Source organism: Nannobrachium achirus (assembly GCF_963921795.1).
Source record: "Nannobrachium achirus genome assembly, chromosome: 6".
Lineage (NCBI taxonomy): Eukaryota > Metazoa > Chordata > Actinopteri > Myctophiformes > Myctophidae > Nannobrachium > Nannobrachium achirus.
In genome coordinates this window covers 26,755,795-26,899,973 of record NC_137815.1, presented here as the reverse complement: position 1 = coordinate 26,899,973, position 144,179 = coordinate 26,755,795, and the positions used below count along the sequence as shown (strand labels likewise).

The window sequence follows — 144,179 nt, the reverse complement described above, 5'->3', positions numbered from 1 at the left end:
CCTGGCACGTGCACACATGAAAGGGGGCTTGAGCCCCTGCCCTTTTATCCATCTGTAAAAAAGTGCCCTCTCCAGACCACCAGTAAGACTCCCTAATCTGGAGATAAGCGACCGTTCCGTCGCATACACAAACTTTAGAAGGCAATGGTAGCCAATCAGGAGGGAGGGAATATGGGAAATGGGACAGTGATAGCATGACTTTAGAGATACCGTGTACCGCTTTGCGTGATTTTAGGGCAAAATCTGTAGGAGCCGTGTTCAAAAATGTGTTTTGCAAAAATCAGCCTGATGGTGACACTAGAAGAGTGGCATGTGAGAAATCAGGGGCGGAGGTTGTGATTTGCCATCCAATTTGCATGATTTTAGGCCAAAATGTGTAGGAGCAGTGTTTAAAAAAGTGTTTTGCAAAAATATGCCTGATGGTGGCGCTAAATGGGACAGATGCATGTTGATGACATGACTCTAGAGATACTGTGTACCGCTTTGCGTGATTTTAGGCCAAAATCTGTAGGAGCAGTGTCCAAAAATGTTTTTTTTTGCAAAAATCTGCCTGATGGTGGCGCTAGAGGAGGGCCATGTGAGAAATGAGGGGTGGAGGTTGTGGTTTGGCAGCCAAGGAGTATGTGTGCAAAGTTTGGCATGGATAGAGGCAACGGTGGAGGAGATACTGTATGAGTAGGGAAAAAGTGTGACGTGACGGACAGACTGACAGACTGACTGACTGACAGACTGACAGCCGGTGGAGGTTTTGATAGTAACTGTGACCTGACGGTCGCAATGAATGCCGTTTTTACTTTGGTGAAAGAAATGCAAATGCCCTCTTTCCATGCCATACCTCATCTTATCCTGTCCGTGTCTTGCCGACTCTGCTTGAAGGGCTCCCACACCAAGCGCTATAGCTTTAACTAGCTATACAATATATAGGAAGGCCCGCCCAGCTGCAATGCCAGAGCCACCTACCAGTAAGTCTCCCTAAATCAGGGGATAAGCTACCGTCAGGTTGCATAAACAAACACACACACACACACACACACACACACACACACACACACACACACACACCTGGGCAGTGGTGCAGTGCTGATTCAATGTTTGGGGGGTCGCGGACATCGCTCGACACCTATACAGGTCTATTGATGCAATAGGCTAGTTTCTTTGTTAAACAGTTGTCGAGGTGTGAACTTCGGGGGTTCGAGACCCCGGCTCAGAAAAGGTTTGGGTCGTCGGGGGCGAGCGACCCAAGACCACTGCAACACTGCCCCTGTGTGAGCAACACACACACACACACACACACACACACACACACACACACACACACACACACACACACCCTTTCACACACACACACACACACACACACACACACACACACACACACACACACACACACACACCCTCTCTCTCACACACACACACACACACACACACACACACACACACACACACACACACACACACACACACACACACACACACACACACACACAGTAGTGCTGTTGCGTAGCCTCCACGACCACCGCTCAGTTCACACGGGTGTGATTTTTTCCCTTTTTTTTTTACACAACACAATACATATAATCACACACATTCACACACATACTGTACATACACATACCACCTGCATATGCCCAACAAATGACATTGTTCACATCATCCTTCTCTTTTCTTTTCATTTTTCTTTTCCTTTCCTCCTCCCATTCTTCGCCCTGGCCTATACTTTATGATCCATTTTAAAAATAATGCCACCATAATTTACAAAAACGTCTGGTCAGATCTCCTTTGTAACTACAGGGAATTCAACATTGCCCTAAGCAACAATAGTGATTACCCTTCATGAAATGTTCCAAACATGAATCTGAGAAATGAGAAAACTAGTCATGGATGGATCCATAAATGATAATTTTCTGTTATGCAAAAGTGCAAGGCCTTCATGGTCGATTGCACTGTGTGTATGCATGCAGAGTTATGGAATGGCCAGTCTGAGTGTGCGTGTGTGTGCATGCGTGCGTACGTGCAGACATATTTCTGTGTGCTATTGTGCAGAAGAAAGAGAGACAGACTGTATCTACCGGTACGCTCCAGCATTCAGTCTAAGCGGAGGGCAAACCACAGCTAGAACAATGAGTGCAGTGAACAATATTGTTATAATAAACTTTATTTGTACAGCACTTTTTGAAATCTGCTATACATATTGCTTCACGTAGCTGGCCTCTTTGTAGGTAACATTGGTGGCAAAAGATCAAATTTTGCATTCAGTTTATAACAGGGTTCTTCAACAGGGGGTCCGGGGACACCTATAGGGAGTCCTCAGAGTTACCACAGGGGGGCCGCCAAATCTTTGTGTGACAGGAACATTTTATTGTATTTACATTAACCACTTGAAACCTATAGCATCCCTATTCTGGAGGGAACATTCACGAAACACAGCAGGTCATTTTCGGCTGAGAGTTTTGGTGCAGAGGTAAAAATACTATAGAGAACCGATACAGCGCCAAAAGTATTGAGGGTTTAAGTGGTTAAATGTCTGAATATTCAAGTTAGAGTTATGACTTTTTGTCAACTTGGCTAAAGAAGTGTCAAAAGCAACCTGCGGTTGTTTGTATTTTCCCCTAAGGATGAATAATAGGTGGCTCTGGCATTGCAGCAGGCCTTCTATATATTGTATAGTTAGTTAAAGCTATAGCGCTTGGTGTGGGCAGCCCTTCAAGCAGAGTCGGCAAGACACGGACAGGACACACGATAAAGGGAAATGATTACATACATCTGTTGAGCGTGTTGAGGGAGCGAGGGGGTTTCATCACCACCGACACGTCTGGTGCAATTTGTCTGAAATTGAGTTTCTGTTTGAGAGCAAAAATATATGGACCCAAGTTTCCACCATACAATCTGTATTGATTTTCTACAAGGGCACAGGGCCTGTAAAGCCTTCTAAAGCCTTCTACCCGCGTATCCCCCGCTGACGCTGAGTGAGTGCACAGCACATAGGTCACACACTTTTCTCTCATCTTTTTAGACAAATGCAGATCACGCCACTTTCAACCTGGTATCCTCGATTTTAGGCATTTCCTTGGCTTATGGACATTTCAAAGAATAAAAGATATCACACCCAAGTGAGCAGTGCCTTGGAGTATTTAATTTCATGAAGTTGTGCTCTATATTTTCCATTTGTTTTATATTGTGTATACAGTGTGTTGTAGGCTACTGCTGTATTTGGGACATCCTCAGAAACGAGATGCCGCATCTCAAGGATTTCAACACATGCAAATTATAATATATGCTTTATATAGCCTTTTAACAAGAGACCTTTGTTTTAATCAAAACGTACAACTTACCCAACCCAACAGCCAAAATAACTTAAAAAATCTATAAAAAGCAAACGTTGCTATAGAGCAGTGGTAGCCAGGCAAGCCAGCCCTGTACTGTGCAGTCATTCCTTCCCCACTGTGGGCAATTAAGGTAGCTCAAATAAGCATCCGCCATGACACTCTCGGTGGCAAAACTACCACCGGAAGTTCGGTGAATAACATTGGAGTCTATGAGCGCCGGCTGGGGCAGCTCATGGACAAAAAATAATTTGTGGCGGATAGGCGTGGACACCAACACGTCACTGGGTGACGTGGGTGACTTCTCCTCTTGCTCCTAGACTGTGCGAAGGAACAAGTGAGTGAAAAAAACATGAAATTAAACATTTGTTTTGTAAACACACATCTTTAATGTATCCAAAAGTGCACTTTAGCTGCAATTTCGGTAATGTTAATGAATGCAAAGTTCTTTCATACAATGTGCCATAATTATGACAGCATTTGCCCCCATCATCTCACATGATGGCTCTCTGCCAATGTGAGTCATTGCCCTCACCCTTCCTATTTGCTATTAAAATGGGATGTTTGCAAACCACAATAAAGCACATTGAATTGCCTTGTTGCTGAAATTGTGTTATGCATACACGTACCTTGCCTTGCCTTGTGTGTAACTTTCATGCAATACAGGTCCATTTGGTTCAATTTATACACTTTCAGTTACACACCCAAGGGGCCATTTGGAAGTTGGAACCCCACCCAAGGAACCATGAGGGTCCCTGAACCACACTTTGAAACCCACTGGTAGCAGAGTGTTTCTAGTGAGCCAACATGCACAATATCAGCACCCTGACTCTGTCTGACCAGAATGGAACAGAGCCTAGACTAGAAAAGTGCAATTCTGGGAAATTGCAAGTATGGTTGCACTAACGCGAATCACAAGGAACCTGCTGGGGGTGTACTGTACCTGATGAATTCCGTCTTACAATTAATGACATATCGTGATTGTGTTCATGGGTTTATACTAGAAGGTTCTGTTCTTGATGAATTCTGTCTTGTCATTTGTATTACATCCAGTGCCGAATGAATAATCCGCTGGCCCTGGCGCTTCTCCAAATCAAAGGGCCTCCCGGGCACGCGCATCGTGCGTGTGCATGCTTCGTGCATGTATACCGCGCACATCCGCGAAGGCTGCGCTCATCCTCCTCGGCGCAAAAGCGAAGAGTTCTCTTTTTTCCTGTTAAAAACGCCTCGATCTGCACGTCGGCAGTAGCAATAAACAATAAATAATAATAGGCCAATACTAGGCGGCACACAAGTTACATTATTAAGGAGGTTACATAATGGACAGTCGTGGGAGAGAGGGAGAGAGACAGAGTGTGTAGGCTATAGATAAAGAGAGCATCAACAAAGAGAGGGAGTGCTGTGTGCATATCTAACGCCCTCACTCACACACCATTAGATGTCTTCGATGTGTCTGTTATCGTGTATTATCCTTTGTCCTCCTGGTGTTTATATAGTAAAGGAAAGTTAGCCTCATGCTGGACTAATCTGGGAACTAAATAATTTCCAATATCTTTCTTCACAAATGTGTTCATAAAGGTGTCTACTATCACCTCTGAACTTTCTCAATCGCAACTCCCTCTGGAAACTTTGTGGGAGCCAATCAAAGTTGGGGGTATCCTGAGGGCCTGGGATTAAAGGGGGAAACATTAAAATATTGTCAATATGAGCGTATGAGGTGTGTAATTAGGGCATTGTGGGGCTGCTGAATCCATTCCAACCATTAGTTATCAGTAAAAATGACTCCTTGGCCATAAAATAGGCCACGCTTACTTTTGTATGTCCATGAGACATATAATATTTGCAATAAAAAAAGGTTGGAGTAGGGTTTGAATTCATGAAAACTATTCAAGATCAGCGGGTAAGCGCAATCTGACAAGGAACACTCAAACACAGGGTTTAAAACATAAAACACAGGTGAACTCGAATGACATGATTGGCTAAGCCTTAGCCAATTAGGCCTATTTAATGGCCAAGGAGTCATTTTAACTGAAAACGAATGGTTGGAATGGATTCAGCAGCCCAAAAATACCCTAATTACACATCTCATACGCTCATATTGTCATTTTTTTTATTATTTCCCCTTTAATCCCAGGCTCAGGGTATCCCGATACCCCCAACTTTGATTGGCTCCCACAACGTTTCCAGAGGGAGTTGCGATTGAGAAAGTTCAGAGGTGATAGTAGACACCTTTATGAACACATTTGTGAAGAAAGATATTGGAAATTATTTAGTTCCCAGATTGGTCCAGCATGAGGCTAACTTTCCCTTACTGATAGTCAAGAAAGAATGCCAGGTTACTGTTGCGGGATAAAAAGCTGGTATTCCCTACTGCCCAGTTAACGCGTGGGAGGTAGGAGAAACTTGCAAATTCGCAAGACACGGGAACTTCGGGAAGTGTCACTCTGCAATAATACCTATACATAGATGTATTCCAGAAACACACACGACTAGTTAGGTGAGCTGAACATGGTCATGTTTACTGTAGCAAAGGAGTGCGCCGGCAACGCACCTTACAAACCGGTAGCAGCAGTGAACACGAGCCAACAATAACAACAGACGTACTGACATACGGCAGCATTCATTTACATGCTTAATGTCGCAACTCCCAAGTGACGTAAAACCCCAGAGCCAACGGTGCACTCATACAAGATTTATTGTAGGTGACTGTTAAATAAAACAAATATGGATGAATAAATCCATAACCAAATCAGTGACAGTGACATAAAAGTTCTCAGACCTATAGAACAATATTGTGTTGCCTATAACAACCACACTAATTAGTACACTTGGATCTGTGAAGGAAGTAAGGAAGAGGCCCAATTTCTATCCAAAATGGCTGCTGTACATAGAGCCTATATAACACTTTATAGCAGTCTAGTTTCCCTATATGTTTTGTGCTCTCTTGAATATTTAGTGTTGTGAATGAGAACATTAGCCAGGGAACTGCAGCCTCAGAGGAGATGTGGAGATGAACTCTAGCAACTCTAGCAAGTATCCACGTTTTAAAGCACTACTTCTGTCCCCCTCAGGAATTGATGTTGAGACAAGTTGATATACAGTACTGTCGATTGTTGCCTCCAAAGTTCATATCAGATTTTCACCCTCAGATTTCATATCAGTTCATATCAGATTTGTTTGCCGTGTGTGTGTGTGTGTGTGTGTGTGTGTGTGTGTGTGTGTGTGTGTGTGTGTGTGTGTGTGTGTGTGTGTGTGTGTGTGTGTGTGTGTGTGTGTGTGTGTGTGTGTGTGTTTGTGTTTGTGTGCGCGCGCTTGCAGTGAGAGAGATACTAACTAAACCAACATTTCCGGTAATGTGCTTCTGGTGTAAATATATTGCAGTGATGGAAAGTACATTTACAAAAGCACATTTTTAGGTAGGCCTACTTTTATTCAACATTTTTCAATACTTCTATTCTCTGGGGTATACGCCAACTCCACTAGAATCTTTTGAAAACGTTAGTTACTTTGTTGCTTTGATTTAGATTTAGATTATTATTACAAAAGCCCTACTTTATGATTTGTCATTCGCGATGCGTTCTGTGCTTGTGTATCTTCTATTTAAAACAAGAAAAATAATTGTACTTTTACTCAAGTACATTTTTTAATACAGGCCTTTTACTTCTAACAGACTACCGTATTTCTACATAGTGGCCTTGCTACTTTTACTTGTGCAAAAAAGAAAAGAAAACGGTAGTATTTGTTCCAGCCCTGGTTATCAGTGGTGTTCCTTATCTGCATGTGGTCTATTCAATGTTCTTGAGAAAGAGAGGAGAGTTCATCTCCACATCTCCTCTGCACTGCTCCTGCTAATGTTCTCTTTCACAGGCACCAGGGACCAGGCGCACCGGCCGGCCCCGAGTACCCACCGTTAAGTTGAAGGGAAGGACTAAGCCGACTAATAGAGATGTGACGTTCACGAACGAATCGAGTCTTTTGAACGGCTCTTTGAAATGAACGATGGGATCCGGTTCGCAGTAGGGAGCCGTTCCTTTCTAAGGAACAGTGGTGGGAAAAGTACTCAGTTTCTTTACTTAAGTAAAAAATATCAATACTGCAATCATGTAGAAGTTTGGAATGTTAATGCACTTGAGTAAAAGTAAAAAAGTATTGGAGTCAAAATGTAGGCTACTTAAAGTACCAATATTAGAACGTAGGCTACTCATTATGCAGAATGTCCTGTTTCACAGGTTTTCCAATGAGTAAATTGTAGAAAAATCATTTGAAAATAGCAGATCTACAAGCTCACAATGCGTCGCGTTGCGATGCATTGTGAGCTTGTAGATCGGCTATTTTCAAATGGCAGGTTTGTACCTATATGTGTCCGAAATAAATGTATATAGGGTTGAAGTTATTATTATTATTTGTAATTATAATCAAAATCTACAAAGTAACTTGTAGAATGAGCCAGTCTTTTGAACGGCTCTTTGAAAGGAACGGATCCCAGAGATCCGGCTCACTTCAAAGAGCCATGCATAAATCCCATCTCTACTGACTAAGCTCTGCACATGTGACACGTAGACTAAACAGCAAGGTGCATCTGACTGCCGCCAAGCCGTTTACTGTATGTAAAGCTTATAGGCTTCATTGTACAACAGTGCCAAGCTCTAACTATCGTCACTGTCGGGCAGAAACCTTGTATCTCCAAGTTTTTTTTTTCTTCAAAATTAAAGTCCTACTTCATCATACAAAAGTGTTGCACAAAACAAGTGAAAATAGCAGATCTACAAGCACACAACCCAAAAAAAAAAGAAATAATAATAATAATGTTTTGGAAATAGGCCTACAAGGTTTCCACCCAACAACGACGATATGTTAAAAAAGAAGAGGAGATCCGAGCACTCAAAAGTATGGAGGAGAGGAGCTTGAGACAGTTTTTATAGGATAAACTTTGTTTTAAGAAGACCTGGTCCCTGAGCATGCAGCTCAGACAGTTCTAACCTTTTATTCAGGTGCCAGTATAGAAAAGTTTGACTAACGTTTCGATGCTAATGCATCATTCATTCTACTTTGGTGCTATACTTTGGTGCTACTTTGTCTTCCACCACTGCCACTGTCAATATGAGGCGCACTATCTGCTGTGTAAATCGACATTTTGACCTAAAGGGTGGCGAGCGAGTGAGTTGTAGGCTATTCTTTATTGATTATTGAGCGGACAACCCTGAACCACCTGGACCCCTTTAAGTCTGCACTCTGCCTGTGCTGTCACTGCTTTGACCTGATCCACCACTCAGCTTCACTCCTATAGGCTGAATAAACCCATTGAACTGCAACTCTATGCTGTATGTCTCCGTATTTGCACTGGGGTTCAAAGAAACATTATGACATCCTATAATAATGAATTAGTAGGCAGCCACTGAGCAGACCATGGTGTTCCGTAATCGTAATGGTCTGCTTATTTCAGCTGGGTCCAGTGGTGGAAAAAGTACTCACATATTATACTTAAGTAAAAGTATACTGCAATAAATAAATACTCTGTGATTTACTCAGTAAATAAGTCCAGAATTCAAAATCTACTTGAGTAAAATTATGACTACTTAAAGTACCAAAAGTAAAAGTACAAAATGTTTGAAAATAGCCGATCTATTGCAACGCGCTGTGAGCTTGTAGATCTGCTATTTTCAAATAGCCAAGCTATAAAATAGGGCTAAAGTGGATTATGTTTTATAATATTATCATTTATATATAAGTAACTAGTAACTAAAGTTTTCAAATAAATGTAGTGGAAAATAATTACGTAGGCCTACAATAGGATCTGAGATAGAAAGTAGAAATAAAAGTATTGGAAATTAGAAATACTCAAGTAAAGTAAAGTAAGTACAAATACCTCAAAATTGTACTTACAGTAAAGTTACACCATGTGGTTCTCAACCTTTTCAGTTTGCGACCCCCAAAATAATCATATTTGAACTGGGGACCCCCCCACCACCCTGACGAGCACTAACAGTTGAGGCATTACATTTTGTATGTTCTATGGGAGCATGTAGAATTGTAGATCATCTATTTTCACAATCTCTGCCTCTAATATTTGACAGTTTGGCCAAGGATTCATTTGTCATTTTAGATGTATTAAAAAAGTCAGTAAAATGTCACTGTAGAAATGTGCAGATACCCTCTATACACTTAAACTGTATGTTGGTTTGTTCACTATTTAGTGAGAAAACAATGTTACACATTAAGTTAATCATCCGGGGACCCCCCTAAATAATTTGGGGACCCCACTGGGTGTCCCGACCCACAGGTTGAGAACCACTGCTTTACACCACTGAGAAGCAGTGGGCCGCCACTGAGCAGACCAGTGTGTTCCATAACGGTCTGCTTATTTCAGCTGGGTACAGCCTAACCAGTGCAGCGTGTTTCAGCTGGGTCTAGGGTGCAGCGTGTTGACAGGCATTGCTCAGCGCTTGTTCAACATTCTGAGGGCGAATACAGTATCTGTTATATCTGCTGCTGTTTTTAGCTGCCTCATTCCATTGCTATGTTTGCCATGTGCCCGACGTAGCCTCTATATTTTATACTGCTCACATTGGCATATCAGACTATGAGTAATTGCGGTGCAGCCGATGATAGAGCAACAATTCGATGCCTCAAATTCTCCCACATTCGATGTGAACAAGTGGCCGCCTACACACATCATTGACACTTGTCAGGTGTATGTGCTGGACGAGCGTGTGTGTGAAATATATATATATATATATATATATATATACATACATACATACATACATACATACATACACACACACACACACACACACACACACACACACACACACACATATATATATATATATATATATATATATATATATATATATATATATATATATATATACACATATATATACATAGAGAGAGAGAGAGAGAGAGAGAGAGAGAGAGAGAGAGAGAGAGAGAGAGAGAGAGAGAGAGAGAGAGAGAGAGAGAGAGAGAGGTGTGTGTGAAGTATGTATGTGTGGGAGAAGGAACAAGGGAAACGGTCTAGGAATAAGAGATAGGTTTCAGTACCTGAATCTGTAGACTGCATTTATATTATAATGGACTCCATTGTCTGGAGGTTATTCATGAAGTATACATTTTAATCAGAAATTGAAAAAATTGAAGGGACCTCTCTTATCCATGGATAAAGGCCGGGTCATTCCCACCGGGCAAGATAAAGATTTCAATTTTCAATTGAAGTAGATGGAAGTGGATGGCGGCTTCGATGTCTTCAAATGAGAACAATATTTTGTATCAGCCAGGTGCTCCTTGTTTTAATTAAGTGGTTTATTGGCACACAGGGTTTAAAGGGGCTTTGTGTTTGTGTACCCCAGTAGGACAAGGGTACAATGGCACCGCGTTTGTGAAATGTATCTGCATAAGGCCGCTTAATGGTAACTGGGTATGTAGGGTGAAAGATGTATAATAGCTTGAGGAACAGAATATTACGTTGAAGTCAGTGGACACAGCCACCATGTTCAGTTCTGTTGCCCTATTGCTTTGAATAGTGTCCACGTTCTTGATTCTGTGCTGGCACGCTCTTATCCTCCTCTGTTATGTCATCCTAATGTGTGATATTGTACAGTGTGTGTTGTGTTTATGTGCTTGTTGGTTTTAGTGTCTGTTTGTTTTGTGCAAAGTCAATGTGCAAAAAGAAAAGAAAGAATTCATCCTATGCCTTATTTCCGTGCTCCTTCCATGATTAAGAGAACCTTTTAAAGACGTGGACCTTATTACCTCTACATAAAGGCATGCGTAGTCAAGACAGTTCTATTTAATATGACCCTGTTTTACCCTTCTAAAGTATCCCCCTGCTACTTTTGATGTGAATAGATCGTTTAAGCAGACTGTAATGACTCATTTTAAATTAACTAGTAAGACGCCTCAGGGCGACAAGCGACCTCACCCTAAAGGGTGAGGTCGCCCCACAGTGATGTGGACATCAGGGATTGTGGACATCAGGGATCTCCATATATGGGCATAAAAGCGATTTGTTCCCCTGGCATCACAGGGATCTCCATATCTCCATATATGGGCATGAAAGGGATTTGTTGCCCCTGGCATCACAGGGATCTCCCTAACAGGGCATCATTGATATTGATGACATCAGGGAACTCCATATATGGGCATAAAAGGGATTCTGTTAGTGTGACATCACAGTGAAGCCAGAGCGTGATGTCAGAGCGGCAAACCCATTCTGGTAGAGTGGTTCCCCTGACATCACAGTAACATCAGAGCATGATGACATCATGATGACACATTTTACGGTCTATGGGTTTGCCCATAGAAAAATGTGTATACGTCGTCTACACGTCTACGGACACGCTGTGACATTTCTCATGGTAAACTGCGACCTTCGGTCACAATTAAATGGTTGGTTCTGGACTCATTTTGTTTCAAGACTTTTTTCTTCTTCTTCTATATAATAATAATAATGTTAATAATAATAATGGTAAGAGCAACAACACTATCTGCATTTGAAAAACAACTTTTCCTGGAGCAGTGGGAACCTCGGCTTGTTATCCTTGGCATAATGTGGCCCTTGGGGAAAACTGTGGGGAGCCCTGCTGTGCACGGTATGCAGTACTGAGGTACTACAAAGTTGAACAGCACTTCATTACCCCAGTAATGAAGTGCTGTACAGACAGGTTGCAGACAGTTATGTACTTCTCATTCCATCACACATTCTTCCTTCTCACCTCTCCTCTTTAAAAGTGTCTCGCCGCCGTCGGGCGGAAACCCTTGCATGTCCAAAACCGTTGGTGTGTGACACTCGTGTTGTGAAGTAGGGCGTTAATTTATTAAAAAAACATACAAAGTCCAAATGTTAATTGATTGATTGATTACCAGTAAGACTCCCTAATCGGGAGATAAGCGACCGTCAGGTCGCAACGTGATTTTAGGGCAAAATGTGTAGGAGTAGTGTCCAAAAATGTGTTTGAAAAAATCTGGCTGACGGTGGCGCTATATGGGACAGATCCATGTTGATGAGATGAGTGTAGACATGCTGTGTACCGATTTGTGTGATTTTAGGGCAAAGTCTGTAGGAGCAGTGTCCAAAAATGTGTTTGAAAAAATCCGCCTGATGGTGGCGCTATATTGGACAGATCCCTGTTGATGACATGAGTGCAGACATACTGTGTAGCGATTTTCGTGATTTTAGGGCAAAATCTGTAGGAGCAGTGTCCAAAAATGTGTTTTAAAAAATCGGCCTGAAGCTGAAGGTGGCGCTAAATGGGCCAGATTGATTATTAGTCAAAACATTTAGGCTAAAAGGATATTGTGGTCCCATGGGTCATCAACAGAGAGTAGAATACCAGTAAGACGCGAGGTCGCGCCATCTGTCTTGGCCATATGGATTCTGTTGTCTGACATCTTACATATACAATCCCTTTTATGCCCATACATGGAGATCCCTGCTCTGAGTATCTGACATCACTGTGATGTCACCTGTGATGTCACAGTTATGTGTCAGCCTTTTATGCCCATATAATGGAGATCCCTGCTCTTAGTATCTGACATCACTGTGATGTCACCTCACCTGTGATGTCAGTGATGTGTGAGGGGAGCCACGGTGTCAGGCGTTACAGACAGACAGACAGAGATATGGTCAAGCTGTGACGGTTCACATATTAAAACTACGACCTATGGTCGTAATTAACACATTATTACATTTCATGTACAAAACAGCTGTATTTACAGAAGGGAAAAAAACGCCAGTGTATGATACCTGATTTCAATGGGAATGAATATGTATCCTCACTTTACAAGGTTTCTTCCCAACAGGAAAGATTTTTAGCCATGACCCAATTTGTTCTAGCTTCTATATCCATGGCAACTGACACAATTCTTAAAACCACAGCAACTGTGTTGCGAGGTTGAGAGGAGCCATGTGGTCAGAGGTGCTTGAGTCAAAGTATTAGGTGCTCAAAGTCAAACTCTCCTGGTCAAATATTACTCGACTACAAGTGAAATCTGCTCAGTCAAATGTACACTATGTATACTTGAGTCAAAGTACTGGAGCGTTTGCTTTTAAAAATACTTCAGTATTCAAAAGTAAGTTACAAAGTTCATTTTCTTTCTGATATCAAATCATTGCAACCTGCAGTACCGTATTAAAATGTGGTCATTTTTTAAAAAATATTTCAAGTATTTTCCAGAAATACAAAAAGCAAAACAAATCAATATTATAGGTCTACTCAAAATAGCAGATCTACAATCTGCATTTGAGTTCACAGATCTGTTATTTTCACAATATTTAGGGGCTTAAAACTGCTTTCCTGTTCTACCTCCTGTTCTGCCTGCTTGCTGAGGGGATGAAATTAATCTAAATCTAAAACTTAACAGTCAGTTTGGGTAACTCGGTGAGATTGGGGTAAGAGCACTCGTTTTGTTGTTCACCACACACCCCTTACACCACCTGGATCAATTCACCTTGATAGTCTCTTATCAGCGCACCTGTTTAATTCTGCGCATTCACCATGAGATGGCGACAACAGTCATTCACTTGTGTAGTCGCTGACGTCACTCGTTTGCGACACCTCTTTCGTTGTTTATCTACTAGCCCAGCTCAGCTGTGTTTAGCCATTAGCTTACTATGCCTAACTCTAACCCTAACCCTAACCTCTGTAAAACATGCCTAACCCTAACCCTAACCTTCGTGGGGTGAGGCGCTATCATTCCTGCCGACGCTACGTTGTCGTTATTGTTGTTGTGGATCAAAGCGACCGCTTGTTCTGCCGCGCACCGCACGACGAGCCCTCCTGTTCTCAATTTCACTGAAACTCAAAAAAACTGTGACATATATATTTATTCCCGAGTCCTTACTGTCCACAATGTGCCTTATCGTCTCTGGAGTGCTTTGAGCACCCTCTGCTGGACAAATGTGCAGAGAGCGTGACATACACAGTAGGCTACATACCAGTAGGTAGAGTAAGTGATTTCATTTAATTCAAATAAAAACAAAATGGGTCTATGTTCTGATAGTACTAGTTACTATAGAGTATTTGGTCCATATTTGGACTTCAGCCTTATCCCCTGTGAGGAGAAAAAAGTGTTAGATGACAGGTTTTCCTCCAATCAAGGCCCTGTCACCTATACAAGAAAACTGAAACTGAAACTTAAGTGAAATCACTTACCCTACCTTTAACTTAAAGAAGAGTTTCGGCCCAGAAGGCTTTCTTACCTTTAAAAGTACTTATTTGCTCCCCCTAATCATGATCCCGCTGTTATTCTTTTTCAAAGGATGCTTTATCTTCCATTTTGGCACTATCTGTACCCAACCAAGGCTTCAGACAGGAGCGTTTGGTAAAATTTTTAATCCCCTTAATTTTTCTCGCTCAATAGTAAAATTTTTCGCTACACGTATGCTGTAGATAATGCCTGTAGTCAGTAAACATTGTTTATTCCCACCCAGCGCTGCCATTATTGTCACAAAGCTGATGGAGAGATTTACACAGAAATAATAATGTTGACCCTGTGAATGTATGTACATGTAAAGAACTGTAATTAGGGATGGAAATCGGAATCGGCCAATATAAAAAATCGGCAGATATGATATCGACCCGGCCGAATCGGTGACCGGCAGGTCACTGAAATAATTACCGGTTTTATGCCGATTGTGTCTATGGCACTGCACAGCATGATGCTGGTCCTGTGACTAAAGTAAACATTAGCAAGTAGCAGCCAGTCTACTTAGTGGCAGCCTACAGAATACAGATGGTGCTGATTACCATTGCAATGTAAGGATATATTCCATAATCCTGTGTCAATGTCGTCTCCAAAAAGGGGAAAACAAAGCATGCGTCACCTGCTTTCCTCCTGCCTAGTCCAGACGGTCATATTAGACTGGATATTGTCTGTGATTTTGGATATTGTACTATTGTGATTGATTTGGCATTAGTGTTCTTCTAGCTTATTGGTACTCAAATTGAAGTATGTCTTGTAGGCCTACTTGGCCTGAGAAAAAAAAAAGTATTGGAGCAACCCTATTTTCTAGTTCTTAGCTAAAGAAATCGGTATCGGAAAAATCGGTTTTGGCAGGTCAGACCTTAATAAAACTGGTGGATCGGTATCAACCAATAAAAGCTAAATGTTTTGTTGTTCACGTTGTGAATTGAGGTTAGCTCCGGTCATGCACTCCTTCAAAGCCACGCTGTAAAAATTGCTGTCTGCAATTTATGTATTTTAACATTTCATCATCACTTCGATACTTAGTTTTGACAGTGTCATAAAGAGATCGGTGAAACCTTGAAGTGTGAGAGAGAGAGAGAGAGAGAGAGAGAGAGAGAGAGAGAGAGAGAGAGAGGGGCACACACACACACACACACACACACACACTCTTCTGGCTCGTTTCAAACAGTGTTGCATCCATGTTTCCAACATTCCCCACTCTATAATCCCATGATGTGTTCAAGTGACACTTTCCTTCTGGCATAGGCCTACTAATAAACCATATCTGACACACACCACATTTATAGTTGGGGGGGGGGGTACGAGCAGAGAGAGAGCAGAGAGAGCAGAGAGACAGAGAGATATTAATTAGGTAAATGCCTAAATGCCTAATTATTATGGGGGCATGCCTCCAAAATAATGGGTGCTCGACCGAGTGCACCATTCTCACCTTATCTTATAACAAGAGAACATTCTTATGTTCGCAGAGAATAGCAGATCTGCAAGTTTTAGGATTTAGAATATTTTTTTTAGGTATTTTTCTTAATGCGTTAAAGAGGTGGTGCCATAGTTTTGTACTTTTTCTGTTTTTCATGTGTCTAGGAGGTTGAAAGTACTTCATTAGACCCCCTGGTGTGGTTTTTATGAGCAATTATGTATTCTCTTGGTATTTGTTTGTTTTCTCTTGGAGGCTGCCACCTTGTGGTCAAAAGTGTCACAGATACAATTACATCACAGAATCAACTCCTCCCCTAATTACCATTCACCCAACACTGTGGGGTGTGGCTAACTTCAGCTGGGTCACCACCCACCATGACATCCATGCATACTTAACAAACTGGGGGTGTGGCCACATAAAAACCCAATTTTAACTCTTTCTGTATACTTTTTTGGAAAGAATCTTCCTCCTCGTATAATCATAATACCTGATAATCATGTTTTAGAGGGGGGGAAATCATGGCACCACCTCTTTAAAGTTAGAGTTCCAGACTAGAACTGGCCTGGCTCCTGCCCAGTCCACTCTCTGAGCGGACTGCTTGAGTCTGAAATCAGGCTAGACCAGAACAGCTTATGTTTGAAGGCCCTTGACCCTTGTAATCTTCCTTGGTAATACCTTGACCACATGAGTCCTATGGTGTACCCTCGACTGACACATCCCTGGGTAGATAACCAGGCCTGGCAGGCGGAGACCTTTTCTAATTATGTCCTCACTTTCATCTAACTGATTAAAGCTAACTGTGAGCGCCATGGTGGTCAGCCCAAGGGAGAAGGCGCAAGTCAATCAACAGCCAGCTGAGATCAGAGCATGGCAAATCCCATCCTCTTTATGGAAATGGGATGAAGGCGCATTTGTGGAAAAAGACTACTTTTTCAGCTACTTTTATCTCAGCTATGCCCAAAATGTGTTGGAAGAAGTAGTAAGTTTTGGCATCAAAATTACAATACCAAAGGTAAAAGTACTCATTGCAAACTGTTTTAAAAAATATATAGTATACTATATAACCCAACTTAGGATATTGAAAATAGTCGATCACACACCCGATGCCAGCTTGTAGATCGGTTATTTCCAAATAAGTAAGTAAGAGAGCAGGTCGGAGAGTATACTTTTTATTTTATTATAATAGTTTTCAAATAATTGTAGTACATGTACTTAGTTACCAGTGGTTTAAAGTAACTAAGTATATTTACTTAGGTACTGCACTTAAGTACAATTTTGAGGTATTTGTACTGTACTAGTATTTCTAATTTCCAAATATTGTACTTTTACTCCACTGCATTTATTTGAAAACTTTAGTTACTAGTTACTTTGCAGATGTAAATTATAATATTATTTAAAAAAAAGCACATAAAGCATGCACTAACCACTTTAGCCCTATTTTATACCTAGTCTATTTGTAAATAGCCGATCTACAATCTCACAATGTTTCGCAACGTGTTGTTGTGAGCTTATTATAGATCTGCTATTTTCAAACATTTTATACTATTACATTTGGTACTTTAAAGGAGCTATAGTCAACTTTTTCTTGAAAAACGGATGCTAAAATAAAAATAATGTTTCGAAAATATTTTATAAATAAATAAGCTTCATATATGTGTTTCTATTCAAAAATGACCACAAAAAGCGTAAAATAATGATAAAATAATCATTTTGGCCATTGTCAGACCGACACTTTGTTTACATTCTAGTCTATAGACTAGGATGTAAACAAAGTGTCGGCCCTACAATGAAAAAGTTGACTATAGCTCCTTTAAGTACATTTGGATGCCAACAAAATTCATACTTTTACTCAAGTACATTTTGAATTCCGGACTTTTACTTGTGACTGTATTTCTATATTGCAGTATTGATACTTTTACTTAAGTAAAAATGATTTACTTCCGCCACTGTTAGTTACATCTCAGTGTTAGTCTGGGTCAGGGTGAGTCATGCTTTGTTTATCCACCTAAACCTAATCTCTACTTTGAGTACCAGACAAAAACATGTCAGGAATGAGTCAGGATTGATTTAGATTTATATGAGGGATTAGCAAAACGGAGAATTTATGTTGATCATGAATAATATCGTTGTTGGGTGGAAACCTGTCCAAAAACATTTGTTTTGTAGGCCTATTTATAATTTTAAAAATGATTTAAACTAGTGAAAACAGCTGATCTACAAGCACACAACGCCTCGCACCGCGAGGCCTTGTGTGCTTGTAGATCGGCTGTTTTCACTACTTTTGGAGGGAGGGCCTTTGGACTTTAGTGCGACAGCCTATGATGAAGCAGGGCTTTGCTTTGCGAAATATTGTTGAAACTTGGAGATACGAGGTTTCTGCCTGACAGTGACGATATATAGGCTCATTCCGAAATGACTGGAAGTATAACACCTGTTCATAAAAATGAAGACATTTGAATGTTTTATCGTTTCAAATATATCCTCCTTTAAAAGTTAAACTTATGATGGAGGTCAATGGAAGATTTTGGCACCTAGAGACTCCATTCACACTTTTTATAATTCAGCTTATGTGGACACACATATGCCTGCACTTTTACTTTGAAAAATGCCTCTCTGTAGGACAGACAGTGTAGTTTGTGTCTGTGGGAGAGACATTTGCTTGTTTCCTATTAATTTGATTTAGGTCTGCTGTTTGTGCTTCCATATTATATTATATTATATTATATTATATTATATTATATTATATTATATTATATTGAGTAAGTACTAGCAATCTACATTATGGGGATATGGCTCCCCCTGCTGGGACAGCCTGGTTGTGACAGGGGTGGATATGAACTTAATATACAAGTGACCTCGCCCTAAAGGGTGAGGTCACGCCATGTCTTGGCCATCTGGCCAGTGATGTATAGGCCTATCAGACCAGTTACCCATATATGGAGACCCCTGGTATCCATATATGGAGATCCATGTACTGTATATGGCGATATGCTGTGAGAGCCCAAACATGCTTACCCAGTTATTTATGTGAAAGTCCTAGGATGTCTATAGCCATGTTTCCATGAACATATTCGAATTAGGGAAGCAAATGGTCAGAAATGCGTATTAAAGGTGATACACCATGCATTTAAAAAGTATTTATGTCATATTGTTTATGTCCCAAAACGTTTTTCAAAAGGTTTGAGGCTAAATTACCACTCCTGAATAGAGAGCCTCTCATTTTTGAATGGCTCTCAGAGCATTTTCAGCTGCAGTACCACATTTGGCCTGAACTGCGCCACCCCCCCAAAATCTTTTTGAAAAAAAAAAATGTTTTTGAAAAAAAAATTATCTTTTTGAAGAAGAAAAAAAAAAAAAAAAAAAAAAAAAAAATCCTTCCAAAACGGCCGTTTATGACGTCACAAACGGCAGCAAATCTGGACAGCCTGTTTTGAGAACCCGTGGGATGCTTTTCCAAACACCTTCCCAAAACCAGAGAAAGACACAACGGTCTGAAATGGGAATTCGTGAGGATAGAAGGTGCTAGCTAGTGGGACCCCAAAAAAAGGTGAATTTTCATGGTGTATCACCTTTAAGACAAAGCGAATTTAGCCCGTTTCCATTAGCGGGTGTCATTCGAATTAGCGACGGTCGCATGGGTTGATCGGGCTGATTTTTTCAGACCGAACCGAGATGTGAGCACTGCACGTCTGACTGCTGTGACTCGATCGCTGCACAGTGCACACTCATCCTGCATGTCCTCTGGAAGGTGACCGGTCTGCAAGCTCACAGCGCAGCACGGAGACGCGGATGCGAGCTGCTGTGAGCTTGTAGACTGGCCACTTTTGGCACGCAACACCGTGTGATGAGGAAGGGTTAGCCACGGATGGCTTGACTCCGGGAGGTGAAAACGGGAGGAATTTTACACACGGTCCGTGTCACTCCGTGTGTAACAAACAACCGGTTAGTTTTGTGGGCCATAAACGCACAATGGACGTTAAGCGGCAGAGGAAAGTGTTAAGTTGGAGGACGGTATGGAAATCCACCTCCTCCAAGCGGCGGATAATGAAAGTTTATTCGCATTTTGAAGTGTTTCCATAAAAAGATTTTGCGAATAAGCCGTAAATGCGCATTTAAGAGGCTTTATGGAAACGCCACTTATGACATCTGACATCATACCCTTTTATGCCCATACATGGAGATCCCTGTCTGTAGAACCAGCCACACAGATATGGGCTGTCTTGGCCATATAGGCCTATGGATTCTGTTAGTGTGGTATGTGGCCTCCATATATGGGCATTCCCATATGAATATCCTGGGTTCGATTCCCGCCGGGGGAAGCTGTGGGCGCTGGGGGCGTGTTCGTCCACCCGCGTCATCAGCACCCACACCCTAGGTGGGGTTGGCGATAGGGCCTTTCTGTGGTGAGTTTGCATGTTCTCCCCGTGTCTCCTTGGGCATAGGCCCTCACACAAAAACATGCAGTAGTCCTGGTTTCTATATTACCTCCCCCTAGCCAGCCGGGTGCTCCCCAATGTCCCCTGGCGCGGCAGGGGGAGAGCGGAAACCAGGACTACAGGTTAGGTAGTCACTGGGTGAGAAAAAAGGGTTACAAAAACCGTGGGATAAAAAACATTTAAGTAAAAAAAAAGCTTTTACGTTTCTGATAGTAAACTGCGACCTATGGTCACAACTAAATTGTCACACGCATACCCTCTATTGAGATGACAAGATTGATTAGACTTTCGCCATAGCCTATAAAGAAATGAATAAAGTGTGGTAATGAATTTTCTTAAAAGATAAGGTAGGCTGCTGTGAATATGTCTGTCTATCTTCGGTATCTAGTTTAATTTCATTTTATGTTTTCTTTTTTTCCCCTTCTTTTTCTATGTTGTAGCTGATGTGTGGAGATCATAGCTAGAACCCCCCCTTAAAATATCCTGTGAGGTCTCATTTTGGCCACTAGATGGTGTTACTAACCTGTCGTATAGCCTATAGCCCCTGTTAAGAGGATACATGTTGCTATATATTAGCTGCAGCCTGCAGTGTGTGAGTGTAGGGACACAGGCAGTAGGCCTAGAACAAACACACACACACACACACACACACACACGCGCGCGCGCACACGCGCACACACACACTCAAAAGTATTCTCATGTTGTGTCCATTTACCACCCATATGGCGCATAAGCATGCTCATAATAAAGATTGATCACTGACATCACAAGCAGTATTGCATTATCCATTTGTTCACAAGTTAATGTAGTCATGTATGTAATTTATATACAATGTTTGTGATTCTTATAGGCCTATAACCAGTGGTGTAGAACAGGGGTCTTCAACGTTTTCAAGCCAAGGAACCCTTAGTTGAGAGAGAGATGAAGCAGGGACCCCCACAACCTTTTCATAGATTCCATATAGTTTCATTGTTTGACAGCACGATCATCAGTGTATTTTGGATTCATGTCAATTGGTGTTTCCAGATATTTAACCACTTGAACTGTCAATACCTAATAAACTTGACCTCTCACTCTGTACTTAGTCTGCTCTTTTTCCCCTCTACACCAAAGCTCTTTGCCGAAAATAGCCTCGCACTTGTAGATCTGCTATTTTTGGCTAAAGTTCTCAGAATAAGGACACTAGGGTTCAAGTGCTTAATATAAAAAAGGAGGAAAACGTTTCTATGATTTGAAGGACCCCCTATAGTAACTTTGAGGACCCCCTAGGGGTCCCGGACCCCCTGTTGAAGACCCCTGGTGTAGAAAATTGGTTCAATAGGGTTCAGTAGGGTACTACTTCATTTCTACTTAAATACAGTAGCTACTCAAGTAAATGTACTTGGTTAGAAAACATTTTGACAGATGCAGAGCATGCTCCGTGACGTTTCAGAGATTTATTATTGTCTTGTTATTGTTTGTGCAAGGATAAAAGTTACAAAATCTACCCACTACTAGATGATAATAATATATCCTGTTTCCTATCATACATAGTCATTTATACAAGTCACCATTAGCAGTAAGCATATTTTCAGATCAGAACGTACCTATTCAACTTACATACAGTACAGTGTATATATATATATGTATTCATAATCCTCATTAAAGATAGGCCAGTGGTTCTCAACCTTTTCTTGATCAGGGCCCACTTAGAACATCTTGAAAGTATACATCTTTTTTTAGGTTTTAAAGAAAACATTCCGTGATATATTTCTTTGTATTAATGTTGATTTTGCCAGTTATTTGGGGACCCACTTGCAATATTCCCCTGGCCCACCAGTGGGCCCCGGCTCGCAAGGTTGAGAACCTCTTGAGATATAGGCAACGAACACCGTCAATAGTAAGCAATCCCATCTATGTATGTATGTATGTGTGTATGGTACACTTTCCCACAAAGGCTGTATACTGATTATGTGCGTTTGAATCATTATGTAAGCTTTCAGTGATATTCTCATACAGTCGCTATCTCGAAGAAACCTTGTACCTCCATATTTTGTCTTTTTATGTTTATTCATTTTTATTTTATTTTTTATTTATTTTTTTTTGGGGGGGGGGTAAATTAATTCCCTACTTGTCGTATAAGAGTGTCTTGTAAAAGTAGCGAAGCATGTAGATCCGCAATTTATTTTAACCTTTTTTTATGTCGAAAGTGAAAGGGGTTAAATGTAATAAATATTGAATCAATGAAAAGTATCAAGCATCTTGTGACTAAATAATAACTACAAGTTATTATTATTTTTTTCCTCTCTCCATCATTTCCCACAGCGGTTTTGGAACAAGGTTTCCACCCGAGAGCGACGATATCCTATGCCTCGATTCTAGCACGACTTGGTCAATAATATGCAAACACAGAATCTAACAAATGCAGGACAAGTCCCCATAGAGCTTATAAGTGCATTAGTTCTCTTTAATCCTAAGAGGAAACGTGTTTACATCCTTCTGGAGGTAACACGGCTAATATTTCTACACGGAGAGATGACTGGATTAAGTGTCTGACAGTCTCCCAGGGACCAGGCTAGAGCCAGAGCGATATATCGTTTGGTCGGTATTTCGGCCATTTGACTTTTTTGATGGACAATTACAGTACAGTATGTTGCTGACGGTCACAGAGCAAAGGACCAGGTCATCTCGGATATTCTTCTGTGGAGACTCCCCTGCTCATCAAGGGGAACTAGACCACTCACATTCCCAGATGTTTTAAGTAGGGACACAGGACTGACTGTGAATGAACTTGGTGCAGCAATGAGCAACAGAGACCAGTGGAAGCAGCTTGTGTGGCAGATCTCGAGGGCACTCGAATGATGATGATGATGTTGCTGAACCACTTTCAACCCGGCGTGCCTATATTGGGCATGCCATTATATAGTTTCAAAGACTGCTGATATACACGCTCACAACGCATCACAATGCAACGCATTGCAAGCTTATAGATCTGCTGCTTTTTTGCATAACGCTGTAAGTTAAATGCTCCCAAATAAAACATTTAACTTAGATTTAATAAATGTTAACTGGTAAATATTACAATTTTTGAGAATATAATATAGGTCAAAATATCGATAATCTAGGAGGTGGTCTAGGTCTAGGTGGTCTAGGACTCTTCGGACTCCAAAAACGTGGCATTGGTTCGGGCTCTCCGCCTGACAGTGTCTTTGTGTAAGATAATAACATTTCAATGAGATGTTGCAAGGGGGGATCTTGTAGGTTTTCAGTGCAGAGAAGTATTACTTTTTTTCCAGTGCGTCCCTTTGTCATCCAGCATCTCTAAAGCACTAACTACCAACAACACCTGTCATAGACAAGACAGGTGTTTATCTGAAATGATCTTTTAGACTAGATTAGAGTCCTCTCTCACTGTGACATTTCAACATGTGTCAGTCAGTATACCTAAGACTGAGAATACAAGATTAGTGGTACTTATTCTTAGGGTTCCATTTGCGTATTGGGGGTGGGGCAGGGGGATCCATGAATCTGCCTTTGATACCCACCTCTGGTCATTCATTGTTATGGGCGTTAGGGATTGTGTTTCGTCCCTGATACTGGACAGACTGAATTAGACACATGCACTTTGTTTTGGTCAATGTAGACTGTTATTTATGTTTGATAATATATATGATATTCTTTCTGAATTTCTCAATGTTTAATTTCATCCAAAAATAGCAAAAACAGGCGGTCTGAAAGTTAACGCGTCGCAGCTTGCAGATCGCCTAACTTCTCCATACGACGTACAAAGAAGTATAGGGCTTGAGTGGTTAAGAAAATGAAACCCCCCACCCCTCATTTTTTATTACCATATCGTCACTGTCGGGCAGAAACCTTGTATCTCCAAGTTTCAAATTTGTGTGTTTTTTCACCAAGCAAAGCCCTGCTTCATCATACAAGGCTGTTGCACCAAAGTAGTGAAAACAGCCGATCTACAAGCACACAGCGCCTCGCGGTGCGAGGCGTTGTGTGCTTGTAGATCTGCTGTTTTCACTAGTTTAGTTAATTTTTAAAATGATAAATACAAAACGAACGGTCTTGGACATACAAGGTTTCCACCCGACAACGACGATATTTTTTTTATTACAAAAGGAACCCTGCACATTCTCCTCACAGATAGTGTGTGTATTTTCATTATCGGGGGGATCAGATTACACCCTGTCGGGACCACAAACGGGCACTCCCTCACGCGTTACCCTGCTTGTCGGAGGAGGCGGAAGAAGCGGAGGGGGACGGAGACGGCGCCTTGGGGAACCCCCTCTCCGTCGGCGTGATCCCCGGGCTGCCCAGGCCGGAGGAGCTGGAGCTACTGGAGCGGTGCGTCCCCGTCGTCCCCCCCTGTCCCTGGTGTGTCCCCCCGAGTCCCAGCACGGGCGCGGGCCTCACGGGCCGGACGGGCGGCTGCCGCAGAGGCGCGCTGGGCCGCCGCGCGGCCACCGCCCCCGACAGCGCCGGCTTGAACGTGGACATGGTCTCCGAGGAGGAGCTGCTGCTGCTGCGCCGCAGGGCCGCATCCGGGTCCCGGATCACCATGGTGTGCAGCGGGCTCGCGGGGGGCTCCTGGTGCTGGTGGGACTGGGGCTGGGCCCCCGGGTGCTGCTGCTGCTGCTTGAGGGGCTCCAGCGTGTCCAGGACCACGTCGGGCGCGTGCTTGGCCACGTTCTGCCGCTCCAGCTCGCGCAGCTCGTGCAGCGCCGTGTTCATGGTCTTCTCGATGTCCTGGACCCCGACGTGGAGAGTACAGAACATTTGACGATTAGAATGGACCCATTTAGGCCTAGAATTATTTAATGCTTTAGCTATTGAAAAATAGCAGATATACAAGCTCACAGCGCGGCACTCACAGCGTGGCACCGAGTCTTTTTGGCAGTGCTGCTCATTCCGCGAATGCCCTATGCATGCCCCTAAGATGTACCTCACTGTAAAGGTGACTAATCAGTGATAGAAACACATCAACGCAAAAGTAACTAGTGACTTTTCAAATAATTGCAGTGGAGTAAAAGTACAATATTTGCCTCTGAGATGTAGTGGAGGTAAAAGTATTGGAAATTGGAAATACTCCAGTAAAGTATGAGTACCTCAAAACTGTACTCAAGTAAATTTACTTAGGGGTTTTCAAAGTGGGTGACGGGGCACCCTGGGGTGCCGCGACGGCAGTCCAGGGATGCAGCGAGATAATTTGATAATATTTGGACATTTGGATATTTATTTGGACACTTGAACAAATATTTAGTATCATTTTAAACTTGAAGTACAAAGTTATTTTCAGTCAGTTTTAACCAAAATGGCTATTATCTCAACGTTTTCCTCGCAACATAATCACTAAAATATCGTCACTGTCCGGCAGAAACCTCTGTCGCACAAAACTAGTGAAAACAGCCGAACTACAAGCACGGCGTTGTGTGCTTGTAGATCTGCTGTTTTCACTAGTTTAGCACATTTTATAGATGAAGAATACGAAACGAACGGTTTTGGACATACAAGTTTTCCACCGACAACGACGATATGCTATAAATACCAGTAAGACTCCCTAATCGGGAGATAAGCGACCGTAGGTCACTTATCTCCACAAATAGGGCAAAAATGTGTTTTTCCAAAAACTTCCTGATCCATGTTGATGACATGAGTGTAGACATACTGTGTAGTGATTTTTGTGATTTTAGGGCAAAAACTGTAGGAGCAGTGGCCAAAAATGTGTTTTAAAAATCGGCCTGTAGGTGGCGCTAGAAGAGGGCCATGTGAGAAATGAGGGGTGGGGTGTCCGCGTTGCCTTGGCGGACGAATAGGTACCGGCCCCGGCTCTCCCGGACGCTCCTAGCCCGAGTTACGGCATTTTATGTGAGCTGCAGTGGCAGGGGGTCCTCCACTGGGGGCGCCACCACTTTTGCATCCGTTCTGGAGCACCAGGAGTGGGTGGTCCCCGGGAATTCCCCGTGAGCAGCCCCGTTGGGGTGGTCATTTGGTAATTTTTGCACATGTGCTCATTTTTTACACTTGGGGGTCCCCGAGGGAGCTGGGGGTCCCTGGAGCTCTGGGGGTCCTTGGAGGTTGTAGTTTGGCAGGTAAGGAGTGTGTGTGCAAAAGGGGGCATGGATCGGGGCAACGGTTGCGGAGATATGAGCAGGGCAAAAGTGTGACGTGTGACGTGAGTCACGGAGGGAACTTTTTTTACACCAGGGGGTCCCCCAGGGACTTGGGGGTGCCTGGAGCTCCGGGGGTCCTTGGAGGTTGTAGTTTGGCAGGCAAGGAGTGTGTGTGCAAAAGCTGGCATGGATCGGGGCAACGGTTGCCGAGATATGAGCAGGGCAAAACGTGTGTGACGGACGGACGGACAGACGGACACCTGGTGGAGCTTTCTGTAGTAAGTGCGACCTACGGTCGCAATAAGGTGCTGGGAGTGAAAATTATAATGTAGGGGTGCCTCGGATTAAAATAATATTCATGGGGTGCCTTGAGATAAAAATGTTTGGGAACCCCTGTGTTACACCACTGGGAGTACTACTCCATCCACCACTGCCAGCATACAGCATTCCTCCGCTTCAGATGTAAAACAGAAAACCATAAATCCACAATCTATTATAAACGTTTGACCTAAAGTCCTCTCTGAAAATGGGACTTCAAAGGGACCGATAAAAAGACACTTCTATAGAGTTTTTGAACAGTAGTTACTCGAGCAGCGTCCTCTCTGCTTCATTCCTAATGCCTTGGCTGGCCTCCAAAGCCACGCTACATTTTCTATCATTAACTCGATTGCATAACTCCCAAAACGGCTGCGCAGCTAGAAAATGGGTCCATTAAAAAGAGAGGATGGACGGCATTGCTGGGAGAGTCTGTTCCATCACGGCTGAGTTGACAGAATCACTGCAGTCTGCCCTGTATCTGACCGGTCCAGTGTCCATCCCAGGGATGCGACCATGCAGTGTTTACTCAGAGATCACAGGCATGTGCACTAGGGTATTCACTAATAGTGATTTTTAGTATTCGAATTATTCGACCTCAAAGTATTCGAATATTCGAATATTCGACAGGACTGGCCAAACTGTAAGCAAGAGGCGAACATTGTGAAAATAGCCGATCTACATGCTCACAACGCCTCGCGTTGCGAGGCGTTGTGAGCATGTAGATCTGCTATTTTCACAATATTTATCTGTGGAACCGAGTCACATTAATTCCAAGTGCTTGTCAGGGTGGGGGTCCCCAGTTCAAATATCATGGCCTAAAAAGGTTTGAGAAGCCCTGGTATAGAGCATTAACAAATTCATCCACCAGGGGCATTGACAATTCATTCTTATGACTTCCTATCTAGCCAAGCTTGATAAACTATATATTTTTTGAAAGAGAAAACAATATAACAAATAGAAATAAGCGAATATTCGACTTCGGTGAACAACGTCGAATAGTGACTTTGATATTCGAATATTCGAACATTTAGTGAATGCCCTAATGTGCACACATAGACATCAAAGGGGGCTTGAGCACCTGCCCTTTTATCCGTCAACTTCTTGTTGACAGGCGCGTCGCTGTCTTTGGGACAGAATGCGCTCTCTGCATTTTAGTCAGCCGCGCACCAAAAGAGTTTATCCGCTGGCGACCATATTTTGGTGTGTGTGCACCCTTACCATTGAAATGCATTGGCGGAATGGGGAATCCACTCTCATAGGTACTTTGGTGTGGGTGCAGCCTAAAGGGAAGCACACACTGGACGTGGGCGGCTGCGCAGCGTCGCGCCGCGTCGCAGTATCGACGCACGTGAAGTAGCCGCGCGGTAACCCCAACTGGATGCGGCGCGCTGCCACACAGCACATCCATTTCCCCCGGTGAGGAGAACCATGGGAGAACATGTTCACCGCGCGGCAACGCTGGAAAAATAGAACAGCGGCGTATCGCCGCGGCAGGCGAGGCGGCAGACCCGCGACTGCGTGCTTCTGATGCCGCCGGTGTGGGTTAGTTCATTGAAAGTAATGGGGCCATATGTTTTGACGCGCCGCCTCCGCGCCGCCTCCGCGCCGCCTCCGCGCCGCCTCCGCGTTTGGTGTGTGTTCCCCTTGAGTATACTTTGATGCCAATACATTTGTACTTTTACTCAAGTACACTTTGAATTCAGGACTTTTACTTGTAACAGAGTGTTTCTATATTGCAGCATGGATACTTTTACTCAAGTAAGACGTGTTAGTCCTTTTGTCCACCTCTGCTAACAACGGCGCTCACCTCAGCGAGTGCCTCGGCCTCCAGGGCCTTGTGGTCTCCCAGGCTGGCGTGGCGCGTGGCGCTGGGCGACGACCTCAGCGAGTGGCTGTCGGCGAACGCCTTCCTCCCGTCCGGGTGGTTGATGCTGCCCGCGCTGCCAAACGCGCCCAGGTTCCGCCGCTTCTCCGGGCTGTCCATGGGCGGCGCTCTCATCTTGCCGTGCGGGCTGCAGGGCCGGGGCATGACCCTGGGGGGGAGGTGGGCGTCCCCGGTGGCGGCCCTGGGGGGGCTGTGGCTGTCGGCGGCGCTCCTGTGGCGAGCCGGCATCGCGGCGCCGTCAGAACGAATCCTCACTCTGAGGAAGTAAGAGCAGTGGTGGAAAAAGCACTCAAATGCTTGCTTCTGCAGGAGGTCCCACTCACTGGCACAACATATTTTTGAGATGGGGGTCCGCTAAGGCATTCACCAAATATTCGAACATTCGAATTATCAAAGTCACTATTCGACGTTGTTCACCAAAGTCGAATATTCGCTTATTTTAGTTTATTGTTTTCTCTTTGAAAAATATATAGTTTATAAAGCTTGGCTAAATAGGAAGTCATAATAATGAGTCGTCAATGCCCCTGGTGGATGAATTTGTTAATGCTCTATACGAGGGGTTCTCAAACCTTTTTAGGCCATGTCCCCCAAAATAAACATATTTGAACTGGGGACCCCCACCCTGACAAGCACTTGGAATTTTAGGTATTACATTTAATGTGACTCGGTTCCGCAGATAAATATTGTGAAAATAGCAGATCTACATGCTCACAACGCCTCGCAACGCAAGGCGTTGTGAGCATGTAGATCTGCTATTTTCACAATGTTCGCCTCTTGCTTACTTAATATTTGACAGTTTGGCCAGTCCTGTCAAATATTCGACTATTCGAATACTTTGAGGTTGAATAATTCGAATACTAAAAATCACTATTCGTGAATGCCCTAGGGTCCGCAGCTAAATACTTGACATGAAAAGGATGGTGAACCACTGGTGTGGAGTGTCAGTGTACCTGCCCAGTGCGGCTCCAAAGCGGTGCTCAGGAGTGTGGTGGTCATTCCTGGACGGGGCTCTGTCACCTTGGTACGCCCCCCCGCTGGGGGCCTCCGTGTCCCCTCTGTGAGGGACGCTGTCTGAGAACGCGTCGTCCCTGGAAAAAAACAACAGGGACCGGGTTAAAAAAAAACACTCTCAAACTGCCGTCCATTTTGAGCATGGGCATAGGCCAAAATCATCTAAAAAACACAATTATTTTTCAATTATCAATATGTTTTTTAAAGAATAACAAAGCGTCGTTGTCGGGTGGAAACCTCGTACCTCCTAGTTTCAAATGTGTCCGTTATTTCGCAAAGTAAAGCCCTGCTTCATCACACAAGGCCGTCGCAGATAAGTAGTGAAAACAGCAGATCTACAAGCACACAACGCCTCGCACCTGTGCTTGTAGATCGGCTGTTTTCACTAGTTTAAATTATTTTTTAAATGATAAATGCAAAAGGAACAGTTTTGGACATACAAGGTTTTCACCCGACAACGACGAAAGAATAATAATATTACAGTTCACTAAATACACAGAAACCCCACTCAAGCAACCACATGAGAAAGAAATGAAACGATAGGTAGATGAAATAAACAGAACTGTAGCGTTGCCATAATAACCTAATAAAAAACAGCAGATCTACAAACTCGCAACACGCCACGCCACGATGCGCTGTGAGCTTGTATATCGAACCATTTTCAATGTGCAACACCGACCATCGTACGACAAACTGGAAAGACGAGGCTTAAGCGCTTAAGATCTTGGTAAACCCGCCGTTGAAGCCCATTTAATGCCTTTTGTCCTCTGCATGTCGCTAAGAAAACACCCTCACAATCAAATCCCTGACAATCAATATGCAAATCATCATATGCAAATCGCGCCATTTGTGGGTCTAACCATCTGCAGCGCGAGCCTCCTCAACGATTTTTACAGGCAAAATAAACTACTTGGGCGCTGCTAGGGAGCCCACTTGTGATGCCAGACAATAGGTAGAGGATTACGTCAATGTCGACGTCGGGCACAAACCTTGTATGTCCAAAATCCGTAAAAAGAAATTCGAAAAAAAGGGAAACCCTTAGTTTCAATGGATCCAATGTAGTTATTATTTTGTCACAAGCTCTTGTTAATATTTTTATTAGTTAAATATTTATAAAACCTACACAGAGGCTTAATCACTTTTATACTTTTTAAAAAATATATTTTTGTGTCTTTTTCTGCCTTTATTTATAGTTTGATAGTGGAGATAGACAGGAAACAGGGAAAGAGAGATGGGGAGAGACGTGCAGATCGTCGGGAACGGGAATCAAACCCGCGATGCACTGTCAGGGTGCTTACAGTATGTGTCTTGGTGCCTGGACCGTCCACTGAACCACGGCTTCCCAGGCCATCACTTTTACTTTCTACTTTCTAAAAAAAAATAGCTGATCTTCAAGATCACAACACGTCGCATTGCGGCACATTGTCAGCTTGCAGATCGTCTATTTTCGGCATAGTGGGGCATTGAAATATGGGACATACAAGGATTCTGCCCGACGGCAACGATTAGCGGAAGATGCTCTCTCTTAATTAAGCTTTAATTGAGCCATCTGCCATGTGCTGAATTTAGATCCAGTAACAGCCAAGAGGGCAGGAAATAAAGGAATGGCTGGAGTGGAGAGTGACCTTACGGTTTGTCCTTTATGAGAGCTAGCCGGCTGATCCTTGAGGCTCTATTGAATATTGACTATGGCTAATTGCTAATTAGGAGTTTGGATTTGCTATTTGTCTCTGCCAATGGGTGGCAAGGGGAAAACGGGGCAACTAATACTAAGGACCAGTGGAGAAAGAAGTGCTCAGATGTTTTACTTACCCATTCAGAACGGGTACACATTATTGTGTATCATTATTTTATGCTTTAACTATTGAAAAATAGCAGATATACAAGCTCACAGCGCGGCACCGAGTGCCGCACTGCGAGCTTGTAGATCTGCTATTTTTGAAAAATCATGAAAATTAGAATTTTGACCCGATTCTATAAGTGTCTTTTGAAACGGATATTTATTTGGCCACGGACCCCCAACTCAAAATATTTAGTTCCAGGGACCAGCCAGAAGCAAAATTTGAGTTTCACACGTTCGCTTTGAAGATACATATATTTAATGATTTGCACACATTTTCATGACTTTTTCAAAAATAGCAGATCTACAAGCTCGCAGTGAGCTTGTAGATCTGCTATTTTTCACTGGTTAAAGCATTCAATAATTCTAGGCCTAAATGGGTTAAGATACAGTTGCAATACATCAATACACTGTAACAAGAAAATGTGGGGGGGAAAAAAGAAAAAAGAAATGTGAGAATCATTGACACGATGCTAGACAGCATCTTAAAACATAAAGCGTTGACAACATGACGGCTTAAACAACAACTGTAAGAATTAAAGTGTGCTATACCTGCTTATTTATTGCACATTGCTCCGTTGCAGTCAGATTTAGCATTAGAGTTCAGCAGCTCAATGGAGTCAGGGACAACAATAGTTTAAAGCGGTTTGATTTACACTTTGGCACCGGCTCTTATTCACAGAAGAGTGGATGTAGAGAGAGTCTGCTATGAGTTGTGTTGCTTATTTTCACGACTGCCTGTTTGCTCAGACTCTGTATCAGTGGTGGACAGAGTATATACATGTAATACTACAAGAATTCTGTACAAATTAAAGTACATTTTAAAAATGTTTGAAAATCTAAATGCAGATCGCCTATTTGAAATATAGCTTAAGTCGTCTCTTGGTCCCTTCCTAAAAATGTAGTGGAGTCAAAAGAAAAATATTTCTATTTAAAATATAGCAGAGTGAAATCAGCTTGCAAAAAACAACAAATATTCCAAAAATGTACTGGACTCAAGTAAATGTACTTAGTTACTGTCCATATGGGCTCATACTGTGCTGCCTTTCTTCCCTATTTTCCTCATTGCTAGCTTGCCTGCTTTTCAGTTGCACTGCCAAATTGCTAAACCATGCTGTAATTCTGTGTCTAATGATAGTCTCTAGGAATGCCTGCTAGAATGTCAGCAGGCCTCAATATTCATAGAAAGTAAAGACTCTGCAACAGCCTTTTGCACAGATTGTGTGTCCAGGCTGTCTAGGTGTGCACATTATTGCACCTAAATGTTTTGCCTTTTACTTAACACCTTGACGTCCGAAATAGAATGGTGGTTGGTAGATTAGCCGTGACATTTCTATTATTGTATTGTGATCTGAGACATAATATTATGTTTATAAACATGACCCCGCAGCCCCTCCATCTTGAACAGCGCCGCTGTTTTTTCTTTTTTTTTTCCCCCCAGGCCAGTAACTCACCATGATTTTCTCGATTTCCGTTGGGATAGAATGGGGGTTTTGGCCGATCGTCGATGTCCCCGTGCGTTTCGCGTGCGCGATCCTTTCACGTAAATGTCCCCGCAAATAGTCCATGTGTGACTGAAGAACAGAACTGAAAAGTTTCGCTAGCATAGCCCCAAGCATGGCTGCAGGAGGAGCTCGAGTGTGTAGACAGTAAACGGATGGGTGGAAGGTGCCTTGGAGAAGGAGAGGCGCTGACGTCACCTCTGCTTCATGCACGGTCTGCATGAGCTATCAGTGCACGAGTGGTGACTAGGGAAGGTTAGACGATCGCCGATTTTCGGATCAAAAGCTTTTATTCCGGTTTTAAAGACAAAGTCCGGGAATGTACGACGTGGCTGAGAGTCCCTGGGGGGATGTGCGATATAGTACGGTTTTAACATTAAGGGGCTCCCCTTGGCTTAGAAGGTGTTAAAGGGATACTTCACTTTCAAAAAAGCTTTTGGTAATTTTATCATCTAATCAGGCTTTTATGAATACCCTGAACAGTTTTTAATTAGCTTGATTGAATATTTAGATATTTGATGTAAATGTTACCAGGCCCTCCAGGCCCAGGGCCTCTCCCCACACACACCCATTGTAACTTCAAACTTCATTTTAACCATGACAGATTCATTTTAAAAACACCCATTATTTTTTTCTGGTGACTCATACCACCCTCCTAATATGTGAGCAGGCCGTGTTTTTTCGATAACTTTTTTCATTTATTTTTAATAATTATCTTTTTGTATTTCATTTTTTCCATTTTCCCAAATAATTATTAAAAATAAATTTAAAAAGTTATCGAATAAACACGGCCTGCTCACGTATTAGGAGGGTAGTATGAGTCACCAGAAAAAATAATGGGTGTTTTTGAAGCGGTGACTAGCCGCTTCCAATGTATGCTCATGTCTGTCCCATGCCTTGTCCTCACTCACTCACTCACTCACCAGTATGAACAGGATCTGCGCATGCGCGCGTGAGAGAGAGAGAGAGAGAGAGAGAGAGCCGAGAGAGCCAGACAGAGCAAGCGATGCTGATTTCTAAACCGAAAGTGAAACTTACAAACCGCACGGTGAAAACAGAGAGAGAGAGAGAGAGAGAGAGAGAGAGAGAGAGAGAGAGAGAGCACGTTGCGGTAAAAAAAAAAGAAAAAAAAAAAAAAACACACACACCAGTAAAAACGGGACTCATAAAATGTCCCTGGGACCCATCTGAATCAAAAACATAGATCTGGAACTGCTCTAATTCACCGCTTCAGTTCGAACCGAGGTTTGATTTTTAATGAATCTATCATGGTTAAAATGGAGTTTGAAGTTACAATGGGTGTGTATGTGGAGAGAGGCCCTTCCACTGCTCCCTGTTGAAAGTGGAATATCCCTTTAAGTTGTTTTTTTCCCCCGTCATACAACAGTGTCACACAAAAAATAGCAGAAATAGCAGATCTACAAGCCTTTGAGCTTGCACAGGCTATTTTTGCTAGTTTTGAATTTGAATACTGAAAAGTGATAAGACAGTTTTGGACAGGTATGAGGTTTCTACCGACAGCAAAAAACATAATTATTTCAGGACATGTGAATGAGCAGATATTACCTCAAACTAGGGCATTCACAAAATATTCGAATATCAAAGTCACTATTCGATGTTGTTCACCGAAGTTGAATATTCGCTTTTTCTTTTTTTTTTTTCTATTTAAAAAATATATACTTTATACTTGGCTAGATAGGAAGTCATGGCCTGCACACTGTGTGGTGATGCAGGTTAGATAAGCTTACAACTAGTTATCCTTTAATAGGCTAATGTAATCTCATAATGTACTGTAAACAGATTGCCTCAAGGCTATAATACACAATCAGATCCTTATTATTAGCTAGGAAAATGCTACGGTAAGTGCTATATGGGCTAAGGTGGAGTCTGAAGAGGTGAGTCTAGATTAAGGCGGAAGCTAGGGAGTGAGTCTGCAGTTCTAAATGCAATGGGGACTTCATTCCACAGGGGGCCAGGAGGGAGAAGAGTCTGGGACGAGTGGAGCGTTGTACAACAATGTACGGTGTGGTAAAGACCAGAGAATCTTAGAGAGGCAGGGGCTGACATTTTTAAAAGGGCCTTTTGGTCAAAATATCAAAAATGGCAGACCTCCCAAGCTCACAACGTGTCGCAGTTGAGAGCTTGGAGGTCGGCTGTTTTCGATACTTGATTTCTACACAGAGAGGGCAATTCTTTCAACATAAGATGCTGCATTCAAGTTCAGGACAGTTTGACAAGGCAATTCTCTTGAATGCCGCCTTCAGGTATGGCATGGAACTATGGCATTCACCATAGTAAAAACTGCACTCATGGGCTGGAGAGGGCACTTTTTACAGATAGATAAAAGGGCCCCCTTTGATGTCAATGTGTGCACGTGCCTGTTGGGTAAAGACTCATACTGTACTCACATGTCCTGGACGACGATGTACTGGTGTGGGATGAGGCCGTCCACTCCGTTGTGCCGGCCCTCCCACCAGTCCTCAGAGGCGCGCAGGTACAGCAGCAGGGACGCGCCCTTCTTGAAGGAAAGCTCTCTGGGACTGCGACCCACATAGTCAAATTTAGCTATGGCCTCGATCTGCTCCGGTTCTGGAATGACAGAAGAGTCGCCGGGTCTATGATGTTTCATCTGTTTATGATGTGACCACTGTCCGCTATACTGTACTGCTCTGTACTGTACTATAAAACTAAAATGTTCTTTATCTTACCAAGAAAGTAATCAGGGAAATAGAAAGGGACTTTTCTAAATGTATATGGCATGGCAAAAAACCAAGGTTGAGTATGAGGATACTACAACTACCTAAGGATAGGGGAGGTTTGGCACTGCCAAATGTATTATATTATAACTAGGCCTGCCACTGTCGTACTATTCATGAGTGGGTACATGATCTCCTTAATGGTGGGACAGAACCCCTTGAGAGCTGGGAATGTTCCCCATATGTCCTATTAGCAGAACTCACGGATATACAAAAAGTACACTTTAAATCTTCCGATAGCCCAATACTCTCCAATTCTGTCACACATTTTTGTGTAAACTCAATAAAAATTTTGATTGATTATTTATAAATAAATAAATAAAAAAAAAGGTTAAACCACTATATTGTGATAGTAATCATTGCTATTCTTTGAGACACACATACAGGTATTTTGGAGCTTGACCGAATCCGCCATTGCTTATCCGGGTGAAACAACGTACAGCTTTCACCTTTGGAATTGCATTACGAACGTACACATAGTTACATTTTATGGGTTTATTTTGTCATAATGCAACATAATGGTGCAGTATTGTAGTGCAGGCAAGTACAATGAAATAGAATTGCATGTAAAATCATATTCCTTTTTGAATTCCCACCTTTATATCTGATGTCAAATCCTTTTTTCAGGCTTTCCTCATAATATCTGAACAAGTAAAACTAAACTAAAACTAGTCAACTATTAAAATAAAATAAACACTATATCATGTAACTACTGTAACTACTGTAGAACCAAAATGAAATGAAAAACCAAACAGAAAAGCGATATAAAAACTCAAACTAATGAATATCTCAAAGCTAATATATCGTTACTGTCGGGCAGAAACCTCGTATCTCCAAGTTTCAAATGAGTATGTTTTTTCGTGAAGTAAAGCCCTGCCTCGCGGTGCGAGGCGTTGTGTGCTTGTAGATCGGCTGTTTTCACTAGTTTAGTTTAGTTCATTTTTTTTAAATGATAAAAACGAACGGTTTTGGACATACAAGGTTTCCACCCGACAACGGCGATATAATAACGTACTGTACTGTACTGTACTGTATGAGCACTAGAGACACTGACAGCTCACCTTCATCACTGGTGTTGGGTCCGGTACCATTGTCTACCTCGTCCAGGGCCCCAGCATCACTATGGGGACTCTCACTGGATGGAAAGATACAACAGAGAGTAAAGACTCATTCTACACCTCCCACCATGTTGTTTTAATCATGAGAAGAAAAACAAATATCTCTGTTCAATAAAATCCCTTAACTAGCTTTACACAGGACCTTTAACTATGCTCTATAAATGCCCACATTTAGTATTCCATATCCTATGAATTATGGATTATGTTTGATGCTCCAGAACATTGGGTAATGCCAGAGGGAAAAAATAGCAGTCAGTTCCTCGTCAGCACTAGGCACGGTGGGGTCGGGTTAGGGGGGAGCACTTGTCAGTGTCCCTGCATCAGTGGCGTGAGTTCAGATAAAGCTAAGGTATGGCAACATGACTGGTGTCTTGCACGCGCGCCTTCACGCGCGTGCATGACACCAGTCATGTTGCCATACCTTAGCAACAGGCATGATACATTTATTCTAAGAAGTACATTCTATTTGTCCCTGTTTCTATGGTTTCTTGGGCTGGATATGGCAGCCTGGAACGGTTGTTCAAGTGCAGCTAAACTTGCATGTTAGTAAATGTGCCACAATTAACAACAATGCATTGCACCTGTGCAGCTGACCTGCGGAACCTGGGAATATACCATTTTGTCAAGATGGGGAGAATACATATATAGACAATTATATAGAATATAATTGTAACCTTGTTAAAGTGACCATTTTGTAAAATGTTGCATTTGTGGTTATTTTACTGTAATTTAACAACATAATAACCAGAACAGATGGACAAAGAGACATTTGTGGATTTATATTTAAAAGTAACTTTTATTTCCCCCCCTGGACCCAGGGTATGGCAGCTGCATACCCAATTGACACCCCTGCCCTGCATACCTCCCTATAGCAATTGAAACCATTAAAAACATAGTTTTACTTAAAGCTGTGATGTCATGCCCAGAATAAAAGAAAGAAAGAAAAAGATGGGTACTGCCGGACCGAATTGCGTGTCCTGCGACAAACCAGAGTGTTGTGAGTGCTGGTCTGAAAAGCTGGTTTTGGTTGTGTACATGTTGAATTGAGTACCATGGACCGCAGTGGAAACAAGCCCCAGGGTACTTTTGTATTATCCTTTTAGCATAACAACCTTTGACTGTACTACTGTACTACTTGTGCTGTTAACAAACAGTACAAAAGTATTAAATCAATTTAAAAAAGGAGAGAATTCATAGGGGTGGAAAACTAGCATCCGGCCCCAGTCCAGCCCACGGGATGATTTAGGGAAGAGGAGAAAGTTATTCACAACCATTTATTATGTATTATCTCACGCTGCTCTCTCCCTTTACCGCTGTCTGTTATGTCTGGCTGCTTGCTGTGCGTACTTAAGAATGCCAAAAAATATTGAATGACAGTAGTTAACCACCCCACTGTGCCAACAGTCTGTCCAATGCAATAATTATTAGCATTTGTTACCTGAGATAAAATAAATATGTCAAAATATCACGGTTGAAAAGTGAGTTTCAAAATTGTTTACAACAGGGGGTCTGGGACCCTTAGGGGGTCCTCAGAGTTACTACAGGAGGTCTTCCAAATCTTTGTGTGATAGAAACTTTTTTCCCTCCTTTTTTATATTGACCACTTGAACCCTAGCGTCCATATTCGGAGAACATTGCCCCGACTACCTAGGCATTTGGTCGTGGACTTCCGGGGTTAGGAAAAAGTCCCGGCAACAGTGTTGCCAAGTCCACTTATTTGCCTCAACTTTTGGCTTGTTTTTCGAGGTGAGACTTGGCTCATTTCTCTCGAAAGAGTTGGCTTGTTTGTGGAGTTGTGTTGGCTTATTTCTCTCAAAAGAATTTGGCAACCCTGCTCAACAGTAAAGGATTATGATGTTAGGTTAGCCGGGCCGGTAGACACTGATGCAAGCAGAAAGTGCTAAGATATAAGATCATGACTGTGTAAACAATGTCAAACAAGTCTATGAAACTTTCCATGAAATCTATGAAAATCTGCAATGTTTGGGCGTCCCTGATGCGTCTCTCTCTCTCTCTCTCAGTCAAGGGTCACCCTTGGTTTGAATCAGGGCATTCACGAATAGTGATTTTTAGTATTCGAATTATTCAACCTCCAAGTATTCTAATTGTCGAATATTCGACAGGACTCGCCAAACTGTCAAATATTAAGTAAGCAAGAGGCAAACATTGTGAAAATAGCCGATCTACATGCTCACAACGCCTCGCAAGATCTGCTATTTTCGCAATATTTATCTGCGGAACCGAGTCACATTAAATGTAATACCTACAATTCCAAGTGCTAGTCCCCAGTTCAAATATGTTTATTTTGGGGGTCACAGCCTAAAAAGGTTTGAGAACCCCTGGTATAGAGCATTAACAAATTCATCCACCAGGGATATTGACAACTCACCCTAGTTTGAATAACATGTAAGACCCCTGCCCTATAAAATAAACACATGGACTAAACCAACACTCACCAGTACTCCTCCCCGGCCATACACTTCTCATACACGGGGCCGTCCAGCTCGCGCAGGCTGGGGAAGATGACCTCGTGGTGGATGATGATGGTCTTGATGATCTCGTTGACGTGCGCCTGGCACAACACAGGGTCCTGGCCGTCGGGGATGGGCATCAGGGTGGGCCCGAAGCAGATGGCCAGGTTGTAGGGGTCCATCATGTTCTCGTCACTGTACTGAGACAGACTGAGGATAGACACAGACAGGGGTAGGAAAAGTACCCACATGTTTTACTTAAAGCTGTGATGTCATGCCCCGAATATTGACATTATGATACAGTAGGTCAGGGGTTTTCAAAGTGGGTGAAGGGGCACCCTGGGGTGCCGCGACAGCAGTCCAGGGGTGCCGCGAGATAATTTGATAATATTTGGAATTTATTTGGACACATGAAAAAATATTTAGTATCATTTTAAACTTGAAGTACAAAGTTATTTTCAGTCAGTTCTAACCAAAATGGCTATTATCTCAACGTTTTCCTCGCAATATAATCACTAAAATATCATTATGGTCAGGCAGAAAGCCTTTGTTGCACAAAACTAGTGAAAACAGCCGATCTACAAGCTCACAACGCCTCGCAATGCGAGGCGTTGTGTGCTTGTAGATCTGCTGTTTTCACTAGTTTAGCACATTTTATAGATGATAGATACAAAACGAACGGTTTTGGACATACAAGGTTTCTGCCCGACCACGACGATATGCTATAGGCTAAATATAAGGTGCTGGGAGTGAAAATTACAATGTAGGGGTGCCTCGGATTAAAACAAATTTTTATGGGGTGCCCTGAGACAAAAAAGTTTGGGAACCCCTGCAGTAGGTTACATGGTTTTTCTACAAACAGTCTGAAAACGGGGCAGGGCCATATTGATTGCGTAGTTGCGACCGTTAGGTTGCAGTTTAGTATCAAAACCTCCACCGGCCGGCCGTCCGTCCGTCCGTCGGTCACACGTCACACCTTTGCCCTGCTCATATCTCCGCATCAGTATGACATCACACTGCTGACATCAGTATGACATCACACCGTACACAAATGACCCTTATATAAGACCGGCAAGAAACAGTGGTCTAAAACAGTGGTTGCTATGGTAACCAGTTGGTTGCTAAGGTAAAAAATATGTTTGCTATGTTAAACAGTTGGTTGCTAGGGTAAACAGTTGGTTGCTAGGGTAAGAAAACATGGTTGCTATCCTTATATACAATTTAGAAGTTAGCCACTCCCTGAGAAGTTAATCACGCCCCGTGTACTGTATCCCGCTGCTACACTGCAGCTATGTTAGCACAGACCCACGGCCCAATTCCCAAAACCATTTAACCAACAGCACAATCATACCTCTCGCTTTTGGACCGTCGCTATTTATTGTCTCTTTATGCATTCTTTTACCTTCTTTGCCCCGCTTTTCTGCCTCAGCCGCGAACGGTGCTACGTCACATATCATTCTTCCTGAAAGGTCTGTCCTTCTTCCTGAGACGACAATCACTTATCCTTTACAGTCTCTCCTTCTTCCGTGTCTCTCAAGTAAACGTCCCTGACGTATGCGGATGCGACGTGCCTTTGCGCAAGTGGAACCTATACTTCTCTGCCGGAGCCGCCGCTACGTCACTGACTCCACCTTTGCCTTCAGAACCCATGTCGCCTCTCGCGACCGAGTTTTTCCCGGTGAACCTAAGCGCAACGGTGGGGGCTTGGGAGTGTGGGGAACATGCACCACTGACTACTATTGCTGATGATGGAGAGCTTATATAGCTTAGCCTTTGTATTGAAAATGAGAGGCACTCTTGCCGATTTATTAACTCATACCCTGCCAAGCCCGAGGAACCCAAGAATTTCCCGATGTCCCACCCTGCCACGCCCGAGGAACCCGAGAATGGCCGCCATTTTGAAAAAAAAAAAAAAAAAAAATTCAAAATTTTTTTTGGACCCCAAAAACGTTAGTAGGCATGATAGCGATCGCGAAATCGCATGTTTAACCCCCATAGCAACCCCATCTTTCAAGCATGGCAGCCATTTTTGTTTACATTATAGGAAAACATAGTGGCTGTTAACTCATGAATGCCTGAACGGATTTCCATTCTGATTTTTTTGTTTGAAAGCTGTGAGCAATGTGGACACACGTGGTGCATGATCTAGGCATGGGTGTGCATTATCCGTGCACTACTGATTACATGGAAGTCTATGGAGACTCATGGCAGGATTGGAGTACGAAGGTATTGTTAAATGGCAGCAGATGAGTTAAGAGTCGAGACTCGTCGCCAATTGCAAGATATTTAAAAGTTATTTGGGGCCATGATGATGATGATATCCTTTTCTTCCCACAACTAGACTAAGGATTTATGTGCGAACACTAGGATTCGCCCGCCAAAGGCGGGCGATATTCTAGTGGTAAACAATTGGTTGCTAGGGTAAACAGTTGGTTGCTAGGGGAAAAAAAACATGGTTGCTGTGGTAAACAGTTGGTTGCTAGGGTAAACAGTTGGTTGCTAAGGTAAAAAAACATGGTTGCTATGGTAAACAGTTGGTTGCTAGGGTAAACAGTTGGTTGCTGAGTCGAGATCCTGCTTGCATCTAATCTGTCGGTAGATAATGCCGGTTTTATATAAGGGTCATTTGTGTACGGTGTGATGTCATACTGATGTCAGCAGTGTGATGTCATACTGATGTCAGCAGCTATGTCTCTATATATGGAGTTATATGTTGTTCGTGTCCAAATATGGGGCTTGTGAGGTCAGACTTAGTGAGATTCGTCGGTTATATTTGTGGAGATAAGCGCTTATCTCCCGATTAGGGAGTCTTACTGGTAGTGTATCACTCTGGGTGCTTCCAGTGGAGTAGACAGCAGGACATAGCCGATAAAAATGTCCACGGGAGGAGAACAAGTTAGACCTTGGATACAAATTTCTGATAGCTTGTTTGCAAAAGACTTGTACATTTTTTGTGGTAAATATGCCATGAAGTTTATAATTTAAAATGTTGTTATCAAAATTCGCATCTTCACTGCGGTCAGCTTTCTGTGGCGCAAATTCAGAATATTCAGAATACAAGCATGTGCAAATTGTGGGAGTTAACAGTTTGGGCACGAGACTAGGTGTGATGGGACAGGACTTACTGGTTGAGGAATGCAAACAGGTAGCGCATGACAATGATCACAGGTCTCTGTAGAGACACCACGGTCTGCTGAATGTGATGAGCTCTCTCTGCTCCAGACTCCAGCTCTGACACAAAGAGAAAGACAGAGGATGTCAGACAAGGTTTCCACCTGACAACAACAATATATAGAGAGAGACAGAGAGAGAGAGAGTGACAGAGAGAGAGAGAGACAGAGAGAGAGATGATGTAAAGCTATGTAAAGGCCTGTGCACATGACGCCGTTTTCACGAGAAAAGGCGTTGTGAGCTTGTAGATCAGCTATTTTCGGCAAAGAGGTTTGGTGAATATTGGAAAAAGAGCAGACCAAGTACAGAGTGAAAGGTCAACGTTATCAAACATCCGACAACACAAATTGAATCAAAATACACTGATGTTTTTACTGTCAAACAATGAAACTATATGGAATATATGAAAAAGTTGTGAGGGTCCCTGCTTCATCTCTCTCTCTCTCAACTGAGGGGTCCTCGGCATGAAAAGGTTGAAGACCCCTGCTCTAGAGACCGTTCATAGGCAGTGTCAGTGCAGAGTGTGTGTGATGCTAGAAGCCTGCAAGGCTGCATGATGACTCACTGGTGGTGGAGAGGAGGTCAAGGAAGCACTCTTTAGGGAACATGGGGTTCTCCAGACCCCTGAAGTAGAGCTTGAGGACCCCGGCCACGGAGTTGATGTCATGATCACTCTGATCATCCACCAGCGGGTCTTCTCCTATAGGCACAAACGCACACGCACACACAAAACGAATGCCATTTATTTTAATTGACATTTTATAACTAGAAGCCTAAATCCAAAGAAAACAGCAGGTCTACAAGTCCAAAACTCGGTGCACAACACCAGCACGCAACTAAGTGTAAATCATTAATTCGAGTAAATGTTTAATACTAAACCTAACCGCACGCAAGCACGCACGCACGCACGCACGCACGCACGCACGCACGCACGCACGCACGCACGCACGCACGCACGCACGCACGCACGCACGCACGCACGCACGCACACACACACACACACACACACACACACACACACACACACACACACACACACACACACACACACACACACACACAGCTGCACACATTAAGCCCCCATCGGCAGCCACATTCCGTGCTTGTCATTTTGTGTACCACTCCTGGGCCTTCATTTCTGTCAGGTTTTCAAAATGCACACTAAACGGACGGATAATCGATTTAACATATTTACAATTGTACTGTACACTGAGAGCACAGTATGTTTGTATAACCAACTGGTTTACTATTTTAAATCTAGCATCCCTATATTGGACAATCTACAGTACATCGCATTGTGTCACAATTCTACCAATGGGATTGTGTTGCATTGCACACAATAGAGATGTTCCGGTATCGTTTATCTCCTTTATGATTGATAACGATTCAATATCCAAGCTTGCATATTGGTTGATACCAGTGTTAATTTAATTAAAAATAAAACAGAAGGAAAACAGAAAAAAGGAAGAAAAATGAACTTTTTATAGTAAATAATACAGTCCACTTTTGGATGGGGGAAACAAAACTTTGAAGGAGTTTGTTTGTTTTGATTTGGACAGACATGGAGATTGAGAAATTAGTAATACAAAAACGCACACAAGAATGTATACATTTACAGTGCTTTTTACAGCAATTATTTTGCCCCTTTGTTTCTGCAGCCTCTAATTATACGTATATACCCCAATTTAGCTCAGTGTGGTAATAAACTATCATCACGTGATAAACGTCATGATGTCGGATCCGTGCCTAGACTTGCGTAGTTGCCGGCAATCGATTCCGCATTTTAGGCACTACTATATCTACCGGAGGCATTTCCGATAGTGGTATTGGTGTCGGAACACAACTCTATGCATCGCGCGGCTAAAATATCACCCGCGTCTAGTATAGCTGCTATACCACTGCGCCACATGCGAGCAAACGTTCTCTTTGACATGCACTTAGGAGACCTGGGGGAGAGTGTGTGTGGCTTAGGAAGGCAGACGAAACACAATTTAAAAGCAATCAGGAGGGGGAGATGACCCTGTGCAAGCGGGACCAACCTCTTTCAAATGAATTTTTAATGTCGTTGACTTCGACCTGGGAGCCCGGAACTCGGAAGATACCCTGCTGCTGCAGACCTGTAAGGAGAGACGTATGCATTAGCATAACATGGACCACATCATATCTATCATACATGATAAATATCATTGCAAAAAAAAGTTAGACCAAGGCACTCTTGAGGGACAGTTAAAAAGCCTTTATTTTAGGGCTAATGCATGGCAAGAATAAGAAATTCACCTACGCGTTGCGCCACATAATGCCTTCTTCAGGGTGACTGGTGACTTCAGTCACCCTGAAGAAGGCTTCATGTGCCGCAACGCGTAGGTGAATTTCTTATTCTTGCCATGCATTAGCCCTAAAATAAAGGCTTTTTAACTGTCCCTCAAGAGTGCCTTGGTCTAACTTTTTTTGCATCAATTTTGTCACCTGACTACCAAAGAGCACCTTTCCTGGGAGATTGTTACTCTACAGTCAAACAGATGCACTCCTTACTCTCTGTTTTCTACATGATAAATATCATTATCGTCGCTGTCGGGTGGAAACCTTGTATATATGTCAAAAACATAGCTTTTTTTTTATTTTAAATACAATTTTAAAATAGTGAAAATAGGCAACCTAGAAACAAAACAAAGACGTAAAAAGTTGAAATATGGAGATATGGGGTTTCTGTCACACCAATGATATTTATTAGCCTATACATTCAGAAGTATGTGAACAGTCACACATGCTGTACACACAAATCATTGCCATCAGGCCAAAACGTTGTATCTCTATTTTTAGACGCTCACGACTGCTCTCATCTCATCAAGAGTGTTGCTCTTGTATGAGCTTGCACATACCGCTAGTCTAGTGTAGCTACTTTTGAAACACTTAGAAAGTGAAAGTGGTTAACTCATTTAGACCTGAGGCCAACTCTAAAAACACTTCTGAAAAAAAGAGGTACTGTATGTTGCTATACTGTACACAGCAACAACCAGTGTTGGGTGTAACAGTGTTAAAATGAACAGCTTTACCGTTACGGAATATGTTTCTGAGTAACGGAGTAACCTAACAATTTAGTTTTGCAATTTAGTAGTTTTCGTTATAGTCACCTTTTCCAAAAAATAACGGTGTTATTTGGTGCATTTAAGACCTATATTTCCCTGTTCCTGAAAAATAATCCATCTGACACATTTGCGCTGTTTCCTAAATTAGTCAGCTTGTCTGCGTCACTGTCAGCGGAGACATGCATGCACGCCACGGTCCCACTCAACTCCCGGTGTTACACGAAAATCGGTGACCGACTCTCTTCTTGGTCTAATCTACATTATTCGATGGGTCACTGCTTTTGGTGTCACACAGGAGTGACGGTGTGTGCCATATGGTCTTGTTTACAAGACCGTGACTCATGGCAGAGATTGAGAGAAGACGAGTTTGCCTTTTAGTATGGGCTATTTTGGGATTTATTGGTGAAAGGAAGGAGGAGATCAACGTCAATGCCAATTAGCCATGGTGAATGAAGCCCAGGACAGCTCCACAACACTAGGTAGGCTGCACTTTTATGTTCGGGGACATGCTGGGCCCCTGATTCAGCCCGGGAAAAGAGTTGGAGAGGCCCTCATTGCGCGCTATAGAGAGAGATCTCTCTCTATAGCGCTGCTGCTACTCAAAGATTTGTGACAAAGTGACAAGCCAGTGGGCCAATTACATGAGTTATATTTTGTCGTTGTCGGGTGTAAACCTTGTATGTCCAAAACCGTTTGTTTTGTATTTATCATTTTAAAAATGTTTTAAACTAGTGAAAACAGCCGATCTACAAGCACACAACGCTGTTTTCACTTTTCACTTTTCACTACTTTTGTGCGACGGCCTTGTATGAAGCAGGGCTTTGCTTTGCGAAAAAATTTACAAATTTGAAACTTGGAGACACAAGGTTTCTGCCCGACATTTTTTTCCTAATGGCCGGCCATTCGAGAGTTGTCCCGCTTTTCCCAATGGCCAGCACGTCCTTGTTTATGTTTACCAAACTTCCTCGCAGGTGGGTTTTAATTGTTGGTAACGGAAAAGTAAAATAACTAGTTACTTTTCTCAGTGGGTAACGCAGTAACGTAACAGATTACTTTTTAATGGCAATAGCATTGTGACTTAACAAGTTACTTTGAAAAGTAACGATACCCAACACTGGCAACAACAACATTAAAAGGTGGTACCAGGATTGAAAGGTATAGTTACGTAAAGGGATTCCTGGTCTAACTCGTTTAAAGGAGCTACAGTCAACTTTTTCTTGAAAAACAGATGCTAAAATAAAAATAATGTTTCGAAAATATTTTATAAAAAAATAAGCTTCATATATGTGTTTCTATTCAAAAATGACCACAAAAAGCATAAAATAATGATAAAATAAGCATTATCAGACCGACACTTTGTTTACATTAATCTAGTCTATAGACTAGGATGTAAACAAAGTGTCGGCCCTACAATGAAAAAGTTGACTATAGCTCCTTTAAGTGTGGCAATCAATCAATCAATCAATCAATCAACCAGGAACATACCGTAGAGATTGATGTATCGAATGCAGCTCTCAACCACCACCGGTATGGCCTGTCCCGAGTCCTGTCACACACACACACACACACACACACACACACACACACACACACACACACACACACACACACACACACACACACACAGTCCAGTGAGATCACGCACAAAACCATGGTCAACAAGTCCACCACAACACAGCGGTTCCCAACCTTGTCTGGAACAGGACCCACGGAAATCTGGGCCCAACCGTCTGACCACATTAATCGATTGTGTTTCCCGCTTTGATCAACGGAACTAACACAGTATAGTTCCTATTCATCTACAGATACACAAAATAAAACATAAAATTCAAGGTAAAAATATATATTTATAACACAATATTTTTGACATTAATGTTATGTTATCATTACAATTATTACAATTAAAAGTGTTTTGCCAATTATTTGTGGGCCCACTTGCGATATCCTCGCGGCCCGCAAGTGGGCCTCTTCCCGCAGGTTGGGAATCCCTGTCATATAATACATTCACACAGGGTTCTATTTGCTGAGGGGATGGGCAGGAATCCATGATTAGCTGCTTTTGATACCCCCACCCCCCTCTGCATTAATTTCCTATAGCCGGTGGGGATGCAATGTATCCCTATCCATGCACTTGCTTTTGGGAAATAATATCACAAATTACAATGTAATAATGTATTTAATATATGTATGCTACCCACATTTAACCCTAGTTAAACCCCTATTTATTTGGTGTACATGTTCAAAATGTGCCACATTTTTGGCAGTGGATTTCAAAGATAAAAAGCAAAAAATAGCACAAACGGTAGCTCTACAAGCTCACAACGTGATCACATTGTGATACATTGTGAGCTTGTAGATTGACTATTTTTGCTAATTGTCATACAAAGGAGTATACAGTGTTGGGCTTAAATGTTTAAGAAAAAAACATCCCCTCTCTTTTTACAAATTGAACCCTGCACGAATTGAAACTCATACACTAAACAACAAACGGTCATGCTAGCAAAGAGTGAACACGAGACTTTAGTGCAAAGGCCGTCAACATGGCAAACAGACCTAATGGGGTGGTGAGGAGAATCTTGTTAATCATTCACAGAATGAAGTGAGCAAGAAGCAAACCAGTACAATTGTTATCACCATCACACAACAGAAACACCAAAGGCGCACAAAGGTGGTGGGTTAAATGTTGGGTTAGTGTAATTGGCTCTATGAACAGCAGCCATATTGTACATCAAAGGTGTTACCAATAATACTAATGAAGGCTCTGTTCCATTCTGGTCAAACGGAGTCAGCGTGCTGATATTGTGCGTGCATGGCTCACTGGAAGCACTCTGCTACACCAGTGTGTAGGGCATTCACAGATAGTGATTTTTAGTATTCGAATTATTCGACCTCAAAGTATTCGAATAGTCGAATATTCGACAGGACTGGCCAAACTGTCAAATATTAAGTAAGCAAGAGGCGAACATTGTGAAAATAGCCGATCTACATGCTCACAACGCCTCGCAACGCAATAGCAGATGTAGATCTGCTATTTTCACAATATTTATCTGCGGAACCGAGTCACATTAAATGTAATACGTACTATTCATGGGTTGCATTTGTAGTCCTAAACCGGCCATATTGAGGACCAACACAGGTGTTCAATTTGTCTGATTGGCATAGAACCAATGTTCTACGTTAATCAAAACACCTGTGTTGGTCCTCAAAATGGCTGGTGTAGGACTACAAATACAACCCATGAATTCCAAGTGCTTGTCAGGGTGTGGGTCCCCAGTTAAAATGTGTTTATTTTGGGGGTAACGGCCTAAAAAGGTTTTTAGTACACGGCCCGGTTTCAGACAAGGTTCAGGGAACCTTTTTTAGGTCCTGCTCTTGATGTAGTACTAAACTAGTACTAAACTAGGTCCCGGAACTTCACGGGTTCTTGAAAGTTCTTGGTTCTGGAAAGTTCTGGTTCTAGTTCTGGTTCGGCCCTGTACTGGAGAAGGAGCTTTTGTGTCCTCGATGGGGTTCCACATGGCCCCTTATGGGTCTGTCACTCTTGAGAGTGTACACATGTATTCTCAGAGTTATGGTGGTCCTTGAAATCAAAACGTTTGAGAACCACCGTGCTACACTAAATGGAACAGTCTTAATCAGAATCATTGGTAACACCTGTGAAGGAAGTAAGGCAGGGGAACAATATGGCTGCTGTGCATAGAGCCAATACAATGCATCATCATGATTCCCACCCAACCCTCCCCCTCTCTAAATGGCAGAGTACCTGACTTCTGGCACGGATATTCCGACGTCCCCTGGGGCAGAGAAGAGCAGCGAGGACACAGACAGGACAGGACAGGACAGGACAGGACAGGACAGGACAGAAAAGAACCAGAACAGGTTAGTGACAGAGACAGAGACAGACCTTTGAGGGAGAGAAAAAAGGGGGGACTACTGCCTTGGGAGCAGAGCCGAAAGCCCTGGTGTCTCTACGGTGAGACGTGAGATTAATGACATGGCCGCCGGACCTCACTGCGATCAGCTCCTTTTGAAGATCCTGGTCTAGTGAGCATGTGCTCCCGAAAACCAAGGGGGCATCATAGTGGTATAGGGTCTTGCCCATGACCTCTGAAATCTCAAGAATCCTACAAGTTTCTTCAAATACATCTTGGTGTACTTCTTTTTGGTATGTTCACGTTTTACTGTCGCTCGTAGCGACTGGTCAGGTGACTAGTCCATTCGATTCAGCGTTCATGTAAGGGAGTAATAACAATGCGGCACCCGATATTCGTCCAGGACGAATTCCAGGCCTAGACCAGATCACACTACAGTAGGCGATTCTGATTTCGGGCCGGGTAGGGCCTCGGGCCGGCCCAGTTAGGGCCCAGTTAGGGCCTGGCCTTAATTTTCAGGCCCATTGAGAACTCTAGTAGAAAGGCTGGTGAGCGCTGGCGTCGCTCCAAAGTAGCCTAACGGCATGTCACAGGATCGAGTCCCCGAACCCACTCCCCGTCTCTCTCCCTATTTCCTGTGAACCTACAATCCTATAAATAAATGCATAAAAAAAAGCCCAAAAATTAATATATTTTTTTCTTTCATGTTATAATGATGGATGAAGAGCTCCTTTAAATGTTAAAATTCCAGGTTGCACCCTCCAAGGCTTGTCAAGGTGACTGACTGCTCAAACAAGGCAATACAAGGAAGGAGAAAGTCAGTGCACAAGTGAGTGAGGCCAAAGCCAGAGAAACACCCCACCACCAGGGAGCGCTATAGCGAGACACAGCGGCGCTCATACAGAGAGAGACACAAGAACTGCACTGGAATATACCTGGATGAAGGTCTCCATATTGCCGTTAAACAGCTTACGGTTAAACACGGAGCGGGGTCTAGCCTTCCTCATTCTCTGGGGTTTAGGGGGCAGGGTGGGGGGCCTGCTGGGGACAGTGGTGGTGGTGGGGGGGAAGGGGAGGGGAGGGGAGGGGAGGGGAGGGGGCATGGTTCACACAATGGTCACCACAAGAGAATGACTGGCCGAAATGAATTCCATAGAACAGTGTTTCTCAAACTTTCAAATTTCAATGTCTACCCTTAACGCTGACAGCAGACAAATGGAACCAAATGGACCCTTACGGGTCCATTTGGTTCCATTTGTGCGCTGTCAGAGTTACATACTTGTATGGGTCAATTTTGAACGCCCTAAAGGAACCAACAGAGTCCCTGGAATCCACTTTGAGAAACACTGCCATAGAACTCAATTCAACTTCCCATTTTTATCATACAGTGAGATCTATGCATGTATCTTCATGGGCTGCGGACCCCCATTTGAAAACGTGTTGTGTTAGGGACACGCATTAAGAGCCATCGTTTTGCCAACAGTTTCTGAAAATAGCCAATCTACGAGCTTGTAGATCGACTACATGTAAATACCTACGTTAAATTATCATTTAAAATCTTGTGCTTTCCAATGATTTCAGGGGGCCCACTTGCAATGAGGTTGAGAATCACAGGTTTAAACCGTCCCCCTTATTTTCCTGGAGACCCCTTTATTGGAACCCCATGAAAGACCCCATGGGGGGCCGCAGACCCCACGTTGAAGAGCAGAGCCATGGCAGAACATTTCAGAGTCTGCAGTGCTCTCTGGTGACTCCGGGGACTTATAAAAGTACATCAGTTAATAAAAACTTAATTACAGCAACCGAGCATGATGATGAATTATACCTCAGATCTAGCGGGATAAAATGCTAATAACTGCGAGGTAATTTGTCAAAAGACGAAAGACAATTACTGCGCACTAATGGCTAATTTATGCTTCGTGGTGCAACGTGGTTGGTCATGCCGTTCGATGATGAAGCATAAATTACAATGAGTTCTATTGCCTGAACCAATTCCGGTGCAGTGGTCTGCCCTACAAGTCCAAGGGCAGTAATGATGCAAAGAATAAAACCGATAAAAAAAAGCCCTTTGCTTAAAGGTCCAGGTCTATAATGCATTATAATCGCATTCATCATGCATTATAATTGATAAAGCACTTAAAAGTCTTGATAACACGCATTATAAAATGCATAACAACTTATAACAGCTTATGACCGCTTCCGTTTCCGTTTCCTCAATGTACTTGGAATTGTACAGTAGGCATTACATTTAGTTTGACTCCGTTCCACAGATAACTATTGTGAAAATAGCCGAAATACAAGCTCACAACGCCTCGCTTGTGAGCTTGTAGATTGTCTATTTTCACAATGTTTGCCTCTTTCTTGTGTAATATTTGACAACTTTTTTTGGAATTTGGAATTGGAAAAGGTCTTAAAAAGCCATTAAATTAACTTTAGAAATGTGCAGATAGCCTGTATACACTTACACTGTACGACAACGTTGGTTTGTTTAATGTTGATTGAGAAAATAATGTTGCACATTAAAGGAGTAGTTCACCCCCCAAAATGACTTTTTTTCTATTGATTACTCATGCCATGGAGACTAGAGTTCAATAATATTTTTTGGTTTTTGTCACATTCCTAAGACAAAAACTTTATTCGAGTAAATTTACCCCCATTGATTCCGGATGGGGACCCGTTTCGAAACGGGTCCCCATCCGGAACGAATGGGGGTACATTTATTGTTATCACATTTTTGTCTTAGGAATGCGACAAAAAACCTAAAAATATTATTGAACTCTAGTCTCCATGGCATGAGTAATCAATAGGAGAAAAAAAAATCATTTTGGGGGTGAACTACTAATCATCTGGTAACCCCCCCAAAATAATCATTTTGGGAACCACTGCCCTAATTCACATGCAGTCTTCTACCACTTTCAGGACACAGGAGGGATTTAACGCACCGCGGATCCCTTTTATAAAAACCCCCCCTGTCCCCCCTACTGAACATCTTACCTTGTTGTTCCATATTCAGCCCTTTCTCCTGAAAGAAAGACAGGAGAAAAGAGAAGAAATGAGTCAACGCGAGTGGGACGGGCCCAACAGAGTGGGACGGGGCCAACAGAGTGGGACGGGCCCAACAGTCAGTGGAGGAACATAACGTCGTTGTCGGGTGGAAACCGCGTATGTCCAAAACAGTTTGTTTTGTATTCATCATTTTGAAAATGATTTGAACCAGTGAAAACAGCCGATCTACAAGCACACAACGCCTCGCGCCGCGAGGCGTTGTGTGCTTGTAGATCTGCTGTTTTCACTACTTTTGTGCGGCAGCCTTGTGTGATGAAGCAGGGCTTTACTTTGCGAGAAAAAAAAAATCTAATTTGAAACTTGGAGATACGAGGTATCTGCCCGACAGGGACGATAACTAAGTACTTTTACTCAAGTACTGCACTTGCGAGTACAATTTTGAGGTACTATTCATATTGACATTGTATTTTTTTTACTCCACTCTAATTATTTGACAGCTTTAGCTACTAGTTAAAGATTAGGATTATTGATGCAAAAACATACAGTAGCCTCGTAAGCCCTGTTTTATACTTGTATTATACATTAATAAAAGGCCAATCTGTTACTAGGATATAGCCCTGAGGGGCTCCAGTCCAGTCTGATCATGGGATCGAACGAAAACTAGAAATATTTTCTGTGGTTACTTGAAAAGGTGAGGAAAAATGAAAAATAGCTGGCATGTGAGGGCTATTTTTGGTTAAATATTCTAGGCATTGAATGAGTTGTTAATAGTAGTAATAGTATTTTTCTTAAAAGAGAAATACTATATTTAAACATTCTCTTTGAACCTGGATCATCAGTAGGCCTCTCAGTGATTATACTGTGAGGGTTGTTTTGGAGTTCAAATTATTCTTGTATATGGTTTTGCATTGGTCTCTAGCTACCACAGCAGCGTCAGCAAATATGGAATTATTGGCATGTGGAATGTGACAAACACATTAATAAAAAAAAGGCTTCAAGGGGTGAGAAATTGATAGACGATAAGTACTTTTATGTGTGTTGTATTCCTTTAAGTAAATCAAAAAGTGAAATACTAGTACTTCATGCACCACTGCCAACAGTCGGGTGGTACAGCTGAGCAACAGCACGGGCAGGGGCTGGGCGTGCCCGGTTGGCAGATGGAGAGGCTCAAAGGGGGTGTTATAAAAAAAAGGCGGGCATTCTATTCAGACGGCCCTGAATGGTCGCGAGTGCCATGGACCCCTCTGACTCACTGCCAGGCAGCGGGGCATTCACCGGTCGCCACGGTTACCGCACAAGAGCCCCAGAAGAGGACAGACGCGCGTGTGCGCGCGCAAACATACACACACACACACACTCACACACACACACACACACACACACACACACACACACACACACACACACACACACACACACACACACACACACAGGGGATGGAGGGTCCGTAGAGTCCACTGTGGAATTAAAAAGGCGTCTCCAGGGGCAACCGCATGGGAGGGGGGGATTTGCACAGAGCACGACCATGGATTCGTCGCATAGTTCCCATCAACAGACACACCAAAATACTGTAGGGCTTAATTGGGTAATGCATGTTTTGAAAGAATAATCTAAATCTACAAAGTAACTCGTAAACAAATGTTTGCAAACAAGCGTAGTGGAGTAAAACCTATAATATTTGTCTCTGAGATTTAGTGAAGTAGAAGTATGAAGTAAAAAATCCTTGAGTGCTTGTGTAAATGTATGTGGTTACACCAGGGTTCCCCAATTAGTTTTCCCCAAGGGCCGAATTATGTCTAGGGTACCAAGCCGAGGGCCACAGCATTGCAGGGGGCGACGGTGGCGTTCCCGCTACTCCAGCGACAGTTTTCGTCGTTGTCGGGTGAAAATCTTGTATGTCCAAAACCGTTCGTTTAGAATTTATCATTTTAAAAATTATTTAAACTAGTGAAAACAGCCGATCTGCTGTTTTCACTACTTTTGTGCGACAGCCTTGTATGATTTGCGAAAGAACGTACAAATATGGAGATACGAGATTTCCACCCGACAACGACGATATACTAGTGTTGTTGCTGCTCTTATACCACCATTATTACTGGGGTTGGTGTGGGCCGCAAATGGCCCACGGGCCGCCTATTGGGGAACCCTGGGTTACACGGTACACCACTTTGACACCACAGCGTGTGGTAACAGCAGCAGTCTTACCTTCTCCCAGGGTCTGCTTCAGGAGGTCGTGCTTGGCCTGCAGTTTCACTATCAGGTTGCTCCCATTAAGGTATTCTTTGTATTTCTGCACAGGTCAACAAAGAGAACACTCGGTTAGTTCATTAACGGTCCCCGCATGATTTAAGTACATACAGGGTATCTGCACATCCTGAAGTGACAATTTAAAGACCTTTCTAATACCTCTAAAATGAAAAAGAAAAAAGAAAAAAATGCAATTATTACAACAAACTATACTATAAAAAAGTGCTAAATGGCAAATATTACCTAAGTAAGAGGCACGAGCACACACACAGGCTGCAAGGCATTGTGAGTTCGCAGATCGGCTATTTTCTCAATATCAGTGGAACCGAGTAAAACAACATTTAATGCCTCGGCTCTTCTTTATTTTGGTGGGTTGCAGCCTGAAAGGTATGAGAACCACTGAACAAGAGCACGACAGAGGCCATTATTTGACTTTTTACAGCCTGATACAACCTGATGTCCTTATTTGCGACATGTCATCATAAGCCAAACCTTTCAAAAGTTTGACATTTTCTTTTGAATAGGGCCTAAGCTATTTGAAAAGCAATATGCATTTTTTTTTTAAATAAAAGACAAAAAAAAAGACAGGGATGAGAAAGATTTGCCAACATTTTTCCAACAGTTCCTGAAAAATAGCCGATCTACAAGCTGACAACACGTCAGATCACCATTTTCACTTGTATATCGTCGTTGTCGGGTGAAAACCTTGTATGTCCAAAACCGTTCGTTTTGTATTTATCACACCGCGAGGCGTTGTGTGCTTGTAGATCTGCTGTTTTCACTACTTTTGTGCAACGGCCTTGTCTGATGAAGCAGGGCTTTACTTCGCAAAAAAAAAAAAAACGTACAAATATGAAACTTGGAGATACAAGGTTTCTGCCCGGAAGTGACGATATCCTCTTATCTTGTATGATGGCTATTTTTCTGCATGAACCCTCCTAGCCCCGTACGTGTGGTTTGAGACGGAGAGAACTGAACTCACGGTGAAGTAGAAGCCCTCGGTCTCGTGGTGGTTGGCGCGCCTCTTGGCGATGCTGGCCTTGCTCATGTAGGAGTCGGAGGAGGCCGACTTGACGGACTCGGTGGACTGGCTGTGCTGGAAGGCCTCGGACACGTCAAAGTCCTCCACCGTCAGCATGTCCTGCAGGGTCTGCATGGTGGCGTCCAGCGTCTTCCTCACCTGCAGCGGGGCAGCCAAAGGTTCAAATGTCAGTTAGATCAGTGGTTCTCAACCTTGTGGGTCGGATCCCCCAGGGGGGTCCCCAAATTATTTTGAGGGGGTCCCCAGATGATTAACTTAATGTGCAACACAGTGGTGGAAAAAGTACTCAATTTCTTTACTTGAGTAAAAGTATCAATACTGCAATGTAGAGAAGTACTCCGTTACAAGTAAAAAGTCTGCAATTCAAAATGTACTTGAGTAAAAGTACGAAAGTGTTGGCATCAAAAGTACCAAAAGTAAAAGTACAATATCTTTGAAAATAGCCGATCTACAAGCTCACAAGGCATCACATCGCGACACGTTGTGAGCTTGCAGATCTGCTATGTTTTGATGTGCAGTGAGCTTGTAGGTAGACTATATTAACTATTTTGACACAACACTGTACGATGAACTATAAAAAGGTCTGTCTATCTATCTATTAATGATATTCTGGTATGGCTCTATTCTGTCTCAGTGTGAGTGGAGCTCTGCAAGGAAACTAGTGGTCTCCTAGCATGAAGGAATGTGAGATGAAACACAATGTTTGTTCCATGAGGGAGTGTGCATTTTCATATTCACAGAAGCAAGAAAGCAAGAAACCCACACTGTGCACACGTGTGCGAGTGTGCGCGCACGCAGACAGACAGACAGACAGACAGACAGACAGACAGACAGACAGACAGACAGACAGACAGACAGACAGACAGACAGACAGACAGACAGACAGAGACACACACACACACACACACACACACACGCGCACGCACACACACACACACACACACACACACAGTGTTGTGTATGTGTAAGCTCACAATGTGAGCTTATAGATCCGCTATTTTTGAAAACTTAAGGAAACATTCTGCATCATGTGTACTTTTACTTTTGGTATTTCAAGTACATTTTGATACCAATATTTTGTACATTTACTCAAGTACATTTTGAATTCCAGACTCTTACTCATAACACTTTTACTCAAGTAAAACATATGAGCACATGCGCACAAACACACACACCCACACACACACACACACACACACACACACACACACACACACACACACACACACACACACACACACACACACACACACAGAGACAGACAACCTTTAAGCAGGTGTAGGCTGCAGACAGGCCTGTCAGCGGGGTCAGTACAGTGCTAGAACCCCCTGCTGTGTCAGGATGAGAGTTATGAGACCAGACCGGCCCATAGGTCACACGCCACTGTCACATTAAATACCCACACACCAATGCTGCATGTCAATCACCAAGGCTACTTAAGAGTACAGTACAGACCGTGTGAGTGTGTACTGTTAACGCAGTGGTGTGAAGTAACATTTACTCAAGTGCTGTAGCCTACTTAAGTAAAATTTTGAGGTATTTTTTTTACTTTACTTCCAAAGGTCCAATGTCAGTGCTTGTACTTCTACTCCACTACATCTCAGGGGCAAATGTTGTACTTTTACTCCACTACAATTATTTGAAAATGTATTTCCTAGTTACTACTAGATTTTGATTATTATTACTAGTAAGACGCCTCAGGGTGACACGTGACCAGGGCCAGGACACGCCATGTCTGGAGATATATGCTGTGAGACCCCATAACATGCCCCAAGATGTTCGTTATGTGAAAATCCTATGACATCTATCACATCTGACATCTCCACATCATAGATACAATCCCTTTTATGCCCATACTGTACATGGAGATCCCTGTCTGTACAAGCCACACAGATATGGGCTGTCTTCCTCCATATATGGGCATTCCTTTATGAAGTCTCGTTAGATGTTGATGACTTAAGGGATCTCCATATATGGGCATAGAGTGGTTCCCATGACTTCACAACATACAATCCCTTTTATGCCCATACACGGAGATCCCTGTCTGAACCACCCACACCACTGTGATGCCACTGTGATGCCCATATTGGAGATCCCTGCTCTGAGTATTAGACATCACTGTGATGTCACCTGTGACGTCACAGTGATGTGTCAGGGGAACAGCAGTGTCAGGCGTTACCCGTATATGGACAAGCTATGCCGGTTCTGACAGTAAACTGCGACCTATGGTTGCAACAAAACACACTAACCACTTCAGCCCTATATACGTTACTTTCGACCATTTGAAAAATGGCCAATCAAAGTCTAGAGGGGTTTAAGCCTAATCCTACGGTCTGGGACGTCAATGTCTTGGGCGGGAGGAGTAGGACAAAGGCACTACGTCCTCCTGGTGGGGGCTCCACACACTGGCAGGGGAGTCAGTAGGATAGAACAGCAGAGACAACACAGTAATGTGTGTGGGGAGGAATGAATTGGCATAATGACTAAATTGGGGAGAAAAGGGGTACAAACGTTTTTGAATAGCTGAAGCAGTGGTTAAACTGATTTGATGCTATATTAACACATTTTGGTGGGGACCCCTGGAACCCCCTCAAGGACCCCCCTTTGAGAACCACTGACCTGCCGTACATACAGTTCATGTCAACCTCATTGAAAACACATGTCTTGTCCCTGCTTCTAGTGACGACTTATATTTTACTTTTAATGCATGAGGGGAGTTATTTTTCTATTCCTTTCCTTTTTCTTAACTTTTTTTTATGACTCCGGAAGTGTTTTAAAGTGCAAATAATGTTAAAAGGTTAAGCCTCTAAATCCAGATAGTATTTCTAGTGTTGTTTCAGTAAGAGCGGTCTCCCTGTCTCTCTCGCTCTTTAATAAACACAGATTTGCAGGCGGGTTGCCAATTTCAGCCACTCAGGAAAGAGTACCCATTCATCAGCTTCAATTTTATAGTGTTCCAGTTCCAATTTTGTCTACCCAATCATCAACTTGTTTAATCAGTGTCCTGAGCGATAAAATTGTACACCGAGTCCGACCTGAACATGCATTTTCTGTTTATTAAAGAGTTGGAGAGACAAGGAAGACTGTTACTGAACAAACAATCTGTCTATATTAATATATCAGAATATAGAGATATTTACTTATTCCAGAATGTAGAAAGCTCAAGTGAGGAGGACATTGAGAAGTGCAGAATGTAAAGTGCATGCTTTGCAACGTTGGAAGTGTAAACTGATATGCACTATGAAATGATGTTCCCTGCAGTGTCATCTGAGTGCTAATTCCATGTCCTGGTGTGTGCGTGCGTGCGTGCGTGCGTGCGTGCGTGCGGGCGTGCGTGTGTGCGTGTGTGCGTGTGTGTGTGTGTGTGTGTGTGCGTGCGGCAGTAACAGGATGACTCATCACTGCAGTCTGGTGAACTGTACATTTTACTGTACACTGTGGGCTCTGTACAAGCAAGCTATTGTCACTTGAAACGAGAAGGATTTTTCTCATTCAAGATTTTAGCTTTTTTTTTCTCTCTACTTAACTCTATAAAAACTCTAAAAAACTAGCAGATGTACATGCTCACTTGATTTATTTGTTCATGTATATGGACATAAAAGGGATGTACTATATACAGTACATGAATCTCCATATATGGGTAGCTGGTCCGATATACATCACTGGGCAGATGGCCAAGAATTGGTGCGACCTTGCATCATCACTGATGATTAGGGCATTAGGGCATAAGAATCCCTATTCTCTAACCAGCATACTATCATACCCCATGTACAGTATCTTATACAGTACAAGATTATGTTTTCTACCTGTCTGTTTCGCACGTGTGTGTGTGTGTGTGTGTGTGTGTGTGTGTGTGTGTGTGTGTGTGTGTGTGTGTGTGTGTGTGTGTGTGTGTGTGTGTGTGTGTGTGTGTGTGTGTGTGTGTGTGTGTGTGTGTGTGTGCGCTAGGGCATTCACGAATAATGATTTTTAGTATTCGAATTATTCGACCTCAAAGTATTCGAATAGTCGAATATTCTACAGGACAGGCCAAACTGTCAAATATTAAGTAAGCAAGAGGCGAACATTGTGAAAATAGCCGATCTACATGCTCACAACGCCTCTCAACGCAAGGCGTTGTGAGGATGTAGATCTGCTATTTTCACAATATTTATCTGCGGAACCGAGTCCCTTTAAATGTAATACCTACAATTCCAAGTGCTTGTCAGGGTGAGGGTCCCCAGTTCAAATATGTTTATTTTGGGGTCACAGCATAAAAAGGTTTGAGAACCCCTGGTATAGAGCATTAACAGATTCATCCACCAGGGGCATTGACAACTCATTCTTATGACGTCCTATCTAGCCAAGTTTTATAAACTATACATGTTTTAAAGAGAAAACAATAAAAAAATAAAAATAAGAGAATATTCGACTTCGGTGAACAACGTCGAATAGTGACTTTGATATTCGAATATTCGAATATTTGGTGAATGCCCTTGTGTGTGCGTGTGTGTGTGTGTGTGTGTGTGTGTGTGTGCGTGCGAGTGCGTGTGCGTGTGCGTGTGTGTGTGTGTGTGTGTGTGTGTTATGCAAGCCCAAACCCCCGGAGGGATGGAGCTTCACATTTGCATAGTGATGATCCGGGGAAGGTCAGGGGCAGGTCAAAACCCACAACATATTGCTTTGTGCATACATTAGCATATTCTAATAGTCACTGCCAATTGACAGATCAAAGGATCAAAGGATCATTATGTACTATATTAAAGTATTGGCAAGATATCCACAATAGTTCCTCCGTTGATTAAACATTGATCAATGGATCAAAATGTTCTCCCCATAGGCTAGCATTGCAAGGTGAAACAGGCGCCAAAGTCAGACTTTTGGCACACAGACAACATTAACAAAGCATGGTTTCATTGTATAACATTACAAAAAAAAAAGAAAAATTGAACTGAATTTTGAAAATTAAAATGCCAACACATACACACATACACACACACACACGTACAGTACGGTATGTTGATTTTACCATTATAAAAGTAGTGAAGATAGCAGATCTCTGTGAAATTGTAGATCTGCTATTTTCAATACTTTGGCATAACACTTTTGTACGACCAACTAGGGCATTTTGGCGAATAATCGTAAATAAATATACACAGTAATCTATTAATAATCAATTGATCGAAAACATGGAAGATCTCACATCACGTTACAATACGTCACATGTTGTAAATCGGCTATTGCCGCTTTTGTATCAAAGTATACAATTAGGTGGTTCTCCATTATTTCATGAAGGAAAAAAGTAAGTGATAGAATAATAATGGCTAAGCCGTTAGAGCAGGGGTCTTCAACAGGGGGTCCGGGACCCCTAGGGGGTCCTCAGAGTTACTACAGGGGGTCCTCCAAATCTTCTAATCCTTTTTTATGAACAACTTGAACCCTAGTGTCCATATTCTGAGGACTGTAGCCAAAAACAGCAGATCTACAAACTCACAACGCCTCGCAGAGCTTGTAGATTGCCTATTTCCGGCAAAGAGTTTTGGTGTAGAGGGGAAAAAGAGACTAAGTACAGAGTAAAAGGTCAAGTTTATTAGGTAATGGTGGCTCAAGTGGTTAAATATCTGAGAACACAAGTTGACATGAATCCAAAATACACTGATGATTGTGCTGTCAAACGATGAAACGATATGTTATCTATGAGAAAGTTGTGGGGGTCCCTGCTAGGGCATTCACCAATATTCGAATATTCGAATATCAAAGTCACTATTCAACGTTGTTCACCGAAGTCGAATATTCGTTTTTTTTTTTTTTTTTTAATATATAGTTTATAAAGCGTGGCTAGATAGGAAGTCATAAGAATGAGTTGTCAATGCCCCTGGTGGATGAATTTGTTAATGCTCTATACCAGGGGTTCTCAAACCTTTTTAGACCCCAGAATAAACATATACCTGTATGAACTGGGGACCCACACCCTGACAAGCACTTGGAATTGTAGGTATTACATTTAATGTGACTCGGTTCCACAGATAAATATTGTGAAAATAGCAAAATACTAAAAATCACTATTCGTGAATGCCCTAGTCCCTGCTTCATCTCTCTCTCAACTAAGGGATCCTTGGCCTGAAAACGTTGAAGACCCCGGCGTCAGAGAGCATGCTCACCTCTTCGTTCTCGATCTTGAGCGTGGCGAGGCGGGACTGCAGCTGGTGGTGACGCATCAGCAGCTCTGTCTGCACGGGCTGCTGGGCACTCACCTGGCACACCTGGTTAGCATGACGAGCAACACGCAACACGCTTAACAATGTGCAGCATAGGACTTTGATTGATTGATTGAATACAGGAAAGTACAGTTCAATACCAGGTCAGCTAAGAGGATTAAACCCAAGAAAGACTATGGCTTGTTTCCATTGGGGTCCTTTGTACTCAATTCGTCAAGTCATTTTATGTTTGGTAGCGCTCTGAAAATAGCAGATCTACAAGCTCACAATGCGCCGCAGCATGACGTGTGAGCTTGTAGATCTGCTATTTTCAGAGTGCAACCAAGTGTAAAATCAGACATTGCGACGCTATCAAGGCCCGCCAAAATCAAATATAGATTTAGTCGATTAAAGACTTATGATATTTGGTCGACTAAAACTAGACTAAAACTAAAAAAAAAATCAGGAGACAAAAATATGACTAAAACTAAATTACATTTTATTCAGAAGACTATGACTAAAACTAAATCAAACATTCGCTGCCAAAATCAACACTAGTCCTTGAAATGAAATTTAAAAAGAAAGTTTGAGAATCACTGGTTAATAAGGGGTCCTCTTCGTTCGCTCACCTCGTCGCCCATGTGCGGCTGGTAGTCGAAGCGTGCCGGGGGGCAGAAGATCTGGCTGTGAGCGTCCATGACCTTCAGCTTGTCCCCGCGGAGGTCCATGGAGTCCACCGCCCCCTCCAGCTGGTCCAGGCCCTCGTGGCGCGACGTCTCCAGGCTGTACTCTGCTGACAGGTAGGTCCTCAGGGTGCGCGCCAGGCTGGCGTGGTAGCCCAGGTCACAGCACTATGGTGACAAGAACAAAGGAGCAAAGAAAACATGCGAGATATGTCGGCACTGTCAGGGAAGACACCATGTATCACCATATTTTATTTTTATTAGTGTAGTTGCCAGGCATGTGCACACATATACATCAAAGGGGGCTTGAGCCCCTGCCCTTTTACCCGTCTGTAAAAAAGTGCCCTCTCCAGACCATTTTTTTTATGGCGAAAGAAATGCAAATGCCCCTCTTTCCATGCCATATACCTGAAGGCAGCATTCAAGAGAATTGCATTGTCCAAACTCTCCTGCACTTGAATGCAGCATCTTATGTTGAAAGAATTGCCCTCTATGTGTAGAAATGCATGCCACATCTCCAGTATTGACTTGATTATGCTTAGTTTAGTGTGGTATCAAGCACCGAAAATACCGACCTCCAGGCGACGCGTAGTGAGCTTGGAGGTCTGCTATTTTCAATATTTTCACCAAAAGGCCCTTTTAGAAATTTCAGCCCCTGCCTATATATATACAGATCCTTCTCGAAAAATTTGAATATTGTGTAAAAGTACATTTTCTTGAAACTTTCATATATTTTAGATACATTGGACATTCAGTGAATTATTCCAATGTTAAAATTTTGAATTTGTATGGCATACATCTTATGAATTTCAAAAGTCCATATTTCAAAATATTACACTATTACACGAAACCACTCAAAACAAGGATTTATAATAGCGAAATAACAACCTTCTGAAGTCAGGGTTGTTTGGAAACAGTGGGAAGTTTCCGAAGTCAATTATGATTTGGGGTGCTATGGCAATGCTTTTTTACACAATATTCAAATTTTTCGAGAAGGATCTGTATATATATATATATATATATATATATATATATATATATATATATAGTATTTTTTCCTGGACAGCGCCCGACAGCGATGGTGCTTACATGTAACATCATTATCCATTGTCGTAAACATAGTTTCTTCGTCTTAAGTGCCACTTACAACAAACAACTTACGTCTATCATGTCGGAGACATCGTGGATGTAGTATTTGGCCACCAGTGAGTTGGTGGCAGCCAGATTGAGCAGGTAATCGTTGCGGGCCTTTGTGCATTTCAGCTTGTTCTCAGAGTATTTGGCTTGTCTCTGGAGAGGGAGAGAGCCAGAGAGAGAGAGAGACAGACAGCATCAATAGAGTAATCTTCAAATGGATTCTTAGGCCACTGCTGCAGTTCTGTCTCCGTCTCCACACGAAATCTCATTATCGAACAAGCTTTGCATAAAACCATCAGGCACTTTGCATAAAACGGATAGCCTGTAAAGTTGTGACTATATCGAAGGCATTTCTCAACAAGAACAAAAAAAACAGAGGGATGGAAATTTGTCTTAACTGCATTACCCATTTAGAACGGGTACACATTATTGTGTATTATTATTTTATGCTTTAACTATAAAAAAACAGCAGATATACAAGCTCACAAGCTTGAAGATCTGCTGTTTTTGAAAAATCGTGAAAATTTGAATTTTGACCCGATTCTATAAGTGTCTTTTGAATCCTTCTAAGGTTTTTTTTAAAAACTATGTTTCTGTGTCAGCAATCTGGTTGGCCATCGTCAAAGAAAAGGTCCTTTTCACTTAACTGGAGCTCAGTTAGTCTGTTCTTGAGAGACTACTATGTCAGTGGTTCTCAAACCTTTTCATGTGAAGGACCCCCAAACCCCCCCATCTCAAAATATTTAGTTCCAGGGACCCCCAGAAGCAAAATTTGAGTTACAAACGCTCGCTTTGAAAATACATATATTCAAAGATTTGCACACATTTTCACGACTTTTTCAAAAATAGCAGATATAGCTATAGCTCGCAGCGTGGCACCTTGTATATCTGCTATTTTTCACTGGTTAAAGCATTCAATAATTCTAGGCCTAAATGGGTTAAGCCCTTTGTATGACAAAAATCTGTATAAATATAAATATCAAACATATCACACAGTCTACATGTCCCAAAAGGAATGGCATATAATGAATTCATCCAGACCAGAACATTTCCCCACCAGACATAAATGAATGAACAGAGGGGTTATCTAAAGCAGACACTCCCCCTCCAGCAGATCTAACCCTTCATTCAAACGTAGGACACTGATGACGATGAACTCTGTGTGATGTCGTGACGTCCGTAATTCTGCTTAATAATGCTCTTAATATTCTATCTGGAAACGCTTTAATTTTATGGATGAATCGAAGCGATGATTTTTTACTTAATGAGTGCAAATTGAGTATCCTCGAAAAGCACTCTATGAATAAAAGATTACCTTATTATTAACATACTAACTCATCTCCGTGGGCCTGTGGTTAGAGTGTCTGCCCCCTGAGATTGAGAGGTTGGGGTTTAGGGTACAGTTGTCCCCCCTCTCGGAGCAGGGGAGCCCCAGCGGAGGGGGGCCCCAGCGGAGGGGGGCCCGTGGATGGTTTGGTGCAAACTTTTCCAGCAATGCGGGTGTATGCATGTGTTAACTCAAAGGCCCACACCACCAAAAGAAAACGTCATTTCACATGCTTTTGTTTTTTTCAGTGTTTGCATGTGAGTCACCATTTCATTCTCTAAAAATCTAAAACACAGAGAACCAGTAGAATACGTGATCGCAACGGCCCATAACTAGAGAATGGATGGTAGAAAAAAAAGTACAGAGAAAACCATCTGTTTAGCCATGACTGGGCCTGGGGATAGATAGTACTGGGATATTCTATTACTTGAGGTAAGGAAAAACTTAAAATCACTGGCAGAATGGGCTTTTTTAATGTATTTACTCAAGGCCTAAGTGTAAATGACAGGGTGCTGTGGCGTGTTGTTTCATTTTCCTTTCGTTGAAACACATTCATCAGCTCGCACCCGACCCAGTAGCTCTTATTGTGAAGATGTTGCTGTTAGCCAATCAGCTCTTGTGTGCAGAAGACACGTGACAACAATCCACGCTGCACTAAGGAAGTGAACTGCACGCGGCAAAGTTGCCTCGCATTTTAAATGTCAGCGTCGTCGTGCTTTATGTTTAATATGCCAGGGGTAACAGTGGCTTCTGTTGAGAAGCGTTTCTCAGTTCAATGTCTGTGCGTTGGTCAACATCAACTTTATCTCAAGAATGTCTGAATGGACAGACTGAAATTTCAGTTGAGCACCACATAACTCACAAATTGGAATACTCCAAGATAATTATGCAGCTTTCAGCACTATTTCTGTCAACGACCGAAATGATCTGGCGGTGAGAATAAAAAGACCAGACTGTAAAATGAGTTGACTGTGCTTTAGAAGTCTAGCAGCTGAAATCACGCACATCATTAGGCTACTTGTCCTCCCCATTGCAGTTTCTCTAATTTAAAACTAAACTACGAGAATCATTCCTCTGATGTGTGTGTTTTTAAGAGAAAGTGGTATAAATTATATGAGAGATTGATTGGTATTATTTCCTTTGAGGACCTGAAATTGCGCTGTCTCTTGATTGCTGTAAATAATTTAGTTCAGTAATTGGGTCTTATGAAAAATAAGAGCATTATAATGGTGAGTAAAACAGAAAATCTAAAATGTGCTGTGGACAAGGCCAAAGTCTTTGCCACAGACGCACTTGTCAGTGTACGGACATATTAATACATGGGCTGCTCAGGTTTATAACATTTCTAGCTGTTGCTGCTGCTGCCGTTCACTCACGCTTTATTTTGAAGAGCCTCGGAAGCTTTGTGCGTGTGCACGCGGTGTCCACTGACGATTGAGGAAGAAAATCCATTTGTTTACAAAAGCTCGCGAAACTAAAATCCAAACCGCGGCCGACCATCGCGGTAAAGTGTCGCCGTGAAAACAATCAGATCTCTGCTTCCCTGGCGTTCTTTTCACCTCATTCATAGATAAAGCCCTTTTTATGTTTCAGAGTAGAATGGAAATCAATGTAGCCCGGTCGTGCCATTCTCTCTCTCTCTCTCCCTCTCTCTCTGCTACGGGGTGACGTATGGACTCAGGTCATTCAGAGGGCAGGCAGCTGCACGTACAGTTAACCCTTCGTTGTCTCGTTCAGGGACGAGACAACTCCTTTTGGCATGGTGACACCTAGTGGCCTTAACTCGTTACTGAACGAGTTTGGCTCCTTGGGAGTTAATGACCCCTGGGTCCTTGACATGAAAAGGCTTGAGAACTATGTGTTACTGTGCTACCAAAAGGCATGTCACAATTATTACATAATCGTCTAAACGCAACTAGGCCTATTTGACATAATCGCAATTATTTTGTCATAATCGTTTACATGTTGAAAAATGTTCTTACATTTTCAAACTATTTCGAGAAAGCTCACAAGGTGACGTGACGTGTTGTGAGCTTGTAGATCGGCTATTTCCACTTTCAATGTTCTTTTTTTAATTATAAAGTTGTCAAATATGCCAAGTCATTCCATTGTATGTTTAGGTTATGTTTCATATCTGCCATGTGCGAATTCAAAGCCTACAAGCCGAAGAGAAATGTAATTGTCAACGACAAAAACACAATTAAATCGTTCATCGCATTTTTTGTGTGGCAATTAACCCATCTTGGCCTAGAATGATTTAATGCTTTGAACTATTGTAGATGTTTGTAGAATCGGGTCAAACATATTCAAAGACTTGCACAAATATGTTGACAATTTTTCAAAAATAGCAGATCTACAAGCTTGCAGCGTGCACTGTGAGCTTGTATATCAAGCATCAAATAATGGTTAAAGTGGTTCGAAACTAAAGTGACACAGATTTGCGTTCAGGCCTAAATGGCTGAATCGCCAAGTGGAATGTCACAGCCCTACAGCTACCACACCTTCTCCTTCATCTTCTCCATCTTCTTGACGGAGCTGCGTCGCTGCGGCCGGTCGTCGTGGGCCAGGCGCAGCAGGCTGACCCCGCCCATGGGCTCGCTGGCCCTGCCCATGTGCTTCTCCTCCTGCTTCTCCGCCTCCTTCAGCTTGCTCTCGGCGCTCAGGCTCTCCGTGTGGTACATGTGGTACGTCTTCATCACCTGCCATGAGGAACACCCAGGTTATTTAATAGTTAAAGACTTCATGAAAATGGGCTGGACGACCATTAAAACTCATTCTATGCCAATGACGTCTTTTTTTTACCAAGGTCCAGCGTGACAATGTCAATGACGTCTTGTTTATGGCCACTAGATGGCGCTGTTCACTAAGAGAGAGAGAGAAACAAAAATACATGTTTTTTTTTTTTTTTTTTTTTTTCTTTTTAAGAACTACATGTTTTAGGGGAAGGGGACAAGGAATTCCACACTTGGGTGGCAGTGCTGTAGAAGGAGAATTTACCCATATTTGTCTTAAGGGTGGATGTTACCAGATGGTTGTTTGCTATACGGTACATGCTCAAACTATACCACAAAGTTTGGCCAATGCCAAGCTGTGCGGGACCACACACAAAGCCAGATGTAGGAGCCATTAGCACCGCTCAATAACACTGAGGATTTTATAGCAGAGACTGATAAATGAAAGGGCTTGAGAAACAACGGTGTATCTATCTTCTATTTTTAGTGTTCTTTACAACACTCAGTGAATCAAAAACAAATGAGTGCCATAATCAGTCCTGACAACAATCATATTTCATGGCTTGCTCCGTTGTTTTATTGCCCGTACTGCAGTGTAAATAGGCTGTGTAATCACTCGCCGTCACTGGGATTTTGACTAGCATTTATATAAATGCTGCCCGCGTTCGATTTGCATAATTTCTGCCCATATTTCCTTTTTATTAGAGGAATGACCTCCCTCTCCTGTCTGTCTCATACTGCCCCGTAGATCATTGCTGTCAGGCAGAAACCTTATATCTCCATGTTGTTGCAGAAACCCTGTATCTCCGTATTTCAACTGCTTATGTTTATTTATTTTTGTATTTGAATGCCTCAGTCTTTGCGGATGTAAATTATAATATTATAAAACAGTACATTAACCACTTTAGCCCTATGTTATACCTAGGCTGTTTATAGCCGACCTTCAAGCTCACAACCTGTCGCACCGCGACGCGTTGTGAGCCAGAGACAGACAGAACATTTAATGTTCTGTCTGTCTCTAAATCCAAGCCATTTCAGACGCAATACCAAAATGCCATTTGTTGGCAACGGGTCGCTGTCCTTGGGCTAAAATCAGAACGATACAGAGAAGATAAGCATGCTAATCTTCTCTGTATCGTTCCAATTTTGGCATGGCACCATATTAATCTTCTCTGTATCGTTCCAATTTTAGCACCACTTTACCCCGCCCACCTCATAGTCTCAATAGAATAATAGCCTCCCAAAAAGTACCGCCCCCTTCTCGAGGGGGCCCAATAGGAAATTAGCCCAAAGGTGACCTAGACTGAGGGCAGATTTCAAAATAGTACCGTTCAGACACGCCCATTCAGAAAATCACTGAAATGAAAGGCAAGGCTTAGAGTTAATGAATTGTTTTTTTGGGGGGCTGGAAGAGACACTGGGAAGACCAAAAAACAAGAAAAAATATGAAAAATGTTAAATTCATGGTGTAGTCCCTTTAAGATATCCTATTCAAGTCCTTTGAACACAGTTTTCCAGACATATAATATTGGTTAATGGAAAACAAAAAAAAGCGTCCAACAACTGAGCAGAAATATATGGTTCCACCTTCAGCCACTCTGGTGGTTTCCTAGCAACCATGATTGAAATAATTGATGCTGAGAAGGGAAGTGCATGGGATCAATGGGAGAGAGGGAGGCAGTGTGCGCGCGCACACACACACACACACACACACACACACACACACACACACACACGCACACACACACACACACACGTGCACACGCGCACACGCACACACACAGTGAAGCACGTGAAACGTATGAAACATGAAACTCTTCCCATTTCCACTAAACGCAAGCGAGAGATCCATCGATAGGGCTCTACCAGTGGTGGATGAACAGTGGTGGACAGTGTAAATACTCAAGTATTCAAAAGTCCAAATTAACGGTACATTTTCAGAAAATGACTGAAATTGTGAGTTAAGCTTGTAGATCTGCTAGATTCACAATGTTTTAAATAGGGCTTAAGTGGTTAAGTCATAATATATTTTTGTACGTTTCGGTCCCAATAAGTCCCAAGAATCAAAAGTACAGTGTCAGTGTACAGTACTTGCAGTAAGTTACTGTCCCCCACTGTGGCAGACTCGACAGTGATATGTATTGCTAGCTTGTAGATCGTCCAACGTAGAGCTCAATGGTAGTGGTTGATGTACAGTATGTTTTGTAATGATCTGATTCTGATTCAAAATCTGCAAAGTAACTGAAACTGTTAAATAATTGTAGTGGAGTAAGAATTACAATATTTTCCTCTCTGAGATGTAGTGGAGTGAAAGTAAATTATTACTTTGTCACTAATTTCCATGTCATTGCTGTCAGGCAGAAACCTGCATATTCCAACCTTTTATGTTTTGTCATAAATGCCTTATTTTGTCATAAACAAAGTCGTTAAATAGCTGATCTACAAGCTCAAAACGTATCACATTGCGCTTGTAGATCGGCTATTTTCACAATTGTATTTATTTTAAAAAATATATAATAATAAAAAGGAACCGGAAAACAACGATATGCAACAAGTCATATTCAACAAATTGAAATATCTTTGTCTTAATTTTTGTCATATTTCTTGCATGCAATAATACACCACTGTGCAGCCAGCTAACATAAATACATACTGTATTTGTTATTAATAATGTATGAGTGGAAAACAATGAGGGGGAGGGGAAATCAATGATAGCAAAGTGCTGTATAATGTTACACGGTAAGACTGTATACAACACTGTATACTCTCAGCAGTATCTCTAACTCAATATTAACACAATACGCCAGACACACAGTGTTGCCATGTCTGCTTATTATAAGCTTTTTCTGCTTGACATGACATGTCACATAAATGCTGTATGCGATGCTCATGCGACCCCAAGTTCTTTTTTGGCTTGTAATCCTAGACCGGGTCGCTTGTTTCTCTGGCAAAATCTGGCAACACTGCAGACAAGCAATATAATACAACGTTTTATTCCAACCATGTTCATGTAACTCTAAGCCTTGTAGAAAATGTAATTATCTAATTATCACGATCTTGCGACTTCAATCAATCCAAACAAAGTTACATCATGAATGCCCACTATGATGATGTTGTTGTTGTTGTTGTTGTCGTCGTTGTTTTAATGGCCGCATTAAAACAAGTACTAAAATACTCTTGTTCTTTTGGTCACCACAACAAAGCATACAACCACAGGTGAGAGAAACATAAATTGACCGGTAACTCGGAAGCTCAAATTCCCTCTTCACCACAACGGTCCAGTAAGAACGTCCACATAGCCTACAGTACTGCGGGCGCCGGCACCAATGTGCCCGCCCATCTCATGTTCCATTTTAGCCTCACTCGTGATCATGATGCCTGGCTGGGAGACAGTGCTTGAACTCCTTGACACGGACCTACAAGTCTGTCCTAGGGATGGGAACCGGAATGAGAGGAACCAGAAGAACCAGAGGAACCAAATCCAACGCTAAGGAACCAGAATCATGCATTAGCATCACATCTGGAACCGGTTTTATCACACTGTCAGAGCTGGTAAGTGGACTTCGCGTCTGCTAGGGAATTCACCAAATATTCGAATATTCGAATATCAAAGTCACTATTCATATTCGAATATCAAAGTCACTATTCGACGTTGTTCCCAGAAGTCGAATATTCGCCTTTTTTTCCTCTCCCTCTCTCTTTAAAAAATAAATAGTTTATAAAACGTGGCTGTAGGAAGTCATAAGAATGAGCTGTCAATGCTCCTGGTGGATGAATTTGTTAATGCTCTATACCAGGGGTTCTCAAACCTTTTTAGGCTGTGACCCCCAAAATAAACATATTTGAACTGGGGACCCCCACCCTGACAAGCAGTTGGAATTGTAGGTATTACATTTAATGTGACTCGGTTCCGCAGATAAAATAGCAGATCTACATGCTCACAACGCCTCGCGTTGCGAGGCGTTGTGAGCATGTAGATCGGCTATTTTCACAATGTTCACCTTTTGCTTACTTAATATTTGACAGTTTGGCCAGTCCTGTCGAATATTCGACTATTCGAATACTTTGTGGTCGAATAATACAAATACTAAAAATCACTATTCGTGAATGCCCTAGTGTGTGGACTTCGCGTCTGCTACCATTACAATACCGATGGTTCTAGAACTTTCTTTTTAATTTCAAGGACCACCATAACTCTTGAAAGTGTACAAATGGAACCAAATGGGTAATGGTCCATTGTGAACAATATGTATGCAGAATTGTATGCATGATTGAATGTACAGTATGTTCATCAAAAGTTATAAAGAAGGCCAACATTTTTGTAATTAGAGAAATGCGTACAAGTGGCCAAATATGTCTTTTTAGACGCAATAAGCGTACTTAAAGTAACACTACTAGCACCCATAAGTCACATCTGCCCATGAAAGATTGTGGTGCATCTTGGGAATAGGCTTATTGTGTCTAAAAGCATCAAAGCTTGTAGATCAGAGCATGTAGAGCTGCTATTTAGTTTGACTAAGTTTCTAACATTGGAACAGATTTACTATGGTACTGGTAAATGGTAAATGGTGCATTTATATAGCACTTTTATCCAAAGCACTTTAGATCGATTCACCCATTCACACACACACACACACACACACACACACACACACACACACACACACACACACACACACACACACACACACACACACACACACACACACACACACACACACACACACACACACACATTAATACACAGATGGCAGAGGAAACCATGCAAGGCACATCGGGAGCAATTAGGGGTTCAGAGTCTTGCTCAAGGACACTTAGGCATTAACTCTGGGTGAGCCCAGGATCGAACTCAGAACCTAGCGGTTCCCATCCAGCCGCTATACCAGCCATTGTACCCCTTAGCCACTGCCTCCCCTATACATATATTTTGTTGCCAATACTTTTGTGCTTTCACTCAAGTCAACTTTTGAATACAGGCCTTTTACTTCTAACAAGGTATGTATGTACATATTATCAGTGGTGGAGAAAGTACTCACATAATTTGCTTAAGTAAAAGTAATACTGCAATACTGCAATATAGAAATGCTCTATTACAAGTAAAAGTCCGGAATTCAAAGTGTAGCCTACCTGAGTAAAAGTATGAATTGTAATTGTAGTGGAGTTGACGGAGTATTGGAACAGAAGTAAAAGTAAACTCTTTTTGTGCGTGGCCTCAGGATCCTCCCTGTATCCGCCTTCGACTCACCCGATTGGACAGAGGGGGGAAACCGTCATCACCATGGAGTATTTATCTGCTCCAGCATAAACGCAAGGTCTGCGCGGCACGCACAAATCCTCTACTGGCATGAAACCGCTCCATTCCCATTGAAATGCATCGGCGGAATGGGGAATCCACTCTCATAGGTACTTTGGTATGACCGCAGCCTAAACCATTCAGAACGGGTACACATAATTGTGTATCATTATTTTATGCTTTAACTATTGAAAAATAGCAGATATACAAGCTCACAGCGCGGCACTCGTAGATCTGCAATTTTTGAAAAATCGTGAAAATTCGAATTTTGACCCGATTCTATAAGTGTCTTTTGAATCCTTCTAAGATTTTTTGAAAAACCTATGTTTCTATGTCAGCAATCTGGCTATACGTAGCCATCGTCAAAGAAAAGGTCCTTTTCGCTTAACTGGAGCTCAGTTAGTCTGTTCTTGAGAGACTACTATGTCAGTGGTTCTCAAACTTTTTCATGTGAAGGACCCCCAAAATTATATTTATTTGGCCACGGACCCCCATCTCAAAATATTTAGTTCCAGGGACCACCCCCAGAAGCAAAATTTGAGTTACAAACGTTCGCTTTGAAAATACATACAGTATATTAAAAGATTTGCACACATTTTCACGACTTTTTCAAAAATAGCAGATCTACAAGCTCGCAGCGCGGCACTTGGTGCCGCGCTGTGAACTTGTATATCTGCTATTTTTCACTGGTTAAAGCATTCAATAATTCTAGGCCTAAAAGCACAAATAACTCAAAAGTGTACAGTACTTGAGTAAATGTACTAACTAAGTTACTTTACACCACTGCAGTACAGTGGCAGTCCAGACTGCTGACTGTGCAGGGAGGCCCGCCAGCCCAGGGGCCAGAACACTTTCTCCTTCAAACTGCTGTTCAAAAAAAAAAAAAGAAAAAAAAAGAAAACTTCACACAGTGGGAGGAAAAACATGCAAATTCTCCCCTTTTCATGTCCTCTCCGCATCAGGAAGAAAACGACCTGTTTGAGGCTCACAGCTGCTGATAAGGCATATCTGGCGCGGAACAGGGAGTTCTGCCCGAGTTCTGCTTCGTTGCACGGTGGCGAGCGTAGACCGGCTATTATTCGCCTCGCGACACCGCCGTGCGAGGCAGGAAGGGCTGCGGTTCTACACTGCTTTGATTGGGAGGGCAGAACAAAATGTTGATCGGTCGACGACTGCCAGTCCAAGGCTATGTGGTACTGGGTTCCATCGGCTGATAAATTCTAACGTAATGTTCCTTTGGACTGGCATTAGAAAACAAACCGTGGCCAACAAAGGCATGTTTGCAGGTATGTTTTGGCTTTTTGCTGGACATGGTGGAGTATGCTTGAGGAGTAATGCAGATTATACACAAAATCCTTTCTCACATGCACTCACTTCCAGCCTATCTCTCTCCATCTCTCCATCTCACACACACGCACGCACCCACCGAGGAGAGACTGATAGATAGGCATGGCAGGTTTCTCTGGATTTTGTGATGAAACAGTGTCGGTTTGGTGCGACAGTTCAGTTCGGTTCTCAGTTATTACTTGCGCCAGCAGAGTGTGCAAGCACAGCGTTCGGTGATTTTGTGTGTGCCGTGTCTGTTTGCGTAAATGTATGCGTAGCCAATCAGGGACCAGCATTCTTGGTGACATCACCATCAACAGCCAATGAGGGACCAGCAAGTGCGACCTGACATAAATAACAGGGCGCGCTATGCAAGTGCACAAGTAGGCCATACATGGCCACGAGTGCACGAGAGGCAAGTTGGCACCTTGACAGAGTCTGGTTTTAGATTGTGGGGATGTTTGAACCTCTACAGCTACTGTACCAGGCCGTCCCCCTGGCACGTGCACACATAGACATCAAAGGGGGCCTGAGCCATGAGGATATTGCCCTTTTATCCATCTGTAAAAAAGTGCCCTCTCCAGACCATGCATGCAGTTTTTACTGTGGTGAAGGATATGCAAATGCCCTCTTTCCCTGCCATACCAGAAGGCAGCATTCAAGAGAATTGCCTTATCCATACTTTGCTGAACTTGGATGCAGCATCTTATGTTGAAGAAATTCTCTGTGTAGAAATCAAGCATCGAAAATAGCCAACCTCCAGCTGTGACGCGTTGTGAGCTTGGAGGTCTGCTATTTTCAATATTTTCACCAAAAGGCCCTTTTAGAAATTTCAGCCCCTGCCTCTCTAACATTCTCTGCACGTCCCTGCCGTCCCCCAAAACAAGCCTGAGGACTGAAGGCTTGGCATGCAGGACACAGGACTAGCACAGCACTAGAGCCCGGACCAAACCTTATATTTCGGTTTGGACGCTATATCGTCTATACCAGTGGTTCTCAACCTGTGGGTCAGGATCAACTGGTGGGCCATGAGGATATTGCAAGTGGGCCCGCTAATAATTGACAAACAAAAATAAATGACACAGTCCTTTTACACCAGGATGGGACTCCCTTTGGGGGCTCCTCACTGGCAGGTGTGTCAGTAGGATACAACAGCAGTGACAATTAGGGCTGTCCTCGACTCAGGATTTATCAAGTCGAAGTCGAGTCGGGGTTTAATCCGACTCTTCGACGAATCGTTTTATATAAAAAGGTTAAAAAAAAAGAATCAAGTGTTGCTTTAAACAACATTCCTGTGTAGAACTACATACAGTTCAGAGCACAACGCTGCTGTATCAAAGAGCTACAGAAATGTTGTGTGCCAACTTTATCAGAGCTGTGAGGTGACGTCTGTCTTTGCCATTTCGCCCATTGCTACTTCTCAGCATTAGACCACCACCACCATCACTCAGCGTCCAGTGTCAAAGTGAAAGTGGCTGGCAGTGGCTATCTGCATCAAGTAGCTAATAACAAGTTGAAGTATTTCCTCTCAAAACGGTTAATTTCAAAATAAGAGCCTCCAGACGTGACTTTCAAGTCACGTCCACTGGTTTTACAAGTAGAAGTAAGATAGACTCAATTAGAAGTACATGACATACCAGACCAGACCAGTCCATTGCTCTTTACCGCACGGCAGTCGAAACTGGTGTTATTATAAATACTAGAAGCTCGGCGACCTGGCCAACTCGGAACAATGTAAATAGGGAATGAATGCCCCGCCCTTTAATGCAAACCCCATTATACCTGTTTTGATAGGACCCGTTTTGACCATCTGTCTGCCTGTGTCCATTTATGCCCATATATGGAGATATCTGTATCTGTCTGTCTGTCTGTCGGCGTCCATTTTATGTCCATATATGGAGATCACTGCAGTTATAGTTCTGGGTCCATTTTATGCCCATATATGGAGATATCTGTCTATCTACGTCCATTTTATGCCCATATATGGAGTATCTGTCTGTGCCTCCAACTGTGTTGCAGACACAGTGCCGGTTCCCCCTTTAATGCAAACCTCATTATACCTGTTGTCATAGGACCCGTTTTGAACATCTGTTTGCCTGTGTCCATTTATGCCCATATATGGAGATATCTGTATCTGTCTGTCTGTGTCCATTTTATGCCCATATATGGAGATCTTTGACCATCTGTTTGCCTCTGTCCATTTATGTCCATATATGGAGATATCTGTATCTGTCTGTCTGCAATCCATTTTATGCCCATATATGGGGGCATTCATTTTATGCCCATATATGGAGAACGCGCGTGCCCGTGGGACGAACGGTTCTCGAGGTACGCGGATTACATACATACATACACACTCACAGAGATTTTTTGTTGACTCATGTGGCGTACGTGATGTCAGAGCCTTTTATGAAGTGATGTCACAATGAGTCAGAGCTTTCGCCGATTTCCTCCGGAACAGCCTGATGTCAACAATCAACCCCGCATAAGGAGATTCCGAACGTTTCGCGCCGGTTCGGGAAAACCGCGCGTCGGGTCGGGTCGAGACCCGGCACTGCACTCCGTGCCGCGGCGGGGAACGCGCGTGCCGAATCTGAAGCCGGTGGGATGAACGGTTCTCGAGATACGCGGATTACAGACACACAGAGACTTCTCGCATTTATAGATAGATAATTACCACCGACGGCACGACTCAAACAATTACTTTCAACTGCGGGGTCTTCGACTGACTCATCCACGTGTCGATTTTATACAGCCCTAGTGACAACAACACAGCAATGTGTGTCGGGAGGAACATAACGACTAAATTGGAGAAAAAAAAGACAATGATGTCATCATCAGTATAATGTCATAATTCCACAAATGAAGCCATTAATATATACTGTACATCATAGGTGACGTCACAGATTGGTCAAATGAAGTCAGAGGTCCACGGGTGGCCACGCCTTAATTTATTTTGTATTATTATGCCAGCAGAGCGCGCAAGTACTGCTTTCGTTGGCGGGCCTGATAATTATATAAACAACAAGTTGCAAGTTGCCAACTTGCCCACCCACATGCATACAGACAGCACCGATCGCAGTACTTGCGCACTCTGCTTGTGCACAAGTAGGCCATACATGGCCATGAGTGAACAAGGGGCAAGTTACCTCGACAGAGTGCAGTCTAGTTTGTTGCTGTTGTTAGTCATGGCTGCCAGTTCCCACCTGATGGCGTGTGTGAGTTCTGACTGCTCCAGATCATACTGAATGACTGCCAGCTTGCATAAGGTCTTCAGGCTAGGACTTAAGTTTAACATGCACAGTTCACCAGGTGTGCCGTATCCTCCAAAGAAGATGATAAAATCTCTCACAATGCAACAACAGCACATCCTCCTGTATCCACACAGGACATTTTCTTTGGGCTCAACCTTCTTCCAGGAGAAGGTCATTGGACTGAATTTCCAGAGATCGTTGAAGGCCTGGTCAAGAATGCCACCAAATATGTACAGCTCTCCATTGTAGGCAAAGGCTGAATGTAGCAAGCATTTGTCTGGAAGAAGCTGTGCAGAAGGTGTTCTCAGCCAGCAGTTGGTCTCTGTGTCAAACACTCTGATGATGTTGTGGTTGTAGTAGGAGGCTCCGCCCCCAAAAATGTACATCTTTGTCCCGATGATGTTGGCAGAGTGGCCTGTTGAATCAGGTGGTGGAATGCCTCTGATATTAATTAAAGACCAGACCATTGTGGTGGAGTCCAACTTGTAGATGTCATTATACCATTTACCACTGCTGAATCCTCCATGAATGTACATGACCTTCCCCAAAACACAGGCTGAATGGTCCCGCCTTCCCTTTGGAACAGTTCCAGAAACCTTGGGCTTGAACCATCTGCCGTTGTCGACGTCAAATGCATAAAGTACGCTGTCGTTCTCCCCTGCTGTGTCATAATAACCACCCCAGATGTAGATATCTTCTATCAGCACAGCTGTGTGGCCCCAGCGCCTGGATGGACCCTCAAGGTGACAATCTCCTCTTCCAGTTGTCACTGGGGTTGTAAACTTCCTCCAGCGTAAAGACACAGTGTTGAAGACCTGAACATCAATCTTTTTCTTGTCGCTGCACCCCCCAAATGAGTAGACTTTGTCTCCCACGGCAACAGCAGCATGACAACATGTCAACATGCCTCCGTTTAGATGCAGCTGCCAACGGTACATTTCTTACAACAGCTCTTCCAGGGTTTAAATTAGATTCCTGAAGGGTTGTGGAACAGAATGGTGTCCTATTGTGTTCTCTACCACTTATATTGGTTCAGTGGCACAAACACCACGCAAAGTTTGACCAATCCACAAACTGATGGGTTGGGCTGGCCAATCAAGGAAGTCCATTCATGGCGATGTCCCTAATATGGTAAATTAGAATAGACTTTATTGCCATTTGCACAAGTGCACAGGAATTCTTGGAGCACAGCTCCCAGGGTCAGCCCCCCTCAAGGACCATTGGTGGTCCCCAGACCGCTCGTTGTATGTAAACCTCTGCTTTATTTGGATGGTACAGTGGATTTGACAGGAAATGGGCCAGGGAGACAGGGAGTGACACGCAGCAAATGTCCACTGGGCTCGGGAATCGAACCTGGGACCCGCTGTCAGGCTGCATCAGAGCCTAGTATCATGTGGCACAACGTACGCCTCAACCACTTTCCACCTGGTGTCCCTATTTTGGGTGTCATATTACAGGCACAAAAAAAAAAAAAAAAAAATTGCAAATCTACAAGCTGTCAAGGTGTGCGCATTGTGAGCTTGTAGATTGTCTATTTTTGGGACATTTTTTGGAATATTGCATTAAAGGGACTACACCATGTTTTTGGTCTTCCCAGTGAATCTTCCAGCCCAAAAAATGCCAATTCATTAACTCATTCATTCATTAAAAAAATCATTAAGCCTTGCCTTTCATTTCAGTGATTTTCTGAATGGGTGTGTCTGAACGGTACTATTTTGAAATCTGCCCTCGCCTTTAGTGTGTGTGCGTGCGTGCGTGCATGCGTGCGTGTGTGCGTGCGTGCGTGCGTGATCTGCTATTTTTTTAAGATTTGTATACATTTGAAAACTTGAAAACATTTGAAACGGTACTTTCTACTTTTGGTACTTTAAGTACATTTAGATTTTTGAACTTTTACTCAAGTAAATTTTAACTACCAGACTTGTACTAGAGCATGTTTACATGGTAGTATTTGATACTTTGACTTAAAGGGGAAGACCACCCATTTTCAATATTGAACTATGTCATTAATATACCTTAGAGGAGTTGTGTGGAAATAAAAAAAAAGTTCCCCCTCTTCTGTGTTGCCTAGAACTGGAAGATTGATTTTTGGGGTTTGTATTGTAAAGTACAATGTGTGATGTCATCAAGTTGTAATTTGCAATACAAACCCCAAAATCAATCCTACAGTTCTAGGCAACACAGAAGAGGGGGAACCTTTTTTTATTTCCACACAACTCTTCTAAGGTATATTAATGACATAGTTCAATATTGAAACTGGGTGGTCTTCCCCTTTAAGTAAAGAATGTGGGTGCTTTCCCCACCACTGCATACTGTATTATCTTCAAACAATAAAAGCACACAGCAGCACACAGATAGAGACACAGAGAAGGTTTAGGCTCCAGGTTGTTCCAACTCACCGTGTACAGCTCATTAGTGACTTTCACCAGCTCCTCGTGCATCTGTACGCCGATGTCTTTGCTCTGCAATCGACAGAAAAAAGAAGCGAAAAACAGGTGATCATTTGCATCGACAGCCCCCACCCAAAAAAGACAAAGAAAAAGAAAGTACACAATTCAAAATGTCTTATTCTAAGACTGCATTGCCCACATTTCATTTGCCGTTCTCGACATGCTTTTAATGCATACTCCCCCGGTGAGGGATGTCATCTCTGAAACTGAAATGTCATTTTTTTTCATTTTTCTCTGCAGCAGGAATGGCACCGTATGGTGTAACAATGCTATGAGTGTACAGGCGGGATAAAAATAGAAAACCTGCGCAGTGAGAAGCAGCAGGGACATTATTTTTTTTTTTCCAAGGACAACAGTAACAGTTTCAACTCAGTTACAGGAGCCAGCGTGATGGATTGGTCGTGTCCCCTGCAACAGGGCTTCTTGGCACATAGCAAGAGAGGGATGGATGGATGGGAGCGATGGAGAGCAGGCACGTGGACACATAGACAGCAATGGGGGCTTGAGCCCCTGCCCTTTTATCTGTCTGTAAACAGAGCCCTCTCCAGACCGAGAATGTAGTTTTTACTATGGTGAAAGAAATGCAAAGGTCCTCTTTCCATGCCATACCTGAAAGCAGCATTCAAGAGAAATTGCCTTGTCCAAACTCTCCCCCAAACATCAACGCAGCATCTGATGTTGAAAGAATTTCCCTCTCTGTGTAGAAAATACACTCCAACTCAAAACGCGTCGCGCTGCGACACGTTGTGGAGCTTGGAGGTCTGCTATTTTCGATGTTTTCAACAAAAGGCCCTTTTAGAAGTGTCAGCTCCTGCCTCTCTGATATTCTCTGCACGTCCCTGGATGTGAGCGATCACTCTGCTGATCCCGTTGAGGGGAGATGGCGCGAGCAGCGGAGGGTCCAATGAAACCTATTCCACATTGCTGTGCTTCCGAAGGCCCCATTTGCCAAAAGTAGTGTTGATTCCGTCAACTGAAACTATGACGGAAAATGTTCGTCCACTACCTTTTTTTCACTGACGAAAACTGAATAGAATGAACTAAGCCACGATGACTAAAACTAAGGCTAAATATATTGACAATTTTGACAACAAAACTAGACTAAAAAGTTAGGGAGGGACTAGTGGAGAAGAGCTCCAGTAGAAGTAAAAGACATGTTTGGTTGTGCTCGGGTGTTGCGCTCTGAAAATAGCAGATCTACTTTGTGACCTTGTATATTGGCTATTTTCAGCATGCAACCAAGTGTAAAATCACCCCATCAAGGCCCGCCAAAAGAAAATGTTTGTCGACAAAATCAACTGTAGATTTAAGCGAATAAAACTGACTAAAAGATGACTAGAACTATTCAAAAGACTATGACTAAAACTAAATCAAAATGTTGCTGTCAAAATCAACACATACTGCTGATCCTGTTGAGGGGGAGATGACGCGAGCAGCAATCTATTCTTTATTGCTGTGCCCCATTTGTCAAAAAGACACACAGCCCTGCATATCCAAACCTTTCCCTCGGCAGATATCATAGTATCAGGTCATTCCCCTCACATTAATGAAACAATGCTGTGTTAGTGTTGTAGTACAACAGGGGATCCGGAAGCCCTAGAGGGATGTCCCCCTTGAGTTACTACAAGGGGGGGGGGTCCTCAACATGGCCGGTGTAGGACTACATTCATAGTCTTGTGTGGCCAGACTGTTGCCTCCCCCAATTTTCTAATGCTTCCAGTCTAGAGCTCTTTAGATGATTAAAGGGGAAAGCAGATTTTGAAGCCTCCTCCCCACTTCTGTTTTGTGTTTACAGTCACGCAAAATAATCAAACTGTATAATCATACTGTATATAGCTTGCTTATTAGCAGAAATGTAAATGTCCAAATCAAATCGAAAGATATTTTTAAATATATTTTCGTGAACAGAAATGACAAACAGATGACTGATTGTAGGTGTAGTTCCAGACGTTTCTTTTTATAGCATTCAGAGACTGTGGAATAGTTGTCTGGCTACGCGAGACTAGAACATTCATAACAACAATCTTCTCTTATGGGAATCCGATGCTGATATCATTATTGTGACGACTCAAGTTACTGAGAGAGAGCATTTGTTGCGGGCTGTTTTTAAGTATAAGTGCATTTATAATGCATTATAATGCACTTACAAGGCTTCAATATACTCCTATTCTTTTTTATAATTATGCACAACAACAACTTAAAACAAAATCCCTTTATAATACAACTAAAAACAAAATCCCTTTATAACTGACCAAGTCATGGTAGCTATAATGTGCAGTTCCGCTGAGCTTATAATGCATTATGACCAGTACTTATAATACTTCATAAACATTCTTATACTTTGTTATGGATAACTATAAACATTCGTATTAACATTTAAACAAGTGTTATGAAGTCTTTTAGGCACGTTATAATGCATTACAAATGCGATTATAGTGCATTAATTTATAGACCATACCTTTAGCCTTTAAGACCTGGAACGCAATTGTGTAACTCTACACTTTAACCGTTATTAAAAATAGCAGATATACAAACTCACAGCGAGCTTGTAGATCTGCTATTTTTGAAAAATCATGACAAATTGAGCAATTTGAATATATTGACCCGATTCTATGAATGTCCCCAAAATTCTACGTTTCTGGAAAACCTATGTTTCTATGTCAGTGGTGCTCAAACTTTTTCATGTCAACGACCCCCAAAATGATATGTATTTGGCCACGGACCACCATCTCAGGGACATCTTAGTTCCTAGTTCCAGGGACCCCCAAAAGCAAAATTAGAGTGACAAAGGTTCGCTTTAAAAATACATATATTCAAAGATTTGCACAAATGTTCACGTCTTTTCAAAAATAGCAGATCTACAAGCTCGCAGCGCGGCACTATCTGCTATTTTTTCAATAGCTAAGGCAGGGGTTTTCAAAGTGGGTGACGGAGCACGCTGGGGTGCCGCGACGACAGTCCAGGGGTGCCACAAGATCATTTGATAATATTTCGAATTTATTTGGACACTTGAAAAAATATTTTGTATCATTTTAAACTTGAAGTACAAAGTTATTTTCAGTCAGTTCTAACCAAAATGGCTATTATCTCAACGTTTTCCTCGCAAAATAATCACTAAAATATCATTACTGTCAGGCAGAAACCTCTGTCGCACAAAACTAGTGAAAACCGCCGATCTACAAGCACACAACGCCTCGCATCTATGCAAGGCGTTTTCACTAGTTTAGTACATTTTATAGAGATAAATACAAAACGAACGGTTTTGGACATACAAGGTTTCCACCCGACAACGATGATATATGTATAAATATAAGGTGCCGGGAGTGAAAATTATAATGTAGGGGTGCCCTGGATTAAAAAAATATTCATGGGGTGCCCTGAGACAAAAAAGTTTGGGAACCCCTGGACTAAAGTATAAAATAATTCCATGTCTTAACGGGTTTCCGTGTCTTCTATCTGCCTGCCCAGGGGCACATATGTCCCTTCCACAGCCAGGCTCATCGCCTGACAGAACACAAGTCTCTGGAGGCCGTCAATCACGGGAGCGTCTCGTCTGACACTGTGGATCGATGCTGAGCCTGAGCTGTCTGTTCGTCACGATCCTCCAAGCATCCTAGCGCACCGCTCCTCTACGTGGGGGGCTGGGGGAATTTCGTAATTTTGATAAACTTTATCACTTTTATAGGATTTTGGAAGATCTTTATAAAAGAAATAGAAAAATATGGAACCTTAATGTGTACCGATTTGTAAATAATCATGTATATTTTTAGAAAATCATGTGTATTCAAAAAATTATTCATGTAACAAAATAATCATGTCACTTTTTGAATCCTTTTTAGATTATATTTCTGAATCATGTTTATAATCATGTATCACTGAAATTCGCTCCAGCTCACCAGGTGGGGCTAATAATTACCAGTGTTGAATTTGTATATAAAGACAATGATTTCCGATTTATACTGAAGAAGACCGTAACAGGTCGAAACGTCTATTTTTGCTGCTTGTTAATGAAAATAAAAGTTTGGAGCGACCAGAAAGTGAGTGCGAGCTACCTTCTTTGTTCCTAGTATTACTGCGTTGGCACCGGAAGATGCGGATGTGCGTTATTTTTTCTTTGAGTGTGGCTGGGGGGACCCCCCCAGGGAACTTTGAGTGGGTCCCAAGGGGGTCCCCATGTTAGGACAATATGAAATTGTCATGTTCATTTATTGTGACGGAAAGAATTGCGATTTACGATACTATTATTGTTATAATCAAAATATCCCCAACATCCATAATCCTGGGGCGGAAAATTTGCCAAAAAATAGAAGATCTACAAGCTCGCGAGATTTGGTCGAGAGTGAAAGAAAGACTACCCTATTGAGTATTGAGTATGTTATTTCCAGGTCCGTTTTACCAATTACAGTATAGAAGGTTTAAATGGTACCAGATATGCAGCTTGGCAAATAAAAGGTGAATTGATCCCAGTGCATGACAGAGGACAATTTCACGATAAATAGTAATCTCCACAATACAATTATCGTGAGAGTTTTTTATCACGATAAACGATAATAACGATTATCGTCCAATCCCTACCCCAGGTAAATGATTGACCCTTGAGGGTCTATCTGTCCCAAAGCTAAAGATGGTACCAAATGATTATCGTATTATGATTAAACTAGGAGTCCGATTTCTTTAAAAAAAAAAAGTGTACAGAAAGTGTTAACATTATGGTTTTTATGTAAGACCAATTTGTGTATATGTTACAGTCAGTTTGGATAACTCAGTGAGATTGGGGTAAGAGCACTCGTTTTGTCGTTCACCACACACCCCTAACACCACCTGGATCAATTCACCTTGATAGTCTATTATCAGCGCACCTGTGTAATTCTGCGTATTCACCATGAGATGGCAACAACAGCCATTCACTTGTGTAGTCGCTGACGTCACTCGCTTGTGACACCTCTTTCGTTGTTTATCTGCTAGCCTAGCTCAGCTGTGTTTAGCCATTAGCTTACTATGCCTAACTCTAACCCTAAACCTAACCTTAACCTCTGTAAAACTATGCCTAACCCTAACCCTAACCCTAACCTCCGTGGGGTAAGGCGCTATCATTCCTGCCGACGCTACGTCTCGTTGCCGTTGTTGTGGATCAAAACGACCGCTTGTTCCGCCCCGCGCCGCACGACGAGCGCTCCTGTTCTCAATATCTCTGAAACTCAAAAAAACTGTGACGTATACATACATACAGTATGTGCATGCCATCAGAGTGTATGTGTGTGAGGAATGTGCTATGATCCTCAACATTATGTCATTGTGTATTCAGTAAGTGTGAGAATGTGGAACAGTAGCAGCATTGTTGTCACACCTAATTCTGACTGAAACTCACTCCTCCTCACAAGTGTGTGTTGAGTCATGAAACGAAACGCAACAGAGACACTGCGAAACAATGTTAACCACTTGAACCCTAGCGTCGCTATTCTGTTCTCCCTGTTCTCCCTTACACTAATGAAGGCTCTGTTCCATGTAGCGTAGAATAGTGGTTCTCAAACCTTTTTGTTTAAGGACCCCCATAACTTTGAGAGTGTACAAATGTGTTTGTACACACCCTTAACAGGCCATTTAGAATACCCTAAAGGAACCATGCACGAGGGTCTCTGGACCACACGTTGAGACCCACTGGTGTAGCAGAGTGTTTCCAGTGAGACAACATGAAACAATATCAGCACCCTGACTCTGTTTGGCCAGAATGAAACAGAGCATTCATTAGTACGTATAACTGCATGGTAAGACCGTTGAAGGGAGTAAGGAAGTGTCCCATTTCTCTCTGACACAGGCTGCTGCTGTTCATAGAGCCTATTCTGGGTACGGAGGGGACATTTGCCAGAAGTAGTCAGCTTGTAGATCAGCTATTTCTGACGACAAGATTTGGCGTATATGTTGGGGGAAAAGGGCAGTTGTAACTCAAGTTTGTTTTTACTAAGACTAGTAGTTTGTAGAGGACAGGCCTAGATAAAAGCATGGTGCACTTGAAGCAGAGGACAGGTGAAATGAAGATGCAGATAAAATGGAGTCGTCAGTGACCTGTCCCCAGCAGGAATGCAGGTGTGCACAGGGAGGCCACGCTGATGCTAATTTTAAGCAGGTAGTGGGGCAGCTTTCAGCTGAGAGACTCATTGTCCCCAGAATACTGCAAGCTGCTGGCTGCATTAAGGGGTTTCAAAGTTAAATGCCAGTGGTGTGGAAAGTAACTAAGTACATTTATCCAAGCACTGTACTTGCAAAATTTTGAAACATGAAAAAGTTTGAGAACCACTCATATACTGTAGCAACATGGTTTTTCAGAAAACTGCTAGGATTTAGAAGATTTCTTTTAGAATTTAAAGTATTCAAAATCAATACAAAAACATCTAAGCAGCATGTCACGTTTCCCTTTTTTTGTTTCAAAATGTCTAAAAATCTTTCTAAATTAGCCAATCCACAAGCTCACAATGTGATCACGGTGCGTTTTGAGCATCGCGATAGACAAAGTAAAATGACTAAATTGGTTAATGTGTATTTTCCAATAATAATCTTCTGTAAATACAAAGCAACTAAAGAATTGAAAAATAGACGTACTCAAGTAAAGTAAAAGTTGCCACAAAATGTAATTGGACAGCAATTACAGTAATTGAGTAAATGTACTTACAGTACTTACTTTCCTGCATAAAACAGTGGTTCCCCAAACCTTTTAGCCCGCACCCCAAAAGAGACATTTGAAGTCTGCCCGGGAACGGGACCCAAATGAGTAAAAATGTCTTGTAAGATTGTCTATTTTCACGTTTCACCGCTTAAAAGTAAAATTTGTGGAATGTTCTTATAATTGTTTAAATCTTATTCATGCGATTCTTTGGGAAAGTGGTTTGAATTTCTTTTTAACGAAAGAGGACAGGGATATTCACTCGCAACGCACAAAAACCCACAATTGCGGTCCCAACCGACTGTTTGTGAAACAGTGGCATAAATTGTGCTTCATTTATCGTTTTGAAGCCAGTGATATTTTGTGGTCACTGGTCACTGAAAACCCAAATGACAGTAACACGTTGGCATCCAATAGGATCTGAATAGTAACCTTTTTAAAGAGTCTGATGACATCCTCGCCCACGTGTGCCAGGCGGACAATGACGTTGTTGTTGTAGATGTCGCTGAGTGTGGCGTGGTCCCTGCTCTCACGCCGCGTCTGGTTCAGGACCAAATACCAGCAGTTCACTGTCGACAGCAAGTTCTGGTCCTTCCTGGAAAGAGTCGAAAGAACAAGAGCTCATGAATTAGATTTCATTCAAGGACTTAACGACAGATATGAAGTATAAAAGTCAAGTTTTATGGCATAGTAGGAATTAATTAGAGGGTGAATGTTTGGGCTGTACTGTACAAGTAGAATGTGACTTTCCTCTTCTACCCCGGTTTCCTGCAAAATGTGCTGTAATGTTTTATAGTAAAATATTTAGGGCTGGGACTTTAACTGATTAATTGTGATTAATTAATTACAGAAAATTAACGTGATTAAAAAAAATAACACATTTTAATCACACTTAGTTTTTGCACCACAGAACCTTCAGTTTCGGGCATACCGATCATAGCGATGCACCAACCAAGAAGAGACAACAAACGCAAAGGGAGAAGTAGCCAAGGCCCAGTGGATGCAAAATTTAGATTTAAAAAACTCACTTTGATTCACTCATACAACAAAATGTGTTTTACTTGAAAAAAAAAATGCTTCTCGGGTCAAATATTAATGTGCGATTAATTGCGATTAATTAATTACAAAGCCTGTAATTAATTCGATACATTTTTTTAATCGCATCCCAGCCCTAAAAATATCATGATGTCACGTGAAACTTGACCAATCATGGAGATTGGCCCATTTATAGTCTGGTTGGCCGAAATGTCATGTGAAGCTCACCAATCCTCATGCTTATCAGACGGACACATGCCCATTTATGGCCGTCTGATTGGCTAGGGGCATAGACGGCCCCTCTCGTGGCCCTTATATATGCCTCGATATTATGACGTCACCCTTTGCCCCTCTCTGATTGGCTACCTGGCCTGTGATTGGCTATTGACCATATTCACACGGCGGCCATCTTGCCATTAAGTTGATGAAATATGCCACCCCAGTTGCCACCCAAGTCGCCACCCGGTTTCAAAGCAAATTTCAAACATGGCCGCCAGGTGAATATGGTCAATGGCACCCTGTAGACAATATGCCTTCCGGTTGGTTCTAGCCGAAGTGGCGGAAGTCCTGTGTTTAGCGGAAGTTACGTCATGCGTTGCAGTCTTCCGGTGAAATTCTCACGGCGGAAGTTGACCGCTTTCTGCCTTATATTGTCACCAGGCTTTTCTCTTCGCAGATGAGTAAGCCTGGCTATGCGAGGCTAGGTCAATGGGCATAAACATAGACACACAGACATAATAATAATCTCAATAATATATGAGTAAATAATAGAGAAACGAAGCCATGTCGTCATTTGTGCGTAATGTCGCCCTCTAGGGGGTTCATGCTGGTATTGTTTTGTATTCAAATCGCCATTGGGAGATTTGCGTTTGCTGCATATAAGAACTGTGTTAAAAATATAAACACACCATGTGCGCGTTTCTGTCAGCGGGGGGGTTCTGCATAGTTTATGATATTCATTCATATCTGATATAGCCTGTTGTCAGAGAAAATGTAATCAATGCTGTCCTAAATGTTGGAAACTACAGAGAGACACTCGTGTCTGGGACAGACTGTCGCTGAGAGCATGTCCGCGCACATGGTGTGTTTATATTTTTAACACAGACCTTATATGCGGCGTTCGCAGAATCCCCTATGGCGATTTGAATACAAAACAATACCAGCATGAACCCCGTAGAGGGCGACATTTCACGCCATTTCACGGAAGTGACATCACACTTCGCTGCTGAATAGCCAAATTGTTTACCTGTTAAATATACAATATTAAAGACACCAATGCACAACAGAGAAACCCAATTTTAGCCTATTTAAAATAGAAATTCACAGACTTGTTTGTCGATGATATTTGTTTTAGTTGGACCTATGTGAACGTTGGACACTCTCTTATGTCAGTGGGTTGAACCCTGACACCCCCCTGTCCCCCCGTCCCCCCGTCTCAGGGTGACCACTCTGACCACAAGACCACTGAGCTCCATTCAGTCAGGGTTAGAGTTCACATGCCTGAGGTCGCCATGCTAACGCATAGGAATGGGGCAATTACATAGGACACACACACACACACACGCACGCACGCACGCACGCACGCACGCACGCACGCACGCACGCACGCACGCGCGCGCGCGCGCGCACACACACACACACACACACACACACACATATATATATACCGGCACACATAATAATTATAATATAATATAACATACTTGCGAGGACATCAACATTTTAGGACAGTGATTATATGAACATCATTTGTACAATTATTTTTGCAACTTCAAAGATGGTGGTGCCATAGTTTTGTACTTGTTTCTGTTTTGTATGTGTCTATGGAGTTAACATTAATCTAATAGACTCCCAGGTGTGGTTATAATATTCAAATAGGCCTATGTCTTCCCTGTGTATTTTTGGTTACTTCCTGAAAACAGAAAGCCTCTGAGTCAAAAGGCGCAATTGAAATACACTGATATGACATCATAAAATCAACCCCTCCCCTTTTCAACATAGAGCATCACTGTGGGTGTGGCTAACTTCAGCTGGGTCACCACCCACCTGACAACCAGGCATACTTAGTAAACAGGTGGGTGTGGCCTGGCCACATAAAAACATAAGTATAATCGTAATACTTGATGATTATGTTGTAGTCTGGAAAAAATCACGGCACAATGTATTTTAAGGTAGGCAGGTAGGTACTTCATTCATCCGGGATGAATGAAGGCAAAAATAACAGATTGACAAGCTCACCGTGATCACAGCGTGACGCGTTGTGTGCTTGTAGGTCTGCTACTTTTCGCTGCGCAACAGTGTGGTTCATATCGTCACTGTCGGGCAGAAACCTCGTATCTCCAAGTTTCAAATGTGTAAATCTTTTGGTAAAGCAAAGCCCTGCTTCATCATACAAGACTGTCACACAAAACTAGTGAAAACAGCCGATCCACAAGCACAGAACGCCTCGCGATCGTTGTGTGCTTGTAGATATGCTGTTTTCACTAGTTTAGTACATTTTATAGATGATAAATACAAAACGAACGGTTTTGGACATACAAGGTTTCCACCCGACAACGACAATATGGCTATATAAATCAGGCATAACTATCCAACCCTAACCTAACCTCTAAATACTTCATCCTAACCCTAAACTCGACCTGAACCTTTTCCTTACTCCCCTGAGGAGCAGGAAAATGCTCCTCACGATGTCAATGTCTCAAATTCAACTAGACAAGCGGAGACATCTGGCCCTAGTAATGCAAGTACACGCACACACGCACACACACCCGCGCGCCCACACACACACACACACACACACACACACACACACGCTGCTGTTAGGGTAGCACATGAGCTTAATCATCCCCACACCAAATTGCTTATGTGATTTTACAGACGATTATAGCAGCTCGGCCCAATTACTGTGCGGTTTTGGTTGTGCGTTCGTCCGTTACGGTATTATGTCCAAAACTATTCTAACGTTTTCCACTTCTGGACATTTTCTGGAGTTCAACAAACAAACGCTGTGGTCTTGCAAGCTCCAGCAATCTTAGTACATTAGATAATGAATTAAGTAAATTGAGTAAAAGTATAATATTTTCCTCCGAGATGTAGTGGAGTAGAAGTAAAAGTACTGGAAATTGGAAATACTCCAGTTAAGTACAAATATCTCATAATTCTAGCTAAGTACAGTATACTTAAGTAAATGTACTTTACACCACTCATCTGACTCAGGTCTTATGCCTTTTTTTCCCCTCAATGAGCACTTGTCCTTGAGAAGTCAACAACGGACCATTTGATGCGCGCAAAGGAGTGAAGATGAGACAGAGACATTCAGCACTCTCTCTTCCTTCTCCACTGGAAAAGGAAGAGCAGCCCGCTGATAAGGAGCAATGATAAGCATCTCTGTCTGCTGTGGATGGAACTCTCAGAGGTGGAAAGCAGGCCTGTCACCATCAGGACATGTTACGCGACGATTAAAAAACAAAGAAATAATTGAGATTAACGATGCAATTGTGTTTTTCCCATTTAGTGTGGGGCCTTAAGGGGAGACAATGCTCATTTCGTGCAAATCAGTCTAAAAGCGCCACATTTTGCACAGTAGTAGCCCAGGGCTTGCTCTAATGATTTAGCTAGGGCGCCCGAGCCGACGACCTTCGGGGTCGCCACAGCGGCCAAATCAAGTTGGGCTCCCATCGACAATTGTTTTGCACAAAAAACTTTCCTTGGGCTTGAAATGGCCCCACAAAACTGTGAAAAGTGATGACTCATTACTAAACCATCGTTTTGTGGGGCCATTTCTAGCCCAAGTAAAGTTTTTTGTGCAAAACAGATGCTTGCAATGGATTCAGAATCACGACAAACCCAGGCTAGTTAGACCCCTCACATCCTACTTAAAGCAGATTTCTTTCTGGGTATTTTCCTCCTGTATAGAAAGTCGATATGGGAGCCCAACTTGATTTGCTGCTGTGGCGACCCCGAAGGTCGTCGGCTCAGGCGCCCTAGCTAAATCATAGAGCAAGCCCTGGGCTACTACATCTGTGCAAAATTTGGCGCTTTTAGACTGATTTGCACGAAATGAGCAATGTCTGCCCTTAAGGCCCTACACTAACTGGAAAGTGGAACCTTTTAGGCTTTGTAAATAAAAATTGCACATGGCAGACATGACAAATAAATAATGATAAGAAATGACTGACAATGACCTGTACCAAAAAATATATAATAGATAGATAGATGCCTTTATTATCCCAAGGGGGAAAAACAGTCGCCCGGAGGCAGCACAGCAGTATAAGGATATTTACAAAGTTACAGAGAAGTATGAAAAGAATTTAAAAAAACTAGCCCTTACCCGTTCAAAGATATGAGCTCCGAAATGATCTGCAGTGTGTGGGTTATGGGGTGTGCACTGTGCACACAGTATATGAGGGATGGAAAGTAACTTTAACTGGTGCTTGCAAGATAATATGTAGGAGCATCAATGTAAGAAATAGAGATACTGTCCCCCCGCCTGCACACACACCCGCCTGCCTGCACACACACACACACACACACACACACACACACACACACACACACACACACACACACACACACACACACACACACACACACAGAGCTGGTTAAACATGTTGCCTCTAGCCCCATATAGAACCTCACCCGTCGCTGCATACGGTTGTGCTCCGAGACGAGGTCCTATAAGGGTTTCCCCGTGGCGGGGGCGAACGCCTCCAACGGTGCGGTAGAAAACACTCTTCCCGAAATTGTATCCACAAAGCAACGGTAGTTCCGAGCTCCCAGACTGTGAAAACCTAGCCAGGGTCAATAAAACATGAACCAGGGCACGAAACAACCCCTTAAAATCGCTAGTTTTGTCAGCCGGTAATGTTTACAAGCCTGGAAGTTGCAGCCGGAATGGTAGCATTAGCGGCCCCTCTGGTCGAACGTAGCCCCAACCGTCGCTGCATTCGAACAGACATTCGACCAGAGGGGCCGCTAATGCTACCATTCCGGCTGCAACTTCCAGGCTTGTAAACATTACCGGCTGACAAAACTAGCGATTTTAAGGGGTTGTTTCGTGCCCTGGTTCATGTTTTATTGACCCTGGCTAGGTTTTCACAGTCTGGGAGCTCGGAACTACCGTTGCTTTGTGGATACAATTTCGGGAAGAGTGTTTTCTACCGCACCGTTGGAGGCGTTCGCCCCCGCCACGGGGAAACCCTTATAGGACCTCGTCTCGGAGCACAACCGTATGCAGCGACGGGTGAGGTTCTATATGGGGCTATGTTGCCTCATGCTAGATGCAGAATAGATATGCCTCATGCTAGATGCAGAATAGATAGTAGATACACCATAAAAATGCTAATATACAGCATATGATTTGTGAAAGTGACAAACGGGCTTCACAGTTATGTCAGGTGTGTTCATATGCTAATGGTGATGCGATTTCAGATCAATTGCTCCAGCCACTGAGGAGAAACGCTGTTTCAGACAGACAGACAGACAGACAGACAGACAGACACTCACTCAGACATTCGGAAAATTATATGTTTGATAACAGATTACAGTAAAGAGCAATGTACATCAAAGAAAGGGAACGAAGAATATATACATAAAGTGTCAAATCAAACACTAACTACAGACCCCAAAAAACATACACTACGGACAAAATCGTTTCTTGGGGATCTGCTATTTGAAAATGTTGTGAAAGTATATATATAGGCCTATGATCTATGTATTTTTCAACATGGAAACAATTATGACGATTACACAAAAATAATTGCAATTATCTCAAATCATTGTGATTAGGCCATTAAATAATAATTGTGACAGGCCTTGTCAGGGCAGGACCGGGACATAAATTCGGTCCTGGCATCTTGGCCCAGACCGGCTCACCACAACCAGCGCGAACCGAACATAGAAGATCTACAAGCCCACAGCGCACCGAGGCAGCAGCGCGTTGTGGGCTTGTATGAGCTGTTATATGTTTGGGTCACAGTAGCCTGTGATTGGGCTACTATGCCGATATTCAGATGATAGACAAGCCAGTGGGCCAATCATGTGATGTCTCTCTGCTCTGTGAACATTAGCCAGCATGTCGCGTTGATCGGCAACAGTGTTGTTTCTGACAGCAAATGTTCATTTAGTTTTAGTCATAGTCTTTTGAATAAAATGTCATTTAGTTTTAGTCATAATTTAGTCAGCTGAAAAGTATTAGTTTTAGTCTAATTTTAGTCGACTAAATATCATAAGATTTTAGGCAACTAAATCTACAGTTGATTTAGTCGACTAAAATGTATTTTGGCAGGCCTTGATGGCATCATAATGACTGATTTTACACTTGGTTGCGTGCTGAAAATAACAGCTCACAATGCGTCGCGCTGCGACGCGTTGTGAGCTTGTAGATCAGCTATTTTCAGCACACAACACCTGAGAGCAACAAAACATAAAATTACTCTCTTCTCCACTAGTCCCTCCCTAACGTTTTAGTCTAGTTTCTATTTTGTTGACGAAATTGTCAATATATTTAGTCTTAGTTTTAGTCACCACAGCTTAGTTTTTGTTTAGTTTTTATTTCGTTTTCGTCAGTGAAAACATGTTTTCGTCATAGTTTTAGTCGACGAAATCAACACTGATCGGCAATGTTTTGGCAAAGAGATTTGTACACAGAAAAAAGTGCCCAAATACAGAGCCATTTAGGTCCAGCTTAATAAGTCTAGAGGGTTTAAGTGGTTAATTTGCAGCGCATTAGGAGCCCTAATGAACAGTAATGAGAGCGTGACCTCAATGCAACGTTCAGTTCAGATGTCCTGAAAAGAACTTTGGGGACATCATCCAGCGAACGCCATGTCTTCAACAGCACAAGAGAACAAAGAGTCAATCTTTCCTTATTGAATTATTCATGCCTTTAACCACATTTCAACCTGACGGAGCTATTTGGGCACGTCGTTACAGGCAGATGTTTTCAAAGCCAAAATAGCTCATGGTGAGCTTGTAGATCTGGTATTTCCAGGGCATGTGACGCCCTAATGCTACAAAGTTACAGTAAGACGAAGAATATGTTTAATATTCAAGACAAGGACTGGCTGCATTATCATAAAATATAATCCATAGGGGCGCCTATTAAAAACAAGTTGTAATTTATTATAGTTTGTAGGGGTGCAACGGTTAATTGAACTAGTCAATTTGATTGATTGTTTTGAAAATAAATGGCTCATTTAATCAAACTAGATGTTCAGGTTGCTTTGCAATCTGGATGTTACGTTTGTGACGTCCACCCTCCCTTCGGCCACCTACAAGCCAATTTTAATAATACAATAATTCATTAATCTTCAATCCCTGTAGGGCAGGCTAAAAATATAATCTAAAAGGTGACGCTTATAGATATACTGTAGATGTGCACTATTTGAGCACAACATCAATTCGCACAATATAGAATAGTCTAAAAAAGGGCTTAAGTGGTTAATCGATTAATTGAAAAATAAATTAATAATAATCAAATAATCAATAATCTAAAAAGTATTTCCTAGAATAACTGCTAAGAGAATAATTTGTCTCTGTCGGGTGGAACACCTCATACATCCAAAACTGTTACTTTTCAGGATCCAAATTCTAAATGAACAAAAGTAGCAGATCTACGATGAATTATACAACAGGTGGTTCCGACGAAGTAATCTGATTGGTTGAAATAGCGCTCTACCCGTGATGAAAATGAGCATTATGGAACGGGTCTCATCAAACAAAGAATTCAGCTGTGCCGGTCAAGAAAGAGCTGCCAAGCTCCCTCTCTCAATACTATGCTAGGCGGCTACGCCTAGCATAATCCTCCATTCCATAGTTAAGGGTAACTGTTATATAATCACAATATTACACTTGAGGGTGTGTGTTACTAGTAAGACACCTGAGGGTGGAATGCGACCTCAGGGTGACATGCGACCTCGCCCTAAAGGGCGCCAATTCTTGACTATCTGGCCAACCACAGCGTTTCTCTGACGATTCTAGTTGTTGTCATTCTGGGGGGAGTTTGTTCATGTTTTTGTGAGGGTATCAACCCTAGGAGACACGGGGAGAACATGCAAACTCCACACAGAAAGGCCCTATCGCCAACCCCACCTAGGGTGTGAGCGATAGGGCCTAAACATGGAGATGTGGAGAACACTATATATGGAGATAGTCCAGTCCATCATGTCATATGGGACTACCGTCATAGACAGTAGCCATTGTTAGGCCGGAGTCAATGGCTGTCTGTCTGACTGTCTGTACAGGAAGTGATGTCACATGACATACTTTTTATGCCCATATATGAGTCATTCTGTACCACATCTCCATGTTTAGGCCAAACAGGTTCGCTCCCTCCATGTATAGAGCATCGCAGCGGAAGTTGATTCCTGGGGTCACTTAATATTCCCCATTCATTTTCGCCATAGACTTTTACAAAAATATTTATAACAATTATGTTAAGCCTCGAACCAAGCCATCCAGGATGGAGGTGAATCATGACCATATAACCTTTTTTTCTATGAAAAGAACATTTTGAAAATCGCTAAACAAAGGGTAGTTATTAAATGTAGTATATCAAATAATGTAATATTAAAATATGTTTTCACATAGGATCAAAGGTTTTATGGTCATGATTCACCTCCATCCTGGATGGCTTGGTTCGAGGCTTAACATAATTGTTATAAATATTTTTGTAAAAGTCTATGGCGAAAATGAATGGGGAATATTAAGTGACCCCAGGCCTCCTGGTCAAGCCCAAGGTCGAGCTTGACCAGGAGGATACCACACATTGTACCTCATCCACCCTTTCTTCTCTCTCCTTTTGGTATCTTTGTCCTCCTCCTCCTTTTTTTCTTTTTTATTCTTCTCTTTTTTTCACAGCCGCCCCCATATTTACTTTAGAAAATATATATTAAATTCTAAGAACTTTTCGAGTACCAGTTTGATACAAGAGCGAATAAGCGCTACACTTCTGGAATCCTGTGCGTCGACTTAAAGTCGGATCCAGGCCTAATAACTTTATCTAGCCGCCCGTTGCCACCTCCTTGTTACATTTTCTTTTCTGAGACACATTGTACCTCATCCACTCTTTCTTCTCTCTCCTTTTGGTATCTTTATCCTCCTCCTCCTTTTTTTTCTTTTTTATTCTTCTCTTTTTTGTCTTTCTTAGTCTTGTGTATCCTTCTCTTTTGGCTACTGTCTATGACGGTAGTCCCATATGACATGATGGACTGGACTATCTCCATATATAGTGTTATCCACATTTCGTGTAGCCGCCCCATACAGGAAGTGATGTCACAACTCGCTGACATCACACTGACATCACTCCCGTACAGAAGGAAGGTTACAGAAGGAAGGTTACGGAAGGAAGGAAGGTCACTCAAGCGACACGGTTTTTCAGAGTATATGCGACCTTTGGTCGCAATCATGATTATCGGCAATTCTGCAATGCCTGTGGAACTCGCCTTCGGCTCGTTCCTGCAGCAACGCAGGTGTGCCGATAATCATGATAACACACACGCTCTCATGTAATATTGCTTAAGTAGAGCATTCATTTACGAAGAAAACGCAAAAAGTCTGAATATGGAGATGCGAGGTTTCCGCCCGACAGCGATGAATTGATAGCTCAGCTCTAATTTCCCCTGCAGTCTGAAGCTTAAGGACGGAGCCTGGGGGCTGCCCAGTGCAGCATACATATATACCACAGACAGATACAACGGTGACTGTTTCATGCGAAGAGAAAGTGGGCCAGTAGTGCGTAGAGAGAGAGAGAAAAATCACCCGCTGAATAAATGTTTCACATGCAGGCAGGGGTCTCCCCCTCTGTGAGGGGATGCTCTATTTCCTCCTGGTCCCAGTGACTGTACTGTACTGTACTGTACTGTACTGTATGTAGGCTGGCTGAAGGTAGTCTGCACACTGACACTCTCCGAAGCAAAACGCAGCGCGCGTTTGCCACGCATGACTGACATAGCTAGGTCAAGTGAAAGAGCGCGCGATGACGCCAGGATAACACTTGAGCTCATTCACCGTTTACACATCTACCTAGCAACTAGTCATTATGTCTTGTGATAAAATACTTTAAAAAATGTGTTTTGTTTTGTTTTGTTTTGAGCACTTTTCTAAAACAGAGCCGTACTCTTTCAGTGTGAGGTTAGGGTTAGAGTTAGGTTTAGGCATAGTTTTACTGAGGTTAGGGTTAGAGTTAAGGTTAGGTTAGGTTTAGGTGGTAGGTCCTCCCGTACGGGATGTTAAACTGGGAGTCGGGGACTTTGCCAGTACGCCACTGTGTACAACTCCGTGTAGCGTCTCGTCCACGGAGAGGCCGCGTCTAATCTGCGTTCCGTCCATTGAGCGGAGGGACACTAAGGGTCGTTTCACACTCTAATAAGGAACCTAACTAATTTCGGTTCGGGAGGGCTCCCCGACCCGAAATTATTTAGGTTCGGGGGGAGTTCATCCATACTTTCTTAACGGCTAGTGTCGCTTGTAAATATTGGAGGTCCGTGGCATGACAACGTTTGTGGAATGGCGATACACCATAGACTGTGGGATACACGCAGCAAAGCTGTGTGTGTGTGTGTGTGTGTGTGTGTGTGTGTGTGTGTGTGTGTGTGTGTGTGTGTGTGTGCGTGTGCGTGCGTGCGTGCGTGCGTGCGTGCGTGCGTGCGTGCGTGCGTGCGTGCGCGCCTCCCAGCGAGAACCTGACAATGTATCCGCTCTGCGACGATCAATACACGGCCAGACAAGCATTGGAAGTCGGCGTGCCTCCCTCCCAAACGACCGCTGTTTCATTGGCTTCACAGCCGAGCATATGAACTTGGAGCCGGGATGAATGAATGAGAAGACACCGCTGAGTACCGAAATTAAGTCGGGAGGTCACAACATTTCTCCAGCACCGTGGAGCCGAATTTAGTCGGTTGACGCCCCCCGAACCGGGGGATGCGAACCATATTTGGGTTTGCCTAGTGCCGAACCGAAATTAGTTACGCTCCTTATAACGGTATGAATCGACCCTAAGGTATAATATTGTCGTTGTCGGGTGGAAACCATGTATGTCCAAAACCGTTCATTTTGTATTTATCGTTTCAAAAATGATCTAAACTAGTGAAAATAGCCGATCTACAAGCACACTTGCTTGTAGATCAGCTATTTTCACTAGTTGTGTGCAATAGTATTGTGTGATGAACCAGGGCTTTACTTACAAAAACGTACAAATTTGAAACTCTGAGATACAAGGTTTCTGCCCGACAGTGACGATATATCATTTATAAAAACGCATACCGGTATCCTGATAGGCTTCATTTTCAAGACAGCATGCTTTGCCGCCTGGGTAAAAACTGAGGAAAACAGCCATTGGAGGCAATTGCCTTTTTCTTTTCTTTTCCCCATGACATTATCCATCTTTCACCTCTAACGGTATACTCGTACTGTACTGCCTTTTAGTGTTTCTGGTCACATCCCCCGATTCCCCTACAAAGCTATGGGGCATCAGACCCAGTGTGACGGCTTCTAAGAACATGAGCTGAATGTCAGAACGCACTGCAGGCCTGCCCAGCACAGCGACATCATCAACATGCCTATCGGCTTCACAAATGTCTTTTGCACCAGTCATTCCTCAGCCCTTTTCACTTCAAGGACCAGGCACGTGTCGTGCACACATACTGTAGACGACAAAGAGGGCCAGAGCCCCTGGCCTTTTACCCGTCTGGAAAAAAACAACCCTGCCCTCTCCAGACCGTGGATGCAGCTTTTTACTATGGTGAGAGGAATGCAAATACCCCTCTTTTCCATGCCATACATACCCGAAGGCTAGGAGAATTGCCTTTTTTCCGATCTCTCCTGAACTCGAACGAACGCAGCATTTTTTCATTAAAATAATTCCTCCTCTGTGTAGAAATCCATGTTGCATGCCGCATATTCTGTAGCTAAAAAGTTCGAGAGTGTTGAGAGCTTGTAGATCAGCATTTTTGTGGCAAAAGTACCCTTTTAAGAATTCCAGTGCCTGCCTCTCTAACATTATCTGCACGTCCTTCCTTGTCAAGGACCCCAGTTTGATATGCATTAGGCCACAATAATAATAATAATGCATATCAATTTGGGGGTCCTTCAAATCAAAAAGAGAACCACAGACATATGTACATACATACATACATACGTGGGTGGGTGACGTGACGTAACGTTTTCGCTGTCCTCGGTGTCAAACATGTATAAATAAAAAATATATTTGTCAAAAACCTTCTGAATATTGTGCAGGACATTAAGCTTTATGTGAACTTACTCAAGATTAAAACATTTCATTCCTCATTTCTTCAGAATTTTCAACCAAACATGGCAAAACTCATATGGTGTGACTGTCCTGACCTTGTTTCTCAAAGTGGGAACTTGAATAAAACTAAGAAAAAGAATTGCTAAAAATCATTTGAAAATGAATTTAGGCTAAAAAAATGTCTATTTGTGAGCCTATATCTTTTCAAAGTCAAAGCATAATGTTTTCAGTCATTTCTGATCAAAAACATTTTGTCCCCCAAACCAAAATCATTTGGTGTGACACTAGTTTGGACAAATTCAACAGGCAATTATTTGGACACCTATTGGCTAGAGAGGTCCTTCTTCTGTAAGGCTATTCAGCACTCCCAGCACAACTGCAAGACAGGTGTCTGAGGTGAGTTATGATTTTAACATTTTCATGAAATGCCATCTTGTTGAAACTTTGACAAACTCACCACTTTGGATGTCTGTTGGTGTGACACCTTTTCATTAAAAAAAGCTTAAGTTATTTGAAGTTTTGGTCATATTTCCATGTAGATCTAGGTTGCTTTGTTATAGCTAGCATGCTGTTAGCATGCTAATGTGTACATAGTAGCCCCAAGGTAAACCTAAATGCAGAAAACGTAATATGGTGTGACACTTAATCATAATGGTGTGACATGTCTGCTTGTCACGCCATATGACTTGATTGTCACACCATATGATTTATACTGTATTTAACTACAGATATAACAATAAATAACAAAGTTCCATGTTTCTTTTGTACATTTAAACATTTGTTTTAAACATTTTTACATAAAATGTAATTTAGCTTCATTCAGTGATACTTCAAATTCATCAGACAGAGCAGAAACCCCTTCACAGAAACCTTAACATATTGTTTCAATCTAAACAATATTTTCTCTTTGTCTTAAACTATACATTCCATTTTCTTTTGTCAGCTGGAAAATGACAAGTGCTGAGAGAACGAGAAAGTACAGGGAGAAACTAAACAATGACCCAGCAAGGAGAGCGGAGCCAAAGGGGCGAGACTGCATTTTCTACGAAGAGCAGGAGGTTGTCTGTGGCATAGCAGAACCGCAACAAGGCAGCCGGTTTGCTACCCTCACCAAATACGACTGGCTGATGTACAATACAGTCTAAATGTATAATCTAATCTGATCTAATACTTTTGTACTTTCACTCACTGGACAGTGTTAAGGTAGGACCCGAGACAAAACTAGCGAAAATAGCTGATCTACAAGCTCTCAACACGTTGTGCTGCGAGAGCTTGTAGATCAGCTATTTTCGGAGTTGCGCAACCCAGCACTCTTTAGCTAGTGGAGATGTGGTGTAATGTCATGATTCCTAATTACATTTGTTCAACACAAAATGCTGTGTTCAAGTTCAGGAGACTTCGGAAAAAAGCAATTTACCTGAATGCTGAGTTCTGTTTCCACTAATTGATGTTAATAAAATGTTGCCTTGGCTCCAAGTGTGGCTATGCGCCTTATTGTCTCTTTAGGATCCTTCTGCCGTGGGCCGGCAGAAGACTTAGGTGTGCGTAGCATTCCTGTGCACATCCTCATCATCCATCTACTACTACAATTCTTTCTTATCCCATGTTAAAGCCCTACAATAATATCCTGTTCAGAAATATTAAGGCCATGTTATCCTGGGTAATTGTTTAATCAATCAGTAAAGTTCAGTACTCACTAATAGGTAGGTTAAAACACAGTTTGCTTTGACACATGAAGATATGATCATACGGTGTGACACTAAATCATTTGGTGTGACATTCCAAATAGTGAAAAATCATACCTTTATTAATGATTAAACCAAAAAATGTTTATGGATTACATAGAGAATATTATCAGGAAGAGTCACAAATATTTGTGTAATTTTAGAGAAAGTTTTGACAGAATACATTTAAAATATGTTGTAAGATCATGAACATGGGCCTCACACAGAGTGTCGATTATGAAAAAAATATACAGATATAATTAATTTTCAAAAAACTATAGTGGATCACTGGTTAGTTATGATAAAGGACTTTGATAAAGTGAGTAACTTAAGAAAGATGTACTCCATTTTCATTTTATGAACAATTATTTTCATGTCACACCATATGACGATTTTAGGCACAAGTACAACAAACTGCTGAATAAAGTCTGATTCCAATAAAATATCTAAAAACAAAATGTATTTCCATAAGGTTGAGAGTGAGTAGAACAAAAGTAAATAACTTTTATGCCTGCAATTTAAAGTTTTTTTAAAAACACATTTTTTGGGGCGTCACGTCACTGACCCACATACATACATACATACATACATACATAGCCTCTATTAGAATGCTGTGCCATGTTCCCTGTGCCCGCCCGTTGAGTGAATGTGGATAATTGGCTGGCAGCCTATGGCGTGAGTGGTTGTATAAGACGGAATGACAGTCACATACAGGGGGAGGTTGGATAAAGAGGGTGACCTAGTTGGGAGCGACACAGCAGCCCGAGGCCACCGCATTTTCTGGGCCCCGTCCTGAATCCACTTCAGGTCATTTCCCTCAATCTCTGCGTGTTCCTTTCCTTTTCCTGAACTTTCCTTTCCTTGCCTTTCCTTGCCTTGCCTTGCCTTGCCTTGCCTTGCCTTGCCTTGCCTTGCAAGTGGTGTAACGTAACTAAGTACATTTACTTAAGAACTGTACTTAAGTACAATTTTGAGGTATCTGTGCTTTACTTGAGTATTTCCAATTTCCAATACTTTTACTTCTACTCCACTACAACTTGGATCCAAATATTGTACTTTTACTCCACAACATTTATTTGAAAACTTTAGTTACTAGTTACTTTGCAGATATAAATTATTATAATATTATAAAACATACATTAACCACTTTAGCCCTATTATATACCTAGGCTATTTGAAAATAGCTAGATCTACAAGCTCACAACGCATCGCGAATTTTCAAACATATTGTACTTTTACTTTTGGTACTTTAAGTACATTTTGATGCCAGCACTTTCATCCTTTTACTCAAGTACATTTTGAATTCCGAACTTCTACTTGTAACAGAGTATTTCTATATTGCAGTATTGATACTTTTACTTAGAATGTGAGTACTTTTTCCACCACTGCCTATCTCCCTCTCTTCCTTTCCCCTCTCTATCTCTCACATCTCTATCTATGGCTGTCTTACCAGTGATGGGTATGACTCAACGTGTAACCAGTGTTGTTTAGCCACCCTGCAGCCTCACATTGTTTGGTGCAGAGCTTGCATTCCAGGGTGACGGCGGAAAAGGCCGGGGTCCTCAAGCTCTACTTCAGGGGTCTGGAGAACCCCATGTTCCCTAAAGAGTGCTTCCTTGACCTCCTCTCCACCACCAGTGAGTCATCATGCAGCCTTAGCTTGCAGGCATCACACAAACTCACTGCCTTACATAGCTTTACATCATCTCTCTCTCTGTCTCTATCTTGAGATAGATAGCATGATTTAACAAGCACTAGATGCCAGATTTTTGGGTCGGAACTTAGCCTATCCCGATTTTGGAGAGACCTAGACGAGTTGTTCTCAACCTTTTCAGGTGGCGCGACCTCCCCAAAATAATCATATTATTTGAATTGGGGACCCCTCACCCTGACAAGCACTTAGAGTTGAAGGAGTTGAGGCATTGCATTTGCATTTAGTTTGACTCTGGTGTTGAATCCACAGATAAATATTTTGAAAATAGCTTGTAGATGAGCTAGCTCCTTGTAAATATTATTTGACAATATGGCCATTGTTTGATCGGTTTTATAGTATAATTTGATTACTTTTGATGCAGTAATGCAGTGGTTTTCAACCAGTGGTCCAGGGACCACCAGTGGTTCCAGGCTGTCCCCAGCTAAATGATGGAGAGCTGGTAACCAAATGAACCCTTTCAGATCTTTAACTCTTGAGAGTGTAAAATGAAACCAAGTCCATTTGGTTTCAAGAGTTAAATTATTGTTAAACATCTGAATTACTTAATTTAAAAGAAGTCTACAATTAGAAATGTGAAGAATGTGTTATTTTGGTCAACGTTTGCCTGTTATCTAATCAGCATGGAATCTAGCATGCGAATTGTGGACAAAATCGTATCCAATGAGAACAAAATATTCCCAGTTTTGGGTCTGAGAGGCTAAATCTCATCAAATGGTGGTCCGTGGCTCAAATGCCGAATAAATAATGGACCTTGATGAGAAAATGGTTGGAAACCACTGCAGTAATAACATTGTTTTCTTTCGTTATTGTTCTTTCTTTTTTTTTGGTATTTTAACCCATTTAGACCTGGAATTATTTTATACTTTAGCTATTGAAAAATAACAGATCTACAAGCTCACAGTGCGGCACTCTGTGTTTCCTTCTTCTGGGGGGTCCCTGATACATACTATTTCGAGATGGGGGTCAGCCGGCCAAATACATATACTTCTAGGGGTCCTTGACATGAAAAGGTTTGATAACCATGGACATACTGTAGAAACGTATGTTTCTTAAAACGTAAATGCGTTTTTGAAAAACCTTAGAGGAGATTGGGGAATTGTCACTCCCCCCCTGGGGGTCCCCACTGCCCTAGACCAGTGGTCCTCAACCTTTTCAGGCCGCGACCCCCAAAATAATCATATTTTAACTGGGGACCCCCCACCCTGCACAAGAACTTGGAATTGTAGGAGTTGGCATTACATTTAGTTTGACTCGATCCATTCCATTGTGAAAATAGCAGATCTACATGCTCACAACGCCTCGCAAAACGCGAGGCGTTGTGAGCATGTAGATCTGCTATTTTCACAATTTCTGCCTCTAATATTTGACAATTTGACCCATGTTTGACCAGAGGTACTAAAAAGGTCTTTAAAGTCTTTAAATTGTCATTTTAGAAATGTGCAGTATACACTTATACTGTATGTTGGTCTGTTTACTGTTGAGTGAGAAAACAATGTTCTCATTCTCATTTAGCTAAACATCTGGGGACCCCCCAAAATAATTTGGGGACCCCTCTGGGGGTCCCGACCCACAGGTGGAGTACCACTGCCCTAGACCACATAGATCACAGAAGGGGGGCGGACTGTCTGGCGGTACAGGCCAGGGCTACTCGACTCACTTGAAGTGCTGGTGCTCCCTGGATGTGCGTATCTTGGCGGAGAACCTCTCGGCCAGCTTGTCCAGGCCTCTGGAGTACTCCAGCTGGAGCTCGGCCTTCCGGCGGAAGAACTCCTGCAGGTCCTGCAGCAGCTGCAGCCTGGACTCTGACTGCTGCTCCAGACAGCGGAACTGCTCCACCAGCTGGTTGCGGATCTCTGCCAGCGACACAACGAGGGGGAAGAACAGACATTAATCCAGGGGTGTCGACCAGTGGTGGAAAAAGTACTCAAATGTTTTGCTTGAGTCAAAGTATCAATACTGCAATGTAGAAATACTCTGTTACAAGTAAAAGTCCAGAATTCAAAGTGGACTTAAAGGAGTAGTTCACCCCCAAAATGACTTTTCTTCTATTGATTACTCACGCCATGGAGACTTGAGTTAAATAATATTTTTGTTTTTTGTTGCAAAAATGTGCAAATATTTGATTGCAAGAAATGTACCCCCATCGATTCCGGATGGGGACCCAGATCCATTCGGGTCCCCATCCAGACTCAATGGGGGTAAATTTAATATAATCACATTTTTGTCTTAGGAATGCAACAAATTAAAAAAAAACATTATTGAACTCAAGTCTCCATGGCGTGAGTAATCAATAGAAGAAAAGTCATTTTGGGGGTGAACTACTCCTTTAAAAGGTACGAAAGCATTGGTATCAAAATGAACTTGAAGTACAAGTAAAATGTCATGATGACACAGGCCTATCGGTGAGTGCGGTGACGTAGGCTACATGTGAGTTGTATGTCTGCTGATTGCAACGGACAGGAAAAACGCTGTGCTTCACTACAAATTTGTCTTGAAAAAAGGAACAACAAAAACAGCAACAACAACGACGAAAAAGCAACCAGCACACATCGTTTGGATTACAAGACTGCTGTGGTTGGTGAGTATGAGGTTTGGAAAGGGATTGCATGGTCCCATTCATGGTCTGAGAATGGAAAAGTCTCTGAATGTCTAAATTAGGATGTGTTTAGTCAAAATGTCATCTGTAGGACATATTAACAGATTAAAACACCTCTTCATTGAACGATACGGGACTAATGCAGAGCACAAATGGTGGGGTATATGGTTGGGTAACATCCCAACAGTCAGTGACATCCGTGGCTTTAGGGTAAGCACTCAATTTATTTTTTTCCCATAAGGATTTACAAAAATATATTCACCAGGATCCTGGATGACTTGATTCTAGACTTAAAATAATTGATATACATATTTTGGTAAATCTCTGTGGGAAAAATGAATGGACGATTTTTTTGCCCTATATGCTGAATTTGTACATTTATGAAGCAGTACGGTCATTAAACGGAGGGAATACAGTGCTATTTGGGGTGTACACTGTACAAGACTGTATTGCAGGGTTCCCCAATTAGTTTTCTCCAAGGGCCGAATTATGTCTAGGGTACCAAGCCGAGGGCCACAACATTGCAGGGGGCGACGGCGGCGTTCCCGCTACTCCAGTGACTGCGACAGTTCAGATATCGTCGTTGTCGGGTGAAAATATTGCATGTCCAAAACCATTCGTTTTGCATTTATCATTTTAAAGATTATTTAAACTAGTGAAAACAGACGATCTACGAGCACACAACGCCTCGCACCGCGAGGCGTTGTGTGCTTGTAGATCTGCTGTTTTCACTACTTTTGTGCGACGGCCTTGTATGATTTGCGAAAGAACGTACAAATTTGGAGATACGAGATTTCCACCCGACAACGACGATATACTAGTGTTGTTGCTGCTCTTATACCACCATTATTACTGGGGTTGGTGTGGGCCAGACAGTAGCCCCCCGCGGGCCGCAAATGGCCCGCGTGCCGCCTATTGGGGAACCCAGCTGTACTGCATACACAAAAGTCAGAATCAATTAAATAAAGCTGTGACAGTGTTGGTCCATGGCCATGGGTACTGCATTGAGTACTCTGACAACAGGTACAACGGTTACAACGGTTTGTTTGTTTGCTAAAGTGGTGCCGTGCCCGGTATGAAATCTGCGCCATCATGCAGCAGATCTCAAAAGATATCTAAAGATCCCCGATGACGTGTCTGTGTGTCTGTCTGTCTGTCTTTGTCTCTTTCATCCCCATATAAGGAGATCCCTGGTGTCAGCAATATGACAACATCGTGCTGACTTCATTGACTGGCGGCCTCCAAGTAGCACAGAGTTACGTTGCAACTGCTGAAGCCATCAATGTTTGTTTTAAGAGCGCTGGGGATAAGCACACTCCACAGAGCAATGTGTGCATGCAGGCAGGAGGCTGGCAGAATGCCAAGTCCATCGATGACTTCTCTGCTAATAAGACATATAGACAGCAAGAGTAGACAGAGGGTCCCTAGAGCAGCGGTTCTCAAACTGTTTTTTCATTGCGTCAAAAGTAATCAACAAACTATACTATTTGCTGAATATTACCTAATAATATATAACGCCTCACCACTGCGAGCTACAGTGAGCATGTAGATCTGCTATTTTCCGCAATGTTTCGCTTTCCCCTGCAACCAGTTTGGAGGACAGGAGCTCCGACGCAGAGATCAAAAGGTTTGCCAGAGGCTACAACAATGCAGAGTTCCACCTCTTCAGCAAGAACGAGGTGAACGGACACGGCGCTAACCCTCTCTGGAAGTGGATGAAGGCACAGCCCAAGGGCAAGGGGACCTGGTTGTTGGGAAACGACATCAAATGGAACTTCACCAAGTTTCTCATCGATAGAGAGGGGCAGGTGGTCAAGAGATACGGGCCATTGAGGACCCTGTTGTGGTGGAGAAGGACATACTAAGACTCTTACCATTTGATACGATTGTTCCCAATCTACACATATGTATATATACCAGTAATCCTCTGTGTTAGTTTAACTCTGAGAGTATACAAATGAAACAGACCTCATGACTATCAGTCATTTAGCTGGGGACCCCCTGGGTGTGTGTGTGTGTGTGTGTGTGTGTGTGTGTGTGTGTGTGTGTGTGTGTGTGTGTGTGTGTGTGAGAGAGAGAGAGAGCTTTGGCCTCTCCCGTGGGCTGCTGGGTATCGGTGGAGGGAGGCGTATCTGGACCAGTGATGGCCTGTCTTGTAAACCCAGCGATGGGAAGGTCAGGCCTGATGACCCCTAGCGTGCAAATAAACCCCCAGAGCCACCATCCCCCCATTGTACCCCATGTAACCAGAGAGAGGTTCATAGTCTGCCACTCACACATCAACGAATGGCTCATTTCTACTTTTCCTATTAAATAGCTCTCAATTCTAAACTGACTGGTGCCATTCAAATGTCAATGTCAATCCACAAAGTCAATTTGTCTTTGGCTGCTGCACGATGGGTCATTCTTTCGACTATGAGCGTCGGCATGTTAGCTACTCAACCGCGTCGGCAAGTTAGCTTTTCACAAGGTTAACATTCACCCGTGTCGAAAGAACGGACCGTACGTCGAACAGATGCTATGTCGCTCCCGTTGCACGTTGGGAATTGAAACTAATCATGGGGGCAGGAAATTGTGACAACATTTTTTTCCACATTAAAAAACATAGAAAAATATATATAAAGCAAAAAAAGAAGAGGAAAACATATAGACTAGTAAGACACCTCAGGGTGACATGCGACCTCGCCCTAAAGGGCGAGGTCGCGCCAATTCTTGACTATCTGGCCAACCACAGTGTTTCTCTGACGATTCTAGTTGTTATCATTCTGGGGGGAGTTTGTTCATGTTTTTGTGAGGGTATCAACCCTAGGAGACACGGGGAAACATGCAAACTCCACACAGAAAGGCCCTATCGCCAACCCCATCGAGGGTGTGAGCGATGGGGCCTAAACATGGAAATGTGGAGAACACTATATATGGAGATAGTCCAGTCCATCATGTCATAATGGGACTACCGTCATAGACAGTAGCCATTGTTAGGCCGGAGTCAATGGCTGTGTCTATGACGGTAGTTCCATATGACATATTGGACTAGACTATCTCCATATATAGTGTTATCCACATCTCCATGTTAGGACTCATATATGGGCATAAAAAGTATGTCATGTGACATCACTTCCTGTACAGACAGTCAGCCATTGACTCCGGATTAACAATGGCTACTGTCTATGACGGTAGTCCCATATGACATATTGGACTAGACTATCTCCATATATAGTGTTATCCACATCTCCATGTTTAGACAGCCAATGACTCCGGCCTAACAATGGCTACTTTCTATGACGGTAGTCCCATATGACATGATGGACTGGACTATCTCCATATATAGTGTTATCCACATTTCGTGTAGCCGCCCTGTACAGGAAGTGATGTCACAACTCGCTGACATCACACTGACATCACAGAGGATACGGAAGGACGGTCACGAGGATACGGAAGGAAGGAAGGAAGGAAGGAAGGACACTCAAGCGACACGATTCTTCAGAGTATATGCGACCTTCGGTCGCAACAATCAATGTGTCATATCTTGATGTGTTGCGAGTTCTTTCTTAGATCACCTTTGCTCTCAAGATGGACAAGACCAAAGAACTTGGACTACAGGAGGACAGGCACAGAGCACACCGCCGCCGACCACACACACAGAAGCCACTGCAGCAGAAGAGGGGTGAGCGAGTTCACATTTCTTGGCAACCACATCACTGAGAAACTCACCTGGGGGATATCGTTGCTGTCGGGCAGAAACCTCCCATCTCCATATTCAAACTATTTGTGTTTTTTATTTCCGTAAATGAACACCCCGAATTGATCACACTACAGCGTCACTCAAAAGCATCAAAAGTAGCAGATCCACAAGCTCGAAATGCAGCGCAAAGCGACGCGTTTGGAGCTTGCGGATCTGCTACTTTTGATGCTTTTGAATTTAAATCCTGAAAGTCGAGTTTCGGACATATGAGGTTTCCACTGGACAGAGACGGTGAAGAAGGGCATGACAACACCTTTTTTGACGCAATATCAGTCAAAACATCGGTAATCTGTGGGTGGTATTACTGTAGGACCCTCCAAAATCGGCTCGGGTTCTGCTGTTTATACTGTATATTTACTACAGTATATTATATACTCATTTTACTGGTGATGGAATGTGCGTGGTAGTTGTTATGTCTATATTTATATCTGCAAATGGTTCGTATCTTATGCTAAGAAGTGCAGGCGCTGCTATGACAACTGGTTTTCCCTCAGGACCACTAAGTCTGTCTGTCTGTCTGTCTGTCTGTCTGTCAGGTATATACAATAAGACTGTGGCTTCTCCGGGGACTGCCCATAAGTCCGAAGGTTCATTAGACCAAAGGTTCATTAGTCCGAATTTAGTTAGGGTTACTGAGGTTAAGGTTAGGGTTAGGCATAGTATTCTTGACAAATTCAGACTAATGAACCTTCGGACTAATGCCATGGCGCCGCTTCTCCAGCCTAGAAACCGACCAATGTGAGTATCTAAAGTCACAGATTATATAAACACCTTCATCAGCTGCAGCAAAAAAATAAATAAAATACAACAGCAGGGAGTTGAGATGACCAGAGGGATGAAGTAATTGTCATAGCAACTAAGACAGGGTTGTCAAACTCATTTCGGAGTGCGGGCCACATTGGACGAAAGGTGACTTGGTGAGGGCCGCATCCAATTGCGGATGCGCATGCGTGCCCGGGTACGTTTACTTACAGTGCTGTAATTGGCTTTTTCTCAGTCACTGCAATAACTACAATATATGACTTTAGTTTATTGTTTATTATTAGGCTACAATAAATTTGGTATGAGAGGTAAAAAAAATATGCTATTTTTTGTTAAAGAAGACCCAATAATCCATTTGAAATTTGAATTTGGGGGAGGGGAGGAGAGGCTTTTTGACTTGCCTAACTTGAAACTCATGTCCTGGGCCGTATTGGACCTCTCCCCTGGCCGCAAATGGCCCGCGGGCCGCACGTTTGACAACCCTGAACTAAGATAAGGTTGACACACTGACCAGCACTAGGCGCTGCTACACCTCAAGTCCAAGTCGGGCCCAATGGGGCCGATCTCCACCTTTCACTCTCAACAGTTAAATTAACACTTTTGCTGTGTACTGGAAGGATACATTCACGTAGATTTTGTCTCCACATGCATCATCCACCCCTGGGTGTAAACCTCATACAGTATGTTCACAACTGTTATTTTTCAGGTAAGGATTCAAATTCAAAAACAGCAAAAGTAGCAGATCTGCCTGGTCAATGCGCGTCGCTTCGTGCCTTGCAGATCTGCTACTTTTGACACTTGTGTGACGCTCGGCTGTAGTATGATCAAGTAGGGCGTTAATTGACGAGAAAAAAAACACAAAAAGTTAAAAGATGGAGAGAAGAGGTTTCTGCCAGACAGCAACGATATACATGCAGCCAGTCATCTCAACTAGGGAAATTCAAATAAGCCACAACTGACCGGGCATTCCAAGAACAATAAGGGACGCCCGGATAAATGCATAATCTAATAATCTGTGTATTCTGTATAGAGAGAATGTACAGTTTTTGAGCGGTGGTCACACCGTCTCCATAGCGTGGCCGTGTGTGTAGGTATGTATGTTTGTTTGTATGTATGTATGTATGTATGTATGTGGGTGGGTGGGTCTGTATGTAGCCTCAAGCCTGTGGTGTAGTACCTTTTCTGACCACACATGTTAAGGGAGGGGCGCTGTTGTTCAGGCCAGGCCAGAACAGGCAAGGCACACTCACACTCACACACACGCACGCACGCACGCACGCACACACACACACACACACACACACACACACACACGCGCACAGACTCCACCACTCAGTTCACACGGGTGTGATTTTTTTGTATATCATTATATTAACCAGTTGAACTCCAGCATCCATATTCTGTGGGGAACATTAGCCAGTAGCCAATCTACAAGCTCACAACGCGTCACACTTTGTCCCCAAAACTCTGAAATAAAGTGTCAGTTCAGAGTTCAATAAGGGACACGTCTTTTAGTTTCTAAACAAGGGACGATTCTGTATTCATAAGGGAGATGGCTGTCAACCCTCATTGAAGCATGTGCGCACACACACACACACATGCATGCATTATATGCACCATGACGCGGCACACAGTCATCCTAACTGATAAGCGATGCGACGCACAGCGAGCTCGTAGATCCGCTATATACTTCCCGCTTCCAGCGACACGACTTACGCACAGGCCTGAGTACACAAAAGCCTCTCTCTCTCTCTCTCTCTCTCTCTCTCTCCACGAGACAATAGGAAGTGCTTGAGCAGTGTTGTGACCCCTTGGAGAGGCCATTCCAGCAGGCCGTTTCAACCATGCATACTGCTATGGACGTCTGTAGGAGAAATGTATCAATGGAAAAGATGCCACCGGCCGAGATAGAGCCTCTTTATTCACTCCTAAATGGAGTTTCTGTATTAATGGATACAGAAACTCAGGCAAAGAAAATGCCTCATCATCAACTCGTGCGCGTGTGTGTGTGTGTGTGTGTGTGTGTGTGTGTGTGTGTGTGTGTGTGTGTGTGTGTGTGTGTGTGTGTGTGTGTGCGTGTGTGTGTGTGTGCGTGTGTGTGTGCGCACGCCACTGCGCCTAAGTATGTGTGAAGGAGGGAGAGAGCTAGAGAGAGAGAAAGAGAGAGAAAGTCATAGTGTGTGTGCGTGCGTACGTGCGTGTGTGTGTGTAAGAGGGTGGGAGAGAGAAAAAGGGACAGAGAGAGGAAGAGGAAGAAAGGGAGAGAGAGAGAGAGAGAGAGAGAGAGAGAGAGAGAGGTGGGTCAGAGAGACAGAGAAAGAGGAAGAGAAAGAAAGAGACAGAGTGAGAGAGACACAGACAGAGAGAAAGACAGAGAGAAAGAGAGACAGACAGAGAGACAGAGAGACACAGAGAGAGAGAGAGAGAGAGAGAGGGGAAGGAACAGGCCAAGTGTTTGCCAGCCCTCTCCATCGTTGCCCGGGTGGTTACCGTGGATACGTGCCTCTGGAGGCATCTCGGCAGGGCCGCCACACCAGGCAGCCATGCTTCCACGCTTTAAAGACCCACAAGCTCGCGACAGATCGCGTCCGCGACGCGTCCTGGGCTTGTAGGTCTGCTATTTCCCCCCGGCTAGCATAAATTACAGGCCGGACGGACACTCCCAGCAGCCCGTCTGTTTAGCATAACGGCACAAGGACAAGGGCAACTTTCACTGCCTCTCAATACACAATTACCAGCCTGTGTCTGATGAAAGGGAGCAGCAATCACTGTTCAAGAACGGAGAGGGGAAAAACCCACAGCGCCGCGATCTTTGAGCGTCATTATGAAACCAGTGGTTCTCAAAGTGGGGTCCGGGGACCCCCCGGAGGTCCTTTAGCTGAATTTGTTAAAATCGGTTTAACCATTTAACCATTTTACAACAGCTATTTGAAAATAGACGTTCTACAAACTCACAATGCGTCGCAATGCGAGTGGTTCTCAAAGTGGCGACCCCCAGTGGCCCTTGCAGTACACCCCAGCCAAAGGTGTTCAAATAGCATCAAAATCAGTTTAACCAACATCAGCTATTTTCAAAAAATCTTGGAGAAAAATGTGAAACAAAGAGCAGATGGAGGTCCACAGACAACATATTCATTTGGGGGTCCTTGACATGAAAAGGTTTGAGAACCACTGTCCCGATCATCATTATAAATTAGGGATGCACGATATTGACATTTTGGCCAATATCCGATTACCCATTAATTGCATGGTCACATCGACTGATAGCGATATTGCAATACAAGTTTCAAGTCGGGTTTATGTTACCTAACCTGCTCTAGAGTAACTGTGATTCTGGCTGCAGATGCAGACTTTATTACATATATACATTATTTGTATGTACTATGTACCAGATCAGTGGCCTTGTGATTAGACACAGGGGTCTTCAACGTTTTCAGGCCAAGGACCCCTTAGTCGAGAGAGAGATGATGCAGGGACCCCCATAGATACCATATAGTTTAGTTTCATCGTTTGACAGCACAATCATCAGTTTATTTTGGGTTCATCTAAATTTGTGTTTCCAGATATTTAACCACTTGAACCGTCAATACTTAATGAACTTGACCTTTCACTCTGTACCTAGTCTGCTCTTTTTCCCCTCTACACCAAAGCTCTTTGCCAAAAATAGCCCATCTACAAGCTCGCAGCGCGAGGTGTTGTGAGCTTGTAGATCAGCTATTTTTGGCTAAGGTTTTCAGAATATGGACGCTAGGGTTCACGTGGTTAATATAGAAAAGGAGAGAAAAACATTTCTATCACACAAAGATTTGGAGGACCACCTGTAGTAACTCTGAGGACCCCCTAGGTGTCCCGGACCCCCTGTTGAAGACCCCTGGATTAGAGCGTCTGCCCTGAGACTGGGAGGACGGGTTTGATTCGATACTAGCGTCATGTCCAGGTGGTGTACTGTACATCAAGCTACCTTACACTAAAGCAGCGGTCTTCAACAGGGGGTCTGGGACAAAAATAGCAGATCTACAAGCTCACAACGCCTCACGCTGCGAGGCGTTGTGAGCTTGTAGATCTGCTATTTTTGGCAAAGAGCTTTGGAGGGGGAAAAGAGCAGACTAAGTACAGAGTGAAAGGTCGGGTTTATTAAGTATTGACGGTTTGAGTGGTTAAATATCTGAAAACCTACTTTAACATGAATCCAAAATATGATCGTGCTGTCAAACAATGAAACTAAACGGAATCTCTGAACAGGTTGTGGGGGTCCCCGCTTCATCTCTCTCTCAACCAAGGGGTCCTTGGCCTGAAAACGTTGAAGACCCCTGCACTAAAGAAACAGGAGATGGGCTCTTGCCTCATGGCTCGGCAGGGTATACTTATTATTACATCATTTCTACCTGATTAATAGGCATACTGATGCACATATTAGTTCAAAACAATGTAAATTTCAACTTGTTGACCCCTTTGAATGCTTCCCCCCCCAGATATCACTGATTGAATTTCACTTTCAAACATAAATATTATAACACCAAATATTGTCCAAAAACAATATTTTGATATCCATTAGATACCAATATAGCATGTTCAAGGCCGATACTGATCGACGATTAACATCCCTATTATAAATCACTGTTTCTCAATCTCAGCTTTGATTGATAGTTTGGAACAAAATGGACACTTACGGGTCCATTTGGTCCCATTCCCATTAACACTGAGGGTATTACAGTGAAGATTGTGTTCCCAGATATTAAAAAGAATAACTACCGGTATATTGATCAGGGTTCCGTGGGCTGAATGCATAACAAAGGAGGGAGGGTCCTTGAAATGAAATTGAGAAGAATGACTGTCATGAACAGAATGATTGCACCTATACTTCTCTCTCACATCAAGCTATTCATTATTTAGGTGGCATTTGAAAGAGAACGGTATGAAGGAAGTCATTTGGAGGCTTTAGAGGAGGGGACACCTGGCTCCATGGGGAGGAATATCACCACTTGGACACCTTTTATCTTTATTGATAGTATACAGCAGGGGTCTTCAACGTTTTCAGGCCAAGGACACTGTAGTTGAGAGAGATGAAGCAGGGACCCCCGACAGCCTTTTCAAGATTCCATAGTTTCATTGTTTGACAGTACAATCATCAGTGTATTTTGGATTCATGTCAATTTGTGTCTTCAGATATTTAACCACTCGAGCCGTCAATACTTAATAAACTTGACCTTTCTCTCTGTACTTAGTCTGCTATTTTTCCCCTCTACACCTAACCTCTTTGCCAAAAATAGCTAATCTACAAGCTTGTAGATCTGCTATTTTTGGCTAAAGTTCTCAGAATATGGACACTAGGGTTCATAGGGTTAATATAAAAAATAATAAAAAGAGTTTCTATCACACAAAGATTTGGAGGACCCCCTGTAGTAACTCTGAGGACCCCCTAGGGGTCCTGGACCCCCTGTTGAAGACCCTTGGTATACAGCTGGGGTGCCCACACATTTTTGACGTGAGATCTACTTTTAAAATGACTAGCTCAACATGATCTACCCATCCAAAATGTTTTAGCTGAGGGCCTGAGGGGGGCTTTGGAATAGCAGCACTGGCGTTATATTTTAGACAAACACACTACTGTAAGGGGGAAATAAATGGGAAATACTGGGGGGAATGTCTTCATCCCATTCTGTATGGAAGTGTTAGGTTTTGGGGTTCTTTGTAATGCTACTGACTCTTGAACAAAGTATTGCATTGGATGTTTGCCTACTTTAGAAGCCATGAAGGGAGCTGACAGGTCCTTCTTGATGTCATATTGGCATATTCTTTTTATATTTTAATTATATATTTTTAGAGGCATGTCATGTGGTCTACCTGCACACCATTGGTGATCTACTGGTAGATCACGATCTACCTTTTGGGCACCCCTGGTATACAGTATACAGACAGGAAATGGGGGAGAGATGGGGAGTGACACGCAGCAAAGGTCGACGGGATCGGGACTCGAACCCGCAGCATGCTGTCAGGCTGCAATGGAGCCTAGGTGTCCGGACCGCTAGGCCAGCGGTATTTCAGCCCATATTTCAACTTTTTTAGGTGTTTTCATGAATGCATCGTCTACTTCGTCGAGTTTCGCGCGAAAAGTAGCACAACAAAAAATAGCCGATCTACAAGCTCACAACCAGCCACATTGTGCGCTTGTAGATTTTTGCTATTTAAGATTTATTTTTCTTCTTAGTGAAAGTATGTCTGTGGGTTTCATAAATACTGAACCAAAGAAAAGTATTAACAAGGGCTTGTGAATAAACAATAACTACATTGGAAACATCGGAACGCAGGTTATTTTTTAACCCATTTAGAAAGGGCACACATTACAGTGTATCATTATTTTATGCTTTAACTATTGAAAAATAGCAGATATACAAGCTCACAGCGCGGCACCGAGTGCCGCGCTGCGAGCTTGTAGATCTGCTATTTTTGAAAAATCGTGAAAATTACAATGTTCCCCCGATTCTAAGTGTCTTTTGAATCCTTCTAAGATGTTTTGAAAAATCTATGTTTCTATGTCAGCAATCTGGCCAGCCATCATCAAAGAAAGGGTCCTTTTCACTTAAATGGAGCTCAGTTAGTCTGTTCTTGAGAGACTACTATGTCAGTGGTTCTCAAACCTTTTCATGTGAAGGACCCCCAAAATGATATGTATTTGGCCACGGACCCGCATCTCAAAATATCTAGTTCCAGGGACCACCCAGAAGCAAAATTTTAGTTACAAACGTTCGCTTTGAAAATACATATAGTCAAAGATTTGCACACATTTTCACGACTTTTTCAAAAATAGCAGATCTACAAGCTCGCAGCGCGGCACTCGGTGCCGCGCTGTGAGCTTGTATATCTGCTATTTTTCACTGGTTAAAGCATCCAATAGCCTTCCTGAAAAGCCACAGTTTTGGTTATCACCTGACAGAAGACGAGCACACGGAGAAAATGATCAGTGGGGTCCCGTATGATATTTGCATTCCCTCTGATACCAGCTATTTTTAGAAGGTTGCTAAGGGACAATCCATTTGATCAATGATTCAGACTGTTGAACAGGGGCGTCAATTGGGTATGGCAGGGGTATGCAGCTGCCATACCCTGGGTCCAGGGGAGAAAATAAAAGTTACTTTTAAATATACATCCATGAATGTCTCTTTGTCTATCTGTGCTGGTTATGTTGTTAAATTACAGTAAAATAAAGTGCAAAATGTAACAAAACGGTCACTTTAACAAGGTATCATAATTATACTCTCCACACTTGTATTCTCCCCATCTTGACACAATGGTATATTCCCTGGTTCCGCAGGTCAGCTGCACAGGTGCAATGCATTATTGTTAAGTGTGGCACGTTTACTAACATGCCAACTTTAGCTGCACTTGAAGAAACCTTAGAAACGGGGGGAAAATAGAATGTACTTCTTAAAATAAATGTATCATGCCTGTTGCTAAGGTATGGCGACATGTCGTCATGTTGCCATACCTTAGCTTTTTCTGAACTGACGCCACTGCTGTTGAAGAATAAGGCATTGTTATGTAAGGCTGCGATCAGTTCCAAGTGCCAACCTTCATAACAAGCCTTTGAATATGTAAGAAATGTCTTCAATAAAAACACGACGACACCAATGTTGAACGCTAAAACCCATTTTCAACCTTATTGTCATATACAATAATTGGTCTCACTCTGTGTCTCATTGGTGGGCTGTGGACAGTTCAGACATTTCTGAACTGTCCACGGTTCAGATATTCTGCTAATAAGCTACAGCCTTTCTATTCCTGAGAGAAAAGCATGCTGATAGAAGCCACTGATCTTGCATGGATATTTATAGTCATTCAGGAGACAGGTTTTCCTCCAATCAGGATAAAGTGGGGCCTTCCTCCAATCATGGTCGAGTGGGAGCGATTTATACTTTCACAACGGCGCCACGTGTCAAAAAAAGACGGGGAAATCTCGCTTTTGCGAACGCCCATCATTTCGACCGGAGGGTTAGCGACTCACTCCAAGGAGGTTAAAGGGGAAGACCACCCATTTTCAATATTGAACTATGTCATTAATATGCCCTAGAGGAGTTGTGTGGAAATAGAAAAAAAGTTCCCCCCCTTCTGTGTTGCCTAGAACTGGAGGATTGATTTTGGGGTTTGTATTGTAAAGTACAACTTGATGACATCACACATTGTACTTGACAATACAAACCCCAAAATCAATCCTCCAGTTCTAGGCAACACAGAAGGGGGGAACTTTTTTTCTATTTCCACACAACTCCTCTAAGGTATATTAATGACATATTTCAATATTGAAAATGGGTGGTCTTCCCCTTTACGGTTAGGGTGAGGGTTAGAGTCGGGTGTCGAAAAGATGACATGTAGTAACAGCGACACACTCCCAAAAAGACGATCTACATGCTTACTTGTATATTTTGTAGATTGACTTCTGACTTTGTAGTCAGAGCTTTTAGATTGGCAGCGATCTCAATTAAACGCTTAAAGACAGCAGATCAAAGTGGGGACCGGGATCCCGAGACCCCAGTGGTCCTTGAGGGGCTTCCAGGGGGGGTCCCCATCAAAATGTATCATCAAAATCTGTTTAACTAACATCTCTATTTCTATTTCTAAAATGTGAGGCATTTAATTTGGAATATTTTCAAAATGTATTTAACACAAATCTTGTATGGGGTCCCTGACTCCCTGGTAATATATGTTTTCAGATGGGGGTCGGCAGCCCAGGGGCATCAATTGGGTATGGCAGGGGTGGGGGGGGGGGAGTTACTTCTAAATATAAATCCATGAATGTCTCTTTGTCTATCTGTGCTGGTTATTATGTTGTTAAATTACAGTAAAATAACTACAAATGTTTGACAAGGTATTATAATTATATTCTCCACACTTGTATTCTCCACAAATGGTAGGTCTATATTCACAGGTTCCGCAGGTCAGCTGCACAGGTGCAATGCATTATTGTTAATTGTGGCACATTTACTAACATCCAAGTTTAGCTGCACTTGAACAACCGTTCCAGGCTCCCATATCAGGCCCAAGAAACCATAGAAACGAGGGAAAAAAATAAAATGTACTTAACATAAATGTATCATGCCTGTTGCTAAGGTATGGCAACATGACTGGTGTCTTTCGCGCGCATGCAAGACACCAGTCATGTTGCCATACCTTAGCTTTTTCTGAACTGACGCCACTGCCGCAGCCAAATACATACTAATTTGTTGGCCCTTGACGTGAACATGTTGGAGAGCTACTGCCCTAGAGACGGCAGATCCTATTCCACATGGACTTCCTCTCTGGGTGCAGCGTGTGTGTGTTTCTCCAGCGTTATTCAGATATTCCACACGCCCCATGGCATGTGGAAATTTCACTAATGAGACTTCATCCATTACTAATGTTTATTTTCCTCCAACACGAGAGGAATGTTTAAACCCGCGTGTATGCTCTGGTGACTTTTACAAGCGTTTTGAGCAAGAATTAATTACTTCCAGAGATTTGAGAGAGAACAGCTTTGAAGCAGAGCAAAAAATAATAAAGAAGAAAAAATTAAAACGGGGGGGAAAAGCGAAAGAAAAGATCAGCGCCTGGTGCGGTCGCTGGAGCGGTCTATCTGGTTATGGTTATGACCGTTACATAACTGTATGGTTCGGAAGACTGTAAACAAAGACGTGTCGAAGCACATTGGGGAACAAACGAGGCGTTGGTGTACGCCACAGCTAAATCACATCGCCAAAAACGAGAAGAAAAAAGATCCGAGGCAAAGAAAAGTATGTGATCACTATGTGTGATCTCAATCAGACGGCCTGTGTCACAGATAAGAGCGTGAGTTTGGATATAAAGGACAGCTCTGGTCTAGAGTGTTAGCGAGGTCTCTCTAACGCAGTGTTTCTCAACCTTTTTTTCTGCATGGGCACACTTTTCATGTGCCAAGAATCCATGGGCACACCAACATAATACGGGGGTGTGGATATTAATTGTCACTGTCAGGAAGAAAGCTTGTATCTCCAAGTTTCAAATTTGGACGTTTCTTCGCAAAGTAAAGCCCTGCTTCATCATACAAGGCTGTCGCACAACAGTAGTGAAAACAGCCGATCTACAAGCACACAACGCCTCGCGGTGCGAGGCGTTGTGTGCTTGTAGATCTGCTGTTTTCACTAGTTTAAATCGTTTTTTAAATGATAAATACAATACTGGCTTTCAAGCAGTTTCAAGGGGCACACTTGACCCTTCTCAGGGGCACACCAAAGACCAAAGGTCCCCAGGCACAGTGGTTGAGAAACACTGCTCTAACGCTCTGCCAGGAAGCAGGCTCAGATACAGGACCAGGAATCCCACTGTCCTACGAGGGCTCGACTTCAGTCAAAATAAACAAAACTACTTCGCTACTCGCCTAAACAAAAGCAGTTTTGCGTTGCTGAAAGTCTATTCTCCGTGGTGGGAAGCCTCTCAGCACCCCACCCTCTCTGTAAAATACACTTTTTGAGCAGAACATAAAATACACGTACACTGGTATGTCCGCCAGACGGAAATTATTTTGTTGACTCCACAGTGCCCCCTACGGATTATGGTCAATGGTAATACTGTATATCGTCGTTGTCGGGTGAAAACCTTGTATCTCCAAAACCATTCGTTTTGTATTTATCATTTAAAAAATTATCTAGACTAGTGAAAATAGACGATCTACAAACACAACGCTGACATGGGCAGCAGTGGCTCAGTAGGTAGAACGGCCGCTTGGGAATCAGAGGTTTCCCAGGTTCGATCCCCGGCTCTCCCTCTGAGTTAGTGTGTCCTTGTGCAAGACACTGATCCCCCAACTGCTCCCTGATGAGCAGGTTGGTGCATTGCATGGTTTCCTCTGCTGTCTGTGTGTGTGTGTGTGTGTGTGTGTGTGTGTGTGTGTGTGTGTGTGTGTGTTGTGTGTGTGTGTGTGTGTGTGTGTGTGTGTGTGTGTGTGTGTGTGTGTGTGTGTGTGGTGTGTGTGTGTGTGTGTGTGTGTGTGTGTGTGTGTGTGTGTGTGTGCGTGTGCGTGTGCGTGTGCGTGCGCGCGTGAATGGGTGAATGTGACATGCAACAAAGCACTTTGGAGAAAGGCTCTATGGAAATGCCCCATTTACCATGATACGTCTGCAGTCGCTCCATGGCCAGAGATCGGGGACAGATAATGTCAGCGGAATGGCCTTCACACCGTTAGGTCTGACAGTTAGTCTACGTCTTTCCGCACTGCGTGCTGCAGTGCGAAGCAGCAAATCTCACCCATAGCGAGCAGGGGAGATGCTGGCCGGCTGGCTGGCTGAATGGCTAGCTGGCTGGCTGAATAGCTGGCTTAATGGATAGCTTGCTGGCTGGCTGAATGGCTAGCTGGCTGGCTGAATAGCTGGCTTAATGGCTAGCTTGCTGGTTGACTGGCTGGGTGGCCGACAGGCTGGCTGGCTGGCTGGCTGACTGACTGGATGGATGGCTGGCTGGCCGACAGGCTGGCTGGCTGGCTGGCTGGCTGGCTGCAGCAGAGCCTGGCTGGCGCACAGCATGTCCAACGGCCAATGGCACTCCGGGGCCGTGTCTGCGGTTATCCATGCATGACTAGTCACATGTCACCTAACCTGGCCTGACACGCCGATATAATTTGGCACAAATCAAGCCTGTGTGTCCTGTGGACACTTGTGTTTTGGGCACGGTAATGACGATGGTATGTCTAGTTCCACTCGCTCTGCTCAAATTCACATTCCCTGCGACTCCCCCCCCCCTTCTCTCTCTCTCTCTCTCTCTCTCTCTCTCTGTCTCTCTCTCTCTCTCTCTCTCTCTCTCTCTCTCTCTCTCTCTGCAGGGGCGTCAATTGGGTATGGCAGAGGTATGCAGCTGCCATACCCTGGGTCCAGGGTGGAAAATAAAAGTTACTTTTAAATAAAAATCCATGAATGTCTATCTGTTCTGGTTATTATTGGTTGTTAAATTACAGTAAAATAACTACAAATGCAAAATGTAACAACATGGTCACTTTAACAAGGTATTATAATTATATTCTCTGCACTTTTATTCTCTCCATCTTGACAAAATGGTATATTCCCAGGTTCCGCAGGTCAGCTGCACAGGTGCAATGCATTATTGTTAATTGTGGTACAGTACGTTTACTAACATGCCAAGTTTTGCTGCACTTGAACAACCGTTCCAGGCTGCCATATCCAGCCCAAGAAACCATAGAAACGGTTGAAAAATAGAATGTACTTCTTAAAATAAATGTATCATGCCTGTTGCTAAGGTATGGCAACAAGACTGGTGTCTTCGCGCGCGTGCAAGACACCAGTCATGTTGCCATACCTTAGCTTTTTCTGAACTGACGCCACTGTCTCTCTGTCTCCCTCTCCTCCGATCTCAACACAAATACTTTTAACAAGGCCATGCAGGCATCCCCCCCTCATCCGCGGAGCCAGAGAGGAGCATCAGCAGTATCCCAGACATAAGGGCTGTAACAATCCTCTGCCCATGTACAACAGTTTCTTTTTTTTATGCTCACAATCTAGCTGTACTTCCCTGCCGCGTTGTGCCCGGACGGACGTGATGAGCGCGCCGTCGGGCCGTGTTTCCTCCAGTGCGTGGTCGTGGAGGAGGCACTCGGGCCAACAGATAACAGAGATATGGTTGTATTGTTGTGATGCCTGGCCCTGACATTTCATGACAGTATCTAGTCAAAGCATTCTTTCATCCCGTGGTGAATGCCACGCAGAGGGGCGTGGCCGGCCAATCTGTGCGGAATGCAGAGCCGCAATTACTGTAGTAACGGGCCGGTTGGAGAGGAGAGGAGAGGAGAGGAGAGAGACGCAGGCTGTATAGTAGTGCCGGTCATTTGAACAAAGATGCATCGAAAGCGATATTTAGAACAGGGGTCTTCAACGTTTTCAGGCCAAGGACACCTTAGTTGAGAGAGAGATGAAGCAGGGACCCCCACAACCTTTTCATAGATTCCATATAGTTTCATCGTTTGACAGCATCAGTGTATTTTTGATTCATGTCAATTTGTGTTTTCAGATATTTAAACACTTGAACCGTCATTACCTAATAAACTTGACCTTTCGCTCTGTACTCAGTCTGCTCTTTTTCCCCTCTACACCAAACCTCTCTGCTGAAAATAGCCGATCTACAAGCTCACAACGCCTCGCTTATAGATCTGCTATTTTTGGTTAAAGTTCTCAGAATATGGATGTTAGGGTTCAAGTGGTTAATATAAAAAAAGAGAAAATGTTTCCATCACACAAAGATTTGAAGGGCCCTCTGTAGTGTTTGAATTAATACAGATGAATGTAACAATTAATTGCGATTATCTCAAACAATTGCGCTCAGTCGATCATGTAGTGACAGGCCTGCTCCGAATTAGCCCTCTTAGATGTAATAGCCGACTTTGAATGAGTTGTTTCCATAATACCACTAATACAACAACTGGAGCAGAATCACAAGACCCAGTTGGCTCACATCCAATTCCTTCCATTCTAGTGGGTCTTAAACGTGGCCCACAGCAACAGTGGTAGACTAGCCTACTGTAACCTGCCCATTCTCCACTCATAAACAAAGTGTCATATCGTTGTTGTCGGGTGGAAACCTAGTATGTCCAAAACCGTTTTTTGTATTTATCATTTAAAAAAATGATTAAACAAGTGAAAAAAGACGATCTACAAGTACACAACGCCTTGCGGGTGCGAGGCATTGTGTGCGTGTAGATCGGCTATTTTCACTAGTTTTGTGCGACAGTCTTGTATGATGAAGCAGGGCTTTGCTTTACGAAAGAAACGTACACGTTTGAAACTTGGAGATACAAGGTTTCTGCCCGACAGTGACGATATTTAGACATTTCTCGTGCGAACTCCTACCCAACTGCACATTCTTATAACGTATGAAATAAAACACCCTCACACATTTTACAGAGCATAGTTGCTGGTCAGAACATGGTTTCTTATCTCCGTGCTTTAACTTTTTTTTTGTGGAAATGAATGCCCTACTCTGTCATTTTCCAATGTCACACAAAAGTAGCTAAAATAGCCGGACTACAAGCTCAAAGCGTGTCGCAGCAAGGCACGTTTGTTTCACTGGGTGAAAAGGGGGATGTATGCCTGGATTGGGTGGAAGTCTTTGAATGAATGTGAGAGAGGACTTCTCACCTAGAAACAGTGGTGTAAAGGAACTACAGTAAGTACATTTCCTCAAGCACTGTACTTAAGTACAATGTTGAGGTATTCTTTTACTTTACTTTACAACTTTCAATACTCTTACTTCTACTCCACTACATCTCAGAGGCAAATATTATACTTTTACTCCACTGCAATTGAATGAAAACTTAAGTTGCTAGTTACTTAACCACTTCAGTTGAATTTACATTTCGTCCATTTGAAAATAGCCCATCTACAAGTTCTGTCCTCAAACCACCTGGCATCCCCATTCTTGACATGTCATAATAGGCAAAAACTCTGATCTAAATGTTAGAACTGAGCTCTTAGATCGTCTTCAGCCAGAACATTAAAGTGTACAGGGGGGGAAAAAGAGGGGGCAGAGTACAGACCCCTGGGGGACGCCCGGAAGTATTAGCCTATAGGGCAGGGTTCCCCAAAAGGCGGCCCGCGGGCCATTTGCGGCCCGCGGGGGGCTACTGTCTGGCCCACTCCAACCCCAGTAATAATGGTGGTATAAGAGCAGCAACAACACTAGTATATCGTCGTTGTCGAGTGGAAATCTCATATCTCCAAATTTGTACGTTCTTTCGCAAATCATACAAGGCCGTTGCACAAAGGTAGTGAAAACAGCAGATCTACAAGCACACAACGCCTCGCGGTGCGAGGCGTTGTGTGCTTGTAGATCGGCTGTTTTCACTAGTTAAGATAATATTTAAAATGATAAATGCAAAGCGAACAGTTATGGACATACAAGATTTTCACCCGACAACGACGATATCTGAACTGTCGCTGGAGTAGCGGGAACGCCGCTGTCGCCCCCTGCAATGCTGTGGCCCTCGGCTTGGTACCCTAGACATGATTAGGCCCTTGGGGAAAACTAATTGGGGAACCCTGCTATAGGGATTTAAGCAGGATAGAATGATTTATTCCAGGGATAACAGTTGGCTTTTGGCAACGAAAGCCACGGCACAAGGAATCTTGTCATTAGAGAGGTAATGAGGTTATGGCGGCTATAGTGTGCAACGTGTAGTGGCGTGACACCATGTTTCATGTCCATACGTGAATATTCATACGCTCTAAATGAATAAATAATACAACATGCTATCAGCTTCAGCACGCATCAGAGAGGAGATGACATGTGACAGAAGGACTGAGTGCTGCACCGCTGGTTGCTGCTGTGTGGTTGGGATCCTTTAGGAGCTTAACAATGTCGGTTCCATCAACGCAGTGGTTTTCAAACTTTTTCATGCCAAGCACCCCCACAATTATATGTAACCCTACTGTATGTGACAGAAGGTTATAAACCAGAGTGGTGCATCTTTGCTTACAGTGTTATCAGGCTGGGAAATTAATAGAAAATGTGTCGAAATCGACATTTAGACATTTATTCTTTTTCTTTCTTTCTTTTTGACTGTCCAATATATCGCTTGTGTTATTGTTCATGTGGTCAAACTGTATATTCCAAAGATAAAACCTTCACATTGCAACAAATTATGAAACCCTCTTCTATTTGCTAACTAAGGCCTATATTATCGACACAAATCACCCCTACTAATTCTAATGGGTTGATACTGCAAAATGCACTAACTGTAGCCTAATATATTAACTATTTCTCTTATTGTTTTACCTTTAAATCGATGCTGTGGTGTTACTAGCGACTATACATCAACTCACATTGATCGAACAGTGAGGAATGGCATAAAGCAGTGGTTCTCAATGAGGGGTCCGGGGACCCCCAGGGGTCCTTGAAGGATTCCTTCGAGCTTGCAGATCTGCTACAGTGTTTTCACTATTTACCATTCAAATCTGTTGCACACACGTCGATTACACGTCACTTGTAAAACTGTTTTTGTGTGAGCTCTCAACATTGCATGCAGTCACAGGAATAGTTAACCGACGTGCGACGTGTAGTGAGCTTGTCGATCATCTATTTTCAGCGAAAGCTTTCCCCACAATAGCAGAAAACAGGAAATACACTGGAATAGAGCCCTGAGGGACTCCGGTCAACCACACAGGGTTTGTGTGGTTTAAATATAGGTAAGGTGAGAGGAGTGAGGACAAAGGAACTCGTTGGCCTATTATGTCCAGAACAGCAACACTAGGGTTCATGTTGTTAAAGGTTAAATACACTGGTGTAAAGTAACTAGTAAGTATACTATTATTACTTAAGTACAATTTTACTTTATTGGACCAAGAGTATACTCCACTACATCTAGGATCCAAATATTGTACTTTCACTCCACTACAATGATTTGAAAAGTTGAGTTACTAGTTACTTTGCAGATATAAATGATTATAAGAAAAGCATTAATCTACTTTAGCCCTATTTTATATCTAGGCTAATTGAAAATAGCCGATCTACAAGCTCACAGCGCGTCGCAATGTGACGTGTCATAATGCGAAGTGTCATAATGCGTGTTGTGAGCTTGTAGATCGGCTATTTTCAAATATTTTGTACTTTTACTTTTGGTACTTTAAGCATATTTTGATACTTTTACTCAAGTATATTTTGAATTCCGGACTTTTGCTTGTGACAAAGAATTTCTATGTTGATGCTTTAACATAAAAAAAGAAAAAAAAAAGAAAAACACTTTTTCCAAAAAAGAGGCGGGGGGGTTTGTATTGAACTATAGAGAAAAGCAGGTATAGTGACTTGTGGGTAATATTTACACTTTTACTTAAAGCCATACTGTGTAAGATGCCCAACTAGTGGTCATTAGCCCTATAGCAAACCGCGGTCGCGTCCGCGTCTTTCGGACGTTTTTCGTACCTTCAGACCCCCGCGTCTGCCTCCACCTCGCTGAGATCTATCTTTTAAGGGGTCCCTTGTTCCTGTGCGTTCAGTAATTCCAGAGATACGGACTCCTTCACCCTGCCTGGTAGGCGAAATTACCTAGAGAAGGGATGGTACAAACGGGCGACAACAAATATGGCTGCCATAGCGACCCCACTTCAAGATGCGCTGTGATTGGCCGGCAGTTGTATAACCCTCGCTGTGATTGGCCGGTAGTGTGATGACGCAATTTTGGCGCGAGATCCGGTCCACGGCAAGGATCTCAGTTTACATACAGAGAAGGCTTTACAGGCTGAAATTCACGGCGCGGATCTTCTAAAACTTTTGTGATTTAATAGTTAGGAGAATTTTAAGATTTGTTTTATAAAAAAAGTTACATAGTACAACTTTAAGTAAAGAAATGTAATACTTTTTCCACCACTGGTTAAATAAGGAGGCAGGGGGGGGGGGGGTGGTCTAAATATAGGTAAGGTGAGAGAATTGAGAACAAAGGAACTTGTTTACCTATTATGTCCAGAACAGCAACACTAGGGTTCATGTTGTTAAAGGTTAAATAAAGAGGAAGGGGGCTTGTATTGATCTATAGAGAAAAGCAGGTATAGTGACCCGTGAGTATCAGTAAGTCACACCTATTGAAGCAGAATGCTGCTTGTTTTCTCCACCATTCCATTCACAACGCAGCTGCGGTAGTAAAACTCTTAAAGCAGCACATCGGCCCTTTTTCAAATCTTCGTATAACGGGTCTACTCACTCTCTTCCTGGTAAGCAGGTTTCTGAGCTGTCCACAGCCCTCCTCTGAGACACAGAGGGGCCTTTTCGGGTTCTTTCTCCCGCCTATGGGATGGCAACTTTCTTGGAACCTTGGTTTATTCTTGCGAACTGGCCGTAAACCAACTTTTACGGTTCGGAACCAACTCGGTTCTTGGTGGAAAAGCTCACCTCTGGTTCATCCCATAGGCGGAAGAAAGAACCCAAACCGTATCTTTGCCGGTGGAAAGGGCCCCAGAGTGAGTAGACAGAAAAGAGTGCCATAAATGAGTATTAGTGAGAACGAATTACACAAAATATACGGCAGAATATTTATGTTTTTGAAGTGGGCCCTTAACGAAAAGCCTGTTTCCGCTCTGGAAGAGTTTTGTACGACAACATTAATGCCTAAATTCGAACTTATCAGTTATCACGCACACTTTTACCTTGATTCAGTGATTCTTAACCTTTTTATTCAAGGTTTGACATCAAGTGTGTGATATATATTACACCATTGGTTCCCAAAATGTACAGAATTTCTTAGATTTTTAATTTTATTTATTATTATTCATGAAAATCGTATCTTTTTGACGGATGCTTTTTGAAAATGTTTTGAAATAATAATTTAAAACAAAATCTAGGAAACAAAAAAATTAAGGGACCCACAAAAATGTGTCCGCGACCCACAAATGGGTCCCGACCCAGTGTTTGGGAACCAGTGTATTACACCATAGACCGCCTCCTCATTACTGGTCTATTTGAGTCAAATTAGTATATTTTGTACACTCAAATGGCCAAACTGCACCAATGCAACTTCTTGCAACATGCAACCATAGTTGCAAGGAGTTGCATTGTTGCAGTCTGACCTTAAAACTGTTCTGTTGCAAGCGGGGGGTCATCACCATGCTGGCTTGTGGTGGACATTTTGGTCAAAATTAGGCCTACATTTTTGCCATGGACAAACAAAATGAGTAATATTACCAGAAACACAAGAGATGACCCTGAATGACTATAACAGGCCTGTAACTCTGAGAGTGTACAAATGGAACCAAATGGACCCGTAGGGGTCCATTTGGTTCCATTTGTACACTCTCAGAGTTAAGGGGGTCCTTGCAAATATAACATTTGAGAACCTCTAGAGCATACATGGGCAACTGGCGGACCGGGGGCCACATGCGGCCCCCACCTTCACTTAATGCAGCCCACAGGTTGATTTCGGAATACTGATATATTATATTAATTCCAAACATGCAAAACAGGACCTCCTTTAATTACTTCAGTCCATATTAGTCGTTTTTGATGGCTAGTATTAAAATTGTACTCTTTTTGTGTCCAACTTATTTGTAATAAAGTTCATAAAGTTTACATATTGTAAGTAGGCCTATAACTAAATAAAGAACACGCCGCATTGCGACATGTTTAGCACTTGACTGGCTATTTTTAGCTACTTATTCATGACAGTAGGATGATGGATTGGGACATCAATTTACGAAATAAGTTACGTTTAAATATGGAGATAAGAGGTTTCTGTCGACAGCAACAATTTGCAATGTGGCCCCCTGGAGTGAGTGTGGAAATACAGTGGCCATCATCAAAGTTGCCCAACCCTACTCTAGAGACTTACTTTTTTTTTCTCTAAAAAAAGAAAATATAAAATTCGCCACAGACAAGACCAAGTCTTTGCCACAGACACATTTGTCTGTGTACGACATACCGATGATGACCCCTGGTTGCAAGGAGTTAGTTGCGACTAGTTGCTTTGTTGAGGTCTGGCCTTCAGAGTTAAATTAACAGTGTAGATTGGGTCCTAAAGTTAGGAAAAGAAAGTGGACTCAAATTTGGCTCTGTGGTCTATTGCATATCAAACTAGGCCATCCTTGACATTCAAAAGTTTGAGAATAGCTGACACACAGTCTAGCTGACACACATGACACACATCCCTCTGGTTTCATTTTGAGACTAACAAGTTCCTATAATGTATGATTTAGTTTCATGGCTTTGGCATATAGGCTACTAGAGTTATAGTTTGTTCTTGACGTCAATAATCAAAAGGACTAGTGGACTACATTATACAGCTAGTACACAGCATTTACAAAAGAACAGATATTGAAAACAAATCCTAGTTATATTTCAGAATATCTTTATATATTTGTACAAGTAATGCTTTGTCTGGGTTCTGATTTGCCAAATAATTGCCTACCGGGGTATTTTTAATTTACCCCGTACCTATATTCTTATGCTCTTGTACTCCATTGACTAAAATTGTCATAACTTCATTGAGTATGCGTACTCAAATTCAATGAAAATATATGACCACTTTATAATGTCATTATAGACTCAGATCTGCCTTATTCCATAACCCATGTAATCTAGCAGAAATCCTATTGTAATATTAAGTTAGCAAGACAGTCAGATTTGAATTGGAACACTGCATTGGCCATAACATATTAATACACTTTGCATGACAGTCCCCGGAAACATCCCTGTTTAGAGACACAAAACTGTTTCACCAAGTTAGTCTCAAGATGAAAGTAGATTAAAGGTAGGATTAGTGATTTAATTTAATTCAAATAATAACAAAACGGGTCTATGTTCTGATAATGAAAAAAACATCACGAGGATGCAACTGGGACGTATCATCAGTGATGTAGCCCGAGGTCGACGGGTGTTTCGGGTCTACCAACATCATACACCCTCGCAAGATAGGGTCACTCAATCCGCTGCACCGGAACTACTCTGCAGGGACTGGGGGATAAACCACTCTGGCGTGTGGAAGAACTAGGCTCTATGGGTTGACTCCTGGCCGGGCTCCTATGTCTCACCAGGTCCTCTCCTGCTCTCACCAGGTCCAGAACATGTGCGTTGCACCAGACTCCCAATCCAAACATTTCATTCAGCTGCAGCCGGTGGTTGGGCCCGCAAGGGTTGGCCCGCGGTAGAACTGCAAGCTCCACTTGGGGAAAGGTGGTGGTGGTGGTGGTGGTGGTGGTGTGAATGGCCCTCCTAAAGGCCTCACCGTGGATTTGTTGGGCTTCTTCCTCATGGAAGAAACAGGCTGGGGCGCTAACCCAACCTGCTCCTAGGTGCCGTCTACATTCCGTCCATCAACCGACTCTCCGGTGGTCACCAAACTATACCTGTTTGTCAGGTCAATTCCTATGAGTCACTATGAATAGAACTAAAAAAATAAATCATGAGGTAGCAACTGGGTCCATATTTGGACTTCAGCCTTATCCCTTGTGAGGAGAAAAAAGCAGTTTCAGTTGCTCCACCAAAACTGTTGGGTGACAGGATAGAGTGGGGCCTTCCTCATGGTCGAGTGGGGGCGGGCCTTACGCGCACCAATGTCCGCCCCAACTTGATCATGATTAGAGGAAGGCTGCCTGTCACCTCTAAGCTGCCTGTCACCTTAGAGGAAGGCTGCCTGTCACCTACAGTACATGAAAACTGAAACTGAAACTTAAGTGAAATCACTTACCCTACCTTTAATTTGGAAATTAGACATCAAACAAACAAGCGCTATGAATCCATAAGGTCAGCCACCAACGTGTTATCAATACTAGTGCAATGTCCACTGGGAACATCAAAAGGACCCTTTCATAGCCACAGTGGAGTCAGTACGGGGCTGAGACATGGACACTCACGGCACAACAGGAAAGTACCCTGGATGGAGTCTGCACAAGAACACTAGGAATGGCACTATAGGTGTCACATGAGAGGACCTCATCGGAAATGTGGACCAGTCCACCGGGACCTACCACGGGTCACAGACAATGCGGCGACAAGGCAGCGATTCAGGAGTCCCGAGCTGCACTCTGAGAGTGTAGAGATGGAATCAAATGGACCCGTAACTCAGAGGCAAATTAACCCTACGGTGTACATTGGAGTCCCTCGGAGATAAAGAATGGTATCAAATGTGGGTCCGTGGCCCAAAACATGACAAACTGGTGGTCCTTGAAAATTCAAAAGGTTGAGAGTATGACGGTTTCGAGCCGGCCTGTCCGTGAAATCAGGTCTTGTGGCTTTTACATAAGAGCAGATGGGGGGAAAGTGAGGCACATTAAGCGGAAAGCCTGCATGAAATAGAAGAGAGGTGAAAATGTCGTCTCTAAAAGTAGGATGGGACACCCTAACCCGTGGCAGCATTCCACCATGTCACTTCCTATAATGTCATTCCCGCACTGTCAATGGGTGCTGCCAGAAGTAGAAAGTAACTAAAAGTACTTACTTAACCCATTTAGACCAGAGCCCGAATCCTGTAAGCTTTCTGGAAATATGTATTCAAATATTTGTTCAAAATTTAATTTAATATGTGTTTGTTGCTACTATACATAGCAACAACAACCCCAAAAGGATTTCCCAGATTGTAAGGTATATAGGCTACTGTAGGGGTTCCCAGAAATACATTTCTTTTACTTAACTATAAATATTTGAAAACTTTAGTTATAGTTACTTTGCCGATTTAGATCATTACAAAACATACATCAACCACTTAAGCCCTATTTTAAACTTGACTGAAAATAACCAATCTACAAGCCCACAACGGTAGATCGTCATTTAAAGGAAATCACACCCAGTGTGAACTTAGGTGAGCGGTGCTATTTATGAGTTAACAGACAAAGCCAGATGTAGGAGCGTGGTTAGCACGGCTCAAAAAATAACTTTTTTGTTGTTGTTAAAAGAATCTAATACTTTTACTGTGGTACTGTATGTACATTTCAGTACTGTACCGTACGTATATGTTCTTTCACCGCTGGATGCTGCTTCCTCTAGTCACATATTTAGCAGCAGACAGTACAGTAAAATGCTTTCATGGTTCATAATTCATACTGACCACATGCATAATGTATGGACGGCTTTTCTCAACTGCTCTGTGACCTTCTCCACTGTGTGCATTTGCATCCAGGAATCCCACTCTGTCTGTTCTGTCTCGGAATCTAGAGTCAAAGGAGCATTATCTTCCTGTAATTGGTCCTCACTAATGCTCAATACCAGAGGTCTTCAACAGGGGGTCCGGGACCCCTAGGGGGTCCCCCAGAGTTAATACAGGGGGTCGTCCAAATCTTTGAGTGATAGAAACTTTTTTTTTCTCCTTTTTTATAATAACCACTTGAACCCTAGTGTCCATATTCTGAGAACTTTAGCCAAACTGCGAGGCGTTGTGAGCTTGTAGATCGGCTATTTTTGACAAGGGAAAAAGAGCCGACTAATTACAGAGTGAAAGGTCACGTTTATTAACTATTGACGGTTCAAGTGGTTAAATATTTGAAAACACAAATTGACACTTATCCAAAATACACTGATGATTGTGCTGTCAAACGATGAAACTATATGGAATCGATGAAAAGGTTGTGGGGGTCCCTGCTTCCTCTCTCTCTCAACTAAGGGGTCCTTGGCCTGAAAATGATGAAGACCCCTGCTCAATACAATGGAACAAATTGCGTCTACTCACTCTAAGCATCTCATTGGCGGGTTGGGGACAGTTCAGAAACCTGCCTACCAGTGACATCATCGATGGGATTCCAAGCTAATAGAAACTATACAGCCTTTCTCATCCTGGAAAGTTAGAATGCTGAAATAGAAGCCACTGTTCTTGCATTCAAATACAATTGAAAAAAGGGTGGCAAAAAGAAAAGAAAACCCCTCCTGAGACACAGAGTGAGTAGACAGAAATGGTGCCATGCCATCTTATAATGAGCATCAGTGAGGACCAATATAAGAAGACAAGGTTGAAAATGAGTGAAGTGCTCCTTTAATTGTTGTTAATTTGACACAAGTATGTCTACGGTTTAGGAGTGCAACACTTAATATAACTAATCTTATATGAAAAAACTAATCAATAATAATACATTTTAAAAAACCTAAAATAATCCTATATCCTAGTGAGTAAAAAATATCTCAAAATAGTGAAATGTTTTAACTATTTTGCACGACACCGTTGTGCAACCAAGTATAAATGCTTATGTGCCTAATATGTAGATTAGTTGATGCAAGCCTATACTTTATACTTCAATATTCGGTTGATCGAATAAGCAACCAATAGAAAAATCACAAAGAAAGGTAAATATAATCGATGGTTGCAGACCACTCGCTACAGTTACAGAATAATAGACTGATTATTACATCATTTGTGGCCTTATAACACACTTACAAGTCTAATATCGGCCTATCTCTGTCCAGATATTGATTAGCCTTGATGATAGCCTTGGGTGCATCATGCATGACTGTATGGTGAGTTGGTGACATGACATCTATCCTTTATGTCAGGGGTCTTCAACAGGGGGTCCGGGACCCCTACAGGGGGGCCGCAAAACCCTTGTGTGATAGGATAATTATTTTAAATAAACAACTTGAACCCTCGCATTCCGAGGAGAACTTTAGCCAAAAATAGGTTTGGTGTAGGTAAATAAGAGCAGACCAAGTAGGCTACATAGTGAAAGGTCAGGTTTACAAAATATCAGCGATTTAAGTGGTTAAATGTCTGAAATACACATTAACATGAATCCAACATAGACTGATACAGTGCTGTCAAACAAGTCTATGAATCTATCTATGAAATCGATGAAAATCTGCATCACATTCATACAATATGTAGAGGGGGTCCCTGCTTCATCTCTCTCTCAGCTAAGGGGTCGTTGGCCTGAAAACGTTGAAGACCCCTGCTTTATGTTATTGATCATGTGTGCAATTGGAAACTATTACAAAAATAACCTTCACTTTGCGATAAATTATGAAAACCTCTTCCATATATTATTTGCTAACAAAGGCCTACTGGCTCTAGACACAAATCACCCCTATTAATTCTAATGGGCCAATACTACAAGTTATAACAACTTAGTAAATGTACTGTAGCCTATAATATATGAACTGTTTTCCATATTGTTTTACCTTTAAATCGATGCTGTGGTGTTACTAGCGACTATACATCAACTCACATTGATCGAACAGTGAGGAATGGCATAAAGCAGTGGTTCTCAATGAGGGGTCCGGGTGGGGACCCCCAGTGGTCCTGGAAGGGTTTCATGGGGGCCCCTAACAAAATGAGTCAATAGCCTCCTCCATATCAGATTATCAGTGTTTTACCCTGCAACCCCTATGCGTCAGCTGGTCAAATTAGCAGATCTACAAGCTCACCATGAGGATGTGTGAGCTTGTAGATCTGATATGTTGGACAATTTGGAATGATGTGTGAACACGAAGTCTGTTCAGATGGGGGTCCGAGGCCAAATAAATACTAATAACATTTCAATGTGGTGGGGGTCCTTGGAAACGTTTATGGTCAGTGCGTAGGTCTACCAGTGGCATAAAAGCTATAAGAACATTCATGACAATGCTTTCACCATGTTGTTGGCTACAAAAAAAAAACAGCTTTTGCCCAAATTTGTACTCAAATGTGTCCCACCCACCCGCAGCAACGCGCACGCATTGCAATGACAGAAAAGTTATGCAATAGTAGCCTGACAAGCCCCGATAGCAATGTGATGACGCCTATAATAGTAGAGAGAGAGAAGAATCAAACACAAACACACCAACCTTTGACTTGCGTCTCATATTCGGCGATGATCTCTTTGTCCTTCTTGACTCTCGTCTGAGATGATGACATGTTGTTGGAGAAGAATGGATCGGTGGAAATCCAAGGATCAAGTGTCTCTCTCTCCCTATCTCTAGCTCTGGTTTTCTCACACTCTCTATATCTCTCTCTCTGCCACAATGCAACGCTGGCGTGCGCTTTAATTACGTTGCTAGAAATACTTGATCAAGGATCAAATGGTACGTGCATGCGCTGCTCTGCTGTGCGATCGCGTGCGTGCGTGACAGTCAGAACTTCAGTGAGAGAGGAGGTTGGACGGCTGCCCAATGGATCGAGGTTCCCTCTCTCTCTCTCGTGCTACGATCTCTACTGAAGCCTGAACCTCTGCTTTTCGCTTCTTGCTGTGTTTCACAGGCGACGTCGAACCAAGAATTGCATGATCAAAAAATCCTTATTGCTCCCGGGGAGCAGAGCTCTAGATCCTCTTCAACAACAACACACACTACTGAGTCAGTCCACGGATCATTGTTATTGTGCATAGATAGATCGCATTGGAAGGGAACGGCTATACTGGGCTGTCTGTCTCTCTGTCAGCAGCGCGGCGGTTGCATTGTGCTATTTTCCACCATACTGTCCACATCTACCCCCTTCTATCTGTCTGTGTGACTCTCTCTCTCTCTCTCTCTCTCTCTCTCTCTCTCTCTCTCTCTCTCTCTCTCTCTCCCTGCAAGTTCAATGCTGCTGCAGAGAGAGAGTCAGGCTGTCTGAATGGATGCTCCTCCCCCTCCCCTCCCCTCCCCACTCTCTCCACCACTAGTTCTGCTTTGCTTGATTGATCACAGTGAATGGATGGATGGATGGTGTGCTAAACTGACAGATCCCACACATCAGTTGGTTGGAAGAAGTAAGCCTGCTCGGATTTGTTTGGGTTGAGGGCATTGTATGTGATCTACAAGATCACAACATGTCAAAATGCTACATATATTTCGAGCTTGTATAGGTTGTCTATTTTTGAATAGATTAATACATTTGTATAGGCCCCATTTTTGTACTGATACGTGTGTACAATTCAATTGTATAGGTTATTGCATCTTTTGTAGCCTATTAATAATCAAGTTGTAACTAAACTTTTCCCTTTGAGATGTAGTGGAGTAGGAGTATAAAGTAACAAAAATGGAAATACTCAAGTAAAGCAAAAGTCCCTAAAATATACAGTAGCCTACCGGTATACGATTCTCAGAAACCCGCCTACCAGTAATATAGGGCCTACTACATGCTAATGGAAACTACAGCCTTTCTCATCCTGGAAAGTCAGCATGCTGAAATAGACTGTTCTTGCATTAATACAAAGAAAAAGTGTGAAATCTTGTTAAATGACCAAACCTGCATACCGATGATGTCATGGGTTTCTGAAGGCCCTTGACATTGAGCTAGAGCTCTGACCCATGACCCTCGTCGATGGGGGTTCTCAACTTTTTCAGGCCGTTACCCCCCAAAATAATCATGTTTGAACTCGGGACCTCCCACCCTTAACAAGCACTTGGAATTGTAGGAGTTGGGGCATTGCATTTTGTTTGACTCAGTTCCACAGATAATGTGAAAATATAGGTGATCTACGAGCTCACAACGCCTCGCCTTTTATTTTCATAGATTTTTGATGCAATAGGTGACTTTGGGCAGTATTTTGATTGTCTTAAGTGCCAGCTCTTATGCCTTAACTTAAAGGCCTGTCCAAAGCTGTCTCCGACCACCAAAATCTTCGTCGAAGATGCGAGGGACGTCATTTTCTAGTTGAGTTTGGTGGTCGGAGACATGCCTTTAAGTTAAGTTATTAGAGCTGGTACTAAGACAATCAAAATAGAGCCCTTTGTGTGTCCATCTCCATTGTATGAAATACTCATGTCGTATGTCCCTATCCGCTCCGCATGTCCCTTTTCTGATTGGACAATATAATGATGAGCACATACTGTATATCCACAAGTTTCCCAGCAAGCTTACTGGGGAAAAGGATGTGTGTTCATGTGGGCTTCACAGCTAATTCAAGTCACTTAACAACAAAAACCATGTAATCTCACCATGCAGAGATTCAGGTGTCACAGGCTCACAGCTGCAACAACCAGTCAGAATGCAATCTCTCGAGACAGAGTCAATGATGGCTATGAAGGAAGAGAGACAGACCGAGTGGGCGTCGCACTTTCTTTGATGATGGGTTCCCAGATTGGTCAGAATGAAACAGCTAAGAGGAACAGGAAGAGGGCTCATGGGACACTGGAAACTTGTGGATACATCATCATCATACATCATCATCATCATCATACTGTACTTAGCGCGCTACTCGAACCCACACTGTTCCTTCAGGAACAGTATTTTCTAGTGTTGAGGGGTGAGTGTGACTTTGTATTAGGTATTAAAAAGGTCTTAAAATTCCTTAAATTGTCACTTCACTGTCATCAGGGGACCCCGAGCCACAGGCCGAGGACCACGGCTCTGCTGTCACCATGTCAGGCTGTGGAGGGGACATTCCGTGTCCCCGGGTCTTGACCTTGGCTGGCCAGCTCATCGATTGTGTGGCGACATTCTAGTTTCACAAGATGCGGTCGGTCTTGCAGCAGCTCTTGCTATTTGTGGGGAAGGTCATGTAGAGAGGCTGTCGTCTTCTTCCCCTTCTGCAAGGGACTGCACTGCAGAACACACACTATAATGATTAAACACATGCCCCCAATGTTCTCAAACCTTTTTCATACATCCAAATTTATATATATTTGGCCAAGGGCCCCCGTTTGAAAATATCTTGAGCCAGGAAACCCCCAAAGAGAAGATTTATGTAAAAAAAAATAAAAAATCTAAATAATAAAAACAAAGATCAAACACTTTCAAGATTTATGCCTAAACCTAACCTTAACCCTAACCTCACAGAACTGATGCCTAAACCTAACCTCAAAACTCCGATGGCTACACAACTTTGAGCTGTCATGATGATACAGGAGAGAAGAATTGATCAATATTGATCATTCCAATGCGGCGTGAGCTTGTAGATCTGCCATTTTTGAAATAATTTGGTATAACTTTGCTTTGGCACTGTGGTTGCATGCCAATACTTGTATAACGTTACAACGTTATAACTAAGTAACGTTTTGAATACAGCATTATTTTGAAAGTATTTCTACATCGTGGTATTGCTACTCTTAAAGAAAAGGAGTACTTCTGCTACCACTGCAATGGAAACTATGATAGGGCTGAGTCATAGGCTCAGTCTTTCTGCCAATCGTGCTGAATATGAATGTAGTTATGATTATCTCAGGGGGGTAATAATAACGTCTTAGCATTAGCTGTGAGAACGTGGGAGTCTTCCAGAGTGCGTTAGTTGTCCTCGCTGTCGGCCAGAAACCTCTTATCTCCATATTTAAACCTTTTTTTTTTTTTTTTTTTTTTTGTAAATGAATGCCCCACGTGTCATACAACAGTATCCAAAACAGTATACCTTCAAGCTTACAGAACTTTTTTAAGCAAACTAACATTTGTAACTTCTGGGGGTCACTGATGGGGGTCGATGGCCAAATACATATAATTCCAGGGTTCCTTGACATGAAAAAGTTTGAGAACTACTGAAGATAGAAATATGATCTTTCAAAAATAGCAGATCTGAGGTGCCACGCTGCGAGCTTGTAGATCTGCTATTTTTTAATAGTTAAAGCATAAAATAATGGTTAAAGTGGTGAAAATCTAGAGTTCCACGGAAGCGTTCCAGATTTAAAGTAACAGTTTTGGACATACAAGGTTTTCCACCCGGCAGAGACGTTATGTAATAATAAATCACCATCTTTTTATATTTTTAGATTTAAAGCCAAGCAGAATTCATCTCTCCCATTAATTTGACAAAAGAGAACCACTTGTTAGAGCATCTTTTCTGCTTGTTTGTTTGGAGCCGCTCATGAAAGAAGCACTAATGGACAGACTAAAACCATAGAGGATATTCATGCCACATTTCTCAGGCTATGGGATCTGATTGTAGGCCTACTGTATATATTAGGCATTTTGCTATTCTACCCTTGAACATAGCGTAAATTGGACTGTGACCAAAATATGGACATCCCATTATTCCGACGGTACCTAACCCTAACCTTAACTCTAACCCTAACCTCAGTAAAACTATGCCTAAACCTAACCTTAACACTAACCCTCACCCTAACCATCGTCAGAGAAGATGTCGGACAGTTGGACTTATATGTGCAGTCCCCTATAAAATATCACACATTGCACAGATCCAAATTGTACTCAAACTTTCCACTCCACATTGGGGAGTATTATGACAGCCAACCTTACTTCATGGAACCCTTCTAGATTTAAGGCAACCACTTTCACCCTTGTGTCTCTATTTTGGTCGTCTCAGTGTAGGCGGAAATTGTCAAAAAATGACAATGTTCATTTTTTTATGAATACAAAAATAGCACACCTCCAAGATTCACGTGGTATGTCATAGCTTTACAACGTAGGCAATAATGTCATGCGTATGAAAGGGGCTTGGTATTTTTGACAGTTATGACAAGTGATGTGCCTAATATGCATATCATTTGATATGCGTACAGAACAGGTTCTCCCTTAAAACGCCTGCAGGCCCTTTGCAGGAGGAGAATGACACAACTCGCTTCAGTAGCTTGTTAGACATGTGGACTTGCTTCATCTCAAAGGGGGAGACCTGTATAACGACTGTAGACGACGAAAAATGTTCGTTGTCTACCTTTTTTCACTGACGAAAACTAAATAAAAACTAAGCTATGATGACTAAAACTATAAGACTAAATATATTGACAATTTTGTTAACAAATAAAGACTAGCATGATAAGGGGGGACTAGTGGAAGTCATTTTATTTTTGTCTAGATCTACAAGTCCACAACACGTTGTGAGCTTGTAGATCGGCTATTTTCAGCATGCAACCAATTGTAAAATTTGCATTATGAAGCCATCAAGGCCTGCCAAAATATTTTTTTTTGCAAATCAACTGTAGATTTAGTCGACCAAATTATTTTTCTTTTCTTTTCAGATCTTTTTTATTGAAATATCAATGTCACATTTCAGTGCAGGTAATACGGTATACATAATGACACCCCAAATCATATTCCTATTATAGTAAAATCACAGTTATTGGGACAAAAACAGCATGAGATCTGAGTACTATCATGGTATACAAAGGGTAGAAAGACAAGTATAGAGAGAAAAGGCCCACCCCTACACGAAAATAAAATAAAATAAAAAATGTTTTCTCCTCTCCATATTCCCAATTTAGTAATTAAGCCAATTCCCAACACCCTACTTCTCTACGTGTGATCTATCCCTGCTACTCCTCACACTATTGAGAGGGTACAGACAGCTATGGGTCCCCTCCGGTACCCGAGCCGTCAAGCCACCATCTTCTTTTCACCTGACATTGAGGAGCATCGCTAGGGTGGGGTAACGCATGTGGAGGTACACGCTATCCTCCAGTTCCACACCTCACTGAACAGGCGCCCTGACTCAGGGGTGTCACAAGGGGGGGGGGAGGGAGTGGGACTGAGTTTCGAGGGCCCAAGGTGGAGGGGCCTTAATTATTTTATACTTTAGCTATTGAAAAATAGCAGATCTACAAGCTCACAGCGAGCTTGTTTATCTGCTATTTTTGACAAGTCAAACATTTGTAACTCAAATTTTGATGGGGGCTACCTGGAACTACCGGTATATTTTGCGATGGGGGTCTGTGGCCAAATACATATCAAGACTTGCAAAGATTTTCACGATTTTTCAAAAATAGCGATGTGAGCTTGTATATCTTGTATATATTTTTCAATAGTTAAAGCACAAAATAATGCGTAATGCGTTCCAAGTCTAAATGGGTTAAACCCCTTCCTCCCCCTTTGAAGAACATCCATGGGGGGCCCACAGTGAATCCTTGTACCCAGGGCCTTGTACCCAATACCCATGGGTTAACCACTTAACAGCTCTGACATCGCGCTTTGACATCATTGTGATGTCATGGGAACCACTCTAACATAATCCCTTTTATTGCCATATATGGATATGGTCATCAATATTAAGCCCATATCTAACAGGACTTCATGGGAAAATTGGCAATGCCCATATATTGAGGAAGACAGCTCATATGTGTGTGGCTCCTTCAGACAGGGAAATCCATGTATGGGCATAAAAGGGATTGTATGTATGATGTCAGATGTGACAGACGTCATAGGATTATTTTCACTTAACGAATAACTGACTAGCATGTTTGGGGTCTCACAGCATATCTCCATTATACAGTACATGGATCTCCATATATGGGTACCAGGGGTCTCCATACATATGGGTAACTGATCCGATATACATCACTGGCGCGACCTCGCCCGCGAGGTCACTTGTCGCCCTGATGGCGTCTTACTAGTAGTGTATTTAATATTTTAGACTATACTCTGGCTATCTGAAAATAGTTGATCTACAAGTTTACAATGAGTGGGTTGTTATGTGACGCATCGTGAGCTTGTAAATCAACAATTATTTTTGATAAAGTTACTGTAACTATATTTGTATATAGGCCAGTCTACTGTTGTACATTTAGGCCTACTGAAGTTCTTAGTTACCTTTTACTAAGTTGAGTATTTCTATAACATGTTATTACTATTTTACTAAAGTAATATATCTGAGTAGGCCTATTTGTATTTCTTCCTCCACGGCAAGTTTGGCAACTCAATAGAATATTTTTTCTTCTTCTTCATGTATTAGCATTGCAATCATTGTGATGGCCAGAGATGGTGCTGTTTCATTTCTTTCTGGACTTGTTTGTTTCCTTGTACTCGCTTGATATTAACAAGACAATACAACATGATAGATTTGCCAAGTGGCCCTGGAGATTTTTAAAGCAGACTGTGGAGTGTGGAGCCACAGCTCACTGACTTTGACATTGGGCTGAATGCTAAAAATAGCAGTCCCTCTTATCTGTTGTTTTCCAGAAGGTTTTGCTTAATACATGACTGACCCCTGCTGGTGGAAGGCTCATAGCACGCATCACACACCAGTCTCAATCCACACACAGCTGCTGGTTCACATTCACAAGCTGAACCTAGTTTTGTCTTTCTTAAATCATATGCAGCAAGACAATCTAAGCACAACATGCATGAGTGTTGGACATACACTCACTAAATGTGTGCTATTTAGGGTTGCCACCTTTCAGAAATTTAAATAAGGGACATCTCTTCCGGCTGCGAGGCCTTGGCACAGCCAAAATAAATCTGTATTAAATGCATATTTAAAGTCCCAAACCCCTGAAACGCATAGAATAGTTATAACTATAACACATAATAGTGTGTAACCTATGTGGGTTTTGCCGTTTTTAAATTGGCAATTGTTTCCAAAATATAAAAAAATAAATTGTATGAAAAGATCTCAACGCTCAACGCTAGCAATACCAAGGAGATGGTGGTGGACTTCCGCACATCCAAGAGAGTTCCCCCGCCCCCGGTGCCAAGCATCATAAATGGAGAGGTGATGGAGTTTGTGGACAACTACAAATTCCTAGGAGTGCAACTGAACAGCTCACTAGACTGGTCGGACAACGCAGAGGCGATTCACAGTAAGGGCAAGAGCAGGCTGTTGTTCTTCCTGAGAAGACTGAGATCGTTTGGCGTGTGTAATAGCCTAGGATGCTACAGATAGGCTACCAGTCTGTCATGGCAAGTGTTCTTTTTGGAGCTGTGTGGAACACAAGCTCCCTATACGTGGCCGTGTGTGTGGGTCTGTCTGTCTGTCTCCGTGTCTGTCTGTCTGTCTGTCTGTCTGTCTGTAGCCTGCAGTAACCTTTTCTGACCACACATGTTAAGGGAGGGGCGCTGTTGCACACACACACACACACACACACACACACACACACACACACACACACACACACGGATCTGGGATGCCTCAAATCCCAAACGCAAAGTGCAATTATCATGAAATCCCGCACTTACGTTCCCACTAGGCCGAGGAAGAAATGCCACTTAATTTTTTTTAAATCAGCCTCATGGTGGCGCTATAACAGGCCGATTTGTGGTTTTACCTATAACTCCACCGATCAGTTTCAAACTTTGTAAGCGCACTCCCTAGATGCTAAGGATAAACCTTTGCCCTGCATTTTTCACATCAGCCTTTTATAGCGCCACCTTTGGGCCGACTTATGTAAAACACATTTTTGGATATTACTCCTTGAGATTTTATGCAAAAATCACGCAAATCGGTACACAGTATCTCTATAGTCATGTGATCAAGTCCGATCCGTCTG

The 144,179-nt window shown here is 42.7% G+C and overlaps 1 protein-coding gene across 3 annotated transcripts; it reads right to left on the bottom strand.

Annotated features, from left to right (window-relative positions):
- Nucleotides 1-24,444: 24,444 nt before the first annotated feature.
- LOC308286264 (SLIT-ROBO Rho GTPase-activating protein 3-like) lies at nt 24,445-136,536 on the bottom strand. Of its 3 annotated transcripts, none has more exons than XM_080727248.1 (22): nt 135,900-136,536; nt 105,227-105,422; nt 87,282-87,444; nt 80,141-80,203; nt 67,638-67,835; nt 63,834-63,962; nt 62,619-62,840; nt 61,954-62,055; nt 55,754-55,951; nt 54,730-54,814; nt 52,513-52,540; nt 50,454-50,556; nt 47,132-47,192; nt 44,600-44,677; nt 43,126-43,260; nt 42,515-42,620; nt 39,375-39,599; nt 36,862-36,935; nt 35,453-35,633; nt 29,642-29,779; nt 28,614-28,947; nt 24,445-25,124 (listed from the first exon to the last, which is right to left on the bottom strand). In XM_080727248.1, the coding sequence occupies exons 1-22, from the start codon at nt 135,967-135,969 to the stop codon at nt 24,591-24,593; spliced, it is 3,423 nt and encodes a 1,140-aa protein (XP_080583374.1). In that variant the 5' UTR covers nt 135,970-136,536; the 3' UTR covers nt 24,445-24,590. The 3 variants fall into 3 exon arrangements, with proteins under 3 accessions (XP_080583374.1, XP_080583372.1, XP_080583373.1); XM_080727246.1 differs by lacking the exon at nt 50,454-50,556 and adding an exon at nt 49,410-49,440; XM_080727247.1 differs by lacking the exon at nt 50,454-50,556 and adding an exon at nt 49,410-49,440 and having other exon boundaries at nt 47,132-47,180.
- Between the last annotated feature and the right edge of the window lie 7,643 nt (nt 136,537-144,179).

Coding starts and splice junctions, on each gene's coding strand:
- LOC308286264 (XM_080727248.1), bottom strand. CDS start 135,969: ATGTCATCATCTCAGACGAGAGTCAAGAAGGACAAAGAGATCATCGCC. Junction 55,952..61,953: donor TCAAGATCGAGAACGAAGAG/GTGAGCATGCTC, acceptor GCCCCGCTGCAG/GTGAGGAAGACGCTGGACGC. Junction 29,780..35,452: donor TACATCGTCGTCCAGGACAT/GTGAGTACAGTA, acceptor GTTTTTTTCCAG/GGACGACGCGTTCTCAGACA.